Source organism: Marmota flaviventris, chromosome 17 (assembly GCF_047511675.1).
Source record: "Marmota flaviventris isolate mMarFla1 chromosome 17, mMarFla1.hap1, whole genome shotgun sequence".
Classification (NCBI taxonomy): Eukaryota; Metazoa; Chordata; class Mammalia; order Rodentia; family Sciuridae; genus Marmota; species Marmota flaviventris.
In genome coordinates, this window is record NC_092514.1 from 22,816,197 (window position 1) to 22,960,375 (window position 144,179).

Below are 144,179 nucleotides of genomic sequence, written 5' to 3' on the forward strand. Positions count from 1 at the left end.
TACTATATTACTACATTAATATGTTAGTAACATGTTCATACTAATCTACATTTTCCTAAATTCCACAAATAAATAAAAGAAGAAAAAAATAACACATAAGTTAGAAGGAAAAAAAAACAAAATTGTGATTATCTATATATAATATATTGAAATTTCAAGAGAATCAAATAAATTACGACAAGTGACAAAAGAGTTTCGTAAGGGGACCATATAAGATGACACAGAAAAATCAGTAACTTTCTGAAATGTCATGTATCTTGTTAGGGATTGTTTGTGTGTGACAGAAAATCTGAATAAACAGTGTCTAAAAACAAATTAATGGAAGCCAGGCACAGTGATGTACACCAGTAACTCTGGCAACTTGGAAAGCTGAGGCAGAGGAACATAAGTTGGAGGCTGACCTGAGAAACTAAGTGAGACCCTGTCTCAAAAATAAAAAAGTCTGCAGATGTAGCTTATGATAAGTGTGCCTCTAGGTTCAATCTCAAGTACCAGAAAAAAAAAAAATCATATTGTCAAGGAGGCTTTCCCTAACTCAAAGACTGCAGGTCATACATAAATTTTATATATTCTCAATCAACCTAATGATTTTAAGAAAATATTGATATTTTTAACCAAGTGTGTATGTGATTGGTTTCTGGATTCCAAATTTTGTACCATATTTCCGTGTCAATAGCACATGGGATTTGATGTCTAATAGGGCAAATTTTCTCTCATTATTCATCTACTTCAAAGTCATCCTGACAATTCCTACAGTCTACTATATGAGTTTTAAAATTAGTTTCTTAGAATATGTGGGAAATTCTATTGGGATTTCAATTTTGATTAATTTAGTAGGTTGATTTGATAAGAATAGATGCTTTTACAATAGTGAGTCTTTGGATCCATAAGTTTGATATATTTTTTGTTTATTTTAAATCTTCAATTTTTTTTCCTTCATTTTCCCCTCAGTTTTCTGAATATAGGGATTCTACACAGAATTTTTACAAGTAATATCAAAATAATACATACATAAATGTACAAAAAAGATCTGGAATATTACAAACCAAACTGATATTGGTAGCTACCTCTGAAGAGAAGTTCTGCATGAACCCCTATGAGCTCATGAAAGGAGAATTTTAGCCTAATGTATAAGGCTTTAAGTTTTACACAATTAAAATGTAAGAGGTCACACAACTGCCTATATTTATCAAAACTCGTAGAACTGCAATTATTCTGCATTCCATCAATTATGGGAGTTACATGAATCAACATATAGGTTAAAAAAAACTCATAGAACCACTCAACAAAATAAGTAAATTTTATTGAAAAGTTTAAAATTTTTAAATCTGTAAGCAATTATATAACTGTCACTTAAAATAGGTAAGTTAGGATGTACATAAATTATACCTCAATATTCATGACCTTAAAAGAGTTTAATTTAAAAAGAACAACCATAACTTGTTTAAAGAATAAAGATAAAATTACATTAGTGGTATGAAAATTACCTATGATATATTAATTTTTAAAGCAGATACAAGATATGCATACTATGTATGTGTGTACAATAAGATCTCACTAATAAATCTGAATCATATCTCTCCATACTGGGATTATGAACATTCTTTTCTCTTACCTGTATTTTTTTTTCCTATTGTGCACACATTAATTTCTAATAATAATTTTCTTCAGTGTTAGCTGGTTGGGCACTGGCTCAATTGTGGAGACTCAGCAAAGAATCTCCTCTCAGTCTGGCTTTCCTGCCTGAGCCCAAACTCCAAGGGTGAGCCTTGGCAATGGCCCAAGGGAATGCAGTGGGGGTTCCCGTGAGAACAAATGAAAAACACTGAAGGCCCTGACAGCAGTGTGCCTCTGGTATCTGATCATTTGGTTACAGGCATGCATGAAAGAGTTTGCCAAACTGAATATAGCTCTTAAGAACTGACTTTGAGGTCTCATAAGGCACTGTCAAAGATTTCCTTCTCAACACACTAGAAAGCATTCTCTGCCACCAGATTGGTCCCTGTCAAATTATTTATAGGCAATTGGTTCACATACTCAAAATGGTATGAATACTTCTAATTATATCCAAACATGCCAAATGTCACTACAAACTATGCTGAGGGTTCATGTTGCCAAATGTGTTGCCTTAACAAAGAGGAGGTAGTTGCAGCATCAGCACAGTAGTTCCTATATAAACAGGATTGGCCCTTGAGCCTTATCTCCACCAAGAACTCAGAGGTAAGTGATGGGGTCTTGGGAACCCAAGGACCCCTAAAAGAAGAAAGAAGTGAGCCTGCGGCTATCTCTGAGCATGAAACTCTTCCTCCCAACTTTAATTTTTCTTTTCATAGAGCCAGGCTTTTGGACAGGGAAATTTTAATTCTGTAACTGTATTACTGAAATTGTAGAGAGTCACTAATTAGAAACTTCTTGTTTTATAGTGTGGGACACTTCTGACCCTGCATTTTCTTCTGGAATTCCAGAGGTAAGGTTTGGATTGATTTAATCATTGGTGATAGAGAGGATTTATTTAGTCTAAGGAAACTTTGAACAATTCTTAATTATACACCAATTCCATGTTTTTACAGTTATAGCAATATAAATACTTGCAAGTGACTACTTCTAAATGCTGGAGAATCTTTTTTTATTTCTTTTTTCAAAATGTCTTATCTTTAGAGATTACTATTCTCAATTGAGTTCCAGGGTTAAAAGACCGTTTAGGACAGAATGAGTTTTGTTTTTTTTTTTTCATTTGCCACTATGTAATTTTAATCAAATAGAAACATTTAGTAATCATGTACAGTAATAATAAGAATTTTTAATTATAAATATGCAAAGAACTCTCTAATTCAAATGCTGTTCTTTTAATCCTTATGCATATAGGTATTAGAGCAGAATATCCAGAATGAGTTTTGACAGTGAGTTCTCAGTGGTTCTTAAAACCATCCAGGGCAATAGAGTATCCCACACCAATCTCCCTACTGCAAAGCACTGAACACTTAGACATTTTACAAACATTTTTTAAACACCCTAGAAAAATTCTTACCAAAAAAAAAAAATGAACGCAAACATTGTTAAAACAATATTTTAGCTATTTTTGATTATTCACTGTTGTTGTTAGAAATATTATTGTTCTTTTAAAAAGTTGCAAGTCTTTAAATGAATAAAGAACCTCATGGAATTTATATGGGAAGAGGGCCTCTATGATGAAGCTCTCATTTCTTGTGGTTAGATCTGTAACTGACAGATGAAATCTCTCATGGCATAAGGAGAGTGTCAGAAGAGATTTAGGAATTAGAACAATGCTAAGTCTCTTGGTAACAAGCCAAATAATGAAAAAAATCCAGAGAACAAGGATTTATTTAGATTCTCTTAACAAACCACTAAGAGACATAACACCAAAAAGCAACATAAAGAAGAGGTTAATGTTAATTATTTGAATCATAAGAGAAAAATGACTATCTGAAAGACAAAGATATTTTTGATAGCTTTGAAAATATCCTTAATTTGCATAAGATAAACTTTCTTTCCCTACTATGTGGTTGTCCTAACATATGGCCGATGCAAACATTATGCAGAAGGAGAAATGAGGATTCAACAATGACAGATCCTATCCATCACTGGTTTTAGCTACAGAGATTGTTAAAGCTTAGAAATAAAAACGTGAGGATTCCATTCTAACTCAATTGTAGGTACTCCACGTGATGATCAAGGTATATAATCTGGAAAGGAAACTTACAAATTGTAAAAATGAAGTGTCAAATTACAGTCTCATTCCAAACTAGTCCTTTAGATTGTGTTAGAACACCAGTCGATGTTAAGATTGGAAGATTAGTCACAGCAGCAGCTAAACTCAACACTTTGTTCATTTCCCAGCCTAACTTACCTTTATGATTTCTGCTTTCCCTTTCTACCTTTCTTGTTTTTTTTCCCCCTGCACAGAATCCTCTGCTACATAAACTGCAGCCATGAGCTCGGGTTCAGACGCCGAGATGGCTGTTTTTGGTGAAGCCGCTCCCTACCTTCGAAAATCAGAAAGAGAGCGGATTGAGGCCCAAAACAAGCCTTTTGATGCTAAAACATCTGTCTTTGTGGCGGAGCCCAAGGAATCCTATGTAAAGAGTGTCATACAAAGCAAGGAAGGAGGGAAAGTAACTGTCAAGACTGAAAGTGGAGCAGTAAGTAAAAGCATAAGGAGAAAATAATCCCCATTTAATTTCTCTTTATCTCCTATTGCTGGAAATCTCCAAGCCTGTTGCTAATACAAACACACTTCTAGTTAGCAGGTAGACATCAGATTTAAAAGGCAAAAGAATTCACAGCAGTAACTGCATGTCTTCCTTTCCAACTTCATATAGGACTTTAACCCATTAATACAAACCATTTCTCTTCGATTCCCAACTTCCCAGTCTGAATCTCCCAATTAGGAAAGTAAAAAATAGCTTCTCTGACCACAAGAATTCTTCAGTTACTTATTTAGTTCAATAATGTATTAATATCTCCTTTACTTCAAAAAGAAAAAAAAGCAGTTGTTTTATAATGAATAGTAAGAAAAAGAATAAAAAGATATAAATTGATAGATAAATCTGGATAGGAAAAAGATAGTGGGAAGAAAGAAAATCTTTTAAAAAATGGATAGTGCCACAATGAACATGCATGCAGGTAATCTCTTTGATACATTGATTTCATTTCCTTTAGATATATATCCTGGAGTGAGATAGCAGGATCATGGGGCAATGAGCGGGTAGAAAAAGGGTGATTGGATTTGATCGATGCATGCTGTAATGTATGTATGAAAATATCACAGTGTATCCACTGATATGTACAATTAGTATATATTAATTTTTAAAATGGTAGTATCCTAACTTATCATAAGAAACATTTTCTTGGCATTAAACTCTAAATAAATATGTTTATATGCCTTTAAAGAATATAAAATAATATAACAAAAAGTATGTGTGATTAGTTTTATATCATAAACCCTATCTCCAACCATTAATTCTAACTCGTCTCCTGTTTCCTTACCAGACTCTAACTGTCAGGGAAGATCAAGTCTTCCCCATGAACCCTCCGAAATATGACAAAATTGAGGACATGGCTATGATGACCCACCTAAATGAGCCCGGAGTACTATATAACCTCAAAGAGCGCTATGCAGCCTGGATGATCTATGTAAGTGTCCTTCAACATCTCTTTTTAGTCCATTTATTTTTCTGAAACAAGAGACAGGAGCTAGGGATATAACTCAGTGGTAGAGAACTTGTTTGGCATGTGCAAGGCCCTAGGTTGAACTTCCAGCACTACCAAAAAATAAAAATAAAAAAGCAAGATACATATTTTGAACTATCTGATTTTCTAGACCTACTCAGGCCTCTTCTGTGTCACTGTCAATCCCTACAAGTGGCTGCCAGTGTATAACCCTGAGGTGGTGGCTGCCTACAGAGGCAAAAAGCGCCAGGAGGCCCCACCCCACATCTTCTCCATCTCGGACAACGCCTATCAGTTCATGCTGACTGGTGAGTAAAGCGTGTATAAATAGACTCTACAATGAACAAACAGACTGCATCCTAGTCTTATTATAATAATGTATTCCAGCCACTTGGGACTTCACTGTTTCCAAAGAACTTTCACAGTCATTATGTCATATTTCTTCCCAGGTGAAACTCGCTGAATTCATTGTCCTGCCAAGCTAATACAGCTAGTAAATGGCAACCTATTTAATTCAAGTAGAAGACTTCTGTAAAAATAGTTATTACTGTCCAAATTTTTTTAAACTTTCTGATTTGGGTACAAAAGAGTTTAAATAAAAATTTTTTAAAAGAATCTACATTCACAGTCATGGAGGAAAAGACTTCTCAGCCACAGCTGGAGGATTTTGTGAGTTTTTATCTTTATTTTCAAATGGCACAGTTAATTCTGCCAGCCTCTTTGGTGAGTGAATGAGGCATCTATTCACAGAAATGTATTGCCAGCCTCTCTGGCACTACTAGAACATGAATAAAGAAAGATCTGTGACTCTCCTCCCAAAGATTGTGAAGGGCTTTCCTACCAGAATGGAAGGGGAAAAAAATCTACTTTCACTTTGGGGAAAAAAAAAAAATCTCTTTTCTTTGAAACATTTTTTTAAAAAACTGTATGAAAGTCTGTTATTCCTGCCTTATCAGAGCATAAACAAGCAGCTTAGATTCACATTAGAGGCCCAAATGTAGGATTAAAACCTTTTATCTTCACATACCAAATGTTTTGCCTCTGGAAATATTCTAAATTCTCTAGTTTCCTGTTCTTCCATGGAATTTTGGAAACTGAGGGGCTTTTTTTTTTTCTTTCATTTTTCTTTCTTTTTTATTTTTTCATTTTTCTTTCTTTCTTTTCTTTCTTTTTTTGTTCATTTCGTTGCACTTTCTTTTAAATTGTCTTTTATAGAGGGAGAGAGAAGAAAAAAAAGGATAAAATAGGAATATCCTATTATGAATTATTCAGGAGTTCTACAAGGATTCTGTGCCAGCAAACTGCTCTTTGGTTGTCTACAGAAGCTAGCTACCTCCCAAAATTTATCCAAATGCTAGCTTATGTCAGAGATTTTAATACTCAGCAGCTGCATTTACAAAATCATGGAAGCTATGTACATCACCCCTACTAATTCCCCAGGCTTTGGGGCTACTCCAAACCCAAGGTCACCTATAGGTGACCTTTGTTTAAAATCATGCACAACTGTGGCATTCAACCTAGTTAATATTATTTTAGCACTGCCAACAGACACCAGAATGTTGTTATCTATTTTCCACTATGTGCAATAGTATCTTCCATTATTTTGCTTATAGTAAAAATAAAATCATCTGAATATGATCCAAATCTGCATTCTATTTCCCTGAATAGAACTTTAAAGTTCTTTAAAGCTTATGTCTATATCTATATCTAGAAATGAATACAATGTTAAAAGGAAAATAAGTAAGTAAACTCCAAAATTCACAATTCCAGATCTCTTCTTATTTAGTATTATCAGCAATCAAATTAGTGACATCAAAGACTGGAAGGAGACCAGGTAGCAGAAAAATATGTGAACTGGAAATCAAAAACATGAATATATTTGAGTTTAACTAGCTTGTAATTAATATTAGAAAAGTCACTTTTTCCTCTTTATGTCTCAGACTATTAAGACTTTACCTAAACAATTTCTATGGTTTCTTATGATCTCAAATTTGTATAATTCTTTTTAATGAATTTACCAAAAAATTATATGATGCTTGAGGTTTTCTTTTTTATTAATAATAAATTTATTTATTTTAATTAGGTATATATGACAGCAAAATGCATTGATTCACTGTATACAATTACAGCATAACTTTTCATTTCTCTGGTTGTACACAATGTAGCATGGCACCTTATGTGCAGTCATACATGGACCTAGGGTAATGATGTCCATGTTATTCCACCATCTTTGCCTGAGGTTTTCTTTAAAATAATTCAGCGAGTTTGGTATGGGGTTGAGATGATATAAAACTGGCTGGTTAAACTGAAAATTTTATGCTATGTATATTTTACCACAATAAAAAAATTTAAAATTGTTGTATCTATAAGATGCTCATACAGGGACTCAGTACATTATTGTGTCCACTTTTGTGTACATTTAAATTTTTCTGAAACAAAATTGTTAAAAATTAGTAAAATGTGTACCTCTGTGCATAATATTTTTCTATTATAATATGGCTACTATTAAAAAAACAGAAAATAACAAATGCTGACAAGGGTATAGAGAATTTAGAATCCTTGTGCACTGTTGATAGGAATGTAAAAATGGCACAGTTACTGTGGAAAACAGGTGGTCTCTCAACCAATTAAAAATATAATTATAGTATGATCCAGCATCCATTTCTGGATATGTACCCAGAAGAACTGCAGCAGGATCTCCAAGAAATATTAGTACATCCATGAGCACCATTCACAATAGCTAAAATGTAGGAATAATTCAAAAATCCATTAACATATTAAGAGATAGGCAAAATATGTTATATTCATATAATGATATATTATTCTGTCTTAAAAAAAAAGGAAAATTCTGATCTGTGCTATATGGATGAACCTTGAGGAAGTCATGCTAAGTAAAATAAGTCAGTCACAAATAAAGACAAATACTATTTTACTTCACTTATACTATAAATATAAGGTATTTATAGTAGTAAATTCAGAGAGACAGGAAGTCGAATGGGGTTGCCAGGAGCTAGAGGAAGAGGGAAATGAGGAGTTAGGGTTTAATGGTTATGGTATGTCAGTTTTACAAGATGAAAGAGTTCTGGAAATAAAAGGTAGTAATGATTACAAAACATTATGAATGTACTTAATATCAATGAACTGTACATTCACATGTTGTTAAAATGGAAATTTTATGCTATGTGTATTTTACCACAATAAAAAATACAAAAAAAAAAAAGAAAGAAAAAGAAATGCATGATTCTTTTACCTCTAATTTTCACAAACTTTACACCAAGCATCAATTGGCTATTTGGAGGGCTAGACACAAAGCCAAAATCCTAAACAAAATCTTCAACAAGTTAAAAAGAACAAGCTTTGTCTGAGCTGAATCGATTTAATTATCTTCCTATTGAATGCACTTTTGTTTTAACTGATGATCTTGATTTCTTTCACAGATCGTGAAAATCAGTCAATCCTGATCACGTATGTGATTTTCTTCTTCTTCTTCTTCTCTGATTTGCAGTGATTGTCTTAGATGTTGGCAATGTGGGTCATAGTTCTGATCTCTTCTGATTTGTTTGACAGTGGAGAATCTGGTGCAGGGAAGACTGTGAACACCAAGCGTGTCATCCAGTACTTTGCAACAATTGCAGTTACTGGAGAGAAGAAGAAGGAAGAATCTGGCAAAAACCAGGTGCGCCTGACTGCCATGGTCAGAATCCAGGCTCTAATTAGGGGTCTTAGGTACTGAATTCTTGAGCCCCAGATGTAAGAACTGCTCTCTCCTTTGCAGGGGACTCTGGAAGATCAAATCATCAGCGCCAACCCTCTACTAGAGGCCTTTGGCAATGCCAAGACCGTGAGGAATGATAACTCCTCTCGCTTTGTAAGTCTCTTGTTCATGAAGCTCTTCTCCATCTTCAAGTGTCGAGTAGCCATGTCTGAATTATTATTTCAGTTTCATCTCTCTGTATGCTTTGATTTTTTAATACTAATCTTTATCTTTTCAAGGGTAAATTCATTAGAATCCACTTTGGTACTACAGGGAAGCTGGCATCAGCTGATATTGAAACATGTGAGTAACAGGACTTCTGACAATCCAAACAGAGATACAAGTAATTTCATTTCCAGGGTTATTTTGCAATACTTACTGTGCATGAAGCCTATAAAACAGTGGCCTGCTGCCTTGTTGCTTGTGAGCTCATGCCAGAGTTCCCCCAAATTCACTGTACACTCCCCTTATCTCAGTCTGAGATTGATGGTCCTATAGCACAACCTAGAGAATATCTGCTTCAGAAGCAGCTATGATTTTTTTCCCAAAACAAATACTAGGACTACCTATGGGTTCCTATGAGTTACCTGTGAGGTTGCAATATAACTTTACTCAATAAATTTTGCTCTTGATCTGAACTTTGATGTGTCCAAGGTAGCCCCTCACCATGGACTGAATCTGACATCATCCAAGGAAGGATGAGATATTAGATATTAACTAAAATAGAGTTCACATATCCTCCATATGAAGCTGTTTTTGTTCCAGAGCAGGTATGCTTCGATTTCTGCTATTAGATGACAAGAAGCATAGGAAATGTCATATGCCTATGTACAACTGCAGGATGGTCATCCAGGTGCAATCTCAGTGAAGCCAAATGTAGTGCCCTCAATTTTGACTAAAGACACTGAGGTTCATTTAATTTGTTAAAAGAAATGATATTTTTTTTCTAGTTGTCTTTCTCTCTTTCTAGATCTTCTGGAAAAGTCTAGAGTTACTTTCCAGCTGAAGGCAGAAAGAAGCTACCATATTTTTTATCAGATCACTTCCAATAAGAAGCCAGATTTAATCGGTAAGAAAGAACCTAAATTCATAGATGTTAATATTTTATAAAAAATTTCTAATATAAAACATAAACTCTGAATTCTGTGTACCCAGAAATGCTCCTGATCACCACCAACCCATATGACTATGCCTTCGTCAGTCAGGGAGAGATCACTGTCCCCAGCATTGATGACCAAGAAGAGTTGATGGCCACTGATGTAAGTCAGTCTCTCTCTCTCTCCGCCCCCCCCCTCCTTTTTTCTCTCTCTCTCACACACACACATACATGATTTTTAAAAATCCATGTATGGTAATGATGATAGCAATGTACCATAAATTTTCATAAATATGTAGTGTCTTCTTCCCTAACTTTTGTGCCCTTATCTTTTCTGGTAGAGTGCCATTGACATCCTGGGTTTCACTCCTGAAGAGAAAGTATCCATCTATAAACTCACAGGGGCCGTGATGCATTATGGGAACATGAAGTTCAAGCAAAAACAACGTGAGGAGCAAGCTGAACCAGATGGCACTGAAGGTACCAAATGAACCTTCATCAGGGTTTAAATCAAGAGAATATAGCAACAACAACAAAAAAAAATTAAACCCTATCCTACACTCATCTCTCCTTTATGGCAGGACTTCTAAAGGGAACAAACACATTTATACACTCCGCATGCTTTCCTCATCACTCACTTTCCTCTCTCCATCTCTCCTTCATTTCTATCCAGCCCAAATAAGATCCAATATCCACTCACAAGCCTAACCTAGGGCCAGATAATTGGACATAAAATACAATGAACTAGTACTCCTGCTTTGCCTCAGCAATGGTGGGTCATTATATTAGATAATTTTGCATACTGGTCTATTTTATCATTATCTGGACAAGACTAGGAGCTGGCAATAGAGGATCTGCCCAAATACTGGATAAGGGGTGAAGAATGCCCCTAGGGACATATGCATGTATATGTGAGTTGTGTACATATAAACCTGTTGGCAATATCAGCAGCACATAAGATTAAAAAAAAGGATTTGAGAAAAAAAAATCATGTACTCTGCATATGACTAGGATATGCAATGTAATGGATATACAACACAAAGCTAGTTATCTGCTCTTTAAAGCCATTCCTGACCACCAAAGTTTAACATTTGTTCTTCCCTCCTCTAAACTTTCTAGAAGTTACTTTTGAACATGACATGTGTCATTACATTATAGTCACTAAAATTTTAGTCAGAATCATCCATTTTAATTTAATCCCCACATTTTCAGATAAAGAAATCAAACCAGTAAGGTTAAATCCAGAATGGCAAAACTAAGATAAAAATCCAAATATTCTGATTTTTACTCCTCCCTACTATTGAGTATTAAGGTTTATTTATCTTATCTTTTCAACTATATCTAAAATGTCTTAAAAGCAGAGACTATGAATTTTACCTTACATAAAATATTACAATAAACACTAGACACATGTTTACTTTTAATGAAAAACTTCTCAGAATCTACTTGGAAAAATCACTAAAGGTCAGTATACATGATCAACCTTTCAGAGGCAATTACATGTCCTGATGTACAGAGAATCTTATTTGACCTTCTATAGAATTAATTAAAGCTTTTTATTTAAATAATAAGAAAACTGGACTGGAAGAAAATGGAAAGATTAAGTTAAAAAGGATGTGCATCATTAAACAGTCCCTGATTTGTGTGTCTGCAGTTGCTGACAAAGCAGCCTATCTCCAGAATCTGAACTCCGCAGACCTGCTTAAAGCCCTCTGCTACCCCAGGGTCAAGGTTGGCAATGAGTATGTTACCAAAGGTCAGACTGTGCAGCAGGTAAGCACACAACTTCAATGAATCACACCCATCCCAGGCCTCCATGTCATGTTTTTAATAATATTAACAAACATTACTGTTTATGAAGGTGTACAATGCAGTGGGTGCTCTGGCTAAAGCTGTCTATGAGAAGATGTTCCTGTGGATGGTCACCCGTATCAATCAGCAGTTGGACACCAAGCAGCCCAGGCAGTACTTCATTGGGGTCTTGGACATTGCTGGCTTTGAGATCTTTGATGTGAGTTATCTTAATATTAATACTAAGTGAGGGGGAGGCAATTATGGGATTTGATATACTAGATATTTTCATTATTCACTTACATTTACAGTGTCCACACAGTTTGTTCCAATGATGCACCTAGAACAAGACTTATCTCCAAAATATCCAGGCAGTAATAGAATGCAATAATACTAATAACTAACTTTTATTGAGCAGTCAGTGTATTTCTGGCACTATACTAGGGATTTCAAAAGGTTACTTCATTTAATCTTCAAAACAACCCATGAAGGAGAAGTTAACATTGCCTTTAGTTACATACAAAGAAGTTGAGATTCAGGGAAGTCAAAACAATAGCAAAAGATCTAACAGACCTTCAAGACAAAGCCACATCACGAACCCAGATCTGCAGCATTTGAGCCACATGCAGGCATCTTTCACGGAGGAGAAAAGGTAGAAAGACGTCCAGACATAAATGATAGTCTTTCCTTGTCCAAGTTCATCTTATACAAATGATTTAACGTCCAGGAGGATTTTTTAAATGTTTGATGTAGAGATAATAGCCTATTAATTTCACTTTATGCATCAATTTAAGATAAGATTTCCTAGCTGGGTGCTGTGGCTCATGCCTATAATCCCAGTGGCTTGGAAGGCTGAGGCAGGAGGATCATGAGTTCAAAGCCAGCCTCAACAACTTAGTGAGGCCCTAAGCAACTCAACAAGACCCTGTTTCTAAATAAAATAAAATAAAAGGCTAGGGATATGGCTCAGTGGTTAAGCACCCCTGGTTTCAATCCCTAGTACCAAAAAAAAAAAAAAAAGGATAAGCTTTCCTTAATAACATGACAACCAAGGTGAAACATGAACTTTATTTTGAATTGTAGCATTGGGGCAGTTAAATAAGGGAGGTGTTCCAATAAGTTTCTTTCCTTTTTGCTCTTAAATCTGAACCACAGCATACAGGACCATGATTGCATTTTTAATGTACATTCTTGTCTGTGCAACCTTAAAGTGAAAAGATACCTTATAGTGTAATTGATACCTGGGCCCCTACAGAATGTCCAGAATTCATAAGAAAGACTCATGTCTATAATGATCATATTTTCCTGGAAATTTTGAAGGAAGAATAAGTACTTTAAATCGTATCTCATTATTCTATTACACATTGTTTCAGTAAAAGAAAATTTTCAGTAATGAATTTTACCACCATAAAAAACAGTTAACATTGGAAATCTCTTCTGTTTTGAGCAGTTCAACAGCCTGGAGCAGCTGTGCATCAACTTCACCAACGAGAAACTGCAACAGTTTTTCAACCACCACATGTTCGTGCTGGAGCAGGAGGAGTACAAGAAGGAAGGCATCGAGTGGACCTTCATTGACTTTGGGATGGACCTGGCTGCCTGCATTGAGCTCATTGAGAAGGTCTGTTTGGCTTCCAAGGAAAAGTCAGGCTGTGAGGATTACTTTCACATATGTCTTCAGTAATTCTAGAAAGTTATTACTGTAATCTCAAGTAATTTAAGATCTGAGTGAACTGGAAAATAACTATTTAGAAATAACTTCTTCTATGACTCTTACATTGGAAGGATGAAAGAGAGGTTAATTTTGTTCTACCCAGTTTTCCTTTTCCTTTCTTTTCTTTTTTTCTTTTCAGTACCGGAGATGGAACCCAGGGCCTCACCCATGCTAGGCAATCACTCTAATTCAGATTCATCTTCAACCCTTTTTATTTTACTTTGAGACAGGATCTCACTAAGTTGCTCAGGCTGGCCTCAAACTGTGATCCTCCTGCCTCAGCCACCTGAGTAGCTAGACAGCAGGCATGCACCACCATACCCAGTCAGTTTTATTCTAATACCAATACAAACACAATTTTAAAGCAGCACTGAAAATTCTACTTGAGGTCTGCTTCACCAGAAGAATCACCCTTATTAGATTAACTATCTCCATTACGATCCAATATGTCATTATAAAAGACTTCTCTAAACAAAAATGAATGCACAGGTGATACAGTTGGTGCTTTTATGAAAGCTAATTTGTTAAAGTCAAACTGCTCATGCTACTTCATAATGTGTTTTTTTAACTTTTTTTTTTTTTGTAGTTCTAGATGGACAGAATGCCTTTATTTATTTTTATGTGGTGCTAAGGATCGAACCCAGTGCCTCACACATGCTAGGCAAGAACTCTGCCACTGAGCTATAACCCCAGCCCCATAATCTATTTTTAAGGAGATAAATATACAACACTTTAAATAAAGTTTGGATTACTCATACAATTCCATTATTGTATATAGAGTCAACATCATTCTAAGTAAGTAGGTTCTTTCCATAGCAAAATAAAACTTTGACATTTATTTAATAGAAAAAGAAGTGTGATTATTCAAAGCATCTTTAAAAATCACCGCTAATTGCTCTGCTGACCTTTGGGATTTGTAGTCAGGTATTCTTTTAATTGAAAATAATGCTAGATTGAATGTGAGAAAAAAATACACACACACACATATTTAATTGAGGGACTCATAATTTTATAAAATAACAGATCTATATATTTTGAAAGAGAGGCGACTGATACCACTATTTACTCTTCTGAATCCAGCCACTGGGCATCTTCTCCATCCTGGAAGAGGAGTGCATGTTCCCCAAGGCAACAGACGCCTCCTTCAAGAACAAGCTGTATGACCAGCACCTGGGCAAGTCTGCCAACTTCCAGAAGCCCAAGGTAGTCAAAGGCAAGGCTGAGGCTCACTTCTCCCTGATCCATTATGCTGGCACTGTAGACTACAACATCACTGGCTGGCTGGACAAAAACAAGGACCCCCTGAATGACACTGTGGTTGGACTATACCAGAAGTCAGCAATGAAGACACTGGCCAGTCTCTTTTCCACATATGCTAGTGCTGAAGCAGGTACTTTCTATGTCCTTAATCTAAATTAAACCTGTATCCATAGAGTGTTCATATAACATTCTAGCCTTTGGGATTCTATTATAATTGATGGGTTTTCTTCTTTTTACCATAGATAGCGGAGCAAAGAAAGGTGCTAAGAAGAAGGGCTCTTCTTTCCAGACTGTGTCAGCTCTTTTCAGGGTAAAATGCTAATTTAAAATAAAAATATATATTCAGCTTCTATAAATTATTATAATTATAGGATTTAGAAAGGAATGGAATATTAATAGGAATCAATTCAAATATTTACTTTTGTCATTCCTACAGGAGTGGTTGCTTTATTCATTATTCCTTATTATGATTATCTAATGAATTCAGGAATGCCAAAATATTCTTAGAAGCTTTTTATTATATAATGACCTGATTTTTAAGGAAGCATAGCTGAACTTCATAGCTATTTTGTGAAGGTCATATTCCTATTTCCTAATGTTGCCCTTTGAGAATGTTTTTGAGTTTCTCTTTCAGAATGAGCCTGAATATACTCTTTTTAGAATATCCTTACACTATAACACATCTTTGTCCTCTGAAGTGCATTTAATTTTTTATATCAGCTGAAAAATCCTAGTGATTTAAATGAATAAGATAAAAAAATCTCTTGAAATTGAAAGAATAATAATTTCACTACAAATGTAATTTTCTTATGTCATTGAAGAAATGGTTCTTCCTAAGGGAAGTACATAATACATCTAGTCTAATGACTGCTTTATGAAATTTTGTGTGGCTAAGTCTCACTCCCTTCAAAACTAAAATGCAGATATGGCCTATAACCTCTGACTTAAACGGAAAATTTCTCTTGTTCTTTTCCTTTCTCACTACTGATTTGCATTAACTCACCAAATAGACTCAGTTTGTTAAATTGTTCTTATTATATGTTTTCAAGACTACAAACTCACATTACTTATTTCCATTTCCTAATGGTTAACTGAGATACAGAAAAATCTATCTTCTGTCTTCTTAAAGATTATGCCTAAGAAAGACTGATCAATATTTATATGTAAGATTTTTATGGCTGGATGAAACATCCTCTCCTGTCATAATCAATCACTGTATTTTTGGAATAACTATCCCATATGCTGCAGACCATGTTCTTGGGTACCCAAGATCAATCCACACAAGATTATAAAATCTCAAAATTTAGCCACCACACAGCTTGTAGATTCAAACAGCAACTCTTTATTCCCGAACTCACACCAGCCGTCTACAATCACGTTCTGGGGAAATCCACGTTCTCTGCCCAAATCCACCTTCTCTGCCCAAATCCACCTCCACTGGGCTTCTGTCTCCCAAATATACTGTCTGAATCCCGTGAGAACTCAAGGGGAACTCAGGCAGCAGGATACGCCCTATTCCCAGCAGGAATAATCTTAAACCTTAAACCTGGAACCTAAACTGGGAACGCCCTAAACACGATTATCTTAAAACCGGGAACACCCTAATCTGCCTTGGTCCTTGAGCAAGGTCACCTACATTCAATGTCGCTGCAACATGTCAGCAACATGGGGTACGCTGGCAAGGAAATTGTCATACCTACTTGGCTAATGGCTCCCAGCATCTCCCCCCTTCTGATTAATTAAACAACAAGCAATGTGGCTTAAGGACCGTGCCTGGTAGGTTGTCCAATTCAACATATGGTTCTTACCCGTCATCGGAAAACTGACCTTTAGGCGTCAGCCTCCTGTCTTAGGTTGATACCACTGCAATTGAATCATACCCGTCACTGACTACCGGTCCAGCATACAGCTATACTTGTGGATAGGTCTATGCACCAGTGGGGGGGTGAGGTTCTTAACCTCACTCCCCCACTGGCACCAAGGCCAAATTTGGGGGCCAACAGAGGTGAGGCAAAGAACCTCACCCCCCCACTGGTGCATAGACCTATCCACAAGTATAGCTGTATGCTGGACCGGTAGTCAGTGACGGGTATGATTCAATTGCAGTGGTATCAACCTAAGACAGGAGGCTGACGCCTAAAGGTCAGTTTTCCGATGACGGGTAAGAACCATATGTTGAATTGGACAACCTACCAGGCACGGTCCTTAAGCCACATTGCTTGTTGTTTAATTAATCAGAAGGGGGGAGATGCTGGGAGCCATTAGCCAAGTAGGTATGACAATTTCCTTGCCAGCGTACCCCATGTTGCTGACATGTTGCAGCGACATTGAATGTAGGTGACCTTGCTCAAGGACCAAGGCAGATTAGGGTGTTCCCGGTTTTAAGATAATCGTGTTTAGGGCGTTCCCAGTTTAGGTTCCAGGTTTAAGGTTTAAGATTATTCCTGCTGGGAATAGGGCGTATCCTGCTGCCTGAGTTCCCCTTGAGTTCTCACGGGATTCAGACAGTATATTTGGGAGACAGAAGCCCAGTGGAGGTGGATTTGGGCAGAGAAGGTGGATTTGGGCAGAGAACGTGGATTTCCCCAGAACGTGATTGTAGACGGCTGGTGTGAGTTCGGGAATAAAGAGTTGCTGTTTGAATCTACAAGCTGTGTGGTGGCTCGTGATTGTGTGCCCAGCCAGACTGCGGCAAAACTAAACAAAACTAGAAGTTAGAGGACCCTGGGAACAATGAACTCAAGGAAGGAATCGAAAAAGTTGAACAATTGTTAATCTAGGTTACCTCTGTAAACTGCTAGCAACTGTGAAAACTATTAGCACTGAAAGAGACAAAAGAGACCAAAGGATCATATCAACTATTTTCAGATGAAGCTCAGAGAGACAAAAGGGATTTTATAAAGTCAGGCAGCTCATTAGTGGCAGAGAAAGGCCACTAAGTCTTTTGTCTTCTGATTCCCAGTTGAGAACACTTCCTGTGTATCAAGGCTACTGACTTTGCAGTCTGTTTATCAAACAGATCCTAGATGTTATAAATTAATTCCTTAGAGGTCTACATTTCTTCCCAGCCCTCTGGCCTTCTGGCTACTTAGCAAAATAGAATCCTGAGACCTTCAAAATACTGAGCAATTGAAGCTCCATAAGCTTATGTCTATTAGTTAAGAGAGTATCATATAATTATTTTTTTTAAAAATCCAAAACAGAACTTTCTCATCAAGTCCCTTCTATTTGGTTTTCTAGGAAAATTTAAATAAACTGATGACCAATCTGAGGAGTACACACCCTCACTTTGTACGGTGTATCATTCCCAACGAAACCAAAACTCCTGGTAAGAAACAGAGCATGAAATAATCAAGCAGGAACAGGTTTGAAAATTCAATGCCCAGAAGTTAAATTCTCTTCTTTATTTTTAGGTGCCATGGAGCATGAACTTGTCCTGCACCAGCTGAGGTGTAATGGTGTGTTGGAAGGCATCCGCATTTGCAGGAAAGGATTCCCAAGCAGAATCTTATATGGGGATTTTAAACAAAGGTCAGTTCTCTTTGTTGTATTTAATCAAACGTTGTGAAGATTTTATCATCTTAATTGCTGTCCTCTGTTATTCTATTTCATGTAATCTTCTTGGTATATATTATAAAATTAAGAGGTTTAATAATACAGTTTTGAGGTAAAAGTACAGGATAACAGGTTAGAAGAACAATAGGAAGGAGGTACGCAACAGAAAATCATAGTTTCACTATCTAACCTTAAAGAACAGTTAGACTTCCTACTTTGACTTTTGTTCTTAAGATTTTTATTGATATTTCTTTTTGGTGTCATTTGAATCTGGAATCACACCTTCCTAACTATTCTTCATCTGTCTAACTTAACAGATACAAGGTTTTAAATGCGAGTGCTATTCCAGAGGGACAGTTCATTGACAGCAAGAAGGCTTCTGAGAAACTCCTGGCCTCTATCGATATTGATCATACTCAGTATAAATTTGGACATACCAAGGTATGTTACTTATTTATGCCTGATCCAAGTACCTTCTGCCACTTCTGTCTCATGTAGTATGGGGATGATTTGTGACTCTTCCTTTCTCCAGGTTTTCTTCAAAGCTGGTCTTCTGGGTCTTCTGGAAGAAATGAGAGATGAAAAGTTGGCCCAGATTATAACAAGAACACAAGCTGTCTGTAGAGGATTCCTAATGAGGGTAGAATACCAGAAAATGTTACAGAGGAGGTAACAATGATATAGAATATCAAGACTATAATTATCAATTATACTGGAGATTCCCAATCAGACTTCATCATTCACTAATTCTTTTGTTTTGTGGTTAACATGTGCCTCTCAACCCTATAATACATCAGCTTTTGCTTCACAGCTCATACTTGAATTCCCTCCAAAACTTCTCTTGCCTCCAATTTCTCCCTTTTCAACTATGTCACATATAGTCACAGAAACAGTTTGCAGAAAGCACTATTTTCATCAAGCCATATCTGAGTTTGTGGCTCCCCATGGTGTGCCATATCAAATCCAAGTTGCTTTGTTTGGCTTCAAGGCCCTCTCTGTTCCCCACCTCATCTATCATTTCCAACCACACAGTCTTTTCCAGCCAGGCTAAACAGTTTACTTATCTCTTATGTTCATGTTTTCACAAGTCCTGTCCCCTCATCCAAATTTATCTATTTAAAAGTTCCATTTCTCCTTTCTGTAATTAACCTCACCAAGCTTATCTACACATTCCCTCTCCTCACACACATCTTACGTTCATTTTGCTTGACTGTACTTATTCAGGTTCACATTACTAGTGTTCTCAAGGCTTTCCCATGTGTCTACATTATGGTTTTGCCATAGTGTCTGCCTTCTCAGACTTGTAGTTCTTAAAAATTGGACCTATAGAGATAGAATTTTCATTTTAACAAACTTGAATATAGATACACATTGTTACTAGTTACTCAAACCCTTTTAGTCTATTGGTATACTTTGCAGAAAGGGTATATTCTATTACTATTTTTTAGTTTTACCTAAGATTAAACAAATTTTAGAGCATAGTTCATATTAAATATTCAGCAATTATTAATATCTAATTAAGCAGATAAGACTGAGGCCCTCAAAAGAATTTAGAAAAACCACTGTATAATCTGAGGAAGCTAACAAAAGAAGAGTGGATATTTCAGTGGTGATTAAAAAAGAGAAGTTTAAAGAAAGAGATGACAAATCAGATGGTCACTTTAGGTGGGGCAATTCTGAAATAAACCTATTCCATTTCACAGCTAACATTCATATGGCAAGAGCCAAGCAACACAAGCAACTTAAAATTGCTACATCCACTCCCAAATCATTACCACTGTAATAGGTCAAATGATCCTTCAGTGAATGGGTATGCTACTCATAAATTCAAATATTTACCCTCCAAAGTCAGCTTCTATCCTAGTTTGATGGAAACTAAGAAAAAAGAATTGCTCAATAGGAACAGAACTTATTAGCAAAGTAGTTGTGCTGAGGACTGCAAACTATGAATGTGAGTGTTCAGAGTACATGTGTGTAAATTTTGCATATACAGAATCTGACATTCATGTACAAAGATTATCATTAAAAGAACAGTTCAGGTGCAATAGTCATAATAATATTGCATCTAATGGATCAATCTACACTGATATTGTTTTGTTTTTGTTTTTTTGGTAAGGAGGATTGAACCCAGGGTTGCTTAACACTGAGCCACATCCATAGCCCTTTTTTAATGTTTTATTTTGCGACAGGGACTTGCTAAGTCCTTGGGGCCTCACTAAGTTGCTGAGATTGGCCGGAACTTAAAATCCTCCTCCTGCCTTAGCCTCCTGAGTTGCTGGGATTACGGGCATGTGCCACTGTACCTGGCAACACTGATATTTTTATGTCATTTCAGAGAAGCCATTTTCTGCATTCAGTACAATGTCCGTGCATTCATGAATGTCAAGCACTGGCCCTGGATGAAACTCTTCTTCAAGATCAAGCCCCTCCTCAAGAGTGCGGAGACTGAGAAGGAGATGGCTACCATGAAGGAAGAGTTTCAGAAAACCAAGGATGAACTTGCCAAGTCAGAGGCAAAAAGGAAGGAACTGGAGGAAAAAATGGTCACTCTCCTGAAAGAGAAAAATGACTTGCAACTCCAGGTTCAGTCTGTAAGTACCCCATATTCTGAACACTCTATGTTACCAAATCTTTATCTGAAATGAGCATAGAGTCTAACTAACAAAATTGTCTTTTCTTGAAAAAAAAAATCTCAGGTTTTGATGTTATTGTTGTAAGTATTTCCTGATCTTCCCATATTATGTGAGGAAGGAAAAGCACAATTACATCCAAGTTACAAAAGGGAAAAGGGAAGATTGAAGAATTTATTCAATAACATCACAAAATTTAATTGCCACAATAGAATCTAATTGAAAGTAAAGCCCCCAGATCTCAGTGAAGTATTTTATTTCTTTGTCTTGGCTGCACTGTCTTGGCCTTAAGAGTATAGTCTTATTTTCTAAACACAAGTGTATGAGATTGTCTTCAAATTCAAAAATTACAGTTAATATTCTTTGTCTCTATACCTCCTTTCCTCAACACCTGAGATTAAACATAATAAACATACTTGCATTGACTTGAACTGAACTACCAAAGAAGGAGGCCAAGCAATGCAGCCTCCCAATTCCTCCTTTGATGCAAAGAAGAGTTCCTAGGCCTCTGTTTATGAGTCAAGGAGTTCTGTCAGGGTGAGAAGTATATTTGTCACCAGCATTCTGGACAAACATAACCTCCCATTTCCTTAGTTCAACAAGCCCAACATGTCATAAGGAAGCTATAAAGAGGATAGTTTTCCTAAATTTTAAGTGATTTTCAATGTTTCCTCTGATAGTTTCATTTATATGAAAGTTACACTTTTCTCAAAACACAGGAACCACAGCCTATCTTTACCTCTTTCCATAGTCATGATCAGTTAGAGAATACTTATTGAATACATCACCATTTTTAAAAAAGCAAAGGAACCATAAGAGTATCATTATCACCCTTTTTTATTACACTTATTTTCAAATAATTTTTTAAAATGTAAGATATAAACAAAACAAACTGTGAGAAGTTAAAGAAATTCCCTGAGGCAGAGTTAATCTAATAAGTTGTTGGCTGAATTGATTTTAATATGAGTCCTTTAATCAGTCACTTATAAAAAAATTTTACAAAGCTCTCTATACAGTTTCTCAGAATTACGTATACATTCTAAAGTTCATTTTGAAGCTAATAGGTAATTCTTTAAATGGAAATGGAAATGTTAAATAATTATAGTGTTGTTATGGACTGTCAAAAAGGTTTCAGCTTAATAAAATGCTTAATAGTGTTTAAGTTATTTTTTCTTTTATTTTTTAAATTAAATCCGGCAACTAGTTGTTGATAAGAGGAGGGAACAAACAAAATCAAAACTAATTGATTTCATTTAATCAACATCTTTGAACATTACAGCTGAAAGGCCCTTGGCAATCATTTATTCCAGTCTCCTTTTTTACATATAGGGGAAAAAAAACAAGAATAAGAGAAATAAAACAATTTGCCCAAGAATCCAGACTTCCTTTTGCACTGTCTAGATGTCTCTCACTCCTCTACACACTATTTTTCAGAGTCAATGGCATCTATGATCCAATCATTATGGAGACAAGTGAACTTCTGAACCTAAATCTCACGTCTAATTAGCCACATTTCTTCAGGCCATGTAATAAGGTTCACTTAAAGTGGAATTTATATTCATACTGAAAAATTCAACAGAATTCAATAAAACACTAATACTTTGTGCAAAGAATAAGTTTCAAAATCAACACCAAGTTCTCTAAATGTCTTAATGAATCTCTCCACAGGAAGCAGATAGCTTAGCTGATGCAGAGGAAAGGTGTGAACAACTGATTAAAAACAAAATCCAGCTTGAGGCCAAGATCAAAGAGGTGACCGAGAGAGCTGAGGATGAGGAAGAGATCAACGCTGAGCTGACTGCCAAGAAGAGGAAACTGGAAGATGAATGCTCAGAACTGAAGAAAGACATTGATGACCTTGAGCTGACACTGGCCAAGGTTGAAAAGGAGAAGCATGCCACAGAGAACAAGGTATGAAACATACTCTGTTGTACTGTATCCAGGTTCTTCTCAGTCAGTAGCAGAGGTCACCTCTTTCTTAACCCCTATAGGTGAAAAACCTCACAGAAGAGATGGCAGGCCTGGATGAAACCATTGCTAAGCTGACCAAGGAGAAGAAGGCCCTCCAAGAGGCCCACCAGCAGACCCTGGATGACCTGCAGGCAGAGGAGGACAAAGTCAACACCCTGACGAAAGCTAAAACCAAGCTTGAACAGCAAGTGGATGATGTAAGCACATTTTTAATGGCCTTTTGAAATATTTATCAAATATACTTTCAATTTTTAACATGTTTATTTTTTCATTAGCTTGAAGGGTCTCTGGAGCAAGAAAAGAAACTTCGAATGGACCTAGAAAGATCAAAGAGGAAATTAGAGGGTGACCTCAAATTGGCCCAAGAATCCACAATGGATATAGAAAATGACAAACAGCAACTTGATGAAAAGCTTAAAAAGTAAAACTCTAAAAAAAAAATTTATGTGATACCATTTTGCAATTAATATGGGTATTAAAATGACATTCTTTCTACAGGAAAGAATTTGAAATCAGCAATTTGATCAGCAAAATTGAAGATGAGCAAGCAGTAGAAATTCAACTACAGAAGAAGATCAAAGAGTTGCAAGTGAGTCATCTCACCTCTATTTTTTCTATAGAGCAAAACCACTAAAATTGAGCTGGGTTGATGTTAATGTTCTTGTTTCACTCATAGGCCCGCATAGAAGAGCTGGAGGAGGAAATCGAGGCAGAGCGAGCCTCTAGGGCCAAAGCAGAGAAGCAGCGCTCTGACCTCTCTAGGGAACTGGAGGAGATCAGTGAGCGACTGGAAGAAGCTGGTGGAGCCACTTCAGCTCAAGTGGAGTTGAACAAGAAGCGGGAAGCTGAGTTCCAGAAACTTCGCAGGGACCTGGAGGAGGCCACCCTGCAGCATGAAGCCACTGCAGCTGCTCTTCGGAAGAAGCATGCAGACAGTGTGGCTGAACTTGGGGAGCAGATTGACAACCTGCAGCGGGTCAAGCAGAAGCTGGAGAAAGAGAAGAGTGAGCTGAAGATGGAGATTGATGACCTCAGCAGTAACGCAGAGGCCATTTCCAAAGCCAAGGTATTCAATACTGAATCTAAATGAGGGTAATGACATAAAAATACTCATCCACTGTTCTCTGGCATTAAACATGGTTTTCAGGCATTTTATAGCACTACTCAAAATATTTTTATCCTAATATATTCATTTTATTTCATTTTTTAAAAAATTACTGGTTATCGGGCTGGGGATGTGGCTCAAGAGGTAGCGCACTCGCCTGGCATGCGTGCGACCCGTGTTCGATCCTCAGCACCACATACAAAGATGTTGTGTCCGCCGAAAACTAAAAAATAAAAATATGTTTAAAAAATTCTCTCTCTCTCTCTCTCTCTCTCTCTATCTTTAAAAAAAATTACTGGTTATGACCCACTAAGAGGATTTCAAAATTCACTTTAAGCAAGTGTCAATATCATTGGAATACACGAATGGTCTCCAACAGCAAACAATGCAGAGGCATTATGTACTCACCATGCTTGAACTCTGGCATATCCCACAGAGTTGACATAACTTTCTACTCACACTCGACATAAATTTATACATGCTAAAAATGTTTTAGGAATCAGAGTCTAACTTTCGTTTTTATTTTTTGCTGCATTCAGTATCTTTATCTTTCATGGCATCTGCCCCATAGGTAAACCTTGAAAAGATGTGCCGTACTCTAGAGGATCAGGTCAGTGAGCTGAAGACCAAGGAAGAAGAGCAGCAGCGGCTCATCAACGAACTGACAGCGCAGAGGGCACGCCTGCAGACAGAAGCAGGTAAATGCACCTGCTTGGAGTCCCAAGGTTATGGTCTAGGTCAAAGTGATTCAGGGGATCTGAAAAAATAGAAATACCCCCATGCAGAGGAGGACAAACTAACTATCAGAATTTTCTAGGCAGAATAAAAAAGGAAAAAAAGCAAGATGAGCAGATAAGTTTACTAGTTACCCTCTTCTGGCAGTTCTGCTAGTTAGTTCCCAGTTCTGTAACAATATTTAAAAGCAGATTACACACACCAAAGAAGTTTGAGGCTTATTGTTATGCCACTAAAAATTCTTTTGCTTCAATTATTCTTAGGAGAATATTCCCGACAATTAGATGAGAAAGATGCCTTAGTCTCTCAACTTTCAAGGAGCAAACAAGCATCTACCCAACAGATTGAGGAGCTGAAACGTCAGCTAGAGGAAGAAACTAAAGTGAGTTTTACCATTAATCTTCTTGATTAATCAAATCTAAGCATGCTCAATAGGGACAACTTAAGTTGTATAAACTAAGTATCACTAAATACATGAACTAAAGTATCTGAATTGCCATTTCTATAGGCCAAGAATGCCCTGGCCCACGCCCTGCAATCCTCCCGCCATGACTGTGACCTGCTGCGGGAGCAGTATGAGGAGGAGCAGGAAGGCAAAGCCGAGCTGCAGAGGGCGCTGTCCAAGGCCAACAGTGAGGTTGCCCAGTGGAGGACCAAGTATGAGACGGATGCCATCCAGCGCACGGAGGAGCTGGAGGAGGCCAAGTATGTGCTGTGAACTTGGAGGAGTAGAAAGACATAGTCTCTTAGTAGTGCAACTCTGCAACTCCTAGAAATAGCTGTGATTATTTTGATAATATAAAAATAGGACAAGCTAATATTCACTGAGTGTATACTATGTGTCAAGTACTGTATTAGTGGATATGTATCCACTAATTTAGTTTTTATAACAATATTATATCATTATTCTTATCCCTATTTTACTGATGAGGAAATTGAAGCCACAAGATGTTAACCAATGAACCTAAAGATATATGCTTAATAAATGTATATAGTTGGGATTAGAACCAGATATTCTGATTCAAGAACCCACCTTCTTAAGCACTGAGTAGACAAACACATCTCTTAAAACTTTTTATATACCAAAGATGCCTTCCAGTATTTTCTTGAATATCAAAACTAAAGTTTTTTGTATCTTAAGAATATATCCTTGCAAACAATTATAAATAAAACAACAATGTAGAAAATTTTAAACAAAAAATAATCATGCCTTTGCTTAAACTATAGAAATTTTCCTGATTTTCTATCAATTTCTCTTTTTTAGATGGTCCAAATATATATATAATTAGAAGAAACTGGCTATTCTCAGGGGGGGAAATGGAACAGAAATGGAAAGTATGAGAAAATAATGCTGGGTATATTTTTGCCCAATAAAATATCTAGTTAGCCTCAAATCCTTTTTGAAATGAGAAAGGATATGTAAATCAATCAGATTTTCCCTGATAATAATTTTCATAACCACCCCCAATCAAAAGTCCTAAAAATTCCAAATTACTAATGAAGTAAGGCCCAATGGCAGCATCCATAGCAGCCTCTAAGAATTCAATGATATACCAAGGACATAAATTCAGTTGTTGACTACTTCAGAACTTTCCATATAGTTTATCAATCGAGACAGCTGTTTCGGCTCCCACAGTTTTGAAAACAGAATGGGTTTTGCAAGTATTGAACAGGACTGTGAGAGAAGCCATGGAGGTTTTCACTTTATCCCTGGTCTTGACTGCCTGGCTTCTTCTTTAGGAAGAAACTGGCTCAGCGTCTGCAGGAAGCTGAAGAACATGTTGAAGCTGTGAATGCTAAATGTGCTTCCCTGGAGAAGACAAAGCAGCGACTCCAGAATGAGGTGGAGGACCTCATGCTGGATGTAGAAAGATCCAATGCTGCCTGTGCAGCTCTCGATAAGAAGCAAAGGAATTTCGACAAGGTGGCCGAGCCTTCTTCAACTTTATGAATTTGTTATTTGGTTTTCCTTCTCCATGTATCTGCTGACAATGTATTGCTTCTCAGGTCCTGTCAGAATGTAAACAGAAATATGAGGAAACTCAAGCTGAACTTGAGGCCTCCCAGAAGGAGTCCCGTTCTCTCAGTACAGAGCTGTTCAAGGTGAAGAACGCCTATGAGGAATCTCTGGACCTACTTGAAACACTAAAGAGGGAAAATAAGAACTTGCAGCGTGAGTCCTCATGACCCTCACTGCCTATGCGGCCCTGACAGGACCTTCCTGTGTTGCTAGAGTCTAACTACTTCTCCCTGGTCTTTTCACACACAGAGGAGATTTCTGATCTCACAGAGCAGATTGCTGAAGGAGGGAAACAAATCCATGAATTGGAGAAAATAAAGAAGCAAGTGGAACAAGAGAAATGTGAAATTCAGGCTGCCTTAGAGGAAGCAGAGGTACATATAATTATGTTGTGAGAAAACTCCCAAGACAAACATCAGTGAAAACACTGAAAGTGGGTACCATGAGATCTATACATTATTATGGATCTGATGACAATCTGAATTTGTATGATATTTGTGAAGAACAACCTGACAATGGTTATCAAAAGCTGTAAAAACACAAATTTTCTGATCCGTTAATTGTAAGGATTTATCCCAAGAAAATAAAGTTAAAAAGAAGAAAAACTGTAAGATAAAAATGGACAAAAAAAATTATAGACTAGCCATATAATGGCATTCCATATAGCCACCAAATAGGATTAATATGGGGAAATATTTATGATAGATCAAAATATTTGCTTTTTAAAATCAGCATACAGAGTTGCATGTACAACTTTGATTATGTAAAAAATATGTAGAAATGGGAAAACATATTAAGATGGGGAAAAAACACATTAAGATGACTATCTCTCAGTAGAGGCACAATTGGTGGTTTTAAATTCATTCTTATACATTGCCCCTACATTCTAAAATGAACATATATTATATAATCAGAGAAATATATATTTTTAAAATGATAGTTTCTATACCAGATTAGTATATCATGAACATTTTAATTTATAAAACAGATTGAGTTCATGTTTACTACACATTAAATTTAATCACACAACTTTGCTACTACTAAAAAGAATCTTTTTGTAACAAAGCATCTTCATTACAAAGCTGTCCTATATAATTTGTGAGTGGATAAACAAAAGCATTATTTTGCCTAGGTTTCTCTATTGTGCTTTGCACAATTAGATAAACTTATATATTAATAAGTTTGGGTCACAATGGGATAGGCTCCAGATACTCACATTTTTTTCATTATTAATTGATCACTGTTTTGTTCAGGCATCTCTTGAACATGAAGAGGGAAAGATTCTGCGTATCCAGCTTGAGTTGAACCAAGTCAAGTCTGAAGTTGATAGGAAAATTGCTGAAAAAGATGAGGAAATTGACCAGCTGAAGAGAAACCACATTAGGGTGGTGGAGACAATGCAGAGCACCCTGGATGCAGAGATCAGAAGCAGGAATGATGCTCTGAGAGTCAAAAAGAAGATGGAAGGAGATCTGAATGAAATGGAAATCCAGCTGAACCACGCCAATCGCTTGGCTGCAGAGAGCTTGAGGAACTACAGGAATACCCAAGGGATCCTGAAGGTAAATGGGTCCACATTAGCCTCTCAGACCAGTCAAGGAAGTTACCTGGCTGTCATTCCCCAAATACTTTGCTAGGGGTGAGCCCTTTTTTTGTCTTTTAACAAATTATGTCACTGAATGTATGAAGGCAACTAAATTAAAGGCACATAGAACAAAATATTTTAAGATACCATATAAAGAAAAGCAAAGAGAAGCCCAAAGATTAAGGTATAAACATACACAGAATTTGGTATCAGACAGGCCTAGGTTGAGTCTGTTTTGTCGCTGCCTGATTTTTAACAAGTTATTTAGCCTTTCAGAACTTCTGTTCCTTTTTCTCCAAAATAAGAATGAAATGTTCCACCTCATGGGATTACTGTGAGGATCAAACGAGATAACAGATACTATGTACTATGTAGAACATATGCACAAGGATAAACATTCATGACTCACACATTAAATAACTACTTAAAGGCAGAAAAAGAACAAAAATCTATGTCCTCTATAAGCAAGCAATATAACCATTCTCAAATTCATTCAAATGACATGCATGTCATTTCCTGTTCCTGGTACCAGTACATTCTTCTGGTTTGTCTCCTGTGATGTTTCCCATCCTCTTCATAATATCTAAAATCTTTTTTTTTTTTTACTTAATAGGAAACCCAGCTGCACCTGGATGATGCCCTCCGGGGCCAGGAGGACCTGAAGGAGCAGCTGGCAATCGTGGAGCGCAGAGCCAACCTGCTTCAGGCTGAGATTGAGGAGCTGAGGGCCACATTGGAGCAGACCGAGAGGAGCAGGAAAATCGCAGAACAGGAGCTCCTGGATGCCAGCGAGCGTGTCCAGCTCCTCCACACCCAGGTGAGTCAAAAGCTGATTATTGGTAAGTGATCAGTCAGATTTGTTTCTATAAATATGGATATATAAACAAGAATGAGAGATATGCTTTAAAATATCAAGTGCCATTACCTTCGGGTGATGGGATTATGGGTGATTTGGGTGTGTGTTCCTATTTAACTTTTTTATTTTATTTTTTAAGATTCTCTGCCAAAAAGTGTTGTTGTTGTTATTGTTGTTAACTTAAAATTGAGGTTTGCCTCTTCAGATTATCTTCAAAACTATGAGGTAGAATAAATTTGAGTAAAGACATCTGTGTCTCCAAACTCTGAAAATGTTCCATACAGGGCGCTCATTAGGGCCACTGCCATATTTGGCTTCACTGTATCCACTGTCTCTGTGCTTCACAGGATCTTTGGCATCCCTGACATGCACAGGCATTAAGTGCAATAGCAACTCCTAGTCATTGTGACACACACACAAAAAAATGCACTTCCAAGCATTATCTGATATCCATGGAAGCAGTTTTGCTTCTCTTTGAGAATACTGGGTTGAAAATTTAACAAATTCAGAATTACCCAAGGAAGCAAGCAATGAAAGCTCACCTTCTGAGAAACTTCCTGTTTCAGGCACTTACAAAAAAGAATCTACTCTTTTCTAACACAGTATTCCTGACCTTTTAAGGATAGAATAGTAGTGCCAGGTCCCATCCACTCGAGAAGCTGAGATAGGAGGATCACAAGTTCAAAGCCAGCCTAAGTAACTTAGCAAGGCCCTACATAACTTAGCAAAACCCTTTCTCAAAATAAAAATATAAAAAATAAATGGCTGGGAAATGTTGCTCAGTGGTAAAGCACCCCGAAATTCAATCCCCAGTACCAAAACATAAAAAATAAAAAGAATAGAATATTAGTGATGTCTTATTAAAATATAATTGAAAGAGCAAATAATTAATGTCCATCAATAGGAGCATTCTTAAATTTTAGAGGTCCTTATACATAAATTAGATGACTGCTGGAGAGAGAATGAAGGAGTTTCAAACTGTGCAAATGACTGATTTCGGCACTGAACAAACATTTAAAGCTTGATGAAATGTTGGTATCAAGCCAACAACAAAACATTTGTAAAATGTGAAAAGGGCAAACTGAAAATCTTGTCAATTTCCACTGCCATTTTTTACCAGAACACTAGCCTCATCAACACCAAGAAGAAACTGGAAAATGATGTTTCACAACTCCAAAGCGAAGTGGAAGAAGTAATTCAAGAATCACGCAATGCAGAAGAGAAGGCCAAGAAAGCCATCACTGATGTGAGCAAGATGTGCATTTGTCTTCTTGACATACCTGCAGTAACTGCTACCAGCAGGTGTCATTATTTTCTTGATTTATTTGCTAAATAGGCCGCCATGATGGCTGAGGAACTAAAGAAGGAGCAGGACACCAGCGCCCACCTGGAGCGGATGAAGAAGAACTTGGAACAGACGGTGAAGGACCTGCAGCACCGTCTGGATGAGGCTGAGCAGCTGGCTCTGAAGGGCGGCAAGAAGCAGATCCAGAAACTGGAGGCCAGGGTGGGTGTTTCAATCTTTATGAACTTGAGAAAGGAAAAGGAGCACTGCCTCCTACATATGGCTTCCATTCATATCTTGGGGCAAGGGACACCTAGCCCATACCTTCAGTAGGTTGTAGTCTAATTAATATCCCATAAACTAATTACAAGTGTTTCTTGGTTGCAGGTACGTGAACTTGAAGGAGAGGTTGAAAATGAACAGAAACGTAACGCAGAGGCTGTCAAAGGGCTTCGGAAACATGAAAGAAGAGTAAAGGAACTCACCTACCAGGTAAGGGGAACAGCTTTCTAGAATATCCAGACTCCCTTACCCAGAGGGAAAATGAAACCCTGGGGACTATTTATGTGGCACTCACAAACAGATACATCTTACCTCCGTACATATAATGGGTAAAAGATGGTTTCCTATCATATACATATACTCAGCTAGGAAGATTAGGGAGGTCTTTAGAAAATAACACAGAGATGGAGATATAATTCAGTGGTAGAGCATGTACTAAGTATGGGCAAGACCCTGGGTTTAATCCCCCCCAAAACACACACACACACACACACACACACACAAATACACCAAAAAAAAAAAAAAAAAAAAAAAAAAGAAAGAAAGAAAGAAAAAGAGGAGAAAGAGGAGAAGAAAAAAGGGAAATGGCATATCAGAGAAAAGAACTGAGTAGATAAACCGAGTATTAATCCTAGTTTGGCCTGTTGATTTTTGAACTTGAATAAACTACTGATCACTCTTAAGCTTAAGCTTTAGTTTCCTCATCTATAAAACAGAAATAACAGCATCTACTTGCCAGGGAAGAGAGGTAGGGGTTAGAGAAGATGTATGTAATTCCCTAATACAATGCCTGCAAAAAGCAGACATTTAACAAGAGTGGCCACTGTTAATACAATGAGGGAATCCTCAGAGTCGGTCAAGTTTCCCCCTGGTCCACCTGCCATCATACCAACTAATTTATTTTACTACCCATAGTTGGACTAATTTCTTTGGGTTGAATGCACATTTTCAAACTTTCAGACTGAGGAAGATCGAAAGAATGTTCTCAGGCTACAGGACTTAGTGGATAAATTGCAAGCAAAAGTGAAATCATACAAAAGACAAGCTGAGGAGGCTGTAAGTATTTTTTAAGCCCTTGAGAATAGAAGCAAATTCCTACTGAGGTTAAAAGAATGTGTTAATGAGAAAAAAGGAACAAAGAATCTACCATTTATATATATTAAGAAAGGTGAATTTATAAATATGAATTTATCCCCTAGATCTTAATTGCAAATTAGGACTTCAAGAGAATATATTTTTATTATTAAGCATTTTGTAAGGGATGGGGGATAAAGAAAGTTCTAAATAACCCACTTACTTGATAGCTGCAAAGAATATATAGTAGAAACTCTAACACCAGGATGAATATTCCTCTCCCTTCAGATTTATGCAAAACGAATGGTTCTTAAAAGCCACACCAATCTTTTACCTGAACTGGTGACTTGTTCACTCCCTACCAGTATCATCAATGGGGGCTCTTGTTCCTGTGTCTGCTCTAGCTACCTTAAGATCGTGGTGAAAGGGCTGGGGGTGTAGCTCAGTGGTAGAGTGCATGCTTTGCATACATGAAGCCCTAGGTTCAATTCTCAGCACTGGGGGGTTGGGGGGGGGGAAGATGTTGGAAGATTCTCCAGCCATACATTTCCTGGTTGTCCCCTGAACTCTTCCAGATACATGTGGTGGGTAGGAAGGAAGGAAGAGAAGGAGAACAGAAAAGGAAAGGAGGCACAAATGGCAATGAGTCAAACTAACAGAGGTGGTCTTTCTCTTCCTTGCCTTTCTCTATAGGCTGAGTCAAACATGGCAAAACAATACTTGTGGGATTTTTCCTAAGTTATAATTTGACCTTACATTTACTTACTGAACTCTATTGGGATATCTGGGTCTTCTTCCTTTCCAGCCCAGGACATGCACCATGAATAATATCTGGGCTTGACAAGAGGCTGACCCTTGTACTCCAAAACTATTTCTCCTTTTCTTCTTTCAAGTAAAAATTGAAAATGAAGTTATGAATTCTCTCTAGATTTTAAGTCAGATGTGGCAAACAGAACATGAGAAAGAAGTATCTGACTAGAGGAAATAATCCTGTGTAATGACAAGTACAATGAGGACAAAAGTCACAATTCTCTCTCTATTCTTAGGAGGAACAATCCAATGCTAATCTAGCTAAATTCCGCAAGCTCCAACATGAGCTGGAGGAGGCTGAAGAACGGGCTGACATCGCAGAATCCCAGGTCAACAAACTTCGAGTGAAGAGCCGGGAGGTGCACACAAAAATTAGTGCAGAGTAAACACACCTGCCTGATGTTGCCAAGTGGTTGAGAAATGCACAAAATGTGCTATTTTTAATCGCTTGCTTTATCACGTTCATTTTTCTCTTCATGTTAAATAAATAAAACCTACGGTAAATTTATTAACTAAAAGACTTATATTTTAATTTGGAAAATTATTTACTTTCAGGTACAGTTCTCACCTACCTATTTTAACATTTATTTTGTACCTCCATTACCATCCACTGCCCCTTCCCCCAAGTTTCCCACAGACACATATTAACATCTTTTATAGAGCTTATTTTTATTAAATTTCTCTAGACTGTTACAAATTACTAAGGAAAACATTCTCTTATGACACCTCTCCAAACAGACCCACTCATTTAACCATTCCATAAATAGATATTAAATATTTACTGTGTGTTAAATACCGCTCTAAGTAGGGAACAAAACATATTCTAGAAGAGAGAAAAGCAAGAAACAAGTAAGTAACCATATAATGTATAAGATGATAAGTGCTAGTGAAAAATTAAAAGTAGAGGAAGTCAGTCACAATTTTATAGAGAGTAGGTAAGTGGGTGAGCTGCAGCGACAGGAAGAAGGTCAATGTGGCTGAAAGAAATGAATGAGACAGACAGTTCTAACATGAGAGAAAAACCAGGGATGCAGATCATCTAGGGACTGAGTACCACTCTAAGGCCTTACTTTTACCTTTACCTCAGAGTGAAGCAGGAAAGCTTTGGAGGATTTGAAGAAGAAAAGTGATATCAACATGCATTTTAAAAGAATCACTTTGTCTGCTGGCTTGTATAAAGAATGAAGAGAGCAAAGGAAGAAACTGGGAAACCGATTATGCACCTATTGCAAAATAAAAGGTTAAAAAATGTCAATGGCTTACACCAGAGAAATAGCATTAGGAGAGGATCAGAAGTGGATGAATTCTAGATTTACTGAAGGTAGCACACATAGGATTTTCAGGTAGGTTAGCTGAAAGAGGGAAAGAGGGAGAGCGAGAAGAAAAGAGGAAAGAGGGAGTGAGGGGAACATAGAGGGAGAGAATGAACTATGAAAAGAGGGATGAAGGATAAAATAACTTTGGAGAAGTACAATATCAAAGCCGGCCTTCAGAAAGAAGGAAAGCAGTAGAACAAAAATGCAATCTAGAAAAGACTATACTTCACGTACTCCTTCTTCCACCTTCTAGCATCTAATCTTCCCCACCTCTCAACCCCTACCAATCTCAATCCTTTACAGTATAAATTGTTCATCTCATAATCTCAAATATGTCTATAATTAATAACAACAGTTTGAAACAAAAACAAAGACAAATTTTTCATAATGTCTCTTGAAATTTTGGGTCAAAGAAGAAATCAAAACCACAATCATGAAAACTACTAAATGTAAACCTTAAGAGAAAATCTTTGTGACCTTAGATTAGGCAATAATTTCTTAGATCTAACGCTAAGAGCATAAGCCATGAAAGAAAAATTAATAAATTGGACTTCATCAAAATTTAAAGCTTCTGCTCTTCATTAAATACTGTTGTGAAGAATGAAAAGATAAACCAGAAGCTAAGAAATAGTTTTTGCAATTTATATCCTTCATAAAAGACTTGTATTCTGAATAAAAAACAAATCTAAAAGTTCAATTAAAAAAACACCCAAAACTTTAAAAGGTTTAAACAAATGTTACACTAAAGAAAATAGGCATGCTGGGTACGGTGGCATACACCTGTAATCCCAGCCACTTGGGAAGCTGAGGCAGGAGAATTGCCAAATTCAAGGTCAACCTAAAGCAATTTAGTGAGACTTTGTCTAAGATTAAAAAATAAAAGGGCTGGGGATGTGGCTTAGTGGTTAAGCATCCCTGAGTTCAATCCCCAGTATCAAAAGAGTAAAAAGAAGAAAACAACAAAGGAGAAGAAGACGGAGAAGATGACAGAGAAGACAACAAAATAGAAGGAGGAGATGGAAGAGGAGGAGAGAAAACATGCAGAATTTCAAAAACCGAAAAATGCTCAGCATCATGAGTCAATAGGAAAATACCAATTAAAACATGAGACACCACTATACACCTATTTCAATGATTAAAAGACCAAGAGTTAGCCCAGAAGTGGTAAAATGGGCCTCTCACAGCTACTAGTCATAATGTAAAATGGTACAACCACTTTGGAAAACAGTTTGGCAGCTCTTTAAAAGTTGATAAATTATACATATGAGCCAGCCATTCCATTTATGGTTATTTATCAAAGAGATATCAAAATATACATCCACATAAACACTTGGGCACAAATGTTTACAGCATATTCACTTCCAATAGTCAAACACTGGAATCCGAATGTCCACCAACAGATGAATGGATAAATTGTGGAACATAAATAAATGGAATTCTACCCCAAAAAATAAAAATCTCAAAATATTTACTTTTTTTTTTAATAGTACAGGGGTTTGAACCCAGGGGTGCTCTACCACTGAACCACATCCCCAGTTCTTTTTATTTTATAATTTGAGATAGGGTCTTGCTAAGTTGCCAAGACTAGATTTAAACTTGCTATTCTCCTGCCGTGGACTCCCCAGTCACTGAGATTAGAGGCATGTGCCACCATTCCCAGCAGATAATTACACTTATTGAAAGTAGCACAACACCTCTCCAAAAAAGTACATACTGTATGATTCCATATATATAAAATTTCTAGAAAATGAAAACTAATCTATAGTGACAGAAAAAAAAAACTAATGGTATGCAGAGGGAAGTTAAGGGAGAATAAAGAAGACAGTAGGAGAGAGCAAGAATCGTCTTGGGGTTAATGAACATGCTTATTATTAACTAAGACGATGGTTATACAAGTGTGTACACATCAAACTTAGGCTGTATACTTTAAATGTGCTGTTTATTACATGCCAATTATACTTACACAAAGCTATTAAAAATTCTTCATTGAGGGAAATACTACAACACTTGAATATTGCATATCAAATTTTAAAGCCAGAATTAAAAATTTTGAAAGGACTTGCAGTAAACCGGTTCATTAGTTCACTGATATTTTACTATGCTGAGTTCTCCATTTCATGACTACAGTCTATTTCTCCATTTATTTATATCTTGACTTAATCAGTGTTTTGTAGTTTCTAACATGTAAGTCCTGTGCATTTTGTTAGATTTACACATTTTACTTTTTTTGTAGTAAACATAAATGATAAACCTTGGACTTCCAGTGAGGTTATTGCCCAGGAATCCATGATAAATTGAAAATATCCTACTCCAAACATGCATTTAATACATCTAACCTACCAACCATCCTAGCTTAGAAACACAAGACATCAGATATCAGTTGTTTCCCCTGGTGATCAGAGGGCTGACTGGGAGCTGCAACTCAAGAGACAGTTCTACTGCATATTAGCCTGGGAAAAGACCAAAATTCAAATTTCAGTTTCTATTATATATATGTATATATGTATGGCTTTCATACACTTGCAAAACCAGAACTTCTGTCTGTACACAGACCTATCATAAATTGGGGAGGGTCTGTGCTTTATATCATCAAAAAAATTACAAAATATGTTCTAAAAGCAGAATACAAAACTGTGCTTACAAACTGATACTTCAGTTGCATGTGTTTAGGAACACATACAAACATGTTAGAAAATGGTGGGAAGGGATTTAACCAAGATAGACATAACCTCTGTGATAAAATTTTAGGAGCTGTTTGGGCAAATGTTATTTAAAGGATAAAAATTACATTTAAATGGGAGGAATAAATTCAAGAAATGTATTACACAGCATGATTCCTGTACCTAATGACAATATTAATAATTATTATACTATTAATAATTCATTATAATTAGATAAAATAATTATTAATAAGAATTATGGATTATTTTTGAAAGATGCTGAGAGTGTATGTGTTTTCACCACAAAATAAATATGGGAGGCAAAATATCTATAATTAGCTACATTTAAATATTTCCTTTTGTGTGCATGCATATAGGTGTGACTGTATGTGTGTGCATACAAATATATGCATAACACAAAAATATTTCAAAACATCATGGAGTACATGACGAATACCTGCAATTTTGTCAATTAAAGAATAAATTTGAAAAAAATAAAATTTTTCTTCATTATGGTTCATTATATTTTTTAATGTGTTTATTACTTTGGGAAATATTTAAAGGCTCATATTTTTAAAAAGTAAATAAAAATAATCTGCCTCTTAAGATTTCCTATCCAATTTTCATCACAACTGACAACAGAAAGGTGAAGGGGAGAGGGTCATTTGATGGATGAGACCATTAGTACAGCTGCTAAAGCTGTGGCCTTTCATCCAAGCTTTCTGTACGGATTAACATTCCAGGGCTAACACCCAGCAGCTGTCAGTGGGCAAACTTAAATTCTGCCTCCTGGCTGTGGCAGAGGTTGGAGCACATGTTCCACATATCAGTGTCCCCAAACACCTTCACCGAAGACTTCATCGGTCACATTTTCCTAAGTGGGAAGCTGAAGCAGCAGCCGTGGGCAGATTCTTAAGCCCTACTTAAGGATGGAATTTACCACTGGATTCCTTCCTCCTGGGCTCCACAGGTCACCAAGATGCTGCTTCCGGAGGCCACAAGCAGGGACTGGGGGGAGGGGGCTCTCCATGATGAAAGAGAAAAAACATCCCGCCTTAGGGACTGCACCCCCAAACAAGGCTTTTCTTAGATTCCATTAACCTGACCTTCAGGAGAGGACGGACAGTTTTTTTCAGCTCCCAACAGAAACCCCGGCCCGTGGCGCTCTCGGGGAAATGGAGAGGATGAGCGGTGGTGCCAGGGCTCAAATGATGAGAAATTCTGTTAAAAGCATGCACAGAGAAGACGGTTCTTCCACAGCAATGGAACCTTTTTATCCACTATTTTGAAAAAAAAAAAAAAAAAAAAAAAAGATTGCTATACACACATTTTAGTACCCAAACTGGATTTTTTATGACATATACTATGTCAATATAATATACGATATTATGATAATATACATGCAAAATTTTTAAATGGGATTTAGAAACTCTAAAGAATTTTCCAGAACTTTCCTTCCGGCTCAGTCATGTCACGTGCCCTGCCTTCAAATTCCCTTTGCGTTCGGTTTTACACACTCGCCACCACAGTCCTTCACACAGTCACTCACTGGGGTCACACGACACAAGCCAATCGCACTCCAGTCCCTAACGAACCCTCCAATGCGCACTACCCAACAAAACCGGGTACTGCCTGCAGACCAGCGCCAATCATGGCGCAGGGTTACTTCCTGCCTCAGCCTGGCCCCTCCCCTGATGCTCTGGAAGTGATTCCTGTCTCCTGTTAGCAATTGAACTGGGGTCGCTCTCCCGGATGTAGTGTGTCTCCCTCAAAACTGACCGCCGTGTTTCCGTGTGTTTTCAGTGTTGTGACCACACACGCGTCTGTACCCCAACTAGGTCGTAAGGGGGTTGAGAAAATAAACTTAATCCCCACTGCCTGGAATAGTTTCATTTATTGAATGAAAAAGCAGACGTTCACTACAGGATTTTTGTTCGAAAGAATGAAGCAATGTTGAGCAGAAAAAGAGCAAGCAAAGCCCGCATGGCCTCACTTCCACGTGGAACCTTAGGATAGATGACTTCATCAGGGCCAGTTCCACTACTTGACTACTCTGGAGGCTGAGGTAGGAGGATCACTTCATCCCAGGACTTCCTGGCCAGCATGGATAACATAGCCAGACCCTGATAAAAATAAAATAAATTAAAAAAAAAAATTCAAAGAAATGGCCACTAGAATTTGGAGCAAGGTTGGCGTCAGGGGATGATGGGTGGTCAAAGGTACAAAATTACAACAGATAGGAGAAATAAGTTCTGGTACTCTATGGTACAAGAGAGTGACTCTGGTTACTGGTAAAATACATTTCAAAGTAATTAGAAGAGAGGATTCTGAGTATTCTCAACCACAGAGAAATGATAAATATACAAGGCGATGGATAGGCTAACTGCCCTGATTTGATCAATATGCAACGTATACATGCATCAATAATGAAATTGTACCCCATAAATTGTACAGCTATGAAATGTCATTAAATAAAGAAAAATATCAGGTAATAGAGCTACCAGCAAAGGATAAGGAAAAATAAAATTGTCTTTATTATAACAACTGACATTTAAAACATAAAGTCCTAGGGCTAGGGATATAAGCCAAATGGTAGAGCATGTGTTTAGCATGCACAAGGCCCTGGGTTTGATCCCCAGCACTACAAAAAAAAAAAAGTACTAAATGGAATTCAGCCCAATGGGCTTACTTTAATTTGCAAGGCTCTAAACCATATGACCCCTGCCACTTCAGTGCCACCAGTAGTTTCATCCTGCACCAGTGATCGCCTTCTGTTCTTGCCCAGCCACACTCACCTCCTAGGGTCTTTGCTTTTGTTTCCCCCTTTGACATTCTTGCGGCTTGCTCCTTCATTTCAGTTGCGAACTAGTTCTTCTCAAATATTACCTCCTCAGAGAAACTGTCACTGATCCATCTAAGTAGACACCACAGGTCCACTATATCCTTAATCTGCTTTCCTTTCCATTGGAGCATTTATCACTAAGTGACATCTTAGTATATATCTAGTTGTCTGTCCCCACACAAACATACAACCTAGATGTAATTTCCATGAGGGCAGAGCCCGGCACATAAAATCTTCCTTATACATAGTATTTCCTCAATAATGTTTGATGAATAAGCAATCGAATGAGTGCATTCTCACTGTGTGGCTGGCTCCCTGCTGAGTACTTTATACAGCTTTGAATCAGCAGTTCCAGGTGAAAATTTCTTCAACATCCTAGTTTGGTAGGAGATCTCAAACTGGTTTCACTTAGCCCCCATCTTGAGGCCAGGCTTAAGGACTTTGCCATCACACCCCACCAACTTTTCAATTGCAAGAACTCCCTCAGCCCCAAGCAACCAGGATGACTGTCATCCTACTTTCACGTATCCAGGTTCTTATTCTCCCTGTTTGTTTTATTATTGTGTATGGGAGGAAAAGAGGTTGACCTAAGAGTGTTTGGGCTGTCTGAACAGTATGCTAGTTGTGTGTAGGGGTGTAAAGGGAGGATTTGATGGATGATGGACAGGCTGTGGGTTAGCTCCTGGGTCTTACCACACCTAGTATAAAAGATGCAGAAGAACAACATTGACCAAATTTCCAGACCTTTCTGTCCGTGGCAGTGGTTGGTGCATTGTCCAGAAAAAGCTCATGATTCCTCAATCTCAGGTCCTTCTATTGACATGACCCTAACCATTCTGCCCCTTCCCAAACTATTCATTGACTCAGAACCCATCTTAGAGATAGTAAACTAAAAATCAGAAAGGTTAAGTAACTGCCCAAATTCACATAACTTAAGTGGTAAAGTCAAAATTTGGTTCACACACATTCTAATACTCAAGATCCATTCTTAGTTACTACATTATCATGCATATTTAATAATATAAATATATACTTTGTGTCCAACAAAGGATGTAGCTTTTTGAGGGTACATTGTTAAGACCCCAATGGTAGTAATTAAAAGCAGTTCATCATTTTTTTCCTTAGTTCTGGTAAGACTTTAAGCAACTGAAGTACCAAAACATGGTTAATAGATAAAACAAAGGCAAGTGAAAGGAGACCCTAACTCTCACAGACATCTGTCAAGGTTATGAAGCCAGGCAGGAAAATCTCCAGTTTACTGAACCGACATAGCTGGTAGGATTTATTCGCTGAACAGAATGTTCCCAGATCAGCCACACAATATTTCCATGTTATTTTCAGAGAGATTTATACGTAATTCAGAGCAGCGTGTATAATTCTGAAAGCATTAATGTCTTACGGGATCTTGTAAAGCCAGGAGCAATGGTCTTCTAACAGAAAGACAAGCCAGATTTGGAGTCAAAAATGTTTGTTTCCACTCTCCCAATTACTAGCTGTATGACTAGTCACCTAACCTTTTGAGCCTCAGTTTCCCATCTGTAAAATTGTAATGTCTATCTCCTCATTGCCATTTAATAAGAATCAATTTAAATAATGCCCTTGAATTCCCCTTATCAATTTTTGCAATGCACATTTTCAGTATGTAAATGCCAGCCATGAAGAAAGTTACAGATTATACTGGAAAGTTCTGCACTTACGCTCTTGGGTTTGAATAAAATGAAGAGAGGGTCAGTTTTTACCTTCAGCATGAATTAGGCGATCTGTCCAAGACCTCAACTTCTGATTCTGTAAGGTGGGAGTTAGACTAGATAATATGCAAGGCTCTCTTTAGTTCCAGAATCTAATCTTCTCCCTCAAATCCTTAGTTAAGCAGTTCAGATATGAATTAGCATCATTTACTAAATGTACCTGTCCTGTGACTTTCATCCAGAAATTTCTGGTCCTGACTGGGCAACTCCCTGCTGCTCTTTGAAACTTCATCTGTTACATAAGCTCTTAGATACCCTGAGTTGTGAGGGGTAAGACATGATCCTCTTATCAGCACAATTAATTGCCCTTTCTTCTCAAGTAGCCTTCTGAAGAATGACCTTGACCGCACTTTTTCCGAGTCCTCTCTATCTGGCTTTGCTACTGCTTTCTCCTCCTTACTGCGCCATCCAAATCTACATTTTCTCTGAATGCATCTTAATTCTTGATTGATGTCAATATGGTATCCTAGGAAAATCAGGAAAACTTTTTCCTCCTCCTTAACACCTGTTCCCGTCATAATCCCCTGCCTTCAAAGCGGCCACCCCCACCATCCTGCTAATATTACTGTCAGGATCACCTCCCTGGCCAGTTCAATGCCCTGTTCCTGGTCCTGTCTTTCTTTGGCTTTCTGTAGTGTTCTTTTTCATATATATATATATATATATATATATATATATATATATATATATATATTATTGAAAAATGTCACTTCCCTTGACTTCCTTTGACGTTAATAAAAGTTACCTACATTTTACAGTTGACAAGATAACTATGCTAGGAGACTGAAGAAAATCCATATTCACAGAACTCCTCTCAGGTTTCAGAGAGAGATGGTGAGGGTGTGATGTAGGAGCTATAGACCACAGTGGAAATATTGGGGGTAAAGATGAGACCCTCTAACATAAGAAAATTCTTGGAGGTGATTGAATATGCTATTGCTTTGATTGTAGCAATGATATCATGGATGTATACATAGGTCCAAACTCATCAAATTGTATACATTAAATACATGCAGCTTTTTGATTATTAATTATACCTCAATACAGATGTAGACAAAAATAAATTAAAAAGCAAAGAAAAAAAATATGAGATCCCATTTCCCTGACAGAGCATCTGTGAGTAGAAAGAGGTAGACACCAAACTTGCTTCTGAAGATGGATGCAATCTTCACTTGAGGACTGAATCACTCAATGAGTAGAAATGCAGGTCAAATGGCTGAGTTATTTGGTTCCAAAAAGCAGAAGAACAAATGAATAACACTAATGGGTAGGGGAAGACATATAGAGAACGAAAGAAACAACTACCAACATCAGTGTGAAGAAAACTGAACTTGACAGAACAGCCATTTCTGGTGAAAATTGTGAATTTTACTCTGAGGTATGTAATGTAATCTTCTATGTTTCCCCCTTTACTCCAGTAAAGTTTGCATTGCTCATTTACATTTTGAGTGGTGGCAGATTATTTGCTGAAACCTGTGTCAGGGTCACAGAGATGAAAATGTATTGTTTGGTATGAACTAGAAACTCCATGCTGAGATGGCCACCTATAGATGATGTACACAATGTCTAATTTGATCCCCCATTTCATCCTCATAACTTGGGCAGAAAAAGAAAAAAAAAAATCTGACTTTTTTGGCAGAGGGGATTTGCTGAGAGAGGTAAATCAATTTGCCAGTCAGTAAATGGCAGAAGTAAGATGTTGTCTTAGCCTGTTTTCTGTTGCTATCACATAAAAATTGAGGCTGGAAACTTCCTAAAGAAAAGAAGTTTGTTTTGTTTGTGATTCTGGTAGCTGGATAATCCAAACAGCCCGACACAGCATCTGAGGGTGCTCTGGCTCTGTCACAACCTCACAGTGGCAGGAGCATGTTTAAGAGACAAGCTCTATATGCAGAAGAGATCACATGACAAGAGATAAAGCAGGGGGCTGGGATTGTGGCTCAGTCGTACAGTGGTCGCCTAGCATGTGTGAGGCCCTGGTTTCCATCCTCAGCACCATATAAATAAAATAAAGGTATTGTGTCCAACTACAACTATAAAAATATATATTTAAAAAAAGAGAGATAAAGCAAGAGACAAGGGAAGGGTTAGTCTCACTCTTTTATAACACCCACTCTCTTGGAAACTAACCCATTCCTGTGAGACCTAATTCACTTTGAGAAACTAGCATTAATCCCTTCCTGGGGATGGTCATGGCTCAATCACTTCCCCCAGGCCCACCTCTTAAAGGCTCCAATACCATTACATCCCATGAGAGAGAAATCATATCTAAACCAGAGCATGGCTGGACCCACTTGGGTCTTCTGACTCCAACAAGAAGATATTGCTTCTCACTCTGATATTGGCTTAATTCCAGAATGGAGATCAGTCAATATGATCGGTCCAGAATGTGTTCAGTCAATGTGATCACACCAGCATGTTTTCTCCAAACTGTAGCGTTCACACAGATCAGCAAGTTTTTGCCAAACTGCAGTGTTCACAAAGATCACCCTGAAACATACTCCTTTTACCTCTTGAGGTTAAGAAGTTCTCTTTTCTTGCTGTTTCTAAGTAGAATATGGTAGAAGGAAAACAAAGAGCCTGCATAATGTTCTTTTTGAATCTGTAGGTGGGCTCAGCCTAACCACTGTGAAAACCACCATCTGGTGCTTTGGAAAGTTTTAACAGAGTTGAATTCTTAGGGACATCCAGAGGTAGATTCTAACCATCTTACTGCCTACCTTCCCCCAGGATTATGGAGTCATCAGAGTCAATATGTCACATCAGCAAGTGTTCACCAAATTTTTTAGTCAATAAATAGTTTTAGGTGCCCAGGTTTATTCTTCACCATTATATCCTATTCATCAGGTCTAAATATATCTCTACCATCAGGTCTAGACCCATCTTTAAAAAAGAAATTATATATATAAAATCTGCTCACCCACCAGGTATGGTGGTGCATACCGATCATCCCAGTAACTTAAGAGGCTGAGGCAGGAGGATCGTAAGCTCAAGGCCTCAGCAACTTATGAGACCCTCAAAAACTTAGTGAGAACCTGCCTCAAAATAAAAAGGGCTGGGGATGTAACTCAGTGGTAAAGCACCTCTGGATTCTATCCCTAGAACTTCAGAAAAAGAAAAAAAATCCACTCACAAATCATAAAATGTTCCCCTCTGTTCTCAGAATAATGCCCTGACTTCTTAAGTGGGCACTGGAAATCTATCACAAACCTGCCCAGCCTACTTCTCCAGCCTTCACTTCCATGTTAACCCTACCTGACCCAAATCCTGCACTATAGCCAGGCTCACACGAACAGCCTGTCTGAAACATATCCTAGGAAGTCTTGTTTTCTTTTTCTTTTTTTTTTTTTTTTTGGAAGTCTTGTTTTCAAGCCATGATTTTTTAGTTCCTCAAGAACCTCCTCCCTGTTCTCTCTGTATAAAAATCCACTTCCTTTCCATTGGGGGTGTAGCTCAATAGTGAGGGCTTGCTTAGTTTGCAAAAGCCTCTGTGATCTATCTCTAGCAGGGGGAAAAAAAATCAACTCCTTTAAGAGAAAATGGCAGAAGAGAGAAGAAAAGCATGGCTTTGGAATTAGAAACCCTGGATTTCCACTAACTATGGGGCCTTTGGACAACCCTTTAACCCCCTAAGGCCAGTGTCCCCATTTGGACACTGGGAATAATAGCAATATAAATGGTATAATTCCTTCAGTCTTGTAGAGAAAATTAAACATAATAAATTATACAATGATGGTATGCAAACTGGAAAGAACTAGAAAACATTATTATCTATGTACTCAAAATGATTATTATCTTAGTCACCACGCCCTTCCAAATCTCTCTCCTCCTCCAAAGTATTAATATTATCATTAAAAGCATTTTGATAATATTTTATATATACAACGCACTTCATGGTTTTCAGACACCACTGTGATCCCACTCCTTTGGGTACTTAGTTTTCATCTTATCCTATCCATGCCTGTACACTTTGTTCCCATCTCCACTGTCAACTCCTTTAGGACACTGACCCTATCTCATGGGCCTGGTTTCCCATTCCCAGTACAGAGCTCTGTACCATCCATGCAACTCAAAAATGACATGATTCCAAAAGTGAGAGGTTATAATCAGAGGCTGTAGAGTCGGAGAGGGTCTGAGCCCCATTTCCACTGCCCCGTACCTGTGTGGCCCTGAGTGAGTTCCTTAAACTCTTAGGGCCCAGCTTCCTTGGCCATAAAATGGGAATGACATTGGTGCCTGCCTCACAGAATGATTATGAAACTTCAGTGAACTAATATGGATACAGCTTGACATGTGATGAGTTCTTAATAAGCCTTAACCATTACTATTAAATGAAACTGAGAGTCTGATCCCATGATTTTTTACCTTATCACTTCAGGCTTCTTTCAATATAGATTCCCCTGTGAATTTTCTTGGTTTATTTATTCACCAGAACATTTACTAAGCACCTGTTACATGAAGAAAAAAAAAAGTATTCCTTCAATAAAAGCAGCTGTATGTATGCCTGATAGCTTTCTGTTGCTCTTTTCTGGGCCAAAATTTCTAAATGGATCTCATCCCTCAGCCTTCCACTTTTGTTTTATAGAGCAGAGACTAAAGAAGTTGATGTTCCAACATTGGGAACTTCCGAGTTCCCAAAAAAGTTATTCAGGACTGGGGAAGTAGTTCAGGGATACAGCACTTGCTTAGCATTTGTGAGGCCCTGAATCCCAAACAATAAATTTATTCATATTTCTTTATCAAAAGAATTCTCAGATTCCTTAACACACTAATATTTATATGACTCTATCAGGAGAGAATAGAATTTGCCCCATTTCCTAAAAGTATTTAATCAGGGAACCTTTAGAATCAGCCTGTTTTGGAAAATGCTGTGGAGAAATTCTATTCCCTTCTACTCCTATTCCACCTACATATTCATTTTTGACTAATGCAACTTATCCTTTGAAAGTGGCCCATGTGAGACTCTACACTCTGGAGGACTCAACAGAGAATCTTCAATTCAGCAAACATTGGTCATATACAATTTAAACACATCAGACTGTTTCTGTGAGAGGCTTGAACTTCTACATGTACAAATTCTCCTACATATTTAAATATCATTTGTTGTATCCCCAAAATCCCCTGAGCAACCATAGGAGTTGTCCCAAAGACTTTTTTGTTTCAATTAGAACCCTCTAAATCTTATTTATTCTTACTTTCATCTGATCTTAACTTTGTAATCTCAATTCATAGCCGATTTTAAAAAGAAAAACCAGGCTAGTAGAGGTAAACTTATTAACCACAGAAAGAAAGTACACCAGAGAGGCTGATCCTGAAGGTAAAAATATAAAAAGCTGGGCACGGTGGCTCATGCCTATAATCTCAGCTACCAGACACCCTGAGGTAAGGGATCCCTTGAACTCAGGAGTCCAGGCCAGCCTGGGCAACATAGCAAGACCTTGATTCGAAAAGCAAAACCAAACACAAACAGGATATAAAAGCTTAAAAATAGAAATATTCACTTCAGCCTAGGAACAATGAGTGCAGGGCAAAACCCACTAAAACCTAATATCCATGATGACCTCACTACATCATTTCCCAGAACCCTTGAATGGTTCAGAAAAAGTTAAATTCTATATTAAAGAATATTAAGGATATTAAATAAAGCAAAAAAACGAGTAATACATTTTGGAAAACTTTCCTCCTACAGTGAATTTTTAACAAACAAATTAGCAAGACTGGCTGTGTCAAATGGTCAATCTTACATTTTCCAGGAATTTCTAAAACAAGGAATACTACTCCATCCACATCAATGCTAAGTAGGTGAGGTGTAGTTACTGTCCATGCTATTGATCGTCCATCACTTGACATATCAGCCTGCGTTTCTGCCCTTCGCTGACCTTCTTAGCACACTCTGCCCCAGTTCCACTCAGCCCCTAGGACTCTCTAAGTCTCAAAGATCTGTGTCCAACGTCAAAATCCCTATGCAGCTGACTTGGCATTATGCAGCCTCCGCTGGTCATTTATCCAAGTAATTTAACAAGAGTGAGAGATCAGGGCTACGACGCATTTACATCTAACAAGTAAATGGTGATTCCCCAAATATAGCCAAGTTGGAGTGCTGGGCTGGCAGATTTGGGAGTATAAAGAGAGCTGGGGGCCACACTCCTGAAATTGCTCCGACCGCAGCATCTAAAGGTAAGTACACACAAATGTCCGCTTTTTTCCTCCATGTAGCAATGATTAACCTGATCAGATTACCAGTGAAGAAGGGAAGGTGACACAGAGCACTTAAAATGTAAGGTCCCTTGTTAAGGGCAATGTCAGAGATAATATGGCAAGGCAAGACACCTGTCTCTTCAAGATTTTACAAGGGGCAAAAAGACAAGAATAAAAGCAATTATGACTTAAAAAAAATCCACGCTGCTGAAAAAAACTGAATATAACGCTTAATCCACCTCCCATTCTCAAAGTTAATTTGCTATTCAATTAGCAAATTAACATGTTAACTCATCTCCTCTGTGATTGCCTTGAATATTTTTATGATTACTTAAATCTCTGATTGCAGGAAGACATCATCTCATCGAATTATTCCACATTTTATCCATGATAGGATGCATCATCATCTCGTTGTTATTGACAGGTTTGCAGGCTGGTCCGGTATGATGTGCCTTCAGGACTTTGAACTAGATCATATCTGACAGCACAGTAGCATCCGTCACAATGACTCCAGCTTTCAAAGTCTTGTGATGCTTTGATTTCAGACCACCATTACATTGGAGAACTTTCTGTCATAGACTCAAAAAGGCTGAAAGGAATTTTGAAGATTTTTCTGGTCTGTTTGATTTTACAGAAGGAAAGGAAAACTTAAACCATAGCAGCTCCTTAACAGAATTGTTATTAGAAACCTATGGCTTTGCCTCCAAGTCTTACCCTTTTGGGACTAAGGATTCAGGATATAATATGCAACAAATTATTTTTTTCTGAGAAATTTATGTGCTTATTAGGATATAGCTGGAGTTTATTAAGACTTGTGAAAGGAGAAGGGAAAAGGCAAACAAAATAGCAAACCAAATGTGGTTGAAGGGATTTCATGAAGTATACACCATAAAAGTATTTCATGATAAATGGAAAGTGTGCTTAAATTAAAATTTATACCCCAAAATTTCAAACTCATAGCTCCATGAATTAGTCACATAATTTCTAAACTTCTAGAGATGAGATTCCTTAGTCTTGATGAGTTTTCAGCTACCCATCTTCATCTGCTCCAGGGAAATTTAGGGCATGTAGGAGGACCTTTCTTAGAACTCTTAAAGAAATCTTTACCCACAATTCACAACTTTTCTCCTACTGGCAAAAGAATTTGAAAGCTGCTCTATAGTGTCCAAGTTACAGTCTAGATCAATCCCCCTTTCTCCTTTCTTTGTCTTTGATTCCAACCAGAGTCAGCCCTTCAACCAGATGCAAGTCCTCTAAGCCTTAATTTTGACTCAAAACTTCTTACTCTCCCTTGTTCAAAGATTTATTTCAGGGCTGGGGATGTGGCTCAAGCGGTAGCGCGCTTGCCTGGCATGTGTGCAGCCCGGGTTCAATCCTCAGCACCACATACAAACAAAGATGTTGTGTCCGCCGAAAACTAAAAAAAAAAAAAAAAAAAAAAATATATATATATATATATATTAAAAGATTTATTTCAGCTTTTCTTTTAACCCTGACTAAATTTTGAATTCTTGTAGGACAGAAACAGGATTTCTTTCTTATCTGTTTCTTTTCTTATCCCCTTCCTAAGAAGCTGAATAGTTGTACATATGGAAATTTCTAAAGAAAAAAAAAAGTGTTGTTATTAACCAATTATATCTAAAGAATGATAAGTTGATCAAAACTAAAAATGCAAAATGGAAACTTTCTTTTCATCTCACCACACCTACTGTGTATCTATTCAAATCTAGTAAACCAGAGCAAACACAATTTCTAGTAAACCAGAACAAACACAACTTACTTAAAGTCTTTGCAATTCACTCATTTTTTTTATTTGTTTGTTTTTGATTTCTTGAATCACCCCTAAGAAGACACTTCATTCCTGAAGGACACTCACCAACACTTTGGGAACCAAGAAGGTAAGATCTACTTTTGACTTAATCCTGAATGCAGAAAGGGAAAACAAACATTATTTTGCACATTCTCATTCTTGCCATACGCATAAGTAGTGGAAACCAATGAATTTGAGATCAATTACTAAAGTACTCTTAAAGACAAATTTTTAAAATGTGCAGGTTTTGCCAAAGGAAAAATAACTTCCCAAGAATTTGCTCACTACATTGAAATGTGTAAAATAGATTATAGAACTTTAACGAGCAGTCTCCAGATTAGTACACTTAGTTGTTCATAGGATCAAGATCCAGTTCACACACTGCTAACTTGACTGTTTCTTAGGCAGAATTTGCACCCCTGAAATCATGCAGCCATATCTTTGCTTATAAGTAATGCTGAAAGAATGAAGAGGGATCATTCAAATTTATGCCCCATGTGGTAATCAAACTCCTTTCTCCCAAATTTGTGTCTATTCAGGGTAATTCTAGATTAATTAAAATCAAAGGAACCAAAGTGTAATTGATTCATGACCACATTGTTGCTGACCAGACAATGTCAGATAATGGCTGAGAAATTTCCAAGAGAGGAAGGAAAACCAAGAGCTGTGTCACAGTACCCTGAAAGCAAAGAGAGAGGGGAGCTCTCAGAGGTGGGATGGAGATTAGGCAGGTGGGGGTGGTTATATCCGTGTGCAGGTTCTTGAAGACAGAAGAAGAGGAGGTGGTTAAAGGGGCACAGCTATGTAGTGTGGGAGCAGGTCATGCTCATGGAATGAAGAAGAGGCTAATTAAGGTTGTTTCTGAGAGTAAATTCAGGGGCCATCAGGAGTCATCTGGCAAGAGAGTGGGGCCAGATCTAACAAGGTGAATTTCATTAGCCAGGAATAAATGGTTTTTGCCCTTGAGTCCCAACACAGTCGCATAAATATAGGGAGAAGATCTGACTTAGCAACCGCATGCACAGAGAGGATTGAGAGCTTTGCTAGACAGTGAATGGTGAGTCAGCAGAGGGACATGGTTGCCAACAGGCAGTCACCACCTCAGCCATTACACCTAGGTCAAGAGAGGTGAGGGCACACTCTGATGGAGGAGGACATGTGGTTTAGATATCACACTTTAAGAGATTAGCAGGAGTAGATTCAGAGTAAAGTGACCAGGACAGTAAAGGATATTCAGAAACACATCATGGAAGAAGCAGATGAAGATGGAAGATGGAGCAGGGCTTATTTAACACAGAGAAGATAAAGTCAAGAACACAGGACAACCATCAAGCAAATGAAGAGCTATCTTGTTGCAAGACTTGAGCTTGTCTTATTGTTACCAAGAGCTGGAATGAGAATGAATCATCCTGAAGTTATGAGAACAAGATTTCCATTCAAAATGAGAAGAATCCTTGGCCTGTCAAAGTGGCTTAAAATAGAAATGACTTGTACCTGAAGGTATTCAAGGAGGCTGGATGACACCTGTTTAAGAATATTACTGAAGACAACTCAAGTCATTAGATAATACAATTAGTAGATATTGGGCTCTAAGTCATGGTTAGAATAGCTTTTTTTTTTTCTCTACCTGAAAATTAATCGTAACTTGAGGCCCACATGGAAAAGTCTACTTTTTCTAAGAAGACTAAAAACTATAATTTAATCATCAGTTATTGTAGTCTTTCACCAACTTCAGGATTAGCATCACAAATTTTGTATTCAGTACCATTAATTCACTTAATAATATATGTCTCTTCATTATTTTTTCTTTGATTTTTTTTTCTAACTTTCCCTGAATTTTTACTGTGAAAGTATTAACCAGATACATCAGAATCAGCTGAGAAATTTATAAGATATTCAAAATCTCAATCCAGACCTTCTAAAAATTCCCAGTTGGATTCATATGCACATTAAAGTCTCAGAAATATTGCTTTATATTGCTGGTATAAATGGATGTGAAATACTCTCAAATGGGAAACATTTATTATCCTGTTTTATCAATTCTTATTTTCTTCACATTTTTTCATAAAATGTTACTTCTGAAATTGGGATGCCTATTACAATCTATGTAAGGAATAGTATGGTTTCAATTAGCTGTATTTTCTTTCGCTGTGGATCACACAATTGATGGCATCTTATATTTTGATATAATAAGGTAATGATAAGTTGTACAACATGGTGAAATACGGCTGTAATTTCAGCTACTGGGGAGGCCGAGGCAGGAGAATTATCAGTTCAATGCTAGCCAGGGCACTTTAGTAAGACCCCATCTCAAAATAAATTTGAAATATATATATATATATATATATATATATATATATATATATATATATATATATATATATATAAATATAAAAGAAGAAGAAGGGGGGAAGCTGAGGATGTAGCTCAGTTGTAAAGTTTTTGCCTCACGTGCATGAGGCCCTGGGTTCAATCTCCAGTACCAAAAATTAATAAAGTTAAATAAGTATATAATTACTAAATAAAGAAAGATTTGCCCAAGATCATTTTGTGCACAACCAATGGGACTATGTCACGATCCTAGCCTTAGAAAAGCAAAGTAATTTCAGAAAAGTAAAATAACAATTTAAACAAGTAATGTCTAAACCTCACTCTGAGGCCCTTGTAAATAGATCTGATTCTCTGGTCCCCACTACAGAGATTCTGTTGCAGATGGTTTCTGTGTGTATGATCTCTCACCATCACTTTTGGGAACGTACTTAACATTAAGTCAAACTAAGTAATAGAAGCCTGTAATTGTGCATTCTGCCTAGATTCCTTAATGCAAGAGTGCAGCCATTCTCAGAGTGTGATTCGTGGATCCCTGGAGATCCCCCAAGAACCTTCTAGGAGATACGAAGTTAAAACAATTTCATAATAATACCCAACTGACTTTCTAAAATCTCTTTCACTATATGAAAGATGTAAAATCATGGATGTGTAAAACTGCTTGCAGTTTTAAAAATCAAGGTCTGGCACCAAACTGCACTAGTAGTCATGATATTCTTCACTGCCATATAGTTGAACTAAAAAAAAATTCTTTTCAACTAAAAAAGCCAGTTTCACTAAGAATTACTTAATTTTTTTTAAGAATTGTTAATTTTATTTAATTTCAATTCTTATGTATACATCCTTTTAATATCTTTTGCAATGAAATGGGAAGTCCACTAGTGTTTTATAGTTATCTCTGGGGAAAATACATGTATAGTTTTATGAGTTGCAAGCTGAATTCGACATTGTACTCATGAAACACCGTTTTTACCTGGAAGACCAACAAGCAGACAAAACTGTGTGTTATTCAAACTTAGAGATTTAGTAGACATGCTCCCAAAAATAAATGAAGTGTGATTGATTTTGGGAGGAAAAACATGCATTTACTAGAAATAAACTTGAGCCTTTAAACAAAAATTAGAATATAAGAAACCATGTGTCTGCCACCATTAACTTGACAGCTTCCTAGTATTTAAAGGTTTTTCCAATGATATCACAGTGGCAACATTAATGATTTTGAGTTTTCAGTAATGTGCAATGAAATGTTTCTACATATGGAAGTTCTGTATAACTCAGTGATCCCCTATTTTCCAAATGGACACTATATAATGCTCATTCATAGGGGAAAAATTAAAATACCAGATAGATCAATGGATTATAATGTACCAAAGAACAAAACATTTGTTGATACGTTTTCAGATTCCACAACTAGTCTTCAAGAAACTTTCACTTACTGTTGACACAGTATCTAAGAAGAATATTCACAATTATTTGAAAAGTTGATTAAAATTTTCTTTTCTTTTACAAATAGTGTTGCTTTGCAAAACTGGATTTTTAAAATATTTATTTTAACTCCCCCAAAATATATGGCAATACACTGAATACAGAAGCAGTCATAAGAACACATCTGTCTTCTGTTAGCAGGCATAAAAGAGATTCACAAAATTAAAACCAAAACTACCCTTCTCGCTAATTGTTTTCTTTTTTTCTTTTGCTTTGAAAAATGCTGTCTTCAGAAAAATGTTAACTTATGTTAAGATATAGGGACTTTATAGTAATTTCAAAAGAATTAATAATTTTTTTAATATTCTTGATTTTAATATCTCATATGGTACATATGGAGAGGTATGACTCATATATATAACAAAGCTCTTGGGTTCTCAGGAGTTTAATTTTAAGAGAGCCAAGGGGTCCTGAGACCACAAAACCTAAGAATGGCTGTCCTAATGAAACCCACTTAAGCCACAACACTAGGGGCTGCCTTCAGAGAGTAAATGGGGGAAATGATGGATTCTTTTCCTTTCCCTGTAATAACTGAGAAAATTTAAACTGCATGACAACTACAAGCCAGGGGCCTTCTTTGGAATTCTAGACTCTTAGCCATGAAATCTTAACCAGGAGTCCACAGAGAGTTCAGAACAGCCCTTGGCCAAAGTAAAACCAAATGCAACTTTTTTCCTCCATCCTGGGAATTGAACCCAGTAGCGTTCTACCACTGAGCCACATCCCCCACCCTTTTTGAGACACTGCGGGGAACCTTAAACTTGCAATCCTTCTGCCTCAGCCTCCCCAGTCTCTGAGATGACAGGCATGTGCCATTGTGACCAGATCCAAAACACAAGTTAATCGATTAAGGCCCAAAGCAAGACAGGTACTTCTCTCTATGCAACATAGAACTCCACAGAATCATAGGAAGAAAGGGGTTTTCCCTTTTTGTGGTGCTGGGGATGAAACTCAGGACCTCAAGAGTACCAGTTGAGTACTCTACCACTCAGCCATATCCTCAGCCCAGAAGGGATATTTAAACCTTGACCAATGGAGAGCAAAATCCTAAAGGCTAAGATGGGGGAGAGAGAACTATAATATGTTCAACTGTCTCACTTTAAAAAAGAGTATATAAAAGATTCCATTCAAAAAATATTAAGTGTTTTTAAGAGGGATATGGGAAGGTGTGTATGGTAGTGTCATTTAATTCCATTTTATTCCAGTTACAGGAGAATAAATAGGAAGGAAAAGAAGAGTGAAAGGGAAGAAGGATGAGACGAGGGGAAAAACAAGTAGAGGAGTTGAGGGAAAACAGATCCAAAGAAGAAGTGGAAGAGGCAAACAGAGAGGGCGAGAAGGAACCATAAAGTCACACAGCAGGCAGGAACCTTAGACAGGGGCTAGACTGGCTTTATCATTTTAAGTGGCAAGAGACAGGAGACCAGAGAAGTTTAATGGTCTGAACAAGGTCAGTGCTGGGATTTGGGGATTGGGTTTTCTGATTTCTAAGCAGAGAATGCACATAAAGAGAAGGGCCAGCAAAGGAGATGGTGCGGGGAAGGGGGGGGTGATTATGGGAGAGAGTGACATTGCTGTGGGCCCATTTGCTATTACCACATTACCTAAGCAAGCGTGAGAAGCTGGTATTCTCTCATTTACGTGTCACTGGGCTATCTGCAAGTTCTACTGGGAATCCTCAGTTTCCAGCAACTGTTTCCAGATTCACTTAGGAACTGGGGGAGACCTCAAGGCCACAAGCTCAAACGGGAGGCACAATTTAAGAAGATGCTTTAAGCCCCCTTTTACTGGGCTCACCAGGGTTGCCTTTCATTGGTACAGATGTGCACACCAGGGGCTGAACGAAGAGATGTTCCCAAAAGTGACCCTCAGAAAGAAAAAACAATCCTCACACATTTTTTGTTCCCTTTTTTGTTGTTGTTGTTGTTAGTACTGGGGATTGAATCCAGGGGTGCTTAGCCACTGAGCCACATCCCCAGCCCTTTTTATATTTTATTTTTTTAGACAGGGCCTCCATAAGTTGCTTAGGACTGGCTAAATTGCTGAGGCTGGCTTTGAACTCACAATCCTCCTGCATCAGCCTCCTGAGTTGTGGGGATTACAGGCACACATCCATGCCCAGCCTAAAATGTGCCTTGTACCTCATTCCTATTTGCCCAGTGTAAGTCATAGACCTGGTTGTAGATCCCTCAGGACCTAGCTCTTCCCAGAGCCTTTGAATCTGGCCTCCTGTTGAATAGAGATAACAGATAGCCACCCTATAGATGCAGTGTTCTCCCAGGTATGAGATTCAGCAATCCCCTGGTCTTCCTAGCTCCCTGCAGTCATGAGCTCGGATGCTGAGATGGCCATTTTTGGAGAAGCAGCTCCCTACCTCCGGAAACCAGAGAAGGAGAGAATCGAGGCTCAAAATCGCCCATTCGATTCAAAGAAAGCCTGCTTTGCGGTGGATGATAAGGAAATGTACGTGAAAGGTATGATCCAGAGCAGGGAAAATGACCAAGTCATCGTCAAGACCCTGGATGACCGGGTAAGTGCTGATCTCAAATGCCTTGGATAAGATGGGCGTCCTTGTTTTCCTTGGGAATGGAATATTAGAAATTGCATCTAAAGACAGACTGAAACTTACATCTCCCTGTTCTATAGTGAAGTTCCCATGCCATACACCTTGCTCCTGTCTCTTTCCTTTGAGGGTTTGGGCTTTGAGGATTTTTTTGGTGTTTGCTTTGGAGAAGAGGGGAAGGTGCAGGTGAAAGGCTTTGGACTACTTAAAAGCAAATTGGTGCTATTGTTGCTGGATGGAAAAACAAATATAGCTCTGTGGGCTATACACAATCATTCTTAAGAGGAAGCCCAAGAAGCACTGGCTAGTTTAATATGGAGAATTACAGCATGCCTTTCAATTCAGTACTTATTGGATACCTAGTAGGTTTCCATCAAAGCATGGATCACTTTTCAAATATTTGCAAATCTTAGCACATTCCTTCCCCTAAACTTACCCATCTAGTGTAGGAATCAAGATGTGTTCGGCAAGTGTGAGTCTCAATTCAAACTTGGACACATGAGACAGATTTTTCTTAGTTTTTTTTTTCTTTATTATTGGACATAATCTCTGATTCCAGATCTTTATCACTGGGCTAGAAAAAAAATGTCTTCAGTCACTCTTGGGGTTGTCCCACCCTCAAGGTTGTGGCATAGTCTCAACCTACACAGTCTTGCTTCGGGGTTGCATTGCCTCCTAAAAGATCTATTTAGAAAAACGTGCCAGATCCTAAAGGTTCAGGATACAGAGACTTTTCTCTCATTCCTTTGGCCACAGTGGGGTCTGTCTTTCTAGTCTAAGGCAGTGGCACAGGAGGGCCTCCCTTCTCAAGAATTTTAGGCTATAGCAAATCTCCTTCCTTTTACCTCTTCTGTAAAACCCTCAAAGGTCCTCTAGGCACTTTGGTTTTTGGAAAACAAAATCCAGAAAGTCCTATAGGCTACTTCTCTTTTCTGCCCTATTTTCTACCTCTCTTAAGAAAGAAGTACAGAGCCAACTGCATCCTTGAATGAGGACAGGCAGGAAAAATACAGGGGGGGTGGGAAATCCAGTAATCCTCTCGAAATATTTTACAGCCATGAACCATGCATGATGCAGGCTCAAATGTTCTAACTTAGGAGAGCAGGGGTACAAAGAATTATGGGAGCCTTGAAGAAACAAGGAAGAGAGGAAATGGGTCTCAGAAGAGGGGACACTTGAAGGTGTCCAGATATCATTTCAATGAAGATATTCATTGAAGATAAAGGAACCCACTTGACCCAGGGCATTGAGGTAGAAATGCATAAAAAACACTGGAGCCGTTCCTTCCAACCTTCCAACCTTTGTCACATCCCAGAACTCACAGCAAACCTGGTAAACAAAGGCAACCTACCTTGATAGTGGCTATCCTAAGCTACATCTGGCCACCCTGAAGGCAAAGGGCTCTATAGCTCTGCACCCCTGTAACCGTCTCCTGGAACCCACAATGGCAGACTGATTGGGATCATCAGACCAGCACTGGTTTGACCAGAATCAGGTTAATCAAGGGCAAGTTACTTAAAGATCATCTCTAGACATGGAAATGACCAATAAATATATCACTGAATGTACCACATTATCTCACTACTTCCACCCCTCCAATGAAGAGGGGTGCAGATCATTGGCTTCCTCTCCATTGCTTGCTTTTCTTCTCAATACCCAGACGCTCACTCTGAACAGTGACCAGGTGTTCCCCATGAACCCTCCCAAATTCGACAAGATCGAGGACATGGCCATGATGACCCACCTGCACGAGCCTGCTGTGCTGTACAACCTCAAAGAGCGTTATGCAGCCTGGATGATCTACGTGAGTGCCCTTGAACATCGGTGCACATCATTTATTTCTCTGAGTAAAAACAAGATCTAAATGATTAATTTTCTGATTTTCCCAGACCTACTCGGGCCTCTTCTGTGTCACCGTCAACCCCTACAAGTGGCTGCCGGTATACAACCCAGAGGTGGTGGCTGCCTATAGAGGCAAAAAGCGCCAGGAGGCCCCGCCCCACATCTTCTCCATCTCTGACAACGCCTATCAGTTCATGCTGACTGGTGAGTCCTCTCTTTGTTCATGCTTTTAAAAATAATTGTCAGTTATTCAAGCCCGTTAGAGGCTTTGGCCATCTGAACAGTGCATGAACCAAAGAGCTTCAGATGATTTGGGGATGAGTAGCCAGCAGTGCAAACCCTTCTATTTACTGGTCATAATGCATGGAAAGTCCAGTGGTCAAGGCCAAAGCCACACTAAGTCCATGCTTATTTAGGGAGCACAAAGAAATGTCCTGTCCTTACCTGCAAAGCACCCTTAGCATGGACATACTTAGAAGAGAAACTATATTAGTATCCACAAAGTTGTAAAAATAGGTGGAAAAGTCTCCCTTTACCTGCTTTCCCCCTTAACTCAGGCTTCTGTGCATCTTCCCCGGATTTCCAAGGTGGCATTAGAAATAGAGATATGGTGATACTGCCATGCCATTATCACTTTTATCTTCTCAACTTTTGCCTGATTTGACTCAGCACAGAGACAAGAAATAAAAGCCAGCATTCAAGATCGGAGGACACTTAAAAATCATCCAGTACAATGTTACCCATACTTCAATCATTTCTATCCCACATTTACAATCTTTACCCTTTCTGCAAATAATATTTGTTTTCTTTAACTGAAGTGACCTCAGTTTTAAAGGGAAGGTTAATATCACTATTAGGTTGCTATAAGAGCTATAACAAAGTACTACAGACTGGGTGGCTTAAACACAGAAATGTATTGTCTCACAGTTCTAGAGGCTAGAAGTCTATAATTGAGGTTTCAGCAAGGTTCTTTCCTTCTGAGGCTGTAGGAGAATCTGTTCCAGGTTTTGCACTTAGCTTCTGTGGTTTGCAGGCAATCTTTAATGATTCTTGGCATGTAGAAGTGTCACACTGCCCTCTGGCTTCATCTTCACATGGCATTCTCCGTGTGTGTGTGTGTGTGTGTGTGTGTGTCTTTAAATGTCCCCTTATTATAAGGATACCAGTCATACTGGATCAAGATTTCACCCTACCCTGAAAGACCTCATCTTGATTAATTACATCTGCATCTTATTTACATCTTATTTCCAAATAATTCTGAGGTTCCGGATATTAGGACTTCAATATATGAATTTTTTCAATCCATGCACTCTCAGAAATAGTTTCTCATGAGTAGAAAATAAAAGTAAGAGAAAAATACCATGACAGCCAATAAGTGCCTACAAATTCTAAATTGAAACTGTGGTCTCCTACTTGCTCTGAACCTGAAACTGACTTTCTTTGTTTCAAAGGGAGATGGAAAGCAAAGAGTTAAAGATCTACCAACATGAACAACTTTTACATGTGGGGTTCACTGTTCATCTCCCAGGCTTTCCATACATCCCACATTTAAGAAATCTGCACAAATTGTCACCAAGATTAGACATGTCTGAACCACACCACAAGTTCAAAACCCAACCAGGCCCTAGGTTCTTTAACTTTCCCCCAATTTGCTCTGTATTTAAATCTTATCTTTTTGTTGTTCACTTATTTTGTTTGCCTCCTTTTGCGTTTCTAGATCGAGACAACCAGTCTATCCTCATCACGTGAGTAACCTGTGTTTAAACCCATGATGACTCAGAAGCCAGAGCCCATCCCTTCCACTTTCCTTTAACACATTTAATTTTCTTTTTGGTACTGGGGATCGAACTTAGGGGCACTTGACCCCTGAGCCACATTCCAGCCCTATTTTGTGTTTTATTTAGAGACAGGGTCTCACTGAGTAGCTTAGTGCCTCCCCAATGCTGAGGCTGGCTTTGAACTCGCCATCCTCCTGTCTCAGCCTTCGGAGCCACCGCTGGGATTACAGGCATGTGCCACTGAACCAGGCCTTTTACCATTTACTTTTAAATTGACAGTGGAGAATCTGGTGCAGGGAAGACTGTGAACACCAAGCGTGTCATCCAGTACTTTGCAACAATTGCAGTTACTGGAGACAAAAAGAAAGAGCAGCCAACAGGCAAAATGCAGGTAAGCAATGGCCTGCCCTGGAGGCTTATTAGAATAAGCATGTCTGACATATTGGGTGAGCACCAAGGGTGTGTCACAGCTCAGATGAGCCAGGTAAACAGAACAGAAGTTTCCTCTTCTCTGTATTCTCACACAGAACATTTCCAATGCCAAATGTGTGAGTTTTTTTTTTTGTTGTTGTTGTTGTTTTGTTTTTCCCCCCATACCAGGCAATATCCTAATTCTCTATACACACCCACTGGGGTAACGGGTGGGAGCAGCAATCTTACAATTCAATTCAATTATGATACTAACTCCCTGGAAATAGTATCATATTCCATAAGACACCCCCCACTTCAGGTGTCCATTGCAAGTCCCAGTGCTAAGTGGAACTGAACAGTTACACATCTGGGGCTCCTACAAACCCTTTCTCAAGTTCAGTAATTTGCTAGAATGGTTCAAAGAACTCAGAGAAACACTTTACTTACTACTGGTATATTATAAAAGAAACAATTCAAGAACAACCGGTTGGAAGAGATGCATAGAGGGGTAAGACAGGGAGAGAAGCATGGAACTGCCATGCCACCTCCCAGTGTCTCCATGGGTTCGTCAAGAATTCTCCATGGTTAAGAATTCTCACAGAGGTTCTGTTACATGGGCATAACCAACCAGATCATTGGCTTTGGTGATTAGTTCAACCTTCAGTCTCTCTCCCCTGAAATCTCCAGTCCTGTAATCAGTTCCCATGGCAAGCAACTCTCACCCTGGGGCTGTCTGGGGACCCCCCAGACACCACTCATTCATTATTAGTATATAATAAGACACTTAGAACTTTGGAGATGCCAAGGGATTCAGGAGATTTGTGTCAGAAAACGGAAATATGCATCTTTTATTATATCACAATCAGGGGCAAGGCAGAAAGTGGACTTGGGATATAGCACTAGTTCCTTCAACAATAGTTGAGTGATCTTGACCAATTCCACATGCCCTCTGGAGAAGGGAATGGAAACACCAGGAGTTTTCAAATTGAAGCACACATCAGAACCAATTAAAGGGCTTTTAAAAGGAATTGAGAGCCTCAGCCCATAATTTCTGACTAAGAAGGTCTAAAGTGGGATCCAATGTTTTGCCTTTCTAACATGTTTTCATGTAAAGTTCTTACTGCTGGTCCAGGGACCACACTTTGAGAATCACTAGGTTTAATAGTTTCCAAACCTCTCTGGAGCCAGAAGGATAAGTGATGGAAGTGAGGTAGAAATCCTTTTTACCATAGTAGACTCCTGAGTAACAATTTTTATGATTTTTTTTTGTTTTGCTACTTACAAGACATTTTTGAAAACCATTTATTTTAATTGCACGATCTTTGAGGTCATTTCCCCTTCTGAACACAAATGTCTATGATATTAGGTGAGTACAGAGGTACATGTACCTAAAAATCCATGATTTATAATGAAATGTAATCAGAGAAGAGAGGCAGTGTGAATGTCAAGATGGAGAGGATAATGTTCCATCCTAGAATCTGACATGACCAGGGGTTCCTTCATTGCATCCTAATAAGAGCTTCCCTGGGGTAGGACCTTAAGACTTCTTAGGTGGGATCTGGTGGGGCCCTGGTATCTCCACATGTCTGCACTGAACACCAGGTAAGACTGGTGGACACTTCTCCCTGGACCTTTCCCAGAGCACACACACTTTCCAGTCACCTGTGGGCTTCTCAGGAAGACAGTCCAAAGTCCTCTCTTCTCTTTGTTGTTAGGGAACACTGGAGGATCAGATCATCCAAGCCAATCCCCTGCTGGAGGCCTTTGGAAATGCCAAGACCGTGAGGAATGACAACTCTTCCAGATTTGTAAGACACAGCCCAGTTTTCACCTACCCCAGCCAACCACACTCTGTCCTTAAGTGCTGGATGTGAAAAATTGTCACATAAACTACCCTCCAGCAATTCAGATTAATCTACTCAACTGGAATTTGTCAATCCACTTTGAAAAAAAAGTGTTGGCCTCTTCCTGGCAGAGGGAGGATTTAGCTGTCTTTCCCTAACTAGTCAACATCACCTCACAAGCATCCTGAAGCCTCAGAGATTCAAATTCTGCAAGTAGAAATCAATTCTTGAATGCTAACATCAGATTCTCTAGATGGAGACATTTTAAACCTTATTTTGGCCACTTTTATAAGTGTGTAGTGATATCTAATGATGGTTTTAATTTATATCTCCTAAATTGGTAATGATAGTGAACATCTCTTCATGTGCTCACTTAATATTACTGAGCAACATCCATTGACTTAGCCACAGTATTCTTAGTGTGAATTAGGTTGGTAGATTTGACCTACTCCAAGTCAGGAAGTCCTAGGAGCTACAGAAGAACTAGCCAAAGACAAAAGGGATCCCAGTAGGAATTGGTTGGTGCTAAGTATATTAAAGTCAATCATTCTTCCTTCAACATTTCACTTAGGAATAGCACCACCAAAGAGGTATATTTATTTCCACACTGGCAAATAAGCATTCAGCAATATGTTCAATTTCATTGGCCAGGGGAGCAAATACTCAAGAGGTACAGCCCTCATTTATGCCTCTAGTTGCAAAAGTACCTCAGAACTTCACACATCTCACCAGCTGGACAATCTCAAGCTCACATTTTATGGTCACCCCATAAAGATAAAACGGTTGCTGATTAAAAAGTAGATGCATTCCTCAAAGACTGTAGCTCTGAGCCCTGGCCTTTCTTTCCTCAGATATGCGCTTGGTCCCCTGTATACTACCTACTTGTACATCTGTCTTCCTGGGTGCAAAACTAAGCCCTTCTTTGTGGGGGATCTGAGTACATTTTACATGTGTAGAGATGTATTACAGTGCTTGGACCAATTTTAGCTATGGTGCTAATCTGATTCCACATTTAAGTGGAGATGATGCCTTTAGGACTCCCTGTCATCACATCCATTTATTCACTTTAGGCCTTTCCTTTTGGTCCTGAGCCAGAATTCATAAGCACTCTGTACACCTTCTGCCCTCCAGACCTTTGTAGGCTAGTGATTCCATTGTATTCCAGAAATTAGCTAAAAATACTGAAGCCCCAATACTCTCATTCACACATACGTCCATTGAGCCTTCACAAATTCAGAAAAATATTGAGAATATTATTGAGTACTGACCACTTTCCAAACTGTGTAGAATAAACAAGTCAACATTTTCACCCTTAAATTTATTCACAGTATGGTAGAGTACCAATTAAATGGATATGAGAAAGGGGCGCACATATTTTGTATGTACTATGCACATATTTATATGTACTATGTAAATTAATACATATATAATTCACATGTATGCATTATATCTAAATTTTATAAAATAATATATAAATTAAAGTTTATATATTTTATATGTGTGTATGTGCGTATGTGTATATATACATACACATTAATATATACATATATACACATACATATGTTTGTGTGTATATATATACATGTGTAAGTATGTGTATATATATGTGTATGTATGTGTGTGTGTGTGTATACTTTATTTATCACTCCCCAAAAAGGGAGAAACCCAGACCCTGAGTTGTTCTTTGGAGAGCCAGATGCCTAGAAGTTAGACTTGCCTGTAATAAGTAGTATGTAAAATCTCAGAATTAGCATTCAAAGGCAAAAAATAAGAAAAAAAGAAAAAGAAATTAGACAGCCCATCCATACAATCAATTCTAATATTTGAGAAAGTATTTGGGAAACAAGGTGTAAAAATAGTATAAAAATCAAGGATGCAGTCAGGAATGAGGTGGTTCCAAGCAGGGAGTTGGACGGGAGCCTATGGATGCCCCCTGAGCTGTAGGAACAAGGCTGGGAACTCTGGATAGGGCTACCTGACCCTTGGTTGGCTCAGCCTGGGGACTGCAGGAGTGAGACGAACCGAGACAGGAAGTACTTATGTTTCTGGCTTCACTGCCTCCCTAACCCCGTGCTTCCCACCCATGGATGATAGCCCACACAGAATCATATAGAGCAAGTGACTGTGGTGTTTTTCATCCTGCCATTGGACAGGGGAAGTTCATTCGGATTCACTTCGGAGCCACTGGAAAGCTGGCATCTGCTGACATTGAAACCTGTAAGTCTGGACACTTGATACAAATACCTTGGTAGTTTGCCACTAAGGTCACTCTTGGAAACCTGAAATTATTATTTTTGTTGTTGTTACCGTAGATCTCTTGGAAAAATCCAGAGTGACATTTCAGTTATCTGCTGAGAGAAGCTATCATATTTTTTACCAAATCATGTCAAACAAGAAGCCAGAGCTCATTGGTAAGCTCTCGGATATCATTCTTATCTTCCTCATCAGTGGCTTTGGGACAATACCCAGAGTAAGTTGTGTCTACAGTATTAAAAAGATCTTGGTGTTTTGCAGACCTGCTTCTGATTTCAACCAACCCCTTTGACTTTCCCTTCGTGAGCCAGGGAGAGGTCACTGTAGCCAGCATTGATGACAGCGAGGAGCTGTTGGCAACTGATGTAAGCATGAAATTAATTTGTTTATGCAGAGAATTAAGGAGTTTTGAACTGACAGGCAGCTCAGGGAACTCATGAGAAAACTGGGACCCAGGGACACTAAGTGATTAGACCAAAGACAGGGATTGAGAGCTCAGAGAATGAGTCCACTTTGCCCTTTTCCCTACTTAGCTCCACATCACAAGATTCCAAAATAAAAATCCAGGGGTTCTCCAAGCACACATCTCTTCTATCCTCTAATACTTGAATTAGAATAAATTTTTGCATTTATAAGCTTTGTAATGTAACATTTGTTGGAAGTTTTCAGGTTACAAAATCACCTACCTACACGGCTCAAGAAAATTTAGAAAATATGAAGAAGTACAAAACAGAGAGGCAAAATAATAATAACAATAATAAACAACCTCACACTGCAATGCCTCTCCATTATTCTTTCTACCTGTCCTTGTAGGTTCACTTTAGGGACCTATCTCCTCCATATAACTATCTAGTCTGTGGCCTTTTACTTTGGGGAATAATTTGAAAAATTATTATCTCATTAAATCCACATGAATACCATCTATAAGGTATTCATGTGGATTTAATGAGATAATATATAGATAGTACTTTACCCATCCAAAGTTCCTCCACTCATCCCACTCCCCCACCCCATTATGGATGAGCATCCGCTGCCTAGAGTGAACATTTGGCCTTTGTTTTTTGGGGATTGGCTTACTTTGCTTAGCCTGATATTCTCTAACTCCATCTAATCACCTGCAAATGCCATAATTTTATTCTCTTGTATTGCTGAGTAATATTCCATTGTGTATATATATATACCAAATTTCTTTATCCATTCATCTATTGAAGGGCATCTAAGTTGGTTCCACAGTTTGGCTACTGTAAATTGTGCTGCTATGAACATTGATGTGGCTGCATCACTGTAGTATGCTGTTTTTAAGTCCTTTGGGTATAGACCGAGGAGTGGGATAGCTGGATCAACTGGTGGTTCCATTCCCAGTTTTACCCAATGCACAGCACAAAAAAAAAAAAAAAAGAGCTTTGCCTAAATTTGCCCCTTTTTCATTCGAAAACCAATGGTATTATATTCAATGATCTCCTTTTCTAGATCTAATGTTCTATAATGCATTTATTTGATTCTGAACAATATTGGAACTCCTATGTTACAATGATAAACGCTCAAGCTTTGGGACTATTTCTCCATCACTACCTATGTGATTTCCTTCCCACGATGATTCCTAATCGCCTCATCCAGAAAATAGCCCCCATCTATGTGCAGTGGGAAGGATTTTACTCAGTTCTTATTTGATGGACAAAGACAGATCATTCAATCACCTACAGACACACAAACATGTTAAATAAATGGTTTTTACCCACTAACTTACCACACCCCACCCATCATCCATTTATTGGAACAAATTTTATCTCATGTTCTGTAAGGAGGTGAGGTCTCTGCCAGGAGAAAGCTGCAGACAGATCCCTGGGTCCTGTTGAGACAGCTGGTCCTTTTTCCCCCTCTCAGAATGCCATTGACATCCTGGGCTTCAGCTCAGAGGAGAAAGTTGGGATCTACAAGCTGACAGGAGCCGTGATGCACTATGGGAACATGAAGTTCAAGCAGAAGCAGCGAGAGGAGCAGGCAGAGCCAGACGGCACAGAAGGTAACTTCTTTGAAGAAGGTAGATTTGACTCCCCATCTGTGTTTGTGTGTGGATGAGACCATGGGAACTAAACACTACATCTCAAGACTTGCTCTTCCAAAATTGTATAAGTGGAACTTGAGTTGTCTGAAGCTCAGTGTACCTACAATGGGGAAGTCCACCAGCTTGATTGGGGACTCCCTGTAGTGGTGAATGACCAACCACTCTGCTAGTTTCCACATTCTAAGTTGGCCTGCTTTTTAAGGTAGAATTAATGCGAGAATATCATGAAGTGAACTTTACTTTCTTTCCATGTATATCACTACTATTAATGTAAACAATACTGTCATAATCATTTTGGGCCTAAAATGAGGCCTTTGATAAAGTGGGGTCCAAATTTTGTTCTTCCTATTACTCCCACCTTGACATCTGTCGAACTTGACCTTGAAGTAAGGACTGGTGAACAAATGTTCCTCTTCCTAACTCTCACCTGACTGATCTCACCATTATCCTCTGAGAGGCTTGGGAGTAGAGCCTAGGGAAGCAGGAGGGCTGAATAGGGACAGGATTAACCCCTATGTGTCCTACTTATTGAACCTCTTATCTCTCACAATGTACCAATTCCTTGAATAGAAGGCTGGCAACGTGGGTCAACCCTGATAATTCCAGATTTATCTGTCATTCCCACAGGGTGTGAAGCAGAGTGTTTTTAGCCCTTGGGTAATAAAGAAGGAATTAGAGACTAGGCCCCATAAAGCCTACCTGCTTAGGTTAGTCCCTCCTAGGATAGTCTCCCTTTTATATCAACTCAAAGTCCACTGGTTAGCCATCTCATCAGGGATGTGATAGCCTATCATACACTCCTGCCACACTCAGGTGAAGAAAAGCGTGTATTAACACCCCGGGGAGCATGTCTCAGAAGCGGTCTTAGAATCTTGTCCATGATAACTGTGCAGAGTAAATCACAGGAGAGAAAGACTCCCGGAGGAATGCATTTCTGACTGAAGTAATCAGGGAAGGCTTCCTAGAGGAGGAGCCACTGATTTTGGGCTGTGAAGGATGATTAGGATTCTGGAAAATGTGGGGTAGAGGGAAGAATAGGCATTAGAACTGCCTCCACAAGGTAGTCCAGAAAAGATTGTGTGGGAAGGAAGGGACAGAGAGGGGTCCACTTTGGCTACAGAGCAGTCTGTGTGTAGTGGATTTATAAGAGATTAAAATTTAGACGTGATTATTTTGGCATTAGTTCTGAAAGTCCTTGAGTACCAGGGTAAATGGTTTAGAACGTATTTGGCAAGCTGCAGAAACCACTGACACTCCAAGTAACAAGGGAAGTGTGTGACCACCTGGGATTAATCAGCCAGCAGGCAGCTTGTCGACTCACCAACCACCCAGCCCAAGGGGTACCCCCAGGAGTTCACATATAACCTATGCACATCCTCCAGGATGCTTTAAATTATCTCTAGATTACTTGCAATACCCAAACAATGTAAACACTATGTAAATAGCTGTGCTGTATTGCTTAGAAAATAAAGACAAGAAAAAGAAGTCTGTATATGTTCAGTACAGATGCAATCTTTTCCCAAATATTTTTGATCCAGGGTTAGTAGAATCACACATGCAGAACCCACAGATACTGAGGACCAAATGTAGTCCATAAGCCATATAAAATTGCCCATGTTCAACTGCTTTCAACTGTGAACACTTGAAGACAGGGTCAAGGTTTTGAGTTTTTCTCTGTCAACCACTAGCACGGCACTTTGTATAAATTAGGAAAGGGCCTAACATGTATTGTCAACTGTCCACATGGTCCTTTACTTTAGTACCATTTTATGTATTATCGGACTCTAATATAACTATGCAAGTCATGTCTTTTTATGAAGTTGAAATATCAGTAGGTCAAGATCAAACAAAAAGTTAATTGCTGATAAAGGTTATATCCAAGAGGCAAATTGCAAGTTCTTGAGACAGGTCCCTGGACTATGAGTCCAAACCTCACTGAATCAGTGCAGTCCTGGTACATATGGTTAGAATGCAGAGACATCAAAAGGACTCATGGAAAACATTGGGTGCCTTAGCAGTGGCTGCTTTTTTGCATGACACATTTCTCCTCTTCTGTCAGTGGCTGACAAAGCTGGGTACCTGATGGGTCTGAATTCTGCAGAAATGCTGAAAGGCCTGTGCTGTCCCAGGGTGAAGGTTGGAAATGAATATGTCACCAAAGGGCAAAATGTCCAACAGGTAATGGAGATGCTTCAAATCCAGTTGAGGAAGATATTTTGCTATTTTAATCATCATATTAAAGTCTTCTCAGTGACAGTTTTTAGAAATACATATGAAACTGGTTTGGGCATTAAGGGGGAATTCATTTTAGACCTCAGGGGGAACTCAAGTCATGCCAAAGAAAAAATGTCCACCCATCACCACCCCCTGGAAGTCCTGAGCACCAGGAATCAGGCAGTGAAGAACCCTCTAGAGCCAGGTGGCTTTTTCTAGCATCTTTACTGAGGTGGCATGGGCAGTCATCTTTCTCCTTCTCTATTTATCTTTGCTTAGGCAGAGAAGCTTTCTCCACCTCTTTGGGTGGATGACCCCCTCATACTTCCCAAGTTTACATATCTGTGTTTCCAGATCCACCCAGATATTGAGACCAGTCAACTCCAGATTCTCATAAGAGATACTCCAATTCACTCATTCTGGATCAAGGATCCAACTCTGGCTCCAATAAGTATGGCCAGGGGCTAGAGTCATGGGCTATAACCCTGGCTGTTAGAAAACTATCTTTGTAAGTGAAATAGTTCTCAAAGAAACAGGAGCATCATGAGCTGGACAAATGTCTCAAGAAATATTTAATATATATTGAACAGTATGAAATTGACAAAATTCAATGGCTTTTGACCTTCTTGACATCAATTTCATCTGTTCCAACTTAATGTGACTGTAAAAACGCTGAGTGTGGTGTGGGCGATCCTTCCACAAGGTGACCAACTCAGTGGGAGCCCTGGCCAAAGCCGTCTACGAGAAAATGTTCCTGTGGATGGTCACCCGTATCAACCAGCAGCTGGACACCAAGCAGCCCAGGCAGTACTTCATTGGGGTCTTGGACATTGCTGGCTTTGAGATCTTTGATGTGAGTTTTTTTGGGAAATGACTGGCTGACTTGGTGTCTGCTTGGCAGAATTTCCAGGGAATATTCCAAACTCACTCAAACTCTTTGGTATTGGAAACACCTAGTTCAACAGCCTGGAGCAGCTGTGCATCAACTTCACCAATGAGAAACTGCAACAGTTCTTCAACCACCACATGTTCGTGCTGGAGCAGGAGGAGTACAAGAAGGAAGGCATCGAGTGGGAGTTCATTGACTTCGGAATGGACCTGGCTGCCTGCATTGAGCTCATCGAGAAGGTAGAGAAACGCTGCTCCCCAGGGACAGCGTTTTTTTGGATGGGACCCTGGAATACTTGTTACTCTGCCTCTTCTCTGCTAATAGATTGGTGTCCTAACTTGATTCTTCAAGGCTGTGAGCCTTCAGATGACTGAATCCCCTTTTATAGAAAGGATAAAGCATTTGAAAAGCACCCCAGAATCTGTTCTGACACTTCAAAGTGGTGCATGGATGGTTCAGATCCAAGGGTTCCGTTATTCCCAAGAATGTGAGTGCCAGTCCAACAAGGACTGTGGCACTTCTTACCCTCTAGATTTGCCCAAAAACCCAAGGGGGAAGGACCGTGCACAATGGGGTTCTTGGTAGAACATTACTATGGAAACAAGAGATGACATCAACTTTTAAAAAAGGACTTCCCATAATAATTTTGAAAACTGATCATGTTGAAATAACTATATCTTCCTAAGTAGCCATAGGAAGCCCAGATATCATTTAATGTATGATTCATCTTATGGCTCTATGTGCAACTTTCTATTCATTCCATGTTCTTTTATTCAACAAATATTAAACACATTCTGTATATCTACCATTGTTTGGTCGTTGCACCAAAACAAGAGCCTTGCTCTTACAGAGCTTATGTTCCAGTGCTGGAAGTACCAGAGTGATGGCACCAAAGAAATTCTCTTTGGCTTCCCCAGACCATGGAGCCATTGGTAGACACTCTGAGGAATGGTCTCTGTTATCCTCCTTCCAGCCTATGGGCATCTTCTCCATCCTGGAAGAGGAGTGCATGTTCCCCAAGGCAACAGACACCTCCTTCAAGAACAAGCTGTATGACCAGCACCTGGGCAAGTCCAACAACTTCCAGAAGCCCAAGCCTGCCAAAGGCAAGGCTGAGGCCCACTTCTCGCTGGTGCACTATGCAGGCACTGTGGACTACAACATTGCTGGCTGGCTGGACAAGAACAAGGACCCCCTGAATGAGACTGTGGTGGGACTGTACCAGAAATCTTCACTGAAGTTGCTCTCCTTTCTTTTTTCCAACTATGCTGGTGCTGAAACAGGTAAAATTCTTATCTCTATCCCCCCCACCCCCTGTGGAAATCTCTGTGTAATTACTCATATCACAAAGCTGCTCATAGAACCAGTAGTCAAGCATGAGCTTCAGGCTGAGCTAAGTTTGTCTGTCTCTGTTCTCCATTTTTTCTTTTTCCTACTCCAACTCCTCCTTAAGATAGACGTCTGTGGAGGTAAACTGCCCCTCTTAGTGCACAAAGTCACTAATACTAAATTATTTAATTATGTTTTTATTAATATATAATTTACATTCAATAAAATTTACCCTTAACATTTTTCAGCAGTGCTTAGTATATTCACAATGTTGTACCACCACCATCTGATTCAAGAACCATTTCATCACCCCTGCAATCTACCAACATCCATCACTCCTCAATTTCGTCCAGATCCCCTGAAAACCACTAATCTCCTTTCTGTCTCTGTGGATTTGCTATTCTGGAGATCTGTTACAAATTGAATCACATACAACATGGCCATTTGTGTCTGGCTTCTTTCACCAGACTAATATTTTCAAGGTTTGTCTATGATGTAGCATATTTCATCAGTACTTCCGTCCTTTCTGTAGATAAATAACATTCCATTGTGTGAATGTACCACATTCTGTTCATCCATTCACCCATTGGCAGACACTTGGGTTGCCTTGACCTTTTGGCTATTGTGAAAACTGCTGCTATGAGCATTTGTAGACATGTTTCTATGGGAATATGTGTTGTCAGTTCCCTTGAAAATATACCTAGGAGTGGAATTGCTGTGTCACATGGTAACTATGGCAACCTTTTGAGGTGGCTGAATCCTTTTCCAAAGTGACTGCAGCAGCTAGTGTCACTTTTTAAGGTTACCATTGTATTTATATTTTAAATAATTGCCTAACTTGAGTTGAAAAGGAGAGACTACCTTAAATGTATAAATTTATTACATTAATGCTTTTCATTTTAAAATATATGCAATATAAACATTTCATAGATAATTGGATCTTTTAAAAATTAATGTCTAGCATACTTTGGCAGAAAAATGTGATAAATGTGCATAAATTTAAACTTGATGTGGGCTAAATATGAAAGTGAGCCATTCAGAAAAAGTAGACCAAATATCACTGACTCCAAATTCAGATAGCAAATTGGGTTATTTCTATTAGAAAGAAGAAAATTTGACTTGTAGAATATTATCGGCTTACTTTTATTACCTTCTGTTACTTTCTTATTAAGAAGTAAACAGGGGAGCTGAGGATGTACAGGCCTTGCCTAGTGGAAAGGACCTGGGTTCAATTATCAGTACTGCCAAAAAGGTAAGAAAGAAAGAAGGAAGGGAGGAAGGAAGGAAAAAGAGAAAGAGCTAAACAAAAATTCTGGAATAAAAGGATGTCAACTCAAGAAAGAAATCACGGGGCTGGGGTTGTGGCTCAGCGGTAGAGCTCTTGCCTAGCATGGGTGGGGCCCTGGGTTTGATCCTCAGCACCACATAAAAATAAATAGATAAAATAAAGGTATTGTGTTCAACTACAACTAAAAAATAAAAAATATTTTAAAAAAAGAAATCACAGTCATTAAGAGGGACATCTCAATCTTGCCAATTAGTCAGTCTGATTTCATGTCTAACCTCTAAAGGTAAGAGACCAATCTTCTGTTCTGAGAGTCTTAAATTATTATTAAAGTAAAATGCCACCCACATGCACCCTCCCCACCCCATCAATGGGGATAAAGTTGAGCTTCCCCAAATCTGGACAGTTTAAAAGCATCTTTTAAAAAATCAAACAGGGGGCTTAGGGGTTGAGCGCTCACCTAGCACATGCAAGGTCCTGGGTTCTATCCTCAGCTCCACATATAAATAAATAAAATAAAAGTATTGTGTCCAACTACAACTAAAAAAATTATTATTTTAAAAAATCAAACAAATAATAATTTAAGTCTGTTAAGTCAAAAGAAAACCAAAGCTCCTGGTTTTGGACTTGAAAGAGGTGATTGGAGAGTCCACCACTGTGTTCTCTGGGCTGCCTCTGACATGCCCTTCCGTGTCTGCCTCCAGGTGACTCCGGGGGAAGCAAGAAAGGCGGGAAGAAGAAGGGATCCTCTTTCCAGACGGTGTCAGCCGTGTTCAGGGTTTGTGTTTTGGCAACTTCCACATTGCAGTTATTCTGTCTGTTGAAAATGACATGTGCTGAAACAAATGAGCTTTTTTTTTTTTTTTTTGGTTTGTGTCCCAGGAAAATTTAAACAAATTGATGACCAACTTACGGAGCACTCACCCTCACTTTGTACGATGTCTGATTCCCAATGAGACCAAGACTCCTGGTGAGTAGCAATCTATCTTGCAGAGCGTTTATCAAACCGAGCAAAACTTCCTAAAATGTACATAAAATTCTGTGCATGTGTGTAGGGAAAGGATTCTAGTCTTTATCACTTCTCAAATGAGTTTGTTAAATCAGGTTACCTGACTTGTAAATTAAAACACTGGATGCCATTTTAAATTCTAGTTTCATTTACTGTGAAGCAGCTTTTGAGTTTAATGCCATCCCATTTACTGAATATTGATTGTACTTCTTGCACTTTAGGAATCTTGTTAGGGAAGTTGGTTCCTGAGCCAATGTGTTCCAATGGGTTGGGCCTACATTTTCTTCTAATATGTGCAGAGTTTCTGGTCTAAGTTTTAGGTCTTTGATCCACTTTGAGTCGAGTTTTGTGCCAGGTGACAGATAAGAATTACATTTCATTCTACTACATATGGATTTCAGATAAATAGTTCAAAAATGGCTACTAGGTGCAATGGTACATGCCTATAATCCAACAACTCGGAAGTCTGAGGCAAGAGGATCACAAGTTTGAGACCAGCCTGAGCAACTTAGCAGAACTCTGTCTCAAAATTTAAAAAGGCTGTGGATATAGCTCAGTGGTATAGCGGCCCTGAGTTCAATCCCCAGCACCACAACCCCTCCACACAAAATGACTTATATGACCCATGCATGTTTGGGATAGATGTATATTAAAAAATTATTTAATTTAAATACTAAAAATTATTCATTTTTATATCTGAAATTCAAATTCAACGAGGCATCTTTTTTTTTTTCTGGTGCCCCTACCATGAAATCATATCCCAAGTATTGTATGTATGTGTATAGACACATTTCATCCATAGCTCTCATAAGATTCTTGAAGGGCTCTATTGGCTTCTTTTACCCTAAAGTAAAGAATAATTGCATTTGGCAAATAATTGTCTTTGGTATCCCATCATAAAACAGCATCAATCACAATAGATTTTTGGTTTTTAATACTGTAGTGTATTTCAACCACCTTATTAAATTATCTCTCATCCTTGAAACAAATACATGTGATTACCTCCACTTTAAAAATGAGAACTGAGAATCAGAGACCATATAAATCTAGATAGAGAACATCATGCTTTAGTAAGTAGGATCCTAATTGTTACCCAGGCCCGGCTCACACATAGTAGAGTATAGCTGTTTCTCGGGGTCTTTTGTCTCAAAGAGAACAACTATTGTCACAAAGAACTGTGTCTGTGAGGGAGCCTACACACAGTGCTCGTGATAAAACACCCGCCTCTTTCACATCACAAGTGAATAGAGAGATCAGATGGCCTTCAAGTATCAACAGATACAGGAATGGATTGACCTCTGGGAGTTCCAAACTGTGCCAATGGCTTACCTTTTCTTTCAGAAGGTCAATTCTAGGGAAATCCATCGTTTCCCCTCTGTTTCTCTTTTGCTCTGGCATTGCTCTGTTTTCATTCTCTTGTCTGAAAAGAGACTAACACCCTACTATGGTAGATAGCCTGGGTGACACCTCAGAAAGCACTTAGTTCCTAGAAGAGGTCACACTGGAGACCCTGGGATTCCAGTGCTTCGCCCCAGGGCACTCAGAGCTGGGACTGAAAGCCACAGTCCAAGACCAAATCTCCAACCTCCTCCCCATCCACAGGCACATGTGGTTCTTTCTAGTTGTTCTTCTACAACCTCCCAGGGCTTCATGGGATCAGAAACAGGAACCCCTAGGAATCAGGGCTGCTGCCTCCCTCTGACTCTCTTCTTGTGACAAGCCTGGGACTTTGCAGATGTGTGCTGTTTTAAAATGTGGATTTGACTATTATTCAAGTATGGTGAGGCCATCAGATTAGGAGAGGACTGCTTCTGAAAAGATGGTTTGTCACAGGCAATTCCCAAGACAGAGGGGCTCACCCTGTAGGGTCAGGAAGGGAAAGACAAGGGCCAGGTGAGGGGGCAAGAAGAGCAAGGGGAAAATCTCAGATAAGAGACTTTATTGTGGTTTTCATGGAAAAGAATGAGTGAGTCGATGTCAACAGGCTAAGCTGGTTTAGGATTGGATAGACCCGAATAATTGCATCAGGCTTCAAGGTGTATGAACTGCCCCAGATATCTTGCTGCTGTGTGATTAGGACAGAGGCATAATGTCTCAGAGTGAGAGCTGGATAAGGACAGTTTGGAAGGTAAAGGCTTTGGATTAGTTGCTTTGCATATGAAAGGTTAACTTAAAAAGGAGTCATTAGCTAAGAATTCACTAGCTACAGAAGGGGCAATCTTTCCCTGGTTAGCAGGTCCCCTGAGATGTCAAAAATTATAAAACTCAGCATGGATATCATGGATGTCATGCAACTGCCTGGGGAAGGGTGAGATGGCAGGAGAAAAGAGTGAGATGGAAGTAAAAAGTGAAGGGGGATAAAAAGGAAAAATCTTCAGGGGTTGGTAACATGAGAAGAAGGAGGTGATGGCTCAGGGAACATTTTAGAAGTTCTGGAAATTTGTACCAAAACAAATGAGGACTTTTCATGGACCTGCTAGAAAACAACTCAGCCAGGGCTGGGAGGAAACATACAGAGGGTCCAGTCTTCGCTCTGCCATTACCTTGCAAAGCCTTTCACCTCTCCAGGCCTCAGTCTCCCCAAGGTTCTGTGGAGATTAGGAAAGGGCCCTGTACCCCGTCCCTCCTCTCTCTCTCTCCACCACCAAGTGCACACAGTATACAACAGGTGCACAGCTTGGCAAGCAACATGGCTGCTCTGGTCTCCCCATCATCAAATGATGGTCCTTTTCTTTTGGTTCTAGAAGGATCATTGACCTCTACCTGTGCCTTTTCTCCCTGCTCCTGGCTCTTGTGGAGATGCAGGCCTTAGCCTTGCCTTCCACCATGCTTGGTTGTGGCAAATCACAGGGACAAGTGTCCATGAAGCCCCCTACAGTGTGTCAGGGGCTATTTTAACCTCTTTACATCTTCTTCCCCTTAATCTTCACAACAGCCTTTTAAAGCAAATACTCAGTATTTTTCTTATTTTTCAAGTGAAGAAATTGAGACACAGAAAGTCCCTGGTTCACATAGCCAATAAATAGCACAGCAGGGATTTGAACCAGCAGGAATCGTCATCTGAGAATTACTGAGGGGTGGACCAGATAATGTTTAAGGTTCTGTCTACATCAGTGATTTTCTGAATTTCTGATACAATTTCTATTTGGTCTTAACCAAATTTTTCTCTAGGGAATCACTGTCCAATGGAACCTTTGGGAAGGATAGAAATGTTCAATATCTGCACTGTCCAATATGGTAGCCATTAGTTATGTGAAATGTGGACTAAGTGCAACTAAGAAAATGAATTTTTAATGCTAATGAATTCAGATGTAAATAGCCCCACATGGCTAATAACTGCTGTATCAGACAGTGCTGCTCTAGCAAAGCCTTAGAAATTGTATAATGATCTCTCCTCACAACCACCAGGGAAGCTTGTAGCATTCCAGAAGTTTTCATAAGGTTAAGTCAAAGCCAGCTTTAGCCACACCCTCCCCAGCAACTTAGGAAGCCCTTGTTAAGAAGCCATCGTGTTGGAACTGGAGAATATCATGCTAAATGAAATATGCCAATCCCAAAAAACCAAAGGCCGAATGTTTTCTCTGATATGTGGTTGCTAACTCACAGAAGGGGAGAGGGTGGTAGGTAAGAATAGAAGTGCTTTGGATTAGACAAAGGGGAATGAAGGGAAGGGAGGGGGAATAGGAATAGGAAAGACAGTGGAATGAATCACACATTACTTTTCTATGGGCATGTATGATTACAAGACCAGTGTAATTCCACATCACGAACAACCAGAAGAATGGGAAGTTATACTCCATATATGTATAATGTCAAAATATATTCTATTACCAGGTATAATTAATAAGAACAAATAAAACATATTTTAAAAAGAGAAGCCATCATGTCACCATGGTACCTTGCCTGTAACCCCTCACATAGTCCCAAGTCAGAGTGTTCTCAGCCCCAGTTTGATTTGTGTCTGACCCAGGCTGATTACCAAGAGTGGCAATGGTACCACATGATACATGGGGATTTGTCCTTCGGTTTACTCTTCTTCACTGCAAATTTTAGTCATCACCCTCACTTCCCAGGGCAGGTGCTAAGCGATTGACTGATGATCATCCACCCTGAATTCAGCCTGCTCCCTACCACAGCCCACCTTCTTCTCTATTTTATTTCTCTTCTCTCACTAAAGACAAATCTGTATAGTGTAGAGACAGGAAGGGATTTCAAGGTATCTAACAGGAAGCCCAATAACCACTCCATACCTAATGTGCCCTCTTTGAGAGCCTTGCTAGAATCCAGAGCTATAAGTAAAGATCAAACTGTTGGCTCTCATTTCCTTGGTTGTGGGTGCCAGACTCTCCCAAAGAGACTGGAACTTGTAATCAGGTTTCAGCTACCTCCAACCCCTGTCTTAAAGCTGGCATTACCTTTAGTGAAATCTGGGTGTTTGGGAGTGGCTCCTGGTGCCTCAGATCATCCAGGATGAACAATGAGCCATGAAACTCTGGAGGTCTTGCCGAAAGGACTGCAAGTCTTAGATCAACCTGGAAAAATGGGCAAGACCCTGTCTCAAAATTAAAAAAAAAAAAATTACAAAAGACCTGGAGATACAGCTCAGTGGTGGAATACCCGTGGGTTCAATCCTCTGTACTGCAACAACAACATCAAAAACAAAAAGAAAACAAAAAAGTAAAAGGAGCTGAACAATGAAAAAGCCACAGGCATCCCCTTAGGATGTTCTCTTCCCAGGTGTGATGGACCACTACCTGGTCATGCACCAGCTGCGCTGTAATGGGGTTCTTGAGGGCATCCGGATTTGCAGGAAAGGATTCCCCAGCAGGATTCTCTATGCTGACTTCAAACAGAGGTAGGTTACCATGTCTTTGCATCTCTCTCCATTTGAGGGCACCTTTTGCTCTCCCCAAAAGCATTCCTTGGGTAGGGTAGTTGGTGAATTTACAAGCTTCCTGGGGTTTTTATGGACTTTGCCTTTTGCTAGGGGGTGATCCCATGTTCAAAATGAGTGCTGGGCCTGCCCTAAATGGTCCCAAGGCCAGAGCCCTCTAGCTTGTAACTCTAGACTGCAGTGACTCAACCTCCACATTATGGACATTTGGAGCTAGATAATCCTTTATGAAGGGACTGTCCTGTGCATTGTAGGACTTTAGCAACATTCCTGGCCTCTGCCCAACAAGCTGGTAGCAAACCCACAGCTCTTACCCTTAAGCTGTGACAATCAAATATTTCTTCGGACATCCCTGGGGACCAAATTGCCCCTGTTAAGACACACTGCTCCAGACCTCCTCTCTCCTCCCACCTCTCTCTTATGGGCTTGGAAGTTCAGGCCATGTCCAGAGTAGAAGAGGAGCAGGGACCCCCTAGAGGCAGGAGAACTGAGGTCTGTAGGTCACAGCTGATTTCAAGGCTCTTTTAAATTAGATACGAACCATTGCCTCTGAAAGCAAAATTCCAGCCCTGTGTGCACTTGCTGGGCTTCCTTTTTGCTTTTCTCTCTCTACCATGGCCCTAGTACCAACCCCTAAATCTCTCCCTCTCCCAGAGCAGCTGATAGTATCCTACTTCCTCCTAAGGCTGGAACAGAAGGTTCTGGAAGCCCTGGTCTCAAGCATGGGACCATTCTGGGAGTTGAATCTATTTAAGGCGTGTTGTCACCTTTCTTTAGATATCGGATCCTCAATGCCAGCGCCATCCCAGAGGGGCAGTTTATTGACAGCAAAAATGCTTCAGAGAAGCTCCTGAACTCTATCGATGTGGACCAGGAACAGTTCCGGTTTGGTCACACCAAGGTGAGAACAGGTGGAACTGGAATCTCACCACACCCCCAACCCCTCAGGGAACCCACAGTTCTAACTGCTTGTTAGTTGGATGGAGGGAAGAGTCTCTTTCCTCTTCTGGTCCACCTGGCCATCCCTTATCTGAAGCCCAGATAAAGGAAGCTCTGTGGTTAGGTCTCCACATTGGTCTTGAAGTGACTAGAAGCTGAGATTGGAAGCCCCAGTGAATAGCAATGGGGAGCTTTTATGTCCTAGAAGGAGACAAGAAGAGAGACTCAGGGAGAGAAAGAACCACAGACAGATGAGAACATAGAAGATTCCAGAGACAGTGAGGGCTTGAGCAGAGTAATCATGACCAATAAAATGGATGCTAGTTATTGAGCACATGTGTTATGAGTCCTTCCAAATGTATTTCATTCTCCTTACAATAACCGGTGAGACAGGGGGCATGCCTCATCCAGTTCTTGGGAAGGCAGGGGAAATGGGGGGTAAGGGCAGGAAGGCAAGGACAAGGACAATGCTCAAGGTCACATGGAGAGGTAAGTCAGATAGGAACCACTGAGTGGCAAAGGCTGGCTTTCAGTCCTGGCCTGACTCCAAAGATCTACCTCCTGGAAAGAGGCAGGCTGGGGTCCTCAGATGGTCCACAGAGTATTCTGTTTCCTTGGCTTCCATGGAGATGGAGTAAGTTCTGCCACTGCATACAGTTGGTGCAGGGGACCCGAGAGTGAGACCCGCCTTTGTTGATGGGCAGGGAGAGAAGGAGACCTCATCTGGGTACAGTTGCACTAGTGTGATTTTCTGGACTCATTTTTACTGTCTGAGCATAAGCTCTGACAGAACTGGTCCATATGAGTTGGTGGGCCTGGAACCTACTTTAGAACGGGTCATCTCACTGCCCCAAAGTCACTGGGAAAGAGTCCTGGAGGCTAAACTGCCGCCGGTTCCAACCCAGGGGTGGGCTTGGGCAGAAACAGGCTCCTTCAAGAGACTCAATTGACAACCTGCTGAAGACAAAGCAGGGATCATCTCTCTTTGAATGCAGGTATTTTTCAAAGCTGGACTCCTGGGACTTTTGGAGGAGATGAGAGATGAGAAGCTGGTGACCCTTATGACACGCACGCAGGCCGTGTGCAGGGGGTATCTAATGCGGTTGGAGTTTAAGAAGATGTTGGAGAGGAGGTGATGCAGACTCTCCCTCTATGTTACCCTGCCCGTCCCACATAGCAGCTGGTTGTTACTTCCTGCTTTTATTGCTGGGAGACTCTCCTTCATTCATTTGACCAACATTTCCAGAGCAGCAATCTCATACAGAAATGAACCCTGTCTTCCAGCAGCTCACAGAGGAGGGGGAAGCAGACATGGGCATGACCAATTTTAACATAAGTGCAATGTTATAGTCAGGGGAATGGGGGCCTGACACAAGCAAGCCCCCCAAAATGCTTGGGGCTTTGGAGTTGGCATGAATGGGTCAGCACGAACTTTTTTCCCCTCGGAAAAAGTTTTGCATAACGTGTTTTAAAATATGATCTGGAAGGGACACCAACAAGCAGGTCACTGTTATTGGAATACTGAATGAGGCAGGTAGCGAGGGTCCCCATCCTCTGGTTGATGGGGAAACTCCAGAAGGAACATAAGGAGATGAGTGAGGGATCAGGTCACTCTAGCAGCTGGGAAGAGAGTGAACCTGAGGGGATGGAAGGGGTCATGACCCCGACTGTAGTGGAAGTCCAAATTAAAGAGACAAGGACCTGAATTGAGCTTTAGTCTATGGGTGGGAGAGGAGGGCATGGAATAAGGAAATATTTAAGAGTCTAATTGCTTGGATAATTCAAGGAAAAGAAAAGCAGCATGGATGACTGGTTATGTGAGGGCATTAGGGAACTTGGGTGGCAGTTTGGTCTTCCGGTGTAGATCTAACACCATAAGTGCCATAGTGAACCTCCACCATGTGCTAGGAATACACCAGGCATCCAGTTTGGTGAAGCCAATGGAAGCTGGCATGGAAATAAAGTATAGATATTCCAAAAGAAGAACCAGTTTAATGGAGACATAAGTGAGTTTTTAGGCACTTACATATATTTCTATGAAGCTGTGTAGAATATGCGGGGACATAGGCAACAATCAAAATTAGGAAAACAAATCAATTCCCCCAGGGCAAGAGGCTAAGAGACACCTAAAACAGGTCATGGGGTTCTACCAATGCTTCAGCAGGAAGAGGGGGTCTGTATGTCAAAATACTACAAAGCAGCAAATCAAAGGCAGAAGGAGTTCCAAAGAAGTGAGATTTGATTAATAATTCAAATGCGAGAGAAAGACCCAATCGTCTGAATAAATGTGCTGATGGCATTGGTCACTAGGCATCCACCGATGATCTCAGGTAAAGGATTTTCAACAGGGTGGTGCAGCAGGCAGCCAGGCAAAGTGAGATCCACCAATGGCCCTGTGCCTTCTCTTCTTTCCAACCTTTCCACGTGCTCTGTCCTGTGCCCCTCATTTGAAGAGCTATTCTGGAACCACAGGGTCTGCGAAGCATGGCTGTACTTCCTTCCCATTCAACCAGGAAGGATGCAGATCCTAGGGTCCTTTGAGAGCAAGCGGGGGTTGAGGCAGACGAGGCCTTGCTGGGGTTTATTAATTGGAGTCCTAACCAATGCACAGGGACTCCATCTTTTGCATCCAGTACAACATCCGCTCTTTTATGAATGTCAAGCACTGGCCCTGGATGAACCTCTTCTTTAAAATCAAGCCTTTGCTGAAGAGTGCAGAGGCAGAGAAGGAGATGGCTACCATGAAGGAGGACTTTGAGAAGGCCAAGGAAGACCTGGCCAAATCTGAGGCTCGGCGGAAGGAGCTGGAGGAGAAAATGGTCTCCCTGCTGCAGGAAAAGAATGACCTCCAGTTGCAGGTCCAGTCTGTAAGTACATCCTCTCTGAAAATGCAAATCACTCAAAAGGAGGATGTTGAGGCCCCTTAAGGAGTCTATTCAAGAGGCAGTGGTGCCACCCAGTGGTCATACAGAGTATTTCAGTAGAAGGCCAGCCGCTGGTCCCAAGGTCTGCACAGGCCAGAAATAATGTCTGCAAAGTGAACTTGGGCTGTCCCTGATCCCTCCCTGTCTTCCGTAGCAGAATTAGACGTGTTTCGCTGTAGATATGAGAGCTGTTTGTGTCTTCAAAATAAAAAGCTGTCAGGAGTTCACCAGGTCTTTTAAAATCCTATCAATAAAAATAAATCATTCAAATGAGATGATTCAATTCAAAGATGAGTCATTTTCCACATGATTTTCAATGACAGTATTATACTCAGAATTGGTTTAGAGAACACTTTTTTATCAAATAAATAGGAAAAATGAAACCACATCTACAGCATGCAAATTCTGGCAGTTCCCAGAAGTTAGGGCATTTGTGGGTTTTCCTTCTTAATAAATCCCCCAATACTTTCTTCGCCTATTGCCTTATTGCCAAGAATTTTCAACTCCCCTATCATTTTCCCAATCGGTATAGTACAGTTTTTAGGAACACTTTCCCAGGCACAGTGGGTGAGATAACAACCTATTATCTATGGATAATGGATAACAACCTCTGGAGCAAGACACCTGCGTTTACATCCCAGATCCTTCACTTGTTAGTGAAGGTAATCTAACACAAGGCCCTTCTCTTTGTGCCTTGGTTTTCTCATCTGTAAAATAGGCATAGTAATACACCCACCTCATATGGCTATTGGGGAACGACAGGGAGCACATACCTGAGGTTTAAAGATGTGCAATAAATATTTGCATTTATTCTTGCCGGTCTCTTCCTATCCATTTCCCTGCCATGCATGTCCAGTTTTTAAAATTCTCTTATATGGGAAGATATAGCCTGTTTTGTTGAAGAACAGAATTAAGTAATCTTCATCTGTCTGAGAGATTCACTGCGGAGCCTTCTGGCACATGGACTTATTAAATCACTGATTCTTGTGTGTTTTTCATTGTAATGTTCTGTGGCTTGAGGAGGCTCAGCCGAGGACACACAGGTGCCACTTCTGTGTTGAAAATTAAAAGGTAGTCATGTTTTGAAAATTCTAGCTTAACATGGGATAATATGGAGTAGATGAGTTGTTTTTCAACTGGTGTTTGCTAGGAAACATGAAATAATCAGACAACTTTCTAGAGGCTTTATTCTTTAAAATGAATGTTGTACATATCTGTAATCCCAGCAACTCAAGAGGCTGGGGGAAGAAGGATTGCAAGTTCGAAGTCAGTCCCAGCAATTTAGTGAGACCCTGTCTCAAAATAAAAAAATAAAGAGTTGGGGATGTAGCTCAGAAGTAGAGTGCCCCAGGGTTTCACCCCTAGTCCTGAATAAAATAAAATAAACTGAACTTGGAACTCCATGAACTCTTTTGAGTCACTTTAAGTGACTGTCTCTTAAATAAATGATATCCTTGGTGGTCTAAAAGAGAGTATGTGGATGATATGTAGGGAGTGTGTGTGTGTGTGTGTGTGTGTGCGCGCGCGCACGCATGTGTACCTATGTATGTGAGTGTGTGTATGTGTGTGCACAACCACTCCTTGGCGTAGATACAGGAGATGGACTTTTAGAGGGTCAGTCCCTTTCCTTCTAAGGCTTGCCAAGTGACTGATGAAAACTTATAATGACCTGGTACTTTCAGGAAACAGAAAATCTGATGGACGCCGAGGAACGGTGTGAGGGTCTCATCAAAAGCAAGATCCAACTGGAAGCCAAAGTCAAGGAGCTGACCGAGAGGCTGGAAGAGGAGGAGGAGATGAATTCTGACCTGGTGGCCAAGAAAAGGAATCTGGAAGACAAATGCTCCTCTCTCAAGAGAGACATTGACGACCTGGAGCTGACCCTGACAAAAGTCGAAAAGGAGAAGCATGCGACAGAGAACAAGGTGGGTACCACCGCCACCACCCCGCCCCCAGCTCCCCACCAGTCTCCACTTTCCTGCTGGGAGGTTGGAGCAGGAGCCAAGCTGCAGGGTAGTTAGGTCCCTTTGCCTTGTTCTCCAACCTGCAGGCTCTTCTCAACTCTCCCTTGTTGTACCACAAACTTCCAGCATTTTCTTAAGAGAGAAGGTTGTTTCATATTCATCTCTGTTGCTCATAGCACCCAGCACAGGGATAGCAAACCCAAAATGCCTGAGAAACAAGACAGATCGTGAAGGAGGCAGAAAACTAGATAATACCAATGACTGATTGGCAGGGAGGTAAGGCTCAGGGACCCTGATGAATTACTGGCAGGTTATAAACAGATGCAGCCTTTGGGAAGGTCTTTTGGAATTACAAAATTGAATTAAGAACCACATACTCTACGACTCAGAGATTCTGAAGTGTGCAGACCAAGGAAGTCTTCCACCAGTCCACAGATGGACAAAGTGGGCACCACCACCACCACCCCGCCCCCGTCTCCCCACCAGTCCCCACTTTCCCGCTGTGAAGAGGAGGGAGATTGGAGCAGGAGCATATGCAAGGAGGTTTATAGCAGCATTGCCTGTGGGAGAGCTGCAGGAAATATCCAGGTCCACCCCTGGGGGAACAGAGAGGCAGAACATGCCGGATGCATACCAGGGAATACCATGCAGCTTTGGGGAGCAAAAGACTTGTGCACACACACGGGGCATCAAAGATAGACAATAAATACCTAGGACTAGTGGGGAGAAATATGAGGAAAAATGGAATATCCAGCATGCACACAGGACAGAAATATATATGTGGCAAAGATATGTAAAAACACATGGCATGATTCATACCACAGTGGTCACCCATGAGGAGGGGTAAGGGCTGAGGTCTGCTGGATATGAGATAACAATGGCAGTTAATACTCGGAGTCAATGTGGGATAGACAATTGAGAGTGATGAACATAGATGATAGGAAAGGGTGGAGACTGTGAACCCTGGCCACATATAGTAGCCTTGACTAATCACCAGCCAACTACCTTCAGGTAGAAATGTCTATCCAGCATTGCCAGAGCTTCTACTTTTCCAAAAGATGCCAGAAATTGAGATTTTATGTGAAATTTCTTTTTACCCCCCAATTTGATAACATTTCAAAAATTGTAAATGAAAGAAAATATGTTTGGGGCCAGATTCAGCTCATGGGTCAAGAAAGGGCAACCTCAGATTTGAAAGATGTGTACAGGGAAAGTAATTTTATTTAATGCCTTAGAGCTCTATTCAAAGTGCCCTAACCACACACCCTGACAACACCAGATTCCCCTCAGGGTTTTCTTGCATAATACCTCATGCCTTTCCTTCCCTTCCTGCCTCATTCTAAACCCCCATCAGCCAACCTAATAAATACCTGCAGATACATTATACATTACGAATGAATATAGATTGATATGTTACCTTTCAGAGGTAGCATATTTGCATTTTAACAATGTCCCTCGTTATAAAATAGAATGTGCTCCTTGAAAAAATAATTCTAATGGGAGAATCTGAGACATCATGAGAGAGCAACAAGGCAGATTTTAAAAAAACTGAGAGACTGTTTGGGCACAGTGGCACATGCCCCTATCCCAGCTACTGGGAGGCGGAGGCAGGATCACTTGACCCCAAAAGTTTAAGGCCAGCCTAAGTAACATAGTGAGCCCCCATCCTAAAAACAAAAAAACTGAGAGATTGTCAATTCCAGGAAGTAAAAAAGCACAGTAGTCAGAGGAAGAGAGACAACAATCACTTTTTTTTTCTTTTCTTTTTTTTTTTTTTTGGTATCAGGGATTGATATCAGGGATGCTTAATCACTAAACCACATCCCATCCCTTTTATTGTTTTATTGTGAGATAGGCTCTCGCTAAGTTGTTGAAGCTGGCTTTGAACTTGTAACCCTCCAGCCTCAGCCTCCTGAGCAGCTGGGATTACATGCACCACCACGCCCAACACAGCAATTACATTTGTTATTGGAAGCTTAGAGTTTAATTGTTTCAATATTAAATTGGTGGTGTTATTCTCTAGGTCAAGAATCTGTCTGAAGAAATGACAGCACTTGAAGAAAACATTTCCAAGCTGACCAAAGAAAAGAAATCGCTACAGGAAGCCCATCAGCAAACGCTGGATGATCTGCAGGTCGAAGAAGATAAAGTCAATGGTCTAATCAAAGTAAATATCAAGCTGGAACAGCAAATAGATGATGTAAGTGCATCTGATTCCTCTGCTGCAGTGTCTATTACTGGTGGAGGTGCAGGCAAGAGAGGGGATGAACATAATAGGGTGCTCCAGAGTTCCAGTCCTGGAATCAGAACCCTGAGTTCAGCCTTGGCCTGACCCCAAAGAAGTCTGGAATAATGACCAGGTCACTTAACCTTGTGAACCTCCAATTCCACCCTATGAAATGGGGACACAAATAGCTCTACCTTGGAAGGTTTCCATGGGAAGTTTATCACATAGAAAAATTGAGTTAAGACCTCGGCTGCTAATATTATTATTATATCACCATCTTCATCATTATTACCATCCACTTGTAGCTCATTTGGGTTCCAAAACCTCCAATCCTGTTCTAAAATTATTAAAAACTAGTTCCATTTGGAGCTAGTGTAGCTCAGGGGTAAAGCACTTGCCTAGTATATATGAGGTTCTAGGTTCAATCCCTAGCCACAGAAACACTAGTTCTAGTTGTGGCTCTGAAAATTAATATATTCCACATCATAATACATTCTTATATTCTCTCTCGTGCTCGCTAAGAGCAAACTTTATTTTTTTTGTTGGTGCATTACAATTATACATAACAGTGGGATTCATTATGCCATATCTACACATGCTCAAAACATAATCTGGTCAACCTCATTCCCCTTTCACTCTCCCTCCCTTCCTCCCTCCCCTGCTATGCTTCTATTTTGCTGGTCACTTCTGGTTTTTATTTTTATTATTTTAATTAGTGTATTATGGTTATATATCCAACAGTATCCACTGTGGTATATTTGTATGCGTACATAGCAGAATTTGGTAGATTTCATTCCCTGGTCCCCACCCATGCCCTCCCCTTGTCCCTACCTCTACTCTATTGGTCACAGTGGTCTCCCTTTTATCCCTTTTATTTTCAGAGATCCATTATTATTATTATTATTATTATTATTATTATTATTCCTCTTTCTACCTCTCTCTTTAATTTCCACATATAAGAGACAATATTTGACCTTTGACTTTCTGAGACTGGCTTATTTCATTTAGTATGTTGTTCTCCTGTTCCATCCATTTACCAGCTAATTTCATTCTTCTTTATAGCTGAGTAAAACTCCACTTATTTCATTCATCATTATGTTCCATAGTGCTATCCATGGTAGGCAAGGATCAGCATTTAAGTGCTTCATAGACTTCTAGAGCAAGTCTACAATTGATTTGATCGGTTCCTTATTAATGGACACCTATTAATGAATGAGCACGCACACACACACACACACACATATGTATGTATATCACATTTTCTTTACCCATTCATCTGCTGACCAACACCTAGGCTGATCCTGTGGCTTGACATTATTGTTCTTAATACGAGAACCAGGTTTGAAGTTTTCTAATTTTTTTTCACTACTATGTCTAGAACTTTTCCAAGTCTCTTATACTCTTCTGAGGCCAGAGTAGGTGTGCTCTCCCCACATTCCCTCCTTTCCTTGTGCCTATTTGTACACACACACACACGAAGTCCTTGCCCAAATGCCCCCAACAGTTGCATAGAATAAGTAGTGGGGGGGTTATGTTGTGCAATCTGGACCTGCATGTGTCATTCACAGAATCCCCCATTTGTTCCTGTCTGGGCAAGAACAGCCACCTATGGGTGCCAGACTCCTACAGGGAATATGTCCTAGAAAGGGTCAAGTGGGAATTGGCTGAAAGAAGCATCCAGGAGCCAACCAAAGGATCCCCTAGGGTTCTCTTTGCAAGAAGAGGGAAGAGGGGGAAGACTTGCTTCCTTCCAGGGTAGGTGCTTATGGCCAGCACTCTACAGGAGCCCAGGAAGCCATGGGCCAGGTGTGTGGCTGCACTGACTGAAGGGGCTGAGCTCATTTTGGTAGCAGGGTTCCATACTTTCTGCCTATGTCTTCCCAGCTCGAAGGCAGCCTAGAGCAGGAGAAGAAACTGCGGGCAGACCTGGAGCGAGCAAAGAGGAAGCTGGAAGGAGACCTGAAAATGTCCCAGGAGTCCATCATGGATCTAGAAAATGACAAACAGCAAGCAGAGGAGAAATTGAAGAAGTAGCTATTTTATCTTCTACCTCTCCATTGGCTCTTGAAAGCCAACTTTCCCACCCTTAAAAAGCTTGTATCTCATGTTCTTTTATTTTTTTAAAAAAATCTACTTGCAGGAAGGAATTTGAAATCAGTCAGTTACAAACCAAAATCGATGATGAACAAGTTCACAGTTTGCAATTGCAAAAGAAGATTAAAGAATTACAGGTAAAAGTGTCAAAACCTTCCCAACTGCGGAAATCCCTTGGCAAGTGCCCCTGCACCCCTGTTTGCTCTTTCCCCCTGTGGTCCTTGAGCTTCTTTTCTTCTTCCTATTGGAAGCTGGAGAAAATGTCCTGGTTTTTTTTTTTTTTTGCCCAGGCTGGTCTCAAACTCATGGGCTTAAATGATTCTCCTGCTTCAGCCTCCCGAGTAGCTCAGAACTACACGCGTGCACTACTGCAACTGACTTTTCTTTTAATTTTTGAAATTAATATTTTAATTTTCTAAGTAACATACACGTATTTCCTTGGAAAGAATAAAATATATGACCAATAAAACTAAATATTATTAATAGAGAAGCATTGCCACTGTTCCTAAGCCCAGTGATCTCTGAGTTTCTCAGAGTAACTACCAGTTTCAATCAGATGTACATCCTGGTGGATTTTTTGCTATGTCTGTCTGTGCACATTTAAGATCCAAAGAAAATATATAGAATATATTTATGCAATATTTTGTTTCTTTGCATTTTTAGCATAAAAATTTTCATACTGAGCACATCATTCTATAACTCACATATTTCATTGATCATTATTTTCTGTGGTGCTATCCAGGGTAGGTAGGCATGGATCAGCATTTAACTACTTCATAGACTTCTAGAGAAAGTCCACAATTGATTTGATCACTCCCTTATTAATGGACACCTAGGTTATTTCCAATTTTGTTCCACTAACTCAGTGTTATAATGTATTCTTAACTACATGCTGCCAATTCCTCATCACTCAGTCCCTCACAAAGTGAGTTGTTCCCTCCCAAAACAACATTCCTGATATGCTGACCCTTTTAGGCCCGCACAGAAGAGCTGGAGGAAGAAATTGAAGCAGAGCACACAGTCAGAGCCAAGATGGAGAAGCAACGCTCAGACCTGGCCAGGGAATTGGAGGAGATCAGTGACAGGTTGGAAGAAGCCAGTGGAGCCACTTCAGCCCAGATTGAGATGAACAAGAAGCGGGAGGCTGAGTTCCAGAAACTGCGCAGGGACCTGGAGGAGGCCACCCTGCAGCATGAAGCCACAGCTGCCACCCTGAGGAAGAAGCATGCAGACACTGTGGCCGAACTCGGGGAGCAGATTGACAACCTGCAGAGGGTCAAGCAGAAGCTGGAAAAGGAGAAGAGTGAGCTAAAGATGGAGATCGATGACATGGCAAGCAACATCGAGACAGTCTCCAAGTCCAAGGTACCTGACTGGCCAAGCAAGGCAGCTAAGTCTAAGTTCTCCTGTCCCGTGGCCATGTCCCCAAACATACAGCATATTCTGTACTGAGACCGTCTCCCCCACTTCTGTTTGCTCCCAGTTTCTCAAATTCATTTAAGATGTGTGTCTTCTCCATTTGGGCTGTAATTTATAAACAACAGATATTTAAGTGGCAGGACACTTTATTTAAGGATCAGACATTTATTGCTCACAGTTCTGAGACTGGGAAGTCAAAAATCAAGGTGCCGGCTGATTCAGTGTCCAGTGAGGGCTCACTCTGTGCTTCAAAGATGGTACCTTACCACCCTGTCCTCAATGGCAGAAGAGGAAGGGAGCTAGCTATGGCTTCTTTGATAAGGACACTAATTCCTTAGGAAGGTGAAAACTTCAAGACCTAATCCCCCGACGAAGGCCTCACCTCCCAGCTCCACTGCACAGGGAACTCAGTTTTAACATACGAATTGGGGAGTTGGGGGACACAAACATGCAGACCACAGCATCATTCAAGCTTGACCAAATGATCTGCCACTCCTCACAGTGGCATGGTCCTTCCTGAATCTTACAGAAAGCCGTCAGTCCATCTGGCATGTTCTAGAACTAACCTATCAATGGATTGTACCATAGGGGACTTATAGGCATCTATAAATTTATAGGCATCTACACCATCTTCTTACCCCATTGTCAATATGAAGTTGTGCCTATGAGCATGAGCATGGGTGGATCCAGGTTTTATGGTAATTAAAGCACATAAAACTTGGAAGGGTTGGGGCTCTTTAAAAAAAAAAAAAGAGTTGCTGTCCCTCAGTGTCTATGGGGTATTGGATTCCAAGACCCTCATGGATATCAAATCCACAGCTCAGGTTTCTCAAGTAAAAATGACTCAGTATCTGCTTATATCCTATGCACAAACTCCAATACACTTTAAATTACCTCTAGATTACTTATAATACCTAACACAGTGTACATGCTGTGTAAATAGTTGTTACAGTGTATTGTTTAGGGAATAACGAAAAGAAAAATAAAAGACTATACACATTCAGTAGGGATGCAATTTTTTAAAATATTTTCAATCTGTGTTGGCTAAATCTGAAGACATGAAACCCATAGATAAGGAGGGATAACTATATGCAAAATTATGAAAATTAGATATGAAAGGTAGTATTTATTTAGAGTAAAAAAAAATCTCAGATTATTAGAGAACCAGAAAACAGATTCCTTTCTTCTGAGGGCTCATTAAACCATTTGCCAGAGATTCCTTCCGAGAAATACACTGTGCTCGCGAGGGCTCCCCCTTCCCACCTGAAACTTACTGCAGCTCCCCAAATTCTCTGGGGCCCATGCAGATGGGTGCACTGAAGCTTAACTTCATCAGCTGCATAGTAACCCACCTCTACATATGACTTCAGGTAAAGCTTCTCTCAAAGAGCAGCTATGTGTGCTCCTCCATTCGGGAGTGTCCTCATTTCAAGGTGCACTGAGCTATTCTTGGAACTGTTTAGCTGGGTTAGAAGAAGCAACAGTGAAGTGTGGGTCTTCCACAGAGGGATTCCCAGAAGGTCTGGGTGTTCATCAAGAAAAAATGGCGGTGGGGAGGTAGTTCCTATGGAGCTTCTTTCTATCCTTGTTTAGGGTCTGGTTCAGGCTTCCCTGTGATTTCTCTTGATTTCTTCCTCACTTTCTGTCTTAGCCCATTTCCATTCCTATAACAAAATACCTGAGACTGGACACTTGATAAAGAAAAGGGTTTTATTTGGCTCGCAGTTCTGAAGGTTCAAGGGCACAGCACTGGCATCTTCTCAGCACTGCTAAGAGCCCCATGGTAGATGGCATCACAATGGCAGGAGCATATGTTAGAGTGGTGAGAGGCACATGCAGAAGAGACACTCGGGTGCCAGGCTTCTTATAATAATCCATTCTCATGGGAACTAATTAAATCTCTCAAGACTAGCATTACTCCCTTCTGAGGATGGGCTCCTCATGACCTACTTATCTCCCACTAGGCCCTACCGTTTTCTTTCCTTTCTCCCTGTCTCCCTCCCTCCCCGCTTCCTTCCTTCCACCCACCAGGGATTGAATCTAGGGGGCGCTCAACCACTGAGTCACATCCCCAGCCCTTTCTTTGTTGTTGTTGTTTTGGGAGTTTATTTTTGGAGACAGAGTCTTGCTAAGTTGTTCAGGGTCTTGCTAAGTTGCTGAGGCCGGCTTTGAACTTGCAATCCTCCTGCCTCAGCCTCCTGAGCTACTGGGATTACAGGCATCTAGCACCACACCTGGTTTAGGCCCTACCTCTTTAAAGGTCCTGTTACCTCTCAATACTGCCACACTGGGCACCAAGCTTTCTGTGCATGAACCCTGTGGAGACAAACCACATCCAAACCATAGTATTCCCTGACTGGAGCTTGTTACAGGGTCAGCCGAGTTAGAAGAAACTCGAGCACCCGCCATACACTGCCTTTCTTACAGCTTCACTCCCACCAGAATTGCTTTTTGCTCTCAGCTCTTGATTTTCAAATCCAGTGGAAGGAGCATTTCTTATTACTTTATATTTTTTTAAGTTATTGTATTCTTTGATTTTTCTCCTTGTGTGTTACCTTCCCCTTTCCAACTCCCCCTGATGGAATTCTTTTACATGTGTATGTCATCTTCTCAGAGATTCAGAGTGCTTGGAGGTCTCCTTTGGGATATAATATCCCTGTCTTTTCTGCCATCTTATGTTCCCCAAGCTAAGGAAAAGCTTATGCTCAATTTATTTTACATTTTATGGTGTGGGAGGAGGAGGAAAGAGGTCTGCATTATATACGAGGTTGCTGAAAAATTTTCACCAAAATATAGGCCAATCAGACTTTATAAAGGTGAACCCCTCCAAGTCACCTCAGGGAATCGTTTATATTATCCAATGAAACCCTCAGCAGAGTCACATGAACACATTGCTCACAAACACCATTCACCTACCAACAGAATTACTTATATTCCAAGAATCTCAGAGTCTCTTTGAGTGACATCCTCTCAGAAGTTTGCATATAAATCATTAAATACATTCTTACCAAAACCACTGTTCCAGATTACTGGTCATCAAGCAGCAATCACAAATAAAAATGAGGCAATTCTGACCTGATTATGATTTTTTAAACTGACCTTTATCTTTTCTATGTTATATTATTTTACCTAATAAGAAATCAAATTATCAAACTGTCCAGTTCAATATCAAGTACCAGAAAGCCATTTTTGCCATTTGTGTTGACCTTTATCTCCCACTCCCACCCCACCCCCCAAGAGTAACATGGAAAGAATGTGCCGGTCTGTGGAAGATCAATTTAATGAGATCAAAGCCAAGGATGATCAACAGACCCAGCTAATCCATGATCTGAATATGCAGAAGGCAAGACTTCAGACCCAGAATGGTGAGAACAGTCAGGGCTGTGGGGTCTGGGTAGGCCCCAGGGGAGGGCGGTCGGCTTTGCTGATGTGGGGGTCCCATCTGTTTGGTAGGGGAGCTGAGCCACCAAGTGGAAGAGAAGGAGTCTCTGATTTCACAGCTGACCAAAAGCAAGCAGGCCCTCACTCAGCAGCTGGAGGAGATTAAGAGACAACTAGAAGAAGAAACCAAGGTAAGGACACCTCTTTGAGAATTGCCACATCACAGCAGATAGAACCTGAGAAGCTGGGGAGCACAATCACTTCACTTAGGCAGGTTGAAGGCAGAGCTACATTAAAAAGTCTGCCTTGTAATATGGTGGGAACCTGCTCCTTAAAGTTTAAGTACCTTGACATTGGATCTCCTTTCTCATCTCCGAGCACCTCTATCCTCCACAGGGTGGTTAAATAATTTTCCCTCTTCAGCTGGGAGCATCTCCTCCCCACCATCACTGTGCTAATTTGCTCACCTCTGCCCAATGATTCATCCAAGCCCCTTGGAATTCTTCCTCTTTATTCTTCATTACACCTATAACACCTGCTTCTAAGTACCCTTTCTCCCAAAAGACTATATGGTCTGGGGGACTCCCTTGAGATATTCATATCCTCAATTCCAGAATCTAGGCACTTGTGTTTATAATACATGTTTTCCCACTATCCTGTTCACTCCTGAAGAGCCAGAATAATTTTCCCACACCCTAGTAGCACTTAGTAGGTGCAGTCCTAGTAGGACAGTACACATAGTAGATGTTCAGTAAATGCTAATGATGTGTGTTCAATTATTAGAATAGGAATCCAGAAGCCCACAAAACTGCATAAATGGAAAGCTGGGGTTACTGTGCACTGGTCATGACCTATAGGGCAATCTTTTAGAAATTTTTCCAAGCCCCCATTTTTCCCTTCTGTAAAAGAACAAATGTTATACTTACCTCCCATATTTCTATTCCCGGTAAAGGTTTTCAGTAGACTAAAGGGAGGCAGGGAATGGTGAGAACCAGATTCCAAACAAGTAATGAGAAGGTCTACTTTAGGAATGAGGCTCTCCTTTAGCCAGGAAACAAAAGCAGTAAGTTTTCCTTCTCAGGTAGTGTTTTGCAGTTTGTGATTTTTTTTTTTTGTTGTTGTTGTTTTTAGTTTGAAAATATAATTTTTTTTTCTTTTCAGCTAATTATTTTATTTTTTATTTGTTTTAATTAGTTACACATGACAGTACAATTATCTTGACATATCATACTGTGTTTTTTAAAATGATGAAAAAAATACACAAATTACTGCACCGGGTCGACAGAACTCTTTTCTTTGATGGTAGCACCAGAGGGTGTTTCACAACCATTATAGCATCTTGAGTTAAACTTTCACCCTATCCAGATGACAGTGAGTGAGTGAAGAGACCTCTGGGCATGTCCTGTCTCACTTGAGACAGGAGGTGGAGCCCTGGAAACAGTGCAGCCCATTTCCACAGTCCCCAGTGTGGGGACACATCCCCCTGATGACACCAAAAGATGCTCTCAGATTTCTCCTGGTTATAGCATTCAATAACATTGCATCAAGTAGTGAGAAAATTGTTCCCTTTTTAATTCTGTTTCAATCCTTCTGATGACGTCCAGGAAAAAGGTCTCAATTTGGACAAATCTTTAGAATTTGTTTATTTACTTTATCAAGCAATAAAAAGAAGGCTTTAGACACAGAGTCATAGCAGGTGACAGTGCCAAGATAAGCAGCGATAATATTGCTTTATTTCCATTGCATTTGTTTTTATGGTTACCTGCTGTTTATGGCAAATGTTAATGGTTTTCTCCTGGCTATTGTGGAATAGTCAAATATAATTAAAAAGCAAACTTAAGAAAACTAAACAGGTGATATGCTGATATGGCAAATGTTTTGAAGATAGTATGGGAATGATCCTAGTTAGGGAAAAGCTATTTCAATGAAAAATACCTTAATCTGGGAAAGAATCATATATTTTTTGCAATTTGTCACCACTGTAATTCCCAGGCCAAGAATGCCCTGGCCCACGCCCTGCAGTCCTCCCGCCATGACTGTGACCTGCTGCGGGAGCAGTATGAGGAGGAGCAGGAAGGCAAAGCCGAGCTGCAGAGGGCGCTGTCCAAGGCCAACAGTGAGGTTGCCCAGTGGAGGACCAAGTATGAGACGGATGCCATCCAGCGCACAGAGGAGCTGGAGGAGGCCAAGTATGGGCTCTAAGGTTACAATAGGACAGGTGACCCCTGGACACATCCTAAGAGGCAGAGAGGACTTCCTACCTGGAGAGACTCTCTTGTTACAGTTTCTTAACCATTCAGATAACCATTTCCCATCCTCTTGGGGTCTCCTCTTTCTTGTGGGGAACTCTTTCTTCTGGCCCCCTCGGTAGCTTCTTAGGGACCTTCTTTGTCACCAAGCATTTTGGGATTATTCCAGAGATACAATCATGTTGCTTCATGACAGAGATAAGTTCTGAGAGACAAATCATGAGGCAATTTCTGTGCTGTACAAACATCCTGTGATTTCCTTACACAAACCTAAATGATATAGGCCAATCACTTAATATGTCTTCTTGATATGATCAAGATCCATGGTAAATACAGGATGAATGATGGCATCACGGGATGTACTGTTTTACAGTAAACTTTTTTTTTTTAATAAGTAGAAGGGGTACACTCCAAAAAAACAGTAACAAGGTTAAAATAGGACTGGTGGTGTACCTCAGCGGCAGAGAGCTTGCCTAGCATGCGAAGGCTATGGGTTCAATCTCCAGCACCACACACAAAAAAAAAAGTATAGTATAATAAAAATATACATCATTAACAGAATTGCTTTTTATCACTATCAGGTACTGTGTAGTGTATATAAACATATGTATCATACCTTTATATGACTGGCAGCACAGTAGGTTTGTTTATAACAGCATCTCCATAAACATACGAAGTAATGCATTTCACTACATATAACAATGGCTACCATGTCCCTAGATGTGAATTTTTCAGGTTCATTACAATTTCATGGAACCCCAGTTGTATGTGCTCTGTGACATGTCATGATGTGATACATGACTGTACTTGGATCCTTTCCACTCAAATGCTAAGTCTTGCTCAATCCTTCCAGACAGTTCTTTTTCAACCTGACAAGTTACATTCTAAAATATCCCACTTTTGCCAAGACAAGGAAAAAAAAAATCTGGTTCTCTTAGGAAGAAATTGGCCCAGAGGCTCCAGGAGGCAGAGGAGAACACAGAGACTGCAAACTCCAAGTGTGCTTCCTTGGAGAAAACCAAGCAGAGGCTTCAGGGAGAAGTGGATGACCTAATGCTGGACCTGGAGCGAGCCAACACAGCCTGCGCCACTCTGGACAAGAAGCAGAGGAACTTCGATAAGGTCCTTCCCCAACTGCTTAATGGAGGTGGTGGTCAGAGTGACAGGCTTTCACATTTGGATGTGTGAGATGCACCCACATTCGACAAGGCCCCCAGCTAGAACATTAATTCTCAGTTTGGAGGACTCTGAGTCTCTCTTTACTTTTGTGACAGTCCCTCTGAAGGGAATTTTAGTTTTAGTCAGAGCTAATTCAGATTATATTGAGATTGTAATACAGGTAAATATCCTAATCCAAATAGCCAAAATGTTCCAAAATCCAAAAATTTTTGAGCATTAATACGATGTCCCATGTGAAAAAATTTCAGACTGACCTCATGTGATATATTGCAATTAAAATGCACATGAACTAAAAATGTATAAAATTACCTTCAGGCCAAGTGTATGAGCTGTATATGAAACACAAATAAATGTTGTGTATAGACTTGGGCCTCATCCCCAATAAATCTCATTTTATACAGATATAAAAATGAGACTTATGTATATAGTTAAATTTATGTACACACATACACACATGAGCACTACCAAATTCAAAGGAATCTGAAGTCGGAAACACTTCTTTTCCCAAGAATTTAAAATCAATCTGTATCTTTAAGAATCCAGCAGAGGTCTGGCACCAGAGTGCATGCCTGTGATACCAGCTACTTGGGAAGCTGAGGCAGGATGATTGCAAGTTTTGAGGCCACACTGAGCAATTTAGAAAGACCCTTTCTCAAAATAAAAAATGAAAAGAGTAGGGATATAGCTCAATAGTAGAGTACCCCTGGTAATAATCCCCAGGACTACAAAATAAATAAATAATAAAAGAATCCAGAAAAGCAAAGATTGTAGCCAGTGGTCCAGAGCAGGACCCCTCCTCTTCTTTGACCCCCCAAAGATGAAAGACGGAAGCCTTGACATTACTAATAGCCCTTGTTTGAGCAGACTTTCAACTCCTCCAGCCCCCTCTGCTTCTCACATGGCCCTTTATCATCTCCCAGGTCCTTGCAGAATGGAAGCAAAAACTGGATGAGAGTCAAGCTGAGCTGGAAGCTGCTCAGAAAGAGTCCAGGTCGCTTAGTACTGAAATCTTCAAGATGAGGAACGCCTATGAAGAGGTGGTGGAACAGTTAGAGACGTTGAAGCGGGAGAACAAAAATCTGCAAGGTGAGCTCTCTTGGGGCCCCAGCTGTGTAATATTTCCTCTTTTCCTCCTGCCATCCCCTTCCCCAATTTGCCCACTGCCTCCTCCCTCCCACTACTCTACCAAATCTTCTCCCCACATGCATCCCATTTGCTCAATGGGCCCCAGGTCTTGGATCCTGTGCCTTAATGAGCATAAGATCAGCTTAGGAACAGCTTAGTTTTATTTTTAAGAACTGAAGGCACAATGGGTTACAATGCCCACTTTTTTAGAGAACAAGATCCTACAGGGATTCTTAGTGGCTTTGCATCTTTGTGCATGTCGCTAAATCCCTTAGGACCTCAGACTTTTGCCCTATAAAATTAGAAGACCAAAATCCAGTGCTTTCTAAAGCTTCTGCCAGCTTATGCATTTCCTGGCTCTCTCGGTGATCCTGTTGCATTCTTTGTAAAGTTTTAGGATTTATTAAAGTGTTCTATCCTTGTCGCTCACCCCTCTGCATAGCACAGGTGAGACAACACATCTGGTCTTACCGACACCTCATCTGAATGGCTTCCCTGTATTCTCTCCTATGTGAATGTCACGAGTGAGCTGCCAACCCCTAAATTGCCTGGCAAAAGTGTAGCTATGCTATAAGCTAGAGTCTGTTGCAACAGCCTAAATCAAGCCTGTCCTTTGCAGAAGAGATTTCTGACTTAACTGAGCAGATTGCAGAAACTGGCAAGAACCTCCAGGAAGTAGAAAAGACCAAGAAGCAAGTGGAGCAGGAAAAGTCCGACCTCCAGGCTGCCTTGGAAGAGGCAGAGGCAAGTGCCTTGTCTGGAATATGGCACTGGGAAGTTCAGGAAAACAGGAATCTGAAAGGATGCCCTTGTCCACCCATAGAGGTGCCTCCCTGCCAGGAGGCATTGAGTCCCTGTTGGGAAGAACATTCAACCCTTCCTGGGGCTGAAAAAGCTAAGCTTTGTGGCATGGTCTCCCAAGTACCCTCTCTAGCACATGTCCTCTTTGGAAAATAAGTGTGTTCATTGTGTCCTCAATATCTTCCTTGCAAGAAGCAAAACAAAAAATCAATCAGCAAACATTCTGAAAGCCAGCTCAGAATCCTTCAGTTTTATGTTTAACTTAGGGTTGTGCACAACATCGGTGGCTATTAAGAATCTTAAATCATCAAAATAGAGCCAGATGTAAAGTTCAAATTTATGAGCCCTAGATCCATAATAATGATTAACATGTATGCAATTTATTATGGGCCAGGCACAGTTCTAAGCCCTTTACTTGTATAATTCATTTAATTCTCACAACAGACCTTTGTGTACATTATATATACATATGTATAGGTACGTATGTGTATGCATATCTATCCATATATGTATCTATACCTGTGTGTTATACGTGTGTGTGTACATATGATTTGTGTAGGTATATTATTCTTATCCATTTTACAGATGCTACAAAGAGAGTGTGTAATCAGCCCAAAGCCCCTCTAAACACCAGATCAGGTCATGTCCAGAGCAGGGCAATTGGTGATGATGTTTCTAGGAAAATTTGAAGGAATGCAGGATAACAGAAAAGCACTTACCCTGTCATTGTAGAAAATAGCTCTTGAATTACAGTTATTATTAAAATAGATACCAACCATCGAATTTTTATTTGAATTATGATTATTATTAAAACAGAAACCCATCATCTTTTTTATTAATTCCAAAGGATGCTCAATATATAAAGTTTTATCCCAACATTTGGGATATTCGTGGGCAAGTCAAATACTCGAACCTCTGAATATAGTTCCCTTCATCTGTGAAATTGGTATAAAAATATCCATTTTACTACAATAGGGGTGGAAATGTCCATTCGAGAGGTGATGCCCACAGCACTCCCAATTGCTCCTTTTTTCTAATTAGGGTTCCTTGGAACATGAGGAGAGCAAGATATTGCGTGTCCAGCTAGAGCTGAGCCAGGTAAAATCCGAGCTTGACCGCAAGGTTACTGAGAAGGATGAAGAAATTGAGCAGCTAAAAAGAAACAGCCAGCGAGCCACAGAGACCATGCAGAGCGTGCTGGATGCTGAAATCCGGAGCCGGAATGACGCCCTGAGGTTGAAGAAGAAGATGGAGGGAGACCTCAATGAGATGGAGATCCAGCTGGGTCATTCCAACCGCCAGGTGGCGGAGACCCAGAAACACCTGCGCACGGTCCAGGGCCAGCTCAAGGTGAGCACCACCCACTCCCACGCTCCCTCAGCCTGCCCTGCGGCTCTGCCTTCACTCCTGGTTGCCCCTGTAGGATTCCCAGCTGCATTTGGATGATGCCATAAGGAGCAATGAGGATCTCAAGGAGCAGCTAGCCATCGTGGAACGCAGGAATGGTCTCCTGCAGGAAGAGCTGGAGGAGATGAAGGTGGCCCTGGAGCAAACAGAGAGGACTCGCAGGCTGTCCGAACAAGAATTGCTGGATGCCAGCGACCGAGTGCAGCTACTGCACTCCCAGGTGCGTCCGCCTGCGCCAGGCTCTAGGTCCACTGTGAGTGCAGGTAGGGCCTCCCGCAAGCCCAGGTATCTCCCCACTACCTCCTCCACGTGCCTCTGCTCAAGGTTCATCATGGGAGCAAGTAAAGCCCAGGCCCTACTCCTCCCAAAGTAGTGGTTAAAACTGCCAGGTAAACTTGAACTCTTGATTGACAGATTCCTGAGCTTTCTTTTATCCAAAGATAAAGACAAAGGGTCATGCATGTTAAAGGGAATTCAGAGCAAGCAGGAATCATATTATTGCCTAAAGCAGCTGGGGAAGGCTTCACAGAGGAAGTACAGATTAAGTAGCCCTTATCCAAAAATACTTGGGACTAGACATGTTTCTGATTTCAGGTTGTTTTGGATTTGGGAAGATTGGCACATACATAATAAGATATATTGGGGATGGGACCCAAATCTAAACATGAAACTCGTTTTGTTTTATTTTCACTGGGTACACATAGCCTGAAGGGACTTCTATAGATTCTGTTTAGGGTGCCTGAGTTTTGACAATGACTTATCACATAAGGTTAACTGTGGAATTTTCCACTGGTTGTGAGAGGTTTTGAATTTTGGATCCTTTTCAGATTTCAAGATTTCATGTGTTTGAATTAGAATGCTTAGCCTATACCATTTAAGCTGAAATCTGAGAATATTAGGATTTTCTTTCAAAATAACCATTTTTATGAAAGTTTTAAGAAGTTGCTTGTGTTATAAAACAGAAAATATGAGCAGACACACAGAAGAAACAAAATCAACCATATTGTTAACATTTCAGGGTATCTTATTCTTAGGCCCTTGTGAATTACATAAACACATTTTTGATAAAACTATGTTTGATCTTTTGTAAACTATTGCTTTCATTTAATAATGTGTCATGAACTTATTTCTACCTCTTTAAATCATCTATGATGTGGTTTTTTTATTGGTTGCTCAAGACAATACAATGATCATGACATATATGATATGGTTTTTAATGTCTGGAAAACAGGCTACTACAGTGCTATAATATGGCACTTTAATCAATCCTCTATGGTTGGTTAATTTAGATTGTTCCCAATAAAATTTTTATGATTAGAAAGACCATTGTTATAAATGTGCTCATAACTAAATTTTCACATACATCTACTATTATTATTGCCTTGATATTTCTGGAAGTAAATAAAATTCTAGAAATAAAATTTCAGGGTCAAAACAATAAAGATATTCATAATACATTGTAAATTGTTCCTTAACAAGGTGTCTCAATTTTTATTCCAATTAGAAAATGATGTGAGGGCTCTTTTCTACAAATTCTGAAAAGTCCCTATTATTTCTTGAATCATCATCAGTTTTATTGTTGGAGCATACTTCATTGGGAATTTCAGTATTGATTACTAGCAAAGTGAATCACTTCATCATTTTATTGTATGTTGCATTTCTTCCTATGTGTTTTTTTCTACTTGTACTCCTTGCCCCTTTTATTGATTCGTCTTATTTCTATCATAAGGAAGAGAATACTTTTTCCATAATATATATTGTAAATATTTTTTAGTTTGTCATTATCCTTTCAATTCTATCTAAAGTACATTTTGATTATTAGGATTATTTTTCATGTGACATGTAGTTATATCTATCAACAATTTCCTTGTTCCATTGCCTTTTATTGACTAATCTATCCTAAATATTCAAAATTCCACCTTTATCATTGACTCAATTTTTTTTTTTTTTGATGTTCAGTTTTGGATATGTTTCAAGACTTTCTGTTCAGTTGAAGCTGAAATCATACCTAACAGACCACCCATGTGAAAAACAAGAAATGGAACATAATTATAAGTTATTTACTAACCCACCCAACCACCTCCTTTTCGATTGTTTCATGTGCCCAAATAAAACCGTCACCACTGATATCTCATTTTTCTTGTAGAACACAAGCCTGATAAATACCAAGAAAAAACTGGAGGCTGACTTGGCTCAGTGTCAGGCAGAGGTGGAGAACTCCATCCAGGAGTCCAGGAATGCAGAAGAGAAGGCCAAGAAGGCCATCACGGATGTAAGCACTGTTCTCTTTTCAGATGCTGTTTGAAATGGAGAAAGGGGGCTTCCAAGCCAGGGCATGACAGGTAGGTTTCATCTCCTTATGAGTACAGTTAGTGGTGGCTTCCTGGAGTCATTAAAGAGGCAAAATGGAACATGATAACTGGCCCCAGTAAGGCAGGGGAGATTCAATCTGATGCACAAGACCAACTTGAACAGCATCATCCATATGCTCTGGGAAGGGATAGGTGGATTGTTCACTAAATGTCCTGTGAACTTGACCAGGCCGCCATGATGGCTGAGGAGCTAAAGAAGGAGCAGGACACCAGCGCCCACCTGGAGCGGATGAAGAAGAACTTGGAACAGACGGTGAAGGACCTGCAGCACCGTCTGGATGAGGCTGAGCAGCTGGCCCTGAAGGGTGGCAAGAAGCAGATCCAGAAACTGGAGGCCAGGGTAAGTTCTTTTGAGAGGATTCTGGCTCTTGAAATGATATCCAGTTCAGCTGCCCCAGGCAAAACCATGATCCAGAAATTTATCTGGTACAAAAGTGGCTGCTGATAGACTGAAAAGATAGCTTCGGGACTATTTCCAAAAGTCCCTGTGAGCCAAATTTCTACATATTCTCTTTGACCTTTCCCTGCACCCCAACACACACAAATGGGCACTCAGCCATTGAGCCACATCCCCAGCCCCATTTTGTATTTTACTGAGAGACAGAGTCTCACTTAGTTGCTTAGCGCCTCACTTTTGCTGAGGCTGGCTTTGAACTCGCAATCTTCCTGTCTCAGCTTCCTGAGCCACTGGTATTACATGTGTGTGCCACCACGACCTGCCACAAATCCATTTTGATACGCTAATACCTTGGTATCTGTAGTGGGATGATGTCTTTTAATACTCATTTTCTGTTTTTCATGCAGACTCAGATCTATGCACCTAAATGAGAAAAACTCACTTTATAATCAGAAAAATACACATTTCATTATAATTTACAATTTGGACTGAGATTCATTTTGATGAATGATGGTCCATCCTGTAGTCTATAGTCTCCCTTTGTCTCCCACTCCCAGGTCTCTTTCTCTTCCCAACTTTTCTAAGTTTCTAAATGCAATCTGTGATTCTGGTGTATTTCCCACTCCGTCCCAAAAGGAGAGCAATTGGTATTTCTTCCATGTTAATGCACCAGAAAAGATTAGCCCGCCCCCCAACACTGAAAGTCCTATTTGTATTTTATCTGGAAGCTTCTTTTGTATTTGTTTTGTTTCTTTGCTGACTATTCTCTTCATTTCCTCTACTGCTTGATTTTCCCTTTAGACCTGTGATGGTTTATTTCAGTCATTTTTTTTTAAATGGGCTGTGCTAGCAATTGACATTTTAGAAAAGGGCTATGAGGAGGAAGTTAGAAGGAGGTTGTTAGGAGATCTCTATTGTCCCAGGAAGACAGGAAATGAAAGAGTGGGAGGGAAAGAGGATGAGGAGGAGGAAAAGAAAAGGAAATAGCAGCAGAATAGCCCATCTTTCTTTATACCAACCTCCCTAGGATGTGGTCACCAGGCACACAGTTTATTTAAATATGAAAGGATTTTTTAAAATTTTTGCTAAAAACAACAAGTTGTAGACAAAAGTAAACCCACCAGGGAATTTAGAACTTCCTCTCAAATTCCTTAAGTGTTTACTTGCAATTATTTCCAGTCCTATTCCCTTAAAAGGAGCTTAGACCTACCCTTCTCATACATCCCTTAAGGAGGGAAGGATCAGGACCCTCTTGCCCTCTGTGGTTCTGTGATTTCTGGGTTGGCTGAGGGCCCTAAGTCACCCTCTCTCTGGTGAGGCACCTTGACTGTCCTCTAATCCCGGCTGCCCAGTTAACTGAGTTCCATAAACCTTGCATAGACCTACAGAGCAATTTCAAGGGAAAAAAAAAAAAAGTTTTGCAGAGCCTGATGGAAGACAGTTTGCAGGGACCATGAAGTGGAGGGTGTGAGGATCTTTTTGGAAGGGTTTCCAGAGTAAGCAGTTTCCACTGGGAGCTTTCCAAGTTGATCCAATGAGTCTCCAAGTCCAGAGTTGACCCCTCTGCAGCCACTGGGCTTCCACCCACAGTTGGATCTTACTGGGTTGTGGCTTTAGGACCACATTGAGGAACTGAGTTCTCAGTGACTGCTCCTCCCTTTCAGACTTCAGAAAAGGCCTAAGCAACTGTGACATTAACAATGCCTGTGCAGTACTTTATCCTTCTAAAAATACTTTCACATACTTTATCTAGTTTTATCCATTTGAGGTAGACTGGCTAGAAGGATCATTTCCTTCCTAAGTGATGATCATCAGACTCCATGATGGTTACTGAATTGCTTTAGATCCATCAACTAGAACTCTCATCCTCCTCCACTCCCACCACTCCCTCTCATCCTTGTGGATATGCCCCTAAAGAGGTAAAACCAACAGGAGAGAAATGGAAAGGGCTGAACCCAGTGTTTTCCAATGTATCTTCTGGGACATTAGGTCAGGGGGATATGAATGACAGGAAGCTGGGGACAGGAGGAGGATAGCTTTTTCTTTTATAGAAATAGACTTTGGGACACCCTGGGTTAAACAAAAGGTGTACCTTTTATTGCCCCATGGCCCCTACTGCCTTACTCTATCAGGAATCCTGGCCACCTTAAATAGCCATGCAGGTTTCACCTCTGGGGTCCAAGTTAAAGCTGAAGCCCAGTCTGTGTTGCCCTTGCCAAACTGTAGGGATCCAGAGGAAGGGGCATTTTTGCCAATCCTGGCCCAGTTGCCCAGCTCTGTGCACACGGGCTGCCTCTGCCCAAAGAAGACGTCTCGTTCTAATCTACGCAAAGCCACTGATGGGCTTAGTGGTATCCTGATGAATAAAAATAGCTCCCATGTCCTATTGCAAAATCTAATTAGGGAATCTTGAGTTCATTCTAAAATGCCTGGCATGTGAGTCTGTGAAAGAAGGCTGGGAGCTCTGACTTCACACTTGCGTTTTCTTCACCTACCCAGGTACGAGAGTTGGAAAGCGAGCTGGACGCTGAGCAGAAGCGGGGAGCAGAAGCTCTCAAGGGGGCCCACAAATATGAACGCAAAGTCAAGGAAATGACTTACCAGGTGGAGTCTCCAAAAGCTCAGTGAATGTTGCATGGGCCAAACCCTATAAATAGAAGCCATAGGTTGGTGGGACTCTGTCACAGATATTCTGTTTGCAGGCTGAGGAGGACCGCAAGAATATCCTCCGGCTCCAGGACCTGGTGGACAAGCTGCAGTCCAAAGTGAAGTCTTATAAGAGGCAGGCAGAGGAGGCAGTGAGTATAGGAGATCCCCAGGAATACCCACGCACCTGGCTGTATGCCCCACAAATCCTTAGTGGGAACAGGTACCTGTTTAGTATCATCTGCAGAAGGTCTGACCTGAGTTTGCATTTGCAAGTATAAACATAGGCCCACCTCTTCTCACTCCCCTGGCTTACCTTCCCTACCTCCACCACCTCTGTGCCTTCTTATCTCCATCCCCTACATTGTACTGTCACCTCCATCCCCTACATTCAACCTTTACTCACCTCACTCCATCCCTTCCCACTCTGACTCACTCTGTCCATCATGTTGCATCTTAGCTCACTTTACTGGCCTTGCATGGCCCAAACTCTCCCTAACCACCCCAACCGCCACCCCCTCCACCTTCCCTGAGACACCTCCTCTTAATGCACATCATCACCACACCCTACATCCTTTTCCCCACCTCCTCCAGTCTTCTCATCCTCCTCCAATCCCACCACTCCCTCTCATCCTTGTGGATCTGCCCCTTTATCAGAGAGGTGAAACCAACAGGAGAGAAATAGAATGAGCTGAACCCAGTGTTTTCCAAAATATCGTCTATGGCTTTAGGTCAGGGGGATGTGAATGACAGGAAGCTGGGGACAGGAGGAGGATAGCTTTTTCTTTTATAGAAATAGACTTTGGAACACTCTGGGTTAAACAAAGTAAAACTGGTTGCTTTACTTCAAGAGTTTCTTGGATTTTGTAAGTAATTTGCGATTAACTCCCCCAGTGGAAGAGATAGTCTATCATATAGCATTTCCTACACTTAATTGATTTTCCTACACTTAATTGACATGTGCACAAAGCTGGGCAACTGAGCCAGGATTGGCAAAGATGCCCCTTCCTCTGGATCCTCCAGTTTGGCAAGGGCTTCAGCCTTAACTTGACCCCAGAGGTGAAACCTGCATAGCTATTTAAGGTAGCCAGGATTCATGATGAAGTAAGGCAGTAGGGGCCATGGGGCAGTAAAAGGTGTGCTCAGACCCCAGTTCCAGAACCTTCTTATTGCATGCAGAGCTTCTCTCACAAATAGTGTTATGAGGAATAAAATTTAAAGGACTCTCCCCTAGACAAATGTCTAAGCAGATGATTTCTCCCATTGCCCTTTTTCTTTCCTGCCTAGAAGCCTGGACAGTTCCAGACTCACCTCAAAGAAGCATATTTGAATTGGTTAAATGGAGGGAGAGATCATACACATTGGATTAGTGCAGTCCCACCAAGATTGGCAAGGTTGGAGGGGTACCTAGGAGGCCACTTAAGCCAGGAACCCTTAGATAACCCTCAAATGGATCCATACCATGCTCCGGCCCCAGACACATGGTACTGGGCAGAATGATAGGACAAAGGGGACCTGAGCCATTGGTCTCTGAGACTTTCTGGTGTCTTAGAAGAACTTTAGAATTGTGTCTCCTCCAAAAATCTGTGCAGGTGAGATAGCATAGGGAAGGGGTTCAGGGCTACATGGGTGGGGGCTTGGAGCACCTGCAAGGTAAGCCCAGTGTACATGGCCATGAACTGGGAGCTTCATCCTCACACTCTGGAGAACTCAGCCCACCTTTCCTCCCTGTTATCAGGTAATCCAGGGCCCACAGCCTCCTGGTCCTCAAACTCCCTGGAGCCCCAGAGTCACACTGAGAGGCTCCGTAACCTCATACCTCCATTTCCCCTTCAGGAGGAGCAAGCCAACACGCAGCTGTCCAGGTGCCGGAGGGTCCAGCATGAGCTGGAGGAGGCCGAGGAGAGGGCGGACATCGCCGAGTCCCAAGTCAACAAGCTGAGGGCCAAGAGCCGAGATGTGGGGGGCCAGGTAAGAGCAGACCCCTGAGACCTAGGGGACCAATAGAACACCCAGGGAGAGCTTGGAGGATGCCTGTGGGTCCCCTCCACCCCTGCTACTGCTCATGCACTCACAGATGCTACTATTTCAACAGAGACTCCCAATTCCCAGGCTCTTGGGAGAATAAGCCGAGAGACACAAGGAGACAGACGTGTTGCCCCTGTCTCTCTCTGTCACTGGAGATGCTGTCCAGGAAGCTCCTTGCTTTTCGAGGACTTGTCCTATCTCTAGTAGCTTGACTGATTTGTTTTTTACAATGTGCAAAGAGAGACGAAGCCTCTTCTTAATGCCATTTTTCTGCTCCACCTGAAGGCAATAGTCAGCCTCCCATTGAATTTGACTCATTTCCTGTGTCCATTTTTTTTTTTTTTTTATCTCCTACAGAAGATGGAAGAATGAGGCCCTCCTGAGGCTCGTTGCCATGGGACACCTCTGGGAGAGTGGAGGGAAAATACATGAGAAATAAATTCTCCTAAACACATCAATTGCTGGCTCGGCCGTGTTTGTTATGAATTCATAATTTTTGCAAATTCGGTTTTCCATTTTCTCTCTAAATTTATAGATAGCGACATGGGAGTCCATTCTTCTTCTGTGGGGCTGATTTTTAAAGACTTACCTGCTCTACTGTAAATATTAAGAAATATAAGGGATATGAAGGAGGAGCCTCCTTGATCCACATAAAAAAGGTGAAAAGCCACCCAACTGCCAGCTAAATTACCAGCTTACATAAACATCTAGGAATAAAGACCCAGCTGGGGTGTAGCTTAGTGTTAGACCACTAGCCTGGCATCTGTTATATCCCAGTTTTTTTATCTCCAGCACCACAAAAAAATTAAAGATGAAAAAAATAAACCAAAATGAAGACTCTATCACCCCAACACCTATTAGAATTGCTATTACCAGAAAGAGAAAAAAAAATAATTACAATAGACAAAAGATAATAAGGACAGAGAAAAAAGGAACAACAAAAGACAAAATATCATACCAAGGATGTCGAGCAAAGGGAATCCTTGTGCACCGTTGAGGAGAACATAAGTTGGTACAGCCATCGTGGCAGATGGTACTGAGCTGGGCACAGGCGCATGTCTAGAGTTGCAGTGACTCAGGAGGCAGAGGCAGGATTGTAAGGTGCAGGCCAGCCTCAGCAACCTAGTGAGGTCCTGTCTCAAAAAGTAAAAAGGATTGGGGATGTTGCTCAGTAATAAAGAGCTCCCAAAAGAAAGGGAAGGGGGTGAGAGAAAGGAAACAAGTAAGCAAGCATAGCATTTCCTCAAAAAAGTTTTTTGTTTTTGTTTTTGTTTTGTTTTGTTTTATGCTCCAGCAATCTCACTACTGGGTAGACACCCAAAGGTAATAAAATCAGGATCTTGAAGAGGAATCTGCATATCCATGTCCATGGCAGCATTATTCACAATAGTCCATACACAGAAACAACAGCCTCAGTGTGACAGGATGCATAAATGGATAAAGAAAATATGGTGTGTAGGTACACAGTAGAGTACTATTCAGTCTTTTCCAAAAAAAAGAAATTCTGACATTTGTGAAAACATGGATGAACCTGAAGGACATTTAGCTAAGTAAAATAAGTCAGGTGCAGAAAAAAAAATGCAGTGTGATCTCACCTACATGGGGAATCTAGAATAGTCAAACTCATCGAAGGAGAGAGAATGGTGGTTGCCAGGGGCTGGGAGTTGGAGGAACTGCAAAATGTTGATTAAAGGTTATAAAGTTTCAATTACACAAGATGAATAATTTCTGGAGACTTCATATACAGCATAGTGACTATAATTATTGTACATACATGAAGCCCTGGGTTCACCTGAAATACATACAATTTCTATTTATAAATAAACCTTAGTAAATATGAACAATGCTTGGAGAAAGGAAGGACCCTTTCAAATAACTATAGCACATTTTCTTCCCAGGAATTCACAGTTCTCACAAATTCAATTTTCCATTTTCTGCCTATATTTACAGATTGGGACATTAGGTTAAGGATTCTAACTATAGTTGTCCAAGACAGAGTGAAAACTAGGCCCTGGAGATCCCAGATTCCTAGGCCAGTGCTCTTGTGCTAAACAACTCTGATTTTCCATCACATGCCTGTTAGAGGCTGTGTTATACAAGTCTCCCATGCCCACCCACAGTTCCCCTTAATTTATGAGCAGGTAGCAGACCCTGTTGAACTCATTCACTTCCAGAAATAACAAATGCTTTGGGAAAAGAATAAAAAAGAGAAAGAAAGAGAAAACCACAGGTAGGGGCCTAGAGACCACCCTGCTCCTGCTTCTGGCTAGGGTAACTTCTGTCCATCCTGTATGGATCTTCCTCAGGTTTCCCAGGGCCAAAAGGCAAAGTGGGTAGCTGGACCCAGAGAATTGTTAACTTTTAGAGTTTGGTTTGAGGCTGGGCCCAGGTGCTATCTTCTCTTTCCAACAAAATAGAAGTTTCTGTTAGTTTCAGTCCCCTCCCCTCTGCCTCCCCCATCCCCTCCTCTGATCCTAAAGATCCTGCTGATCATGATTATGCTGATTTTCTGTCCCTTCAGGGGAAAAGTAGGATGGAAGAAGAACCATTGTGGATGGAGTAGGGGCCAAGATTATATGTGAGCCTTGACCTGATTGCCTGATACCTGTAGCTGTGTGGCCTTTGGTTGGTCACTTATGTTCTCCCAACCTGAGCTTCCTCACTGATCACACTGACCTATGTGGTCAGGAGTGTGGGCTCTGGATTCTGGCATACCTGGAATTCTTATGGAATTCTGATGCTGTCACACAGCAGTGGTGGGGCATTGGACAAGTCATTCTCCTCTCTTAGCATCAATTTCCTTATTCTGGTAAGGTGGATGTCACAGTAAAAATCGTAGCTCCAGCCAGGCATGGTGGTGCACATCTGTAATCCCAGCAACTGGGGAGGCTGAGGCAGGAGAAACACAAGTGCAAAGCCAGCCTCAGCAATTTAGTGAGGCCCTAAGTAACTTAGTGAGACCCTAAAAAAGGCTGGGGATGCAGCTCAGTGATTAAGTGCCCCTGAGTTCAATTATTAGTTTAAAAAAAAAAAAGAATCATAGCTCCATTGAGAAGGATAAGGGGATGGCAAAGGGTGTAGGGTTTTGTGTGTGTGTGTGTGTGGGGGGGTGTTAGGGGGAGTGCAAATATTCTAAAATTGATTGTGGTCATGTATATACTACTTTTAATACATCAAAAAGGCATTTAATTTTAGGCTTTAAATGGATGAGTTGGATGGTATGGGGATTATGTCTCAATAAAACTGTGTTAAAAATCCATAATTTCCTTGTGCTCATTTCAGCAGTGCATATACTAAAGAATTCCCAACTTCCTTTACCTGTTTTAAGTACTGGCTTACTATGTACTAGGCACTAAAATAAAAACACTGTCATCTAATATCTTGTGTCATCCCTATTCTCTGGTCTCTAGATCCTCTTTTTCATCTCATCACCAGCTCATCCCAAATGCCTTTGACACAGTGAAGTTGGAAGTTGAGGAGGATTGGCAGAAGTGATGGTAATAGAAAATAGTTCTAGAGTCACTTGCCTCTAATATTACCATCATCATCACCGCCATCGCCATCACCATCACCATCATCACCACCATCATCACCATCACCATCATCACCACTATCAACAGCATCACCATCATCATCACCATCATCAATAGCATCACCACCATGAACAGCATCACTCTCACCATCACCATTGCCATCACCATCATCACCACCATCATCATCACCATCACCATCACCATCATCACCACCATCATCATCACCATCACCATCACCATCATCACCATCATCAACAGCATCACCACCATCAACAGCATCACTCTCACCATCACCATTGCCATCACCATCACCATCACCATCATCACCACCATCACTATCATCACCACCATCACCACCATCAACTGCATCACCACCATCAACAGCATCACCACCATCAACAGCATCACCATCATCACCACCACCACAACAGCATCATCACCATCATCACCACCATCACCACCATCAACAGCATCACCATCATCACCAGCACCACAACAGCATCATCACTATCACCATCATCACCGTCGCCATCATCACCACCATCAAAAGCATCACCATCAAAAGCATCACCATCATCATCACCATCACCATCATCTCCACCATTATCACCACCATAATTCTCATCATCATTGTTGAGAGTTCATCAGAAATTATCTTTTAAATCTTCTTATTTTACAGTCAAGGAATCTGAAGCCAGAAGGGAGCAACAACATCCTCAAAGTCCCCCAGATTGCAGTCCCTAGTCCAGCACTCCTGACACCCCATGGCCCTCCCAATAAGAGCAATTATATCATTTCAAAGACACAGAATTAATTTTGTAGGATGCTAACTATCCATATGTCTGTTTTTCTCCTTTCCATTCCATGCCTCTCAAGAGATCAAGCAGGTATTAAAATCATTTTCTGGAGTTGTTGCAGGCGAGTAATGACCTGCCCAATGTTTTGAGAAGGAAATGAGATTACAGCTCTGCAGACTCCCTGCACAGCACAGAATCTCACAATGGTGGGTTTTCCTTCTGCCTGTGCTAAAATGGTAAAATCCTTGGGTCCAGCACTGCCAGAGTCTCCATCCTTTCGTATTCCCTGCTAACTTTGTAATCTTGGGAAAGTTACTTCATGGCTTAATCCTCAGTTTCCTCACTGTGTGAAATAGAATGTAACAATTTACTTTTTCTTTCTTTCTTTTCTTTTTCTTTCTTTCGTTCATTTTTTTTTTTTTTTTTTTTTTTTTTTTTTTGGAGAAGTAAGCAAGAATATTTAGGAAGCTCACTTGTCTACAGCCTGGCACGTGGTCAACACTCTGATAATCTTTTATCATGATGAGGAAGGTTGAGACTATGGCACCAGGAAGTTCCTGGCATACAAGACAGGGGTCCAGATGAACAAGAGTCTGAGACTTTGGCTGTTTCTCTAAGAGGTCTCCTCTGGGAGGAGTTAACACATCATGCTGGGGATCATTAAAAAAAAAAAATCCTACAGAATTATTCCTCCCCAACAACCTAAACAAACCAAATCTGAATTCCATTTTCTCAAATACCACCCTCAGTTTTTACCAGCAGATCCCTAGGAACAAACCACTCCTAAATATTTCTGCATTTACTTGGCCCCAGAGTTCAGCTCTTGGCCCCCATATCTCCAAGTTAAAAGAGAAAGAACATTTCCCCATCTTTCACAGTGCCTGACAGTATCTTCTATGTCATTAGAATTCTTCTGACTGTGGAATGAAGGGTTGAGGGAATGAATGAATGAGCCTTTCATGCCTAGACACTAGGTATGCCAGGATGGGAAATAAGTAGCTAAAGATAAATCTAAAGACAAATTTTCATTTCCTCTTCTTTTTTCTTGGAACTGAAAGAAAGAGAAGGGAATAAAGATGAGGTTCTTGTCAGGACTTTTCTTCCCCAGCATATACACATCAAGTTCTAGGGGCAGCAGGGAACCAGGACCAAGCCCTCAGCCTGAACTGGGTTCCTCTGCCCACCCCTGACTATTCTACAAAAGGCCTTGGGTCTTCTGCCACTGAGTTAGAGTGCACAGGATGAAAGCAACGTAGCTTGAATGCTGTCCTGGTACATCCATACTTTCCAGAGGGCCTTGGGGAAGACAGGAAATGTCTCTGAGCCTCCAAGTGGGGCTTGTAGATAGTTACCTATCTACACAATGGGTTTTTACAAGGTTCCCATGGGATGGTATGCAAAAAAGTTTTCCTCTGTGATGCAGCACTGCCCAAATTGTTGCTATTTTGCTAACAATTATGATGATGATTCTGCTATTCCTATTGTCAATGTTATTACTGTCATTATTATGATGATTATTCAGCAGTAATACTTAGCCACCAAACTTGGACTTTGAACTGTAGGGCTTTGAAGAGCAGGGCTTATCCTGGCCTACAGCCCCCTCCAAAACAGAACTCTGCTGCCACCTCCTGGCTATGGAAAGACATGCTTTTCATTATGCAAATAACCTAGAGATTAAACTCCGTTTTAGATTAGACCATTCCTAGCCAGAGGTATTCTCTAGAATCATGAGCATTTGGTATAAGCCTCTGGTTTTGCAGATGAGAAAATTCAAATTGGTGATAGGATATGGTAACTTCTCAGGATACAATGTGAAATCCGGACAGCCCAAGTCTCTCAGCTCATACACAAGGGCTCTCTGCAACTATCCATAGAAATAGATCCTGAAGAATCTTGAGATGAAGGGCTAGGACTGGCATGGCAGAGAGAGAGAGAGGAGTCCCTGGTGATGACCCTAAGCAGAGAAGGTGGGAGGGAACATGACCCTGGGTCCGCTCCACAAACCTCATCTTCCTTATCGCAGGAACCTCTGCCAGATGTGTTGGTCATAAGAGGTAAAGCAGTACACCTACACAGACAGCCCCCTGACCCTAAAAATGGTGAGTCTCTAGGTTGAAGGTGGAAAGTTCCAAAACTAGGCTCTCTGGCCTTTTTCTTAGGCCCAAGATGAAGGGTAAAGTGTCCACTCTGCAGCAAGTTACCCAAGGTCAATACTGTGCTTTTTGACCCTTGAGACCCTTTCCCCCTCTTTCCACCCTGCTCAGTACCTCTAGGAAGTTGACCAATGGGCTCCATTGCCCTATGGCTTTGGGATGAGTCTAGCCAATGCAGGGAAAGAGGAGACTGAGATCAATATTTATTCTCATCATCTCTCTCTCCAACCCTCTCTGTCTCCAGGTTCTGGCTGCTGGTTCATCACCCATGCTTGCACCTGCAAGCCTTGAGGCAATGGAGGCCTGAACTGTTAGAGCTGGGGTGTGCTGCATCCATAATGGTTTCGCTATACCTGCCCATAGCTTTGTAAAGAGACTCTTCCTCAAAAACTCTTCACATTGTACTAATTTGGATATGCTATCTTCTGTGGAAACTTGACTGACCAAGGACCCCTGCTCTATACATCTATTTTACTGGATTATGGCCCTTGGTATCGAGCAGGACCTGCTGACCATTACTAATCAGACAGCTACCTCACACTATTGTGTGCATCTCTGGGTCACAAATCACAGGTAATAATGCATTCAATTTCCTCACTCGTTTCAACCTACCCGTTGTTCACCTGAAGCTCATGAACAAAGTAATAGGCTGGGATCCAACTGGGATCAGTGGAGATTCAGAACCAGCTCAGAGAGCTAATGGTAAAACTTTGTGAGTCAGTTGTCAAACTCAAACATTATTTAAAAATTAAATTATGTATGTTTACAACGAAGTGAATTCTATTAAAAATAAAGGTAGCAAATGTTTTAGACTAATAACTGTGTGTGGGGGCGGGTACTGAGGTTCAAACCCAGGAATACTCTACCACTGAGCCCTTTTTATTTCTTATTTTGAAACAGTGTCTAGCTAAATTGCTAACGCTGACCTTGAACTTGTGATCTTCCTGCTTCAGCTTCCCAAACTGTAGGGATTACAGGTGTGTGCCACTGTGCCCAGCTAAACTAATAACTTCTGGGCCTCCTACTACATTTTTATTATTATTTATAATCTCTTGAGGAGATCTACAATCATTCAACTTGCGTGGTGGAAACACCCTGCTTGTACCCCTTCCTACCTCCTCCTTTAGACATGTCAGGTTGCTCACTTGAAATTGGCCATGGTGAGAATACTCACACCACAGAAATCAGCAAACTCTACATAGCAGAAGTTATTAGTGTGTTAAACATTGGTACCAGCACACTGGTGAATGAAACCAGTGAAGTTCAAGTAAAAACAAACATGCAATTCTATATAGAGAGATAGTAGAGTATGTAAAGCCAGTATGATCTCACACTGTCCAACTAGGTCAGCTTAATAGAGGCAGCAAGTTGGAAAACTTCGAAAGACTAGGAATTCACATCCTGCACAGGGCAGGGCCTGGAGGAGAAGCAGAAAGGAAAAGGGATCTGTGTTGTCCAAGTGAAAAACCAGCCTCTATCTCAGAGCAAAGCCTGTCCAAGGAAGGGACATCACCTTTGTCCTTGGAAAAACCCACAGAGCACTCCTAAGCACATTCCCACCCTGCTAAGTTGTTTATCTACAAATAACAGGAGAGATCTGCTGCGCCAGGTGTCCCTGACTCAGTCAGGCTAGGTGGGGATCCATAGCAGCCCCCTAGCAGCCACCAATCAGCATGAGACAGGGAAATACCTGGGATGACAGATGACCCTCCCAGTAGTTTATGGTGGTTGATAACATGTTGGGAAACCATGTAGTTCAGCACGTACACCCCTCTTGGCTTAAACCAATCAGTGCAAACGAATACCCCTTTTGTACTGACCAATCACCCCTACCCAACTTGTTCCCGCCAGTGAATGTGCTAATCATGTTTTAGAGTTGTTATTTGATTTTCCCGCGGTGTGTGATGATTTGCTAAAAGAGGCTATGATGTATGTGAAGTCCCTGCCCTCTCCAAAGAATGTATAAAAATGCTGCAAACCCTGGGCTCGGGGCCTCTCTGTGTTACCAGTTGCTGTGTGTGTGCGCGGAGGACCGAGCTAGCTCGCAATAAACACCTCTTTGCTGCTTACATCGACCTTGGGTCTCTGGTGGTCTTTGGAGGTCCCGAATTCGAGCATAACACAAGTCCCAGCTCCATTGTCATGCTCTAGTCACCAGAACTCATTCAGGGCTGGGGATGTAGCTTGATGGTGGAGCCCTTGCCCAATATATTTAAGGCCCTGGGTTTGATCCCCAGCACTGGAAGGGGGAAAAAAAGCTGTATTCATAAAGTCAACTACAAGTATCTAGATAGAAAATTTATTGCTTCACCTAAATGCAATTCCAAGAGTAGTCAGTCTTCAGTCTCACTATGTCCACAGATTTGTGGTCAGAGCTGGGAGCTAGACTTTCAGAGGATTCCTCTCTCTTTTTCTCTCTCTCTCCTCTAAATCAACTGTACTATCAAGAAGCTTGACTCTTTGTGATTACACAATGGCTAGATGTGGTTTACATCCCACATCTTAAAATCCTTATACTAGCAGACTCAAAATAATTCCAGGAGGGGAAAAAAAAAACCTCCCAAACTGACCCTCCTTGGCTCTAATTTCACAATATGGTCACATGCCCATGGTCAGGAGGTGGTAGGAGATTTGTGGAGTTTGATTGGTCACGTCTGAGTCATGGGCCCACCCAGGAACCTTTGGGTAGCACCAGCTCCACCCAGAACCCATGAAGTAAGGAGTATTGTTTCCTACCCCTCCTATTCCCAGAAGAAATGGTGTGGAAAAAAATAACAACAAATGCCTCTTATGAGGGCTTACTAGTATTATGGCTGTGGACCATGTTAAGTCTGTTTCTCTTAAACTTGGGCTGATCATGCCTTCCCATTGGTCACTGGGCAGACACAATTATATGATGCTGGGTGTGGCAGTGCATGCCTGCAATCCCAGCAAGAGGACTGCAAGTTCAAGGTCAGCCTGGGGAATTTAGTGAGACCTTAAATTAAATAAAAAATCAAACAAAAATTTAAAAAAAATTAAAAGGGAGCATCCCTAGGTCCAATTCCCATTACCGGTGGGGGAAAAAAAAAGATCTGATGACTGTCAACCTCCTGTCATAAAGTAAACTATCTAGGAATGCCCCTTGGAATTTCCCTTTCTTCCCAACTCATCAGCATTGGTCTCTGCCCCATGAAAGACACTGCCACTACTGTAAGATTCTGAGATGTAGGACACATCTACTTCTTCACCCACGTTGAACCAGCTGGCACTGAGACCCAGCAGACACCTCTCATTCTTCAACACTGCACTAAGGGTCCAGCTTCTCATAACATAACATCATTTCCTCCCAGCCAGTGACCCGAATTCCATGCAGGGCCTCTCACTACTGACAGGAGGAGGAAGAGACCGTTGCTCAGAGTCGTTGCCCCACAGCCAGGGGCTTCCTGTCTCATGAGTCAGGAAGGAGAGAACTGGGTGTGGCCAGACAAAACATCTGGACCCAAATCAGGACTTGGCTGGGATCCGGACCCAGGGCCACCCATGGCACACGGGTGCCCCGGCCAGGCACATGGCTCATGATGGAGGACTTGACCTTTCAAGAGCAAACTGAGGACATGTGAGTGCCAGGAGTGACTCTGGGTGCAGGAATCATGATGGAGAAACACATATCAAAATTGAAAGTGCCTTCCTCTCAATACACCCTGGATTCATCTCCTCTGCCAGCCCCTCCCACGGAGTGTTCCCAGCTCTCGCCAGCCTCACGTGCTCTCTCCCAACCCTTGTATCACTTCCCATCCAGCCTTTTGTTTATTATCAGCGTTCATTTTCCAGTTTCTCTCCACCACTAAGCTGTCAACTCCATAGAGCTGGCACTCCCTTCCTCCTCTCAGCACCCTCCAACAGAGATGAGACTACCTATGTATATGACCAGGAAAGATAAGTGTTCGTCACAGCTCTTTTATAATAATAAAAATAATTGAAAATAACCTGCTCTTTTATAATAATAAAAATAATTGAAAATAACCTGCTCTTTTATAATAATAAAAATAATTGAAAATAACTTAAAATGCTAAATAACAAAGGACCGCCTAAATACTGAATACACTATGGTATTAATTCCAGTAGTAGCAGCAGCTAAAGCTAACTGGGTATATATTATGTGTTTGGTGCTATTTTAAGAACTTTATATAGATCTTTTTATTTCTCACTACACACCTAGGTTGTACACTCTTATCCTTTTTTTTTTTTTTAAACTGATGTGGCTCAGAGAGGTTAAGAAATTTGTCAACTTCATACAGCTAGTAAATGATGAGGCCTAAGCTTGCAATCACCGTGCTGCTCTCGGATGACTATGTACTGGGAAAGATAAACACACACATAGGACTTGGCTACATCAAGATGTATATGTTAATGCACATACTGACAGAAGTTAAATGAATGAAGTCCAAGATAATGTGTACATATTGGTTATGGCCATGCAAAAATGTATGGGTATATCAGAAAAGACCACATTCCCGGGAATAATGTAGTTTCTAATCTATCTGAATCTTTATCTCTCGGTAAAGCTGTGTATAATTTTTTTCAGGTTATCTATCTATGAGTTTTTGTCCTGGGGGATCAGCAGACTATTCACTAATTTGATAGATGAATCCTTGCTGAGATGTTTGGGAGTGAGACTGGCTCCAGCCCTCTGTTCATTCCCAGGAAATGCATTTGACAGAACTTGTCAGGGCAGAGATGCAGCTCAAGGCTGGCTTTGGGGGAGTGAGATTGGCACTGGGCAATCTAGAGAAATGGAGGAGGACACTTGGGATAGTGGGGATGGGGGAATCCTTGAGAAGGGTGTCACAAAGGGGTTACAGTGTCTTGACCTGGTCAGAAAGTCTCTGTCCTCGGCAAAGGATGGACCACTCTCCACGCTCTGCAATTTTTGCCACCCCCAATTCTTCAAGGGGGTCTTTAAGGAGTGATTGGAGAAACGAAAGCCCTGGTTATTAATGTAGCATTGAGGTGACTCTGGAGGAGCCAGGCAGGAGTCCCCAGAGAGGATGTCTGGAGCAGGAGGCCCAGCAAGGCAGGGTGGGGGGTCAGGTTAGGCAGATGCATATGGCTCCATCCAGCCCTGAGGGGATTTCCTTCCTTTATCCTCAAGAGCTTCCCAAAAGCATGAGCAGTTTGAAAATCCCCCCAGGACTGGAGCCAGCCCAGAAAATAATGAAGGGAATAGTTGCAATGCCAGGAAGGGGTGGGAAAATGGAGACAGGAGAAGAGGAGAGCTTGGGAGGAAGGAGGGAGTGGTTAGCATTCACACAGGGGCAGCTTGAATTGGGTCAGGGGTGTGGAAACAAGGCTGCCTGAAGACCAGGTGAAGGAATGGTCATATTAGCCTCTAGATGAAGCCTTGGAAATGCATGCAGCTAGCTTCTAATATTCAGGTAGATGCTCCTGGGGAAAAAGGCCATGTACTGCATTGTTCTAGAGTCTTGCTATTCTACATATGGCCCATGGCCCAGCATTGACATCCATGGGGACTTAGAAATGCAGAATCTCACAGGGTATCATGGTACGTGCCCATAATCGCAGGGACTGGGGCATGTTGAGGCAGGAAGATGACTAATTCAACAGCCTGGGCAATTTAGTGAGACCCTGTCTCAAAACAACAAAATAAAAAGACTGGGGATATAATTCTCAATATTGAAGTGCCCCTGAATTCAATTTCTAGTACCAAGAAAAAGAGATAGAAAAAAAAGAGAGAAATTCTAAATCTCAGGCCCTTCCCAGACATAATCAATCCCAACAAGCACCTTACCAAGATCCACAGGTGATTTGTGGCCATATTAAACCTGAAAAGCACAGATCTGGAGCATTTCTACTTAAGTTATGGTCCAGGGACCAGTGTCCATCTCTGAACTGTTTGATAATGGTCTTCCACAGGATACCTGCAGAAATTGAAAGCATTTGGAAGTTTTTAAATAATTTAACATTGCTGTGACATCCAAGTTGATGGTCAGTGGGTCTATCCCATTAAACAGGAAGCATTTTAGTCTTGCAGAACTGGGCACTAGTCATGCCTGATAGGTCCACGTGGGTTGGGGAGAAAATCTTCACCGCAGAAAATTTGAGAAGCTGTGTTCTGATGAGTGGTTCTCAAATTTTAGCATGTGTCAGCATCCCCCAGAGGGATGGTTAAAAGGCAGACTGCTGAGTCCAACACCCAAAGTTTCTGATTCTCTAATTCTGGGGTGGGAACTGAGAATTTGCTTTTCTAACCAGATCTCAGGTAATGCTGATGTTGTTGGTCCAGGAACCACATGGTGAGAAGCACTACTCTAGAAGACAGGTCCAGACCAGTGGGTAAGAGTTACAGGATTCAGTTTCTCACTTAATATAAAGAAAAAAGTTTTAACAGATAACTATGTTAATTAGATATGTAATTGCTAGCAAAGAAATGGATGAGCCCACCATTTTCAAAATGCTTTAACAATCATCTCCCTTAGACCTTAAAATAGCCCTAAGAGAAAAACTGTTACAATTTCTGTTTTCCACAGGAGGAAACTGACTTACCCAAGGCTGGATGGCAAAGCAGGTTGCCTGGTGGTTCAGACGGAGCCTTAAGGCCCTCCCTTCAAGTGATACTGAAGGGATATTCACACTGGATACACTGGATACAGTTTGGGTCCATAGTTTCTACGACTTTTTCTACCTTGAAGAACGGGAAGACTCTTTTTCCATAAATTCCATCCTGCTAGTCTCACTGGCACTCATGCCAATCCATCAATTTTATAATGAAATTGTCATTATTGGCTTGTGGAATTTCTGCATAACTCAGCATGTCCCTTGGGACTAATGGATGGTGTTACAAAATCATAAACTGGTGAAAGATCCATTCAAAGCACAAGATAGACCAATGGATTCTAACGTAGCATGGTATGAAAAGGTTAGTGATGTGATTTTAGATTTCATGCTGCAACTAATCTTTAAGAAACTACTAATTTTCAAATTTTGGAGTACAGAGATGGATATCTATAATTATCTGAGGAGTCATTCAAATATTCCTCCTTTTAAGTTTTATTCATCCATAAAGTAAAATGAGAGCTGGGCGCTTTGGTGCACACCTATAACCCCAGCAACTCAGGAGCCTGAGGCAGAAAAATGGCAAGTTCAAAGCCAGCCTCAGCAGCTTAGCAAGATCCTGTCTCAAAAAAATAAAAATAGAAAGGGCTGGGGATGTATCTTAGTGGTTAAGCACCCCTGGAAGGAAGGAAGGAAAGAAGGAAAGAAGAAGGAAGGAAGAAAGATGAAATTGTGCCTTCTGCAGGAAAATGGATGGAACTTGAGACCATTATGTTAAACAAACCAAACCAAACTCAGAAGGTCAAAGGTCATATGTTCTCTCTTAAGTGGAAGCTAGAAAGGAAAAAAGAAAAGAAAGGTGCTGGGTTGGGGGGTCTTTCATGAAAATCAAAGCAAGAGAAGTAGATTGAGGAAAAAACCAGAGGGTGGGAGGAAAAGAGAGAGAGGGAGATCTAGGTAGTGATACGGGCCAAATTACTTTGTGAAATTGTGCACATATAAGAATATGTAAAAAATAAATCCCACCATTATGTACAACTACAATGCACCAATAAAAAAAATGTGGAAATAAAGATATTCCTCCTTTTTCTAACTACATATGTAGGTGAGACCGAATTCTCTTTACATACTTTAGCTAAAACAAACAAAAACAAAACTTATTGCCATGGCAAGGTGCAGAATCACACACCTATTATTCCAGCAGCTCAGGAGGCTGAGGCAGGAGGATCGCACATTCAAAGCCAGCCTCAGTAACTTAGCAAGGCCCTAAAGCAACTTAGCAAGACCCTGTCTCAAAATAAAAAATAAAATATGGCTAAGTGGTTAAGTGCCCATGGATTCATTCCCTGATACAAAACAAAACAAAACAAAAACACTGCAATGGATTTAGAACAGAAATAGTCATGAGAATGAGCTATCTTTTATTAAGTCCGAAAAAAAAGGAGTTTACAAAAATATAAGACAACACCACAGTTCTCACAAGTTATCCTGTAAAACTGTTATTTTTTCATAAAAATATATGACTATGCTAATTATAATGGGTTAGTTGCTATTTTAAATTAAGTATTTTTTAATTTCTCAGTTTTATTTTAAAGTCTGATAATTATTAATATTTAGGACCATCATAAACCAAATTCCTTGGGCTTGATAATTTTTAAGAAAGTAAAAGGGCCCAGAGACCAAAATGTTCGGTTGTTGTTTGGGGTTTTATTGTTGTTGTTGTTGTTGGATTTTGGTTTTGTTTTTGGTTTTTTTGGAGTCAGGGATTGAACCCGGGGACACTTGACCACTGAGCCACACCACACACTTTTTTTTTTTTTTTTTGAGACAGGGTCTTGCTAAGCTTCTTAGGGCTTCAGTAAGTTGTAGAGTCTGGCTTTGAACTTGAGATCCTCCTGCCTCAGCCTCAGAGCTGTTGGGGGCTTTTGTTTATTTGTTTTTACTGTTGCTTTTTGAGGAACCAGGGATGAAACCCAAGAGCATGCTACTACTAAGCTGCATCTCCAAGCCTTTTCATTTTATTTTGAGGCAGGGTCTCACTAAACTGCTTAGGCTGGCCTCAAACTTGCAATCATCCTCCTGCCTCAGCCTCTGGAGTCTCTGGGATTATAGGCATGCACCATACTGCAGCTCCAAATCTTCTGAGAACTGCTGACACAGGGCTTTAGCTGTGACCAGAGCCTTGGAAAGGAATGCAGATAACTCCTTCCTCTCCTTTCCTGCTCACTGTCCACCATGTGGCAGACTCCACTGGGTACAGAACAGGAAAAAGGAAAAGGAAATCTTCTTTCCTTTCCTTTCCTGGAATAAGCCCGGGGCAGCCTCCCTCTGAGTGCCAGGAGAAGTGTCACACCCAGTTTTCCCAAGCAAAGGGTGGCTGAAGGTACTGAGAATGCCTGGGCCAGTAGGGTGAAGACAGGGACAGAGGAAGGTCCCTGAAGCTAGACAACAAGAACAGCTTGATGTATCCACACCACGATGCAGATCCTGGTCCTAGTCAATGCTCCAATTAACAGCATTGGGGTGAATGTGAATAACATTCACATCACAATAACGCGGCTGCACTGTGTTATCAGGATTGGAGACCTTGGTTTTCTGTATAATCCCCATCTTCTCCCTCCCCACCAACAAAGCAAGCACATATGAGCCTATCCTCTGTGTGTGTGTGTGTGTGTGTGTGTGTGTAGTTGTAGGTGGACACAATGCCTTTATTTTATTTTTATGTGGTGCTGAGGATCGAACCCAGTGCCTCACGCATGCTAGGTGAGTGCTCTACCACTTGAGCCACAAACCCAGCCCTATCCTCTGTATTAATCGGCTTTTTGTTGCAGTGAAACAACAAAATACCTAAGGGGGAAAAACAGATTTTTTTTCAACAAAATACCTAAGGGGGAAAAAATAGATTTACTTTGGCTCCCAGTTTCAGGGTACTGAGTCCATGGTTGGTTGGATCCAAGGCAGAAACAGCATGGTGGAAGGGCATGGAAGGGGAAACCTGAACAGCCATGGAAACCAGGAAGCAGAGAGAGGAGCAAGAGGAGGAGGAAGAGGAGGAGGAGGAGGAGGAGGAGGAGGAGGAGGAGGAGGAGGAGGAGGAGGAGGAGGAGGAGGAGTGGCAGCCAGGGACAAGACACAGTTCCCACGGGCATGCCTCTAGTGATCTACTTCCTTCCTTCACCGGGGCTCCATCTCCTACAGTTTACACTGCCTTCCAATAACCCATTTATTGGACTGATCTGTCGATGAGGTGACAGCCCTCATGATCCAATCACTTCCCTAAAGCTCTACCTCTGAACATTGCCACATTGGGGACCAAACTCTCAACTCAGAAACTTTTGGAGAACATTCCAGATCCAAACCATAACATCTTCTATCACATATCCTACAAGCTGACAAAAACTAGTTAGTTGTCCACCCAATTTAACAAAAGAATGGCATAAATGATCATCTGTATTCCTATTTCTCCTAGCATTGCAAAACTCAGAGAAGATAAGCCATGTCTGTGCTCCACTTATTATCATAAATGGCTAGGTGACCTCCTAAGGGGATGCTCCAGGGCTCTGAAAAGAGAGTGTGCTGAAGATGGTTGGGAGACTCTCAAGTCCAGATTGCTATTTTTCTTAGCTTTAAATCCTCATGAGAGGGCTGGGGATGTGGCTCAAGCGGTAATGCGCTCGCCTGGCATACGGGCAGCCCGGGTTCGATCCTCAGCACCACATACAAAGATGTTGTGTCCGCCGAAAACTAAAAAATAAATATTAAAAAATTCTCTCTCTCTCTCTCTCTCTCTCTCTCTCTCTCTCTCTCTCTCTCTCTCTCAAAAAAAATGTTTAAATCCTCATGAGAGTAAAATAATGAAGAAAGAAAGAATTCCAATCTTAGAAATAAATTTAAACTTTTTTAGAGAGGATATCCCCCAACTCATTTTATGAAGCCAGTACAATTTTGACATCAAAACAAAATTTATAGGTCAATCTCATTCATGAATATGGATGCACAAAAATTTCTTTTAAAAAAATGACAAACGGAATCCAGTAATATACAAGAAAGGTACTATCTGTTGAAATAAGTTTGGGATTCTTCCAGTATTTTAAGTCGATGTAACATTAGAAAGTCAATTGATACCAATACATTACATAAAAAGATTAAAGGAAAAAATTCATAGGATCATTTCAATAGATGCAGGAAAAAAGTTTGTTAAAATTCAACAGCCATTCACGATTTTTAAAAATTCTTCCTCTTGAAAGGGACGAAGGGGAAATACTGGGGAACAGTATTGACCAAACTATGTTATTACACAACTGAATGTATGGATATATAACAACAATTCCCACTGTGATAGTAGGAGCAAATGTGACTCCATTTTGTTTTATGACTTCATCCTGTAAAACAACCATGTCAAGTAGAAGAGTCATGACTGGGGCAAGATGTTCTTTTCCTTTTGCTATAGAAACCTTTAAGAACTGGAACTACTTAATGGGGCATTGTTTCTGTAACTGGGGTGACTGGGCTAACTGTGATTGGTTAAGGCTTCCCTCCGCTTGACTGCACTGTCCCGCTTCTGTAACCTGGCTTGCTTGCATTGGCTAGACCCCCTGAACATCCCTTTTGCGGTTTTCAGGCTTATAAGGAGTGCCTTGCAATTGTTCGGGGCTGATCAGGGGAACAGCTTTATGTTCTGGTCAGCCGCCACAGGTGTGCTTCAATAAAGGCTTGATTGAGTGGTCTGGAAGTCAGTTTATGAAACCCTGGAACAAAGCTTTAACTATAACATTTGGGGGCTCGTCCGGGATCCATTTCTTCCCTACCCTCACGCCAAATTTGCCTCCAACGATGGGCCTTTGGACCTCGCCCCGGAGTAGAGGGGAGCTCCTGAGAGATGTTCCTCAGCCTCACTCCGAGGACGACTCCAATCCATCCTAGGACGCTCTGAAAAGCCTCCTGCAGGCTGTCAGTTCTGGGGAGTCAACTCTTCTCTGGGGGAAAAGGTCAGATTGGATACAGTCGCTTACACCTTCCCCGGGACAGGACGAGAGATTGTCATTGTCTCCCTGGAGGTCTCCCTGTGAGACCTCATCTGTCTGTATCTGGGGCCACTGGAGGCCTCCCTGCGAGGCCTCATCTGTCTGGGGGCAGGACGAGACGTGGTCTCTGCCCCATTAGAGGTTTCCCTGTGCGACCTCAGCGATTGTTGCTTGTCCTGAGTCTGTTCTGCTGTTTGTCATTTCTCCAGTGTCTTCTGCTGTTGGTCATTTGTCCCGTGTCTGTTCGAGGGCTGTTTGTCCTGTTCTTCTATCCGAGTGTTGTGCGCGGGCCCTTTTCTTGTTGTCATAACCACTCTTCTTTCATCAGGACTCCTTCGATCCACCGACATCAGAGACAAGGAAATGCTACAGAGATCTCTACCTGGAATCCTTTAACTTGTTAACAATTTCAGGACTTTGTCTGTTGGTTTGTTTTTGTTTGTTCCCTTTGTGTTCTGTGTTAATTTCTACCTCAGTTTGTTTCTAATGGAAAAAAATAGTTAAAATTGTTTTAACTGTGCTCACTACAGCTTACATTAAAATGTAAAGTGCTGCCAACAGAACTAAAAAATTGTCAAAAGTAAAAGCTAAAGGTAAAAATAAAAAGACATTCTAGAGATTGCCTTTATTTAGGAACTGGGCCAGGTGGCCAACTGGGTAAATCATGTCAGTTCCTATAGAGGACAGATTAAAACTAAAGTGTTTTATAAAATTATTATTCCTATATTGATTGTATAACAAAAAGCATAATTTTGTCTAGAAATTTGACTTTTGTCTCTCAGTATTTACAAGCATGAATAACTCCCAACTATTAAAAAAATGGTCTAAAGATTTTTCAATGTCAGACTAAAAGTTGGTGGCCACTATCCAAGAAACCAGAAAAACCAGTTTAGAATGGGACCCCAACCTGGGGGACTCTCCCAAGAAGACCAATGAAGCTGCATCTTTGGGAAGTTCCTCCAGGGAAAAATAAGCCCCCTTCGTTTGTCTATGTTCCCTCAACTCTTTTCAGCTTTGATGAACAGGACCACCTCAGGAAAAAGGTCAGAAAACTTTTAAAATTCTATATTTGTTGAACTCATAATTTTGATCCAATATGCCTAGGTTAATATGTTTTTCCGATTACACTCTGCTTTATTCTAAGGTCAATTTACAAGGGTTAACTCTCAATATAATAGGTTTTAAAAAATAAGCTACAAGGCTTTTGTTTGTCTGTTTGCTTTGTGTGGGTGCACCGGTGTACTGTCTGTCTACGTGTATTGCCATGTCTAAATATATTTGGTACAAATGAGCTCATAAATTAAAATTTTAAAAAATAGATCCAAATACTTTTGGTTAATATAATTTAAAAGGTTCAATTTAAATTGGGGAAATAGATAAAAGTACAAATATCTTTAAAGTTACTAATACACAGCTTTGTTTCTAGATGGTTAAACAGCTGTTAAAGTGTTAATGTCTATAATGTGTCTGATATCCATTGTCTCTAGGATTTTTATTCAACAACAACAACAAAAAATTACTAATACTATTCAATACACTTGTGTGATACCTTGTTTTTAAAAAATATATGTAAATTACATCTAAACGTATATAAAATTAATCATAGACATGTTTGTTAGAGACATCTAATTGGTACAAAGTTAAAATGCTGACTGTTAAATATAATATCAAGTACTCTTAACTCCTTAAATTCCATAAGGTAAAATACTTAAACAATGTTGGTGTTTTCATAAGTTGGTAAACTAAAAAAGAAATTTGAAATTATTTTGTGTTATTATAAAAACAAGGTTACTCTAAATTACAAAGTCCCAATGGTATAATTCTACATACAAGAAGTCAAGAAGTTTCAACTGTATTTTAATTAAAGTACTATAAATAACAAATATTTCATCTTATTAAAATAGATCAATTTATCTAAATTCAAAAATTTATAAGGGTTATTTCAAGATACAAACAAAAAAAAAAGGATCAATAAGTTAAAAAATACTAAAAAGTTCTAGATATAAAAATATATTTAATAAAAAACGTTTCCAGGTTAAAAGTCTTTATGTGGTAAAGTGTAATTTAATACATTTAAGTAAACAACGAAAGGGTCTAATTAAGTAATATAAAGGTCTATAAATAAAAGACAAATATTAAAAGGTTTATATGTAACTAAGTTGGTTATATATGTAACACAATAGTTAAAACTATTCAAGGTTGTTCCCTAAGGACTGAAATATTTATATGTTAAATTGACAAAAACTTCTAAAAAAATTAATTACATTATGTCTGTTAAGTTTTATCCCCTAGAACAAGTAATCTTGGAGAAACTAAGGATTTTACATATGTGGCTAAACAGCAACTGTTATTTTTAAGTATTGTCCTACATTACAAAGTCTAGATTTTACCTTAAAAGCTACCCTTGGTTAATATAAAAACATCAATAAAAGTGTGGTACATTACTCTTCTTTATGGATTAAATGTGTTCATATCTTTCAGGTAAACAAGTCTTTAAGGTAAAAGGTTTAAAGGAACATTTTATCAAGCTGGTATTCTCCAAACTAAAATTGTCTGTAATGGTAATTTAAACTTACAAAGATAATAAATTTTATTGGAAATTTATTTATATTATTTAATGTTTTGTAACCAAATCTTATGTTACCTTTTACACTAAATTTAAAAAAGTAATGAGAGCCTAATCTACTGAAAGGTTAAATATTGTAAAACATTTTGCCACTTTTCCACATAAAAAATGTTAAGGGCTCTCAGCTTTTCCTTAATTAATGTTTCAGATGTATGTCATATTGTACTAGCTAACATTCATACAGAGTCAGGAAACAATATATGTAAACTTTATAAAATGAGATCTTAAAAGAGAGACAAAGATCAGCTTTAGAACTAAAACACTTTGCCTAAGGTTTGTAAAGAGCCCCACCTTACCTGAGATAAGGCTCTGCCTCCCACCGTACAGTATGTCAAAATAACTTCGAAGCAGGCCAGATTTCAATTAATTTAAAGTTATATTCAAAGATTAATTTTACTGAAAAGGTTACTGTGATCTCAAATAGGAAATATAATGTGTAACTTGGCCAAAGTTCAAAATTATATACAAGCTAAATATGTTTTTACTATTGTTAATTTCACTTTGTATTTTCATTATAACTAAAAACAAGTGACCGTTACACTCAGAGCAACCAAGAGACCTTTACTGTGACAGTGTCTGATTAATGAGAGAGAGAGAGAGAGAGAGAGAGAGGAAAATGAGAGAAAAAGGAGAGAGCAAGAGAGGAGGACCTGGCAAGAGAGAGTTTTTATAGCCAAAATCTAATGGGGTCTCTAGGTCTGCAAGCTGCCTTGTTGGCGTACAGTGATTGGATCACAGTAGATGCTAAGGTGTCATCTTCTGCCTTCAGGCAGATCTTCAGCATTACATAAATTAATAAATAAAATAAGGATATTGTGTTATGTAAAAATTAACTGTAAAGTTATAAAGATTAAAGTTAAAGCCCAACATTCTTACTTTCAAACTGGTAAAACTGACTTGCTGGATGTTTAAGACCAAATTTAAATATTAAAGTTAAAATAAAGGGGCAAAAAAAAACCAAAAAACAATATTTGGCTCTTGCCCTCTAAGTCAGCCTAAACTCAGGACAGGGGGAAAAGCTTTGCAACTCTGGGCCACATAACCTCCCGATAAGGGAGATTAATGAGACCCCTGGAGAACAGAAAGCCAATGAGTGTACATGCTGCAAAAGAGGAGGGTCATTTAAAAAGGAGACATGCCTGATACTTCCAAGGGAAGCCATCTGGTCAACAAGACCTTGACCCATCCTAATGCAGATGACACTAACAGAGCTAAAATACTGCTCACAAGTTCCCCAAAAATGTCCTCCAAGGAAACTCAGCTGACTCTTACCAATAGATAGAAACAAGGTCAGTTTGACCAGCTTGGTCTTAGGCACCTAGCAAAAACAGTTAAAAACAAAAGCACAGCCATTCTTGGACATTTAAAAAGAAACAACAGTTATTTTAATGTAACTTAAAATGTACACTAGTGTTAGCATCCCCAAAAATAAGTAAGACTGGAGGCAACAAAAGAAAAATTCTTAGGCAAAAATGCCTGATAACTATCAATAAAAAAAACTGCCAGAAGTTTTTAGTCAGTTCAAGGCCTACAGATCTTCCTAACTTCCTACACAGGTAGATGTAATCAATGTTTATTAATATAATTATGTAGCCTTAAGTAACAAAAGGATCTTTACTGAACACAGTGGTCATGCCAAAAAGGTATTTTTACAAAAATCAGATGACATTAACTAATTTAACTAAACATTGTGTCTACATTCCTGATAATTCTGACAATGTTAAAGATTTATGTTCCCTAAAAAAGTGCCTTATTAGCCTTTGTTAGGCCTTGTTATGGGGACATTTTCTCAGGTCTTCTGCCTCCTGGTAAACAATTATTAATTTCTGTCATTTTCATGATATTCACGGACAGGTTCCAGATGCTACAACTGCTATTTGTATTAATCTTATTTTAGCACTCATGTCTTTTTGTTTCTCTCATAGAAGTGCCCACCCCAGGTGAATTTACATCCTGTTCTTCTTGAGCCAGATTTTTACCATGGACTCCTTGACCCACTCAGTTTCTAAAAAGGGACTCCAAACTGCTTGCCCACTGCACATCGCCCCCCTTTCAGCTGGAAGTAGCAAGAACGGTCATCGCCCTTTTCCCTTAAGGCAGTTGGAGGTCCCTAATATTAGAGGAAAAATTACGGTCAATATAGATGTTCACCAATATGTCTAGCTCAGAAAGATGTACCTGGGAAACTGCTCCCAAGATCACCCTGGGTGATCTCTCAGAAAGAGACACTTGCTTCCACAACCCAACTTATAAGTGGGACAACTCCCCGTTCACCAAAAATTGTGCTTCCCAGGTCCCACTTTGAACTCCTTGCCTATATCTCCAAACTGTCAAAACTCTGAACTACGTAACCTACTATTTTGATGGAGTAAAAGGAAAAGAACACCTGGACTTATTAAAAGGCCAGGGCCCACTGATTTACCAACATAGACTGGCTGCCCCCATTTTAGTTCCCCTCCTGGCTGGTTTGGGAAGTCCCTCAGCCGTCAAATAGATATAGATTTAGGAAAACTAGAAAGGTCAATCTCCAAAGTAAAAGTTTCACTAGACTCTCTGACAGAAATAGTCTTACAAAACAGATGAGGTCTAGATGGTCTCTTTCTGAAAAAAGGAGGACTTTGTATGGCTCCAGGAGAAACTTGTTTCTCTGCAAACCATTCTGGGATAATAAAGAACAGTTTGGCGCTTGTGAGAAACAGGTTAAAAGAAAGAGATGAAGCACTAGAAACTTCAGGCAAGTGGTTCCAAAACCTATTCTCATGGTCCCCTTGGTTGGCTACCATCATTCCAGCCATAGTTGGGCCCCTGGTCCTTCTCCTGATTGGTATTACTGTAGGACCCTGCCTCTTACAAAAGAATGTAGGTGAGGTCAGACTTATGGTCTGGCGAGCCCAGTATAGTCCCTTAGACACAGAAGGATGGAAAAAAACTGAGGCCTATTGATGTGCAAGATTGACATCAAATCTACTAAAACCAGTGGGGAATGTGATAGTAGGAGCAAATGTGACTCCATTTTGTTTTATGACTTCATCCTGTAAAACAACCATGTCAAGTAGAAGAGTCATGACTGGGGCAAGATGTTCTTTTCCTTTTGCTATAGAAACCTTTAAGAACTGGAACTACCTAATGGGGCATTGCTTCTGTAACTAGGGTAATGGGGCTCTGTTTCTGTAACTGGGGTGACTGGGCTAACTGTGATTGGTTAGGCTTCCCTCTGCTTGACTGCACTGTCCCGCTTCTGTAACCTGGCTTGCTTGCATTGGCTAGACACCCTGAACATCCCTTTTGCAGTTTTCAGGCTTATAAGGAGTGCCCTTGCAATTGTTCGGGGCTGATCAGGGGAACAGCTTTATGTTCTGGTCAGCCGCCACCGGTGTGCTTCAATAAAGGCTTGATTCGATTATATGTGAGTGGTCTGGAAGTCAGTTTATGAAACCCTGGGACAAAGCTTTAACTATAACACCACTACTATGTATATAAGGCATCAATAAAAATATGGAAAGATGTTTTATTTTATACTGAGAATAAAAATTAACTTCATGATTAGATAAAAACCTTTACCAAAGTCTTACGAAAGCATAAAATTCCATAAATGGAAACTTTTAATTTGAGATGGAATAAGACATAGATGCCAACTACCATCATCTCTATTTATCAAGGTACCGGAAGTCCTGCTTAATACCACAGGAAAAAGAAATGAAGAAAGAATCTGTATCTACTGAACCTATTCCACATGCAACAATTGACTCAAAAAGGATCAAAGACCCAAATATAATAACTGAAACTACAGAACTCTTAGAAGAAACACATGGGGGAAAACTTTATGACACTGGATTAGGCAATGATTTCTTGGATAAGATAGCAAAAAACCCAGGCAATCAAAGTAAAAATAGATAGATTAGACTATATAAAAATAAAAACTTCTGAGCATCAAAAGTTACAATATAGTGAAAAAGAAACTTTACAGAATTGGAGATGATATTTTAGGAAATGTATCTGATATGGGATTAATACTCAGAATATATAAAGAACTCGTACAACTTAACAACAATCTGGTTAAAAAGTGGGCAAAGGACCTGAATAGACATTTCTCCAAAGAAATATATGAATGCCAACAAGCACATGAAAGATGGTCAACATCATTAGGGAAATGCAAATCAAAACCACAGTGAGAAGTTGGATGTGGTCTCACACACACCTGTTGTCCCAGCTACTCAGAAGACTGAAGCAGGAGAACCATCTGAGCCCAGGAGTTTGAGCCCAGCGTCAAACTGGGCAACACAGCATTCCTTGTTAAAAGAAATTTTAAGGGGCTGGGATTGTGGCTCAGTGGTAGAGCACCTGGCTAGCACATGTGAGGCACTGGGTTCAATCCTCAGTACCACATAAAAATTAACAAATAAAATAAAGATATTATGTCCATCTATAACTTTAAAAAAGAGTTTATAAAAAAAGGAAATTTTATGTTGAATTTGTTTAAAAAAATCAGAAAATAACAAGTGTTGGCAAGGGTGTGAAAAAAATTGAATTTTTTTACATTGCTAGAAATATAAAATGGTATAGTTGCTATGGAAAATATTATGGCATTTCCTAAAAAGAAAATAAAACACCATATGATCCAGCAATTTCACTTCTGGGTTTATACCCCAGACAATCGACAACAGGGTCTCAAAGAGATAGGTGTACACTCATATTCTCAGCAACATTATTCACAATAACCAAGAGGTAAAAACAGCCCGGGTCCTTCAAGGAATGAATGCATAAGCAAATGTGGTATCTTTATTCAATGGAATATCATTCAGCCTTAATAACATGGGTGATCCTTAAGCACATTATGCCAAGTGACATAAATAAGCCAGTGGGGACCCAAACTCTGTGTGTTTCCACTACTATACCTTATCCCACATGCAACAATTGACTCAAAAAGGGTCAAAGACCCAAATATAATACCTGAAACTATAAAAAAAAAAAAAAAAACTAGAATGGTGGTTGCCAGGGGCTGGAGGAAAGAGGAAATGAGGAGTTAGTATCTAAATCTTACAGAGATTCCATTTTACAAGACTCAGCAAGTTCTGGAGAAGGATGGTGGTGATGCTGCACAAGAATGCAAAGTCTGGGGCTGGGGTTGTGCCTCAGCGATAGAGCAATCACCAAGCACGTGCGAGATCCTGTGTTCAATCCTCAGCACCACCTAAAAATAAAAATAAATAAATAAAATAAAGGTATTGTGACCAACTACACCTAAAGAATATTTTTTAAAAAAGAAGAATGCAAAGGTACTTCATGCTGAGCTGTATATTTTAAATTGGTTAAGATGGAAAATTTTATGTTGTGTGTATTTTATCGTAATTTTTTAAAAAAATAATTTCAGCTATGGAATAGAATACTCGTATTATAAAACTCTGTTGTGCTAAAACTCATCATCAGGAGATGGAGTAGAGGAAGGGAGAGAGAGATGAAGGATAGGTGTGCGACACTGACTTTCTCATCTTACATAATGGAAAGTTAATGGCTAACGATCAAAGTTGGAAAACACAAACCATAGAGGGTGGGGGTAATTTTTAGAGTTGTAAAATGGGACCAAATCACATAACTGAGAAAAAAAAAGGTGAAAAAAGTATATAAGCTTAATTGTTCCTTGCTGATAAGGAAAAGTCATTTCCATATCATCTAAATTTGATACATCAAAAAATACAAATAGTAAACATATGGCTGTGTTGATGGCTATAAAAGAAACTCTTGAAGGGCTGGGGTCATGTGGCTCAGTGGTAGAGGGCTTCCTACCATGTGTGAGGCACTGGGTTCGATCCTCAGCACCACATAAAAATAAATATAGGTATTCTGTTCATCTACAACTAGGAAAATATTTTTATTTTTATTTTTTTATTTTTTTTAATTTTTATTGTTGGTTGTTCAAAACATTACATAGTTCTTGATATATCATATTTCACACTTTGATTCAAGTGGGTTATGAACTCCCATTTTTACCCCGTATACAGATTGTAGAATCACATCAGTTACACATCCATTGATTTACATATTGCCATACTAGTGTCTGTTGTATTCTGCTGCCTTTCCTATCCTCTACTATCCCCCCTCCCCTCCCCTCCCCTCTTCTCTTTCTACCCCCTCTACTGTCATTCATTTCTCCCCCTTGTATTATTTTTCCCTTTCCCCTCACTTCCTCTTGTATGTAATTTTGTATAACCCTGAGGGTCTCCTTCCATTTCCATGCAATTTCCCTTCTCTCTCCCTTTCCCTCGCACCTCTCATCCCTGTTTAATGTTAATCTTCTTCTCATGCTCTTCGTCCCTACTCTGTTCTTAGTTACTCTCCTTATATCAAAGAAGACATTTGGCATTTGTTTTTTAGGGATTGGCTAGCTTCACTTAGCATAATCTGCTCTAATGCCATCCATTTCCCTGCAAATTCTATGATTTTGTCATTTTTTAATGCAGAGTAATACTCCATTGTGTATAAATGCCACATTTTTTTTTATCCATTCGTCTATTGAAGGGCATCTAGGTTGGTTCCACAGTCTTGCTATTGTGAATTGTGCTGCTATGAATATCGATGTAGCAGTGTCCCTGTAGCATGCTCTTTTTAGGTCTTTAGGGAATAGACCGAGAAGGGGAATAGCTGGGTCAAATGGTGGTTCCATTCCCAGCTTTCCAAGAAATCTCCATACTGCTTTCCAAATTGGCTGCACCCATTTGCAGTCCCACCAGCAATGTACAAGTGTACCCTTTTCCCCACATCCTCGCCAGCACTTGTTGTTGTTTGACTTCATAATGGCTGCCAATCTTACTGGAGTGAGATGGTATCTTAGGGTGGTTTTGATTTGCATTTCTCTGACTGCTAGAGATGGTGAGCATTTTTTCATGTACTTGTTGACTGATTGTATGTCCTCCTCTGAGAAGTGTCTGTTCAGGTCCTTGGCCCATTTGTTGATTGGGTTATTTGTTTTCTTATTGTCTAGAAACAATAAGAGAGGTAAATAGGGAGCCTACATCCTGGGAACAAATCTTTACTCCTCACACTTCAGATAGAGCCCTAATATCCAGAGTATACAAGGAAAACATTTTTAAAGAAAGAAAGAAATCCAGAAAGCTCTGGTTATTCCACAATGGGAGAATAGAGTCTCAGCTTCAGGATGGGAACAAGCTATCACAGGATGCCGTGCCTGTCCCCACCCTGTCATCCCTTTTGCCCTACCCTACGTTTCAGTAATGCTCTCTCCCTGCCAGCCACTCAATCCCTCTTTCAGATCCTATGAATTGTTGCTGTCTCTGCAAATTCCCTTCCAGTCTCCTTCCTGCTCCCTGACCCCCTCAGTCCTGGACCTCACCTCACTATTGATAGCTAAGTGCACTTCCCGGCCACTAAACCACTCTCCAGAGCTAGGGCTGTGTGCCGTGGGGTGCAAGTACTCAACCTCTCAACCTCACAATCCTTTATGATTTGGATGGAAGAGCCACGTAAGGTAATTGTAGAAATGTTGTGTGTCCAGTTCTACGGGGGGAAAAAATCTGAAAATAACTGATCCACAGTGGCTACGGAGCCATTTGTGTGGCTGGATTATAGATTAATTTTTTTTCTGTATCGTCTCCGAGGGGAGGGGAGGGAAAGCCGAAGGTACCGGGGAATGAGATGGATCAAATGATGTACATACACAGACACGGCTTAATGAATCACACTATCATGTATGATTATAATGTACCAATAAAATAATTTAATTTTTTTTTAAATACTCATTTAATTTCCTTACCTCTGAATGAAGTGTTTTTCACTTTGGGGTGTCAGGGTCATCTTTGTGAATCCAATGAAAGCTGTAGACACTTTCCCCATAAGCATTTAGACACCCAAGCAAACACATAATACATAACATTTTGCAGGTGAACATTTTAGGGTACAAAGATGAACAAATGAATGAACCTAGGAAGCCAAAACAATAGCATTCCCTCGGATGCCTCAAGCGTCACTCGACATCTGTAGGCGGCAGAAGGCAAGGCCAAGGGATACCAACAAGAACAGTGCCAAGGTCTATAATGGAATCCCTCCTGCCCTGGTCCCCAGAGGGCTCTGGCTGCCAACACGCTCCAGAGAGGAGTTGGACACTCCCTTGGCTCACCTGCTCTGTAAATGTTATTTCTCCTGAGCTGGACCCATGAGAACCACTGGGATCAAATAGGGCCTTGATTCAGGCTCAAATTAGTCCTAGACATTCAGCAAGCTCAGGCAGGACCAAGAAGGTGGCGGATGGGGCAAAGGGAACGGGGATAATAATCAGAGAAAAACTTCCTAGTGTATTTTGAATTCTTATCCAGTGCCAAGAACAAAATGGGAATTCCCAGAATATTTCCTTTTGTTTTTTCCTCTTTAGTGCCCTTCCCAAAACCCCTGGCATCTAACAAAAGCTGCCAAAATTCTGTTTTCGAACGTTAATGCAAATCACTTCCGCAAACTTGCCTTCCCCAGGAAGAGCCGATGGAGAAACTCAGCAGTGAGCAGAGAAAGAGCAGACCGGAAGGGGGAGGGAGGCTGCCCTGGCTGAGCGGAATCTGGATAGAAGGGAAGCTTGTCATGGTGGCAGGGACTCAGCTAAAGTTCCAATGTCCCCAAGGTAAAGAACAGATTTGATGTCTGGAGTGGTGGCACATACCTGTAATCCCAGCTGTTTAGAAGGCTGGGGCAGGAAGATAGCAAGTTCAGGGCTAGCCTGGGCAATTTAATGGGACCCTTACTTGGAGTAAAAAATCCTGGGGATGCTGGGGATGTCACTCAGTAGAGTCCCTGGGTTCAACCCCTAGTATCAAAAAAAAAAAAACCAAATAAAAAGATTGTTCAAAGCCATACTACAGAAAGGGCCTGAATTTGTTGGATTTGACCCTGAAGATGAGACTCCACAGCACTTCGTTATATGGCTTCTTTAATAGCAGGGGTGGCAAAGTGGCAAGGAAGGCAGATTATCCTAGCCTGGTGTCCTCTGGAGCCCTCCCAGAGAGCCCCAGGCTACCTGTGTTTCTTCAGCCAGACCTTAGACCTCCCAGCAGCCTTTGCAGTCAGAAGGGGCTCCCTCAGGTAGTTGGATCCAGAGAGCACCTCTTTTACCCAGAGGCCCTCGGGGCAGGCTCTTGAGATTGTAGTTAGTTAGTCCCCATTTCCCCCGCAATACATTCACACCTCTGTCCTGTTGGCCTCCGGGACCCCAGAGCATGAGCTTCATGTCCAGCAGCTGATCTGGTGGGTTAGGCTTGTTCACAGAAAGTCAGGCTCGGACTTCCCAGGCTCCCTATCCCCAGGTCCAGCTCCCACCTGGAGGTCCCCATGGGGGCAGCTCCATCCCCTCCTCTTAGGCAGGAGCAAGGTTCAGAACAACAATGGACCATCGGACCCGGACCCGTCCATCTGCATTTGGGGTAAGATTGCCCCTCCCCCAGCCCCTTCAACTTACACACACACACACACACACACACACACACACACACTCCTTATTTCCTGTGCACCACAATGGCTCTCCTTATCTGACAGAAGAACAAAGCCTTTTTAAGCCTTAGCCTGTACAATCATGGCCAGTTATTTCCAGGCACTTGTAGGAATTGCTTTCATTACCAGGGGCTCCTCTCTCTGCCCCGACAATGTCACAAAGCTTTTCAGCAGCCACTCTCCTCTCTCCCCTGCAGCTTGGACCAGTGCACCTCAGACCCCTGTTGCTCTTGCTGCTTTGCTCTCCTCTTTGGTCCTTCCTTTCATGGCAAAGATTGATCTCTGCCCAGCAGGCTGGATGCAGTTTCCCAGTCTGGGGCTTTCATCTGCCGCCTGCCTCGTCCAGGGGTATTTTAATAGTAGCATTCTGGGGGAGGATCCTTCCCCTGCACACTCCTCAGACCTGGACACTACCTTTCGATCCCATCAGGCCTGCCCAATTTCTAGAAATATCAGCCCATCGATCTGTTTACTTCCTTGGTGACTTTACCCTCTGCCATGGTTTAACCCTCAAAGATTCATGTACTGGAAGCTTGGTCCCCACTATGGTGGTATTGAGTTGGAGGGGCAGGGCGATTTTAAGAGATGTAACTAGGTCCTGAAGAGGGATTAACATTTTTCCACCATTAGGAGTGAATTAGGTCTCCTGTGTGTGTGTGTGTGTGTGTGTGGTGTAGGGGGTGTTGTTGTTGTTTTTGTTTTGTTTTGTTTGTGTGTTCTTAAGGGACAGAGGTCGTTATTGTAAAAGCAGGTTGTCATCCAGTGAGTTGGTTCTCTGGCTCTCCCCCTTGCAAGTGTCCCTCTCCCACACACCTGCTTCGCAGCCATGTTGTGACACAGCCCAGGCCTGCTACAGTTTGGACCTGGGAGTCTGCCCCAAGGCCGTGTTGAAGGATTGCTCCCCACTCCATGGCTCTATTGGGAGGTGGTAGAACCTAACTGTTAGAGGTGGGGCCCAGTGAGAGGCGATCAGGTTAGGGGTGGGGGCAGGCCTTTGAAGGGGTTATTGGGACCCTGGACCCTTCCTCTTTCTCTACTCACTTCCCAGCCGGCACCGTGAGGTGAACAGTCCCCCTCTGCTTCCTGAAGCAGCTTGATGTACTGTGCCACCATGGGGCCAAGCAACCATGGACTGAAATCTTTGAAACCATGAGCCAAAATCAACCTTTTCCCTTAAGTTCACTATTTCAGGTATTTTTGTCACAGTAACAACAACAACAACAAAAAGCAGATGAACACAAGGTCTTTTTCAGACACTGGCACCAGGATCTCTGGACTTTCCAGAAACCAGGATTATCAGCCAAATACACCTCTTTCTCTTTCTAACTTACCAGTCTATGGTATTATGTTATTAGCCATAGAAAATGGACTAAGGATTAAGTCGAATCCTTGGAATTAGACTGTCAACTCCATGAGAGCAAGTGTCTTCCACCCCATGTTCAATATTCTATTACTTAACTCTGAGACAGTGCCAAGCTCCTAGTAGCAGCTCAATTAATAATTGCAGAATGTATTAAGTACTTGCCTGTGGGGTCGTCAGGAGCACCTCAGGGTTATTGGGAAAAATAAACAAGTCATGTTTATGTGTGAGGCACCTAGAACGTGTCTGGAACGAAGTGAGTTGTCAGCACACATTAGCTATGGTTGTCTGTAGAGGGTTCAACCCCGTGTGTCCTGGGGCAAGAAGATAGAAGGGTGTAACCCCAACATGTATGGCAGCCGGACAAGCTGCTGTGGAGTGGCAAGATGAGAGACGCAGGATCTCTGGGACCAAAGCATCCCTTCCTGGGAAAATTGGGGAAAGCCAAGCGGCATCTTTTTTTAAATATATTTTTGGTTGTTGATGGACTTTTATTTTGTTCATTTGTTTCTGAGCGATGCCAAGAATAGAACCCAGTGCCTCACACATGCTAGGCCAGCGCCCCAGCCCCCAAGCTCCAACTTGAGGGTTCAGTAGGAGCTAATCAGTGGAGAATAGGGGGGAGAGGTCTTCAGGCCTGTGACAGAAGTTCAGAAAGGAAGGCTGGGGTAAGGCTAGGAAGGAAATTTTAGATCTGACTGTTCCAGACTAAGTGCATTACACTTAGTGTATGATTAAAATAAACTTAAGTCTCCACGTGGGCTATTTGGGACTCTTTCTCAAAATTTCCCTAAATTAGATTCTCCCTCTCCTGGACTAATCTCAAGGTCCAAGAGAATTTTCCTCTTGTTAAGACCACAGCTGGAAGTTCAAGTGAGAAATCACTTTTCCCAAGCCAATTCTCCAAAACTGGTGCTTTTTCTCAACTCTTTTTAAGGTATGTATTGACATGATATTAGACCTTGGACGAAGAAGAATGAAGTTCACAATCAAAGAAAGGTGACAAGATCATAAGCCTCATGGCTTTGTTTTCTGTTGGTTTTTTTCAATATTTATTTTTTAGTTGTAGTTGGACACAATACCTTTCTTCCATTCATTCATTTTTATGTGGTGTTGAGGATCGAACCCAGGGCCCCCGCACCTGCTAGGTGAGTGCTTTCCCGATGAGCCACAACCTCAGCCCAGCCTCATGGTTTTTAATTCACCAAACCTTCTAACTAACAACAACCCCTTGAGACAAAGCCTCAGTATTTCACTCATTCAACAAATTCCATTGTTTTCAGTACTGGGGATGGAACCCCCGTGTGTTCTATCATTGAGCTGCACCCCAGCCCTTTTTATTTTTATATTTTGAGACAGTCTCACTAAATTGCCCAGCCTGGCCTTGAACTTAAATCCCCCTGCTTCATCCTGCAGAGTAGCTGGAATTACAGGCATGTGCCACTGCACACCGTCATTCAACAAATATTTAACAAACTCCTACTATGTGCTAGGTACCAATTAGGGCTTTGAGAATTAAACACTGAACAAAACAGCCAAAAATTCATACCCCAAAGGCTTTTATTCCAGGATCTTTCTTTCTTTTTCTTTCTTTCTTTCCTTTTTCAGGACTAATTTTTAAGTTGCTGTTTATATAGGTAAATGTGGGGTTTGCTAAAACAATATCCTGAATTTCCTATAAGGGAACTGAATGCATTAAAACTCAAGGCAGAGGCTGAGGGTATAGCTCAGTGGAAGACTACTTGCGTAGCATATGTGAGACCCTGGGTTCCATCCCCAGCAATGCCCCCCCATTCCCCCAAACAACAACAACAACAACAACAAACTCAAGCCAAAAGGCATTTGGGTGTTTAGAAGAACTCAAGTAGGAAAATCCTTTTGTCAACACATTCCCTGATTGCTGGCTCCTCATACTTTTCCTTCTAGTCAAGATCAGCCTCAAAAATCCATGTTCCCACTGTCTTATCCCTTTTACCAGCCCCCTTTAGTGAGGCCCCGGAAGACCATACCCATTAGAAATGTCTTCAGCCACAAATATCAAAGAACTCAGCAACAAAGATGGAAACGATATGGACGTTTATAGAGGTGGTCTCAGTGTTCGTCTGGAAGCTTAAGGGTCACATTCTGGCTGTTGGTACTTTTCTGTTGTTTCACCCTGGGTCTGTTGGCTTTCCTTCCTCAGGCTTGTAGCATCACGGTCCCAAGATGGCGGCCACAGTCCAAGATATCACTTCTGCCTCCAAGATGAGAAATAGGAGGGAAAGGTAACCTGTTAGCTTGTCTCACAGTGATCACATAAGGAAGAAAAGAAGCTCCAAATAGACTTCCACATCTTGACCCCATTCAGGTCACATGACTATACAACAGTGCAAGGGAGATGGAGAAATTTTGCCATTTGGATTTCCAGCTGGAGCAGTAAGAGAATATGGAGGCCAGCAATGCCTTGTGAAATGTCTTCCAGAAGAACTTTCACAGAGAAACCAAAACACATCAGGCTGATGGTTGCTCAAGCCATGAAGCCATTTTAGGCTAGGAAATACCAAAAAAGAAAAAAAAGAGAGAGAGAAAAGCTGAGAAGCAAATTATATTTCAGACCGAGTCTAAACATTGTGAGTTAGACCAAAATGAGGTCCAGCTGGGAAAATCCTAGGTTGGAAACAACACTCCTGTCCCCACTTTAGGAAGGACCTTTATGTTCGGACGTGAGGCTCTGGGGCTGTGGGGTCTACAGCTCAGCCAAACACTCAATATCAGGAACCCAGAGAACAGGTAACATTGTGGAATAAGCAGAAATGGAGGGTACTGGGTTAATAATGTAGCCTCCTCTGTTGTCAGGGATTACGTCTAGAGGAAGAGAAATTCCCACCTCACATTGATCACATAAGACCATCAACCTAGAACCTAAATTTGTCAGGAAGGAGAATAGGGCTAAAGAGTAAGGTTCACTTTCCCATGAACTCTGTCCATCTCCCTAACCAGCTGCAGTGCACCCTCCTACTCCAGTTACATAAACACTTACCACCACCATTATTATGAGTCCAAGTGTCTCTCATTCATGCCAACTCATGGGGCTTTGGGCTCTCCCACATAGGAAGTCAGAAAGTGACAATCTAGTCAAAACAGAAATTTGGAATCAAACAATGAAAAGAAAAAAAAAAAGAAAACCCCAAACAAAGTTTTGTGTGTTCCTGCACATGTGTTTGTGAGAAAACACACCCACACATAATATCCAAAGGCCACACTGGCCTGATTATACCCTAAGCCCAGGCCTTTCCTTGTAGCTTTGACCACAGTCAGATGTTTTACTTCAACAAATAATTTTGGATTCCCACAATGCCTGTATTTCATCTGGGCAAGTTAAATCAAGTTGTTCTGTGTAGAGATTACAAACCATCATCATGCTGCTAGTTGTGTTTGAAAGTAATCTTGGTAAAATGAGCCTTGGTCTCTGCAGCCTGTGGATTTATTCCTCTATTCATGCACCCACCCACCTACCCACCTACCTACACCCCTTTTTTCTTTCTATCCACCCAGCTGCCAGTTGTCCATTCACCCATGCATTCAGCTACCCATCCATCAAGCCATTCATCTACCCATGCACACACACCCATTCCTTTCCTGGGGCTTCCCTACTCTTTTTCTTCCGAGTTATGAACATCTACACTGCTAAGCCTTCACTTCTCAATGCCTTTTTTCTGCAGATCCTCAAAATTCAGGATCTCTTTCGGAAGTTCTTCTGTGGATCTCCTTTGAGAGACTGCAGTGTTATTTTCTGCCTTAATTCTTATGTTACTTATGTTTTCCATCCCTCTCCTATAGTATAATAAATTGTTGCCTTCTGCATCTCTTCCCTATTACATTGTATTGCTCGTCTCTTGTGATTGAAATATTCTGCATTATTTCTTATCTCCTCAAGTAAATTGTAAACTCTATGGGAAGAGTGTGGTTTTCCCTTCTTTTGCAAACTTGCTCCACCATTGGTGGCTAGCCTAAGAGTATGCAAATGGTATGCAAATACATACAGCCATTGGATGCACAGTGTGTTCATCTATGACGTGCGGATAATACGGGTGTAATAGGAATCTTGTGAGTATTATTTTCACAAAAATAAATGACAATTGATAACCTTATGCTATCTTCAATCTGAATGTACAAGGATATCATCAATAACCATCTCGCCAGTACTTAGTGCCTGTACAAGATACCAGAACTACCAAAGTGGATGGGAAAAAAAGGTCCCTGTCTTTAAGGAGCTCATGTTGTAGCAAAGAGTTCTATGTAGAAGCGTCTGTGCCTGTGATTGGACATGAGTCTGCAGAAAACACCAGAACACAGACACAAGTGCTCAGAGACACTCAAGGGATTCGTTAATTCTGCCTGGAGGGTTTAGGAAATAGTTCTCCCAAAGATTGTCACTTGAGTGAATAGAAGCATAGTAAATGGAGAAAGAGAAAAGAGATTGCACACAAGGACACAGGAGCTCAGGATGTGTTTAGGGAAAGTGAAGGGGATTGTCTGACAGTAACCTAAGGTACTAGGGAAAAGGAGTGGGAGGCAGATACTGAGAACCAGAGTCTGGCTCATGAGCCATGAACCCATCAGGGGCTCTGTGAACCATATTAAGGAATGCGATCTTGATTCCTATGACAATGCAAAACCACAGAGGAGGAAAGTGATTAGATTTGTATTTCAGCTAAATGACTGCCAGTGGTAATGCTTTCCACAGCAAATAACAGAAACTCAATTAAAACTGGCTTAAGCAAGAAGGACATGTATTATCTCACCTAACTGGGGGCTTCAGGGCAAGCAGGCTACATGCATAGCATGATTATCTTCTCAAAACACCATGATTTTTTTCTGTCTCCCCTCAACAAGTACTATTATTAGCTTTATCCTTGTATAGTTGCAAAGTGGTGGTTCCAATAACACATCCAGGTACCGGCCAGACCCCAAAGCATTCCGCAGCAGACACCTCGCCCCCATGCCACCACATCTCATTAAGTCACATAGCCTTGTGACAAGAGAAAGGCATTTGTCGCAGTTAGGCACAAGGAGGGAGCTAGAGACAGGGAAAGCAATTGAAAAGACTGAAAAGCAATTGAAATTACTGGCAAAAAAGTAATGAAACCTGGTATAGAGATGCAGCTTTGGTCATAAAGAAGGAAGAGAAACTCAAGACACATCTGGCACGTGGACAAGAACTTGGCAACTCACCATATGTGGAGAAGCCAGGCGCTGAGAATGTTCCAAGCTTCCAATCTTGGGTGACAGGGTGATTGAAACTCTCTTGCTGGAGATGGGTTCCTGGGGGGTCACTTGGCATGCCCCTGCGAGGCCGGCCTGATGAAGATTGAAAGCAGGAGAAAAAGGACTCATTCAATCTCTCTTTCCCCTGGAGTCAGTAAGAACAGTGGTTGCAGGGCTGATTGTGGTATATTACCACCTGCCTCTCATCACTTATGAGCTGAGACCCTTGGGTAAATTTCGATTTTCTCATTTGGAAAATGGGTTATAATAATGCCTGGTAGTTGTTGTCAAGGACTAAGCAGAGCCTGGCCTAGAAGAAACATCATGGAATGATAAGAAAGGAATCCGGGGTCCTAGATGTGGTTCAGTCCCTCATTCACTGTCTGATCTGAAGCCAGTTATTTCAACTGGCTGAATCTCAGTTTATGCATCTATCAAATGGAAGAAATGCCTACTCATGGGATTGCTGGGAGAACTGAATTAGATAAAATATGTCAAGAGAGAATATAGAACATGGGTGGTTTAGAGCTGTCCAAATTAGAGAAGTGGAGTCATCCTCTAGAGAAGTAGAAAATTCTAACTAGTCCTCACCCCTCTCTGTAAGCTGAGGCATGACCAGATGACCCAGACTCGTTCAATTAGATGCACGTGATCCTAGACTTTAAACAAGAATAGGGAGGGGAACTGGGGCAAGACAAGAGGAATCAGATGGTGTTGGGTCACAGTAATGTACGCTTTCAGGGACCAAAGTGGCCCCCAGTGCCAACCAG

General features: G+C 40.5%; 2 protein-coding genes across 2 annotated transcripts; both read left to right on the forward strand.

Annotated features, from left to right (window-relative positions):
- The first annotated feature begins 3,950 nt into the window (after positions 1-3,950).
- Positions 3,951-33,099, forward strand: LOC114101700 (myosin-8). Its single transcript, XM_027946800.2, has 38 exons — positions 3,951-4,160; positions 5,011-5,154; positions 5,342-5,498; positions 8,628-8,655; positions 8,758-8,866; positions 8,966-9,058; positions 9,184-9,247; positions 9,915-10,013; positions 10,100-10,203; positions 10,382-10,520; positions 11,695-11,813; positions 11,902-12,051; positions 13,282-13,452; positions 14,626-14,935; positions 15,048-15,115; positions 18,046-18,133; positions 18,219-18,336; positions 18,678-18,801; positions 18,893-19,029; positions 20,696-20,951; positions 22,659-22,901; positions 22,982-23,158; positions 23,237-23,382; positions 23,460-23,550; positions 23,638-24,027; positions 24,638-24,764; positions 25,065-25,183; positions 25,310-25,506; positions 26,542-26,725; positions 26,809-26,974; positions 27,071-27,195; positions 28,075-28,383; positions 29,020-29,223; positions 30,383-30,508; positions 30,599-30,769; positions 30,935-31,039; positions 31,790-31,885; positions 32,950-33,099. Exons 1-38 carry the CDS (start codon positions 3,951-3,953, stop codon positions 33,097-33,099), a joined length of 5,814 nt encoding a protein of 1,937 aa, XP_027802601.1.
- A 22,327-nt stretch (positions 33,100-55,426) lies between these two features.
- Positions 55,427-106,589, forward strand: Myh13 (myosin heavy chain 13). Its single transcript, XM_027946845.3, has 38 exons — positions 55,427-55,630; positions 57,324-57,467; positions 57,553-57,709; positions 59,223-59,250; positions 59,563-59,674; positions 61,410-61,502; positions 63,692-63,755; positions 63,851-63,949; positions 64,053-64,156; positions 65,676-65,814; positions 67,916-68,034; positions 68,774-68,923; positions 69,028-69,198; positions 69,933-70,242; positions 72,278-72,351; positions 72,456-72,543; positions 77,320-77,437; positions 78,254-78,377; positions 79,411-79,547; positions 81,027-81,282; positions 83,022-83,264; positions 85,327-85,503; positions 87,415-87,560; positions 87,671-87,761; positions 88,600-88,989; positions 92,282-92,408; positions 92,497-92,615; positions 94,417-94,613; positions 95,612-95,795; positions 96,773-96,938; positions 97,597-97,721; positions 98,820-99,128; positions 99,202-99,405; positions 101,332-101,457; positions 101,727-101,897; positions 104,454-104,558; positions 104,657-104,752; positions 106,437-106,589. The coding sequence occupies exons 1-38, from the start codon at positions 55,427-55,429 to the stop codon at positions 106,587-106,589; spliced, it is 5,820 nt and encodes a 1,939-aa protein (XP_027802646.2).
- Positions 106,590-144,179: the final 37,590 nt, after the last annotated feature.

Bases quoted from the DNA above. Each gene is read 5' to 3' on its own strand.
- Myh13 (XM_027946845.3), top strand. From the start codon at position 55,427: ATGAGCTCGGATGCTGAGATGGCCATTTTTGGAGAAGCAGCTCCCTAC. The intron at 57,468-57,552 runs GTGAGTGCCCTT...TGATTTTCCCAG, and splicing joins ATGCAGCCTGGATGATCTAC to ACCTACTCGGGCCTCTTCTG. The intron at 97,722-98,819 runs GCAAGTGCCTTG...TTTTCTAATTAG, and splicing joins CTGCCTTGGAAGAGGCAGAG to GGTTCCTTGGAACATGAGGA.
- LOC114101700 (XM_027946800.2), top strand. From the start codon at position 3,951: ATGAGCTCGGGTTCAGACGCCGAGATGGCTGTTTTTGGTGAAGCCGCT. The intron at 11,814-11,901 runs GTAAGCACACAA...CTGTTTATGAAG, and splicing joins AAGGTCAGACTGTGCAGCAG to GTGTACAATGCAGTGGGTGC. The intron at 25,507-26,541 runs GTATGTGCTGTG...CTTCTTCTTTAG, and splicing joins GAGGAGCTGGAGGAGGCCAA to GAAGAAACTGGCTCAGCGTC.